The sequence below is a fragment of the Trachemys scripta genome, chromosome 1 (assembly GCF_013100865.1).
Source record: "Trachemys scripta elegans isolate TJP31775 chromosome 1, CAS_Tse_1.0, whole genome shotgun sequence".
Taxonomy (NCBI): domain Eukaryota; kingdom Metazoa; phylum Chordata; order Testudines; family Emydidae; genus Trachemys; species Trachemys scripta.
In genome coordinates, this window is record NC_048298.1 from 308,680,087 (window position 1) to 308,824,265 (window position 144,179).

Consider the following 144,179-nt stretch of genomic DNA (forward strand, 5'->3'; position numbering starts at 1 on the left):
ATAGTAAAGTTGAAGTTCCGCATGGTCTCTTTGGGGGCCATTATCCCTTCCCTCGATCCTGGAGACTGGTTCGCCGCCCTCGACATGAAAGACGCATACTTTCACATCTCAATTTACCCACCTCACAGACGCTTCCTGCGATTCATGGTAAACACGGTGCACTACCAATTTGCAGTCCTTCCCTTCGGCCTATCCTCGGCCCCAAGAGTGTTCACGAAATGTATGGCTGTCGTGGCAGCGTACCTTCGTCGGCAAGGGATACAGGTGTTCCCGTACCTAGACGACTGGCTGGTGCGCGGTCGCACCAAGGAGCAAGTTCAAGCTCACGTCCACAGAATAGTGCACACATTCAACGAGTTGGGCATCCTACTCAACAAGGACAAATCCACTCTAGAACCTACCCAGAGAATAGATTTCATCGGCGCAGTTCTAGATTCCAGACGTGCACAAGCCATCCTGCCAGACAACCGATTTGGCACCATCACGAGCCTCATTCAAGGGCTACAGGCCTTCCCAACCACCACGGTGAGGTCGTGCCTTACCCTGCTGGGTCACATGGCTTCCTGCACGTACGTAACCAGGCATGCCAGACTTCGGCTTCGCCCACTCCAGACCTGGGTGTCATCGATATACCGTCCACATCGGGACAGCCTGAACATGGTGGTCACGGTCCCGAACTCGGTCCTGGCCTCCCTCACCTGGTGGCTAGATCACAGTGTGGTCTGCGAGGGGATGCCATTTCACGCTCCACAACCGTCTCTGCACCTGGTCACAGACGCTTCATCTCTGGGTTGGGGCGCCCATCTCAACGAACACCATACCCAGGGACAGTGGACTGAACCCCAGTTAGCCCTGCATATCAATGTTTGGGAACTGATGGCGGTACGCCTGGCGTGCCAAGCATTCCTCAATCTCCTACGTGGCCGGTGTGTGTTAGTTCTCATCGACAACACCACGGCCATGTTTTACATCAACAAGCAAGGAGGAGCACGTTCGTCAATTCTATGCCAAGAGGCCATTCGCCTGTGGGACTTTTGCATCGCCCACTCAATCCACCTCACGGCATCGTTCCTCCCTGGAGTCCAGAACACTCTAGCGGACCGACTCAGCAGGTCCTTCCAGACGCACGAGTGGTCTATCCGTCCGGATATCATACATTCCATCTTCCGGAGGTGGGGGTTTCCCCAGATAGACCTGTTTGCATCTCGAGACAACAGGAAGTGCCACGTGTTCTGCTCCCTACAAGGTCGAGCTCCGGGCTCCCTCTCGGATGCGTTTCTCCTTCCCTGGAAAGACCACCTGTTTTATGCCTTCCCTCCGGTCCACAAGGTACTGCTCAAATTGCGCAGAGACCAGGCACAGGTAATTCTGATCGCTCCAGCGTGGCCGAGACAACATTGGTACACCACACTGTTGGAACTATCGGTTCAGACATCGATCCCGCTTCCATTATGTCCGGACCTCATTTCTCAGGACCACGGTCGGCTGCGTCACCCCGACCTGCAATCACTCCACCTCACAGCGTGGCTGCTCCATGGTTTACCCAGGCAGAGCGGCAATGCTCGCACTCTGTCCAACAGATTCTGCTGAGCAGTAGAAAACCCTCAACACGGACCACGTACCTGGCCAAGTGGAAACGGTTCTCCTGTTGGTGCGAACAACAAGCCACGTCCCCGTTACAGGTACCTATTCCTCTCATATTGGAATATCTCCTATCCCTAAAACAGCAAGGGTTGGCGATATCTTCAATCAGAGTTCACCTGGCTGCTATATCAGCCTTTCACCCAGGGGAACTCGCGTCCTCGGTATTCTCTAACCCGATGGTCGTTAGATTCCTCAAGGGCTTAGACCGGACGTACCCACAACAACGTCAGCCCGTCCCGACGTGGGACCTCAACCTGGTTCTCTCCAAGCTCACAGGTCCTCCATTCGAGCCACTGGCCACCTGTTCACTTCTGTACCTATCCTGGAAGACAGCCTTCCTCGTAGCCATCACCTCAGCAAGGCGCGTTTCTGAACTCAGGGCGCTTACATCCGAGCCCCCTTATACAGTTTTCCATAAGGATAAAGTGCAGCTTCGTCCACATCCTGCCTTTTTCCCTAAGGTGGTTTCTCCATTTCATATCAACCAGGACATATTTCTCCCGGTCTTTTATCCCAAACCACATGCCACTCGCCAGGATCAACGTTTGCATTCCCTGGACGTACGAAGGGCCCTGGCCTTCTATATTGACCGCACAAAGCACTTTAGAAAGACGACGCAACTCTTCGTTGCAGTGGCCGACCGAATGAAAGGCTCACCGGTCTCCTCACAACGCCTATCCTCCTGGATTACGTCTTGCATACGGACTTGCTATGACCTGGCAGGTGTCTCAGCACCGCACCTCACCGCTCACTCCACGAGGGCCCAAGCCTCCTCGACTGCTTTCCTGGCACATGTTCCGATACAGGACATTTGTAGAGCGGCGGTTTGGTCATCAGTCCACACGTTTACAGCTCACTATGCACTAGTGCAACAGTCCAGGGACGATGCTGCATTCGGGTCAGCGGTTTTGCACACAGCAATGTCTCACTCCGACCCCACCACCTAAGTTGGGCTTGGGAGTCACCTAATGGAATGGATATGAGCAAGCACTCGAAGAAGAAAAGACGGTTACTCACCGTTGTAACTGTTTTTCTTCGAGATGTGTTGCTCATATCCATTCCAAACCCGCCCCCCGTCCCCACTGTCGGAGTAGCCGGCAAGAAGGAACTGAGGGGGCGCCGGGTCGGCTGGGGTATATATTCAGCGCCATGAAGGCGCCACTCTAGGGGGGCTCCACAGCCGACCCGCCGGTGTTGCTAGGGTAGAAAATCTTCCGATGATCGTGCACGCGGCGCGCGCACACCTAATGGAATGGATATGAGCAACACATCTCGAAGAACAACAGTTACAACGGTGAGTAACCGTCTTTTCAGTAGGTCCCAGATGGCAGAGAGATCTGATCCTTCCCAGAATCATTATGAACCTGAACGTAAGGGACAGTGGTTCCAGAAAAGAGACCAACAGCTTCTCAGGCATCGACTTCACAACCCACAATTTCGAAACACCAGATTTGACTGATTAAATCATAAGAACTGCCATACTGAGTCAGACCAATGGTCCATCTAGCCCAGTGTCCTGTCTTCTGACAGTGGCCGATGCCAGGTGCTTCAGAGAGAATGAACAGGGCAGGTAATCATCAAGTTAGGGGAAACCCACGTTAGTGACAAGTGACTTTGCAAGAGCTTCAGGCCGTGGACCAAAAAGGAGCAGGGCATTTGTCTCCAAGTGCTCCTTATGAAGTCAACCCTTGCATTGGCCTCAGAGCTGACTAGATCAGACTCTGCTCCTAGCACTGTGGCCTCGGTGCGCAGCATGCCACTGGCACTGGTCTCAGACCGGCGCCGATACTCATCCTTGGTACTGGCTAAAAGGCAAAGAAAGGCTGGGAGGGGGCATTCTCCTATGTCCCCTAAATGGAAGGAGAGAGCTGGAGGAGACCAAAGACCCACATAGGGCAGCTCTTCCCCTCTGGACAGAGGTCAGGCCCCGACTCCCGCTGAGCAGTTGAGCCCACTTCAAGACCCACCTCGGGAAGCAGCAGAGGCACTTGACACCTGGTGGTACCATCCTTACCTGAGGCCTTTCAGGCCGCTAAGGACATTCTGTCCCTGCCAGGCCAGTGAGGTGCCCCGTTCTAGGGGTAAACCTGCATTGGGACCCTTTCAATGGTCCCCATCAGTGCAGCACTGCTCCACGCCACAGGAGTTGCCCCTTCAGCACACGCCTGAACGTCGCCACCAGCCCCCGGACACGGGTCGGCTTGCCTGCCAGAGTTCCCGGCGTCAGTCCCTGGACTCCAGGCAGGGTTCCTCGGGCTTGAGGCATCGATGGTCAGTGGGCTGGCACAGACCCGCAGAGGCATGGCACCAATCCACAGAGTCCCGGTGCCAGAAATACCTGAGCTGCTCTTCCAACTCACGGCACCACTCCGGAGGGTTGACAGGCCAGTCCCCTTCTCCAGAACGCCAGTATGGTTAATCTATGGTCTCCGACACGTCGGTCTACGCGCTACCAGTCAACGGAGCGGCATCACTCACTACATGTAAGGCATCTATCACCAGGGTACCATCAGTGATCCACCAAATGCTGCCGCCGGTCACAGATCGTGGCACCGAAAGCCATCACCCTCGTACAGATCCCCAATGGAGGTCCAGGGCCAGAGCCGACAGGATCGGGGTAGACAAGTGGCCTCGTCACAGTCCTAGTCCCTTCTCGGGCTCTGACAGCTAGGAAGAGATCCTGCCTGCAGGCCAGGACCATCCATTGGGCACATAGGCATTCCCTGCTGGGTCACCAGTGGCAGCATGGCCCCAGGGCCAGTGGCCTACTCCCTGGCAACTCTGGAACCCCTGGGGATTTCCCCAACTGTCGCAGGGGCATAGGTCGGCCTCACAGGCATCCAACAAACGATCTGTGACAGTCTCCCATCCGCCCCCGACTCAGACGCGGAATCAGAGCGGGCTCCCCAGGGCCAGCCAGCCTCAGCTGAGGCTCCCCTGGCAGAAGTGGTGGAGTTGGCAGACCCACCTGTACCTGCCTCCTTGTCATCTTTGCCTCATGAGGTGATAGTGCGGCCCACTCACCCGGTTCCCCAGGATGATGCCAAGGCTCACCAGGAGCTCTTGAAGAGGGTCGCCTGAAACCTGGGTCTGGAAGCCAAGGAGCTGGCGGAGCCCTCAGATTCTCTGTTTAATGTACTGAGTGCAGGAGTGGCATTGCCAGTGCATGAGGAAGTGGTGAAAAGTACTAAGGCCCTATGGCAGACACCCTCCTCACTGCCCCCCACCTCCAAGCAGGCAGAATGAAAATACTATGTTCCCCACTAAGGGGTATGAGTATCTTTATACCCACCCTGCCCCAAGCTCACTGCTTGTGTCAGCAGCCAATGAGGACGATAGACAAGGCCAACCAGGATCGATGCCTAAGAACAAGGAGGCAAAGAGGCTCGATCTCTTTGGTAGAAAAATGTATTCTACATCCAGCCTCCAGCTGAGGGTAGCCAACCCTCAGGCCTTCCTTGGCTGTTACAATTTTAATATTTGGCAGTCTATGGCCAAGTTCGTGGACTCGCTGCCAGAGGACCCCAGGAAGAAATTCCAGGCTATCCTCGATGAGGGCAGGGCGGTGGCCAGTGCAGCCCTCCAAACAGCCTCAGATGCAGCAGTCTCTGTGGCCTGGACCATGGCCTCGGCCATTTCAGTGAGGCAGGTGTCCTGGGTGCAGTCATCGGGCCTTTCAACGGAGGTTCAACAATCCATCCAGGACCTCCTGTTGGATGGCCTGCCACTGTTTTCCAAACAAACAGACAGTAAATTTCATGGCCTGAAAGACTCAAGGGCTATCTTGCACACCCTGGGCCTGTACACGCTGGGGCTGGCAAGGAAGCGGTTTAAGTTGCAACAGACACAAAGGTTTGGCAGCCAACCTCAGTTGGAGTCCTTCCACAAGAAGGACAAGGGCTATAAGCACGGGCAGGGCCATCAGCCGGCATCCTTTGCTCACTCAAGCTCCACCCATAACCAACTGGGTGGTAAGCAGGCATTTTAAGGGTGTGCTCGAGGGCGACCTTCCAGCCTGTGTCCTGGATCCTGCTCCCCTTTTATTTTCCAACCACCCGCCCCCCTTCCTCCCTACGTGGGCCACTATAACATCAGACGAGTGGGTCCTCAGCACAGTAGCAGGGGGATATGCCCTCCAGTTTATTTCTATCCTCCCTCCCCCCCGTCCTTCTTCAGGGACTCTTCTCATGAGCATCTGCTCACTCAGGAGGTGCAGGGCCTTCTGCGGGTGGGAGCCGTGGAGGAAGTGTCCTGCCGCATTTAAGGGTGGAAGGATTTTACTCCCGCTATTTTTTTAATCCCAAAGGCCAAAGGGGGTCTATGGCCCATCCTCGACCTGTGGAACCTCAACAAGTATCTCAAGAAGTTGAATTTCCCCATGGTCTTCCTGGCCTCCATCATTCCTTCCCTGGACCTTCGAGACTGGTACACTGCGGTCGATTTGAAAGAGACTTAGTTTCACATATCGATATTCCGTGGTCACCGACAGTTCCTAAGTTTCATAGTTGGCACCACCCTCTATCAATTTGCGGTGCTCCCCTTTGGCCTAGCAATAGCACCAAGAGTGTTTATGAAATGCATGTCAGTGGTGGTGGCCTACCTCAGACGTCGGGGTATACAGATTTACCCGTACCTCGACAGCTGGCTCATCAGGAGCCGATCCAGGTCCAACTCAGCATCAAGATGCTGCAAGCCACCTGTCAAGCGCTGGGTCTGCTGATAAACTAAAAAAAATAAACGTTAATCCCAGTCCAACAGATAGACTTTATCGGGGCGGTGCTCAACTCTACCCGAGCCAGAGCATTTCCGTCTGGGACCAAGTTCAGGGCAATGTCAGATCTAATTGCCAGTGTCACTGCACATCTGCTCACCACTGCCCAGGTCTGTCTTGGACTATTGGGTCATATGGCAGCATGCACGTATGTTGTCCGCCATGAAAGACTCAGGCTGCACCCCCTCCAAATGTAGCTGGTGGCACTCTACTTTCTGGCCACACATCACCTGGACAAGGTTTTCATGATCCCACCGAGGGTACTTACCTCTCTGCAGTAGTAGATTGACCTGAGATTGGTGTTGGAGATCATCAAGGAGCTCTTCCAGAAATGGTGACTCCTTAAGTGGACCTGTTCGCCACCAGACAGAACAGAAAGTGTCATCAGTTCTGCTCTCTCCAAGACCTCAGCAGAGGCTCTCTTTCTGATGCTTTTCTCCTGTCATGGTCGGGAGACCTGATGTACTCCTTCCCACCAATTCTGCTTATCAACAAAGTCCTCTCAGAAATCAAGAGGGACAAGCCACGAGTCATATGAGTGGCATGGCCTTGACAGCATTGGTTCGGCAAGCTCATAGAACTGGCCATGGCAGCCCCATGGCCACTGCCCAACTACTCTTGCAGGATTACAGTCAGCTCCTGCACCCAAACCTTGCCTCTCTCCACCTCGCAGCTTGGATGCTGCGTGGCTGAATCCAGAGAAACAGGCCTTTTTTAGTCAGGTACAGTAGGTTCTCTTGGAAAGCAGAAAACCCTCCACCAGAGCAACTTACTTGGCAAAGTGGAAGCATTTCTCCTGCTGGGCATCAGAGCGGAGTATTTCCCCGAGCCAGTCCATCCTGGAGTACCTGCTTCACTTAAAGCACCAGGGCCTCGCCTTCTCTTCGATCAGGATGTACCTGGCAGCCATATCGGCCTTCCATCTTCGCGTCCAGGGTAAATCAGTATTCTCGCATGAGATGTTGATCAGCTTGCTGGAGGGCCTTGAAAGGCTCTTTCCGCTGATCTGGGACCCGGTTCCCCGATGGGACCGCAACCTAGTCCTCTCCAGGCTCATGGGTCCGCCCTTCGAGCCCATGGCTTCTTGTTCCCTTTCCCACCTGTCATAGAAGGTTTCATTCCTGGTAGTGATTACCTCGCCGAGATGAGTCTTCGAGATTAAAGCCCTCACTTTGGAGCCCCCATACATGGTATTCTACAAAGACAAGGTCCAGCTGCCGCCTCACCCGGCTTTCTTGCCTAAGGTGGTGTCGCACTTCCATCTCAACCATGATATCTTCCTCTCGGTGTTTTGTCTAACACCTCACATGACCAATGAGGAGAGGTGGCTGCACACTCCTAGATGTCAGGTGCGCCCTGGTGTTCTACTTGGAGCGCACCAAGCTCTTCGGCAGATCAACCCAGCTCTTTATCACAGTAGCTGACAGGATGAAGGGCCTTCCGGTGACCTCTCAGAGAATTTTGAATTGGATCACCACCTGCATCCGTACTTGTTACAAGTTGGCGCAGACTGTGCCTCCACTGATAGTGAAGGCCCATTTGACAAGGGCACTTCGACTGCCTTCCTGGCACATGTCCCTATCCAGAATATATGCAGGGCTGCGACGTGGTCTTCAGTATACACATTCACGACACATTATGCCATCACTCAGCAGGCCAGAGATGATGATGGCTTCAACAGAGCTGTGTTGCAATAGACATGTCCATGAGCTCCTACCTACCTCCGATGGTACTGCTTGGGAGTCACCTACAATGGAACAGACATCAGCAAGCACTCGAAGAAAAGACAATTACCTTTTCGTAACTGTTCTTCGAGATGTGTTGCTAATGTCCATTCATTGACCCACCCTCCTTCCCCACTCTCAGAGTTTCCAGCAAGAAGGAACTGAGGGTGGGGGGAGCCAGTGGCACCCCTTATACTGGTGCATATGCACACCACTCCAGAGGGTGCCAGAGCCAGTTCCCTACGGATAGCACTCAAGGAAAAACTTCTGCCACTGATGCATGTGGCAAGTACACACACCTACAATGGAATGGACATGAGCAACATGTCTTGAAGAACAACAGTTATGAAAAGGTAACTGTATATTCCCACACAACACAGAAGGATGGGATTTTACTCCAGGTAGTTCCTGGTTCCAAAAAAGAATGGTGGTTGGAGACCTGTTCTAGAGCTAAGATTACTCAACAGATTTGTAAAGATTCAGAGGTTCAAAATGGTAACTCTTGCAGCAATAATTCAATCATTGGACCAAGGGGACTGGTTCTCAGCCCTCAGCCTTCAAGATTTTACTTTCATATAGCAATCCAGCACTCCCACAGAAGGTTACTATGCTTCACTTTGGGTCAAGAGCATTTTCAATAAGTGGTGCTCATGTTTGTTCTCTAGTCTGTGCCTAGAGTGTTCTCAAAAGTTCTTCCTGTGGTAACGGCTCATCTTCACAAACAAGGAACTCTGATTTTCCCATATTTCAGTGATTGCTTGCTCAAAGGGCGGTCCTTCAACGAAGCTTTGATGGCCACTCAGAGGCCTGTAGACCTGTTTCACAGACTGGGACTACAATTAAACATCCAAAAGTTCACCTTAACCCTAGTACAATGACTGGAGTTTGTAGGAGCTTACCTCAATGCAGTAACAGCTAAAGCATTCCTCCCTTCTTACAGGTTCGTAGCCCTAGCCACTTTAGTCACTACAGTTCAAGTCAACCCGCAAACATTGGCCAGAAATTGTCTTCAGGTATTGGGACATATGGCGACTGGCACCTTTGTAATAAATCATGGGACAGTTCACATGTGCTGCATCCAGGGGTAGCTCAGAACTGTTTACTCACCAAGCAAACAGTTTAAACAAACTACTCTCCATGCCTTTGGTAGTCAAAAAACGCCTCAACTGGTGGAAGAACCCTCACAATGTTTTCACAAGGGTCCCCTTTGCTCAGCCGTCTCCAACATCAGTAATAAGAGAGGCATCCTTACTGGGATGGGGAGCTCATCTAGACACTAACACTGTTCAAGGCAGATGGCAGTCTCCCAAGTCCACCCTCCATGTCAACTTGTTGGAATTCAAAGCAGTCAGAAATGTCTGTATCCATTTCCTCCCACAGATTAGGGGCAAATACATAAAGATCCCGATGGAAAACATGTCAATGCATATTTTACATAAACTGCCAAGCGGGAGTGAGATCACCTTCTCTCTGCATCAAAGCAGTGGGACTTTGAAATTGGTGCATACAAAATCAGATCAGCATCTTAGCAGCTTACCTTTTGGGCATACAAAACACCACAGTGGATGACCTCAGCAGACATTTCTCACAAGATCACGAATGGGAGATAGATCCCACTGTACTCCACCACATATTTCAATGTTGTGGCATCCCACAGATAGACCTGTTTGGCAAAAAGTGCTCCCAGTTCTGCTCAAGAAGTGATCCAGGTCACGTCGTTGGAGTCCAGTCATTCTGTATGCATTTCCCCCAGTTCCACTGATATCCAAGGTGCTGTTCAAGATAAAGAGAACCAAGGTTATTCTCATAGTTTCAATGTGGCTGTGACAAACATGGCTTCCTTACTTCACTCAGCTTGCTGTTTCTCAATCGTTTTCCAGACCATCCCCTATCTCCTCTCTCGGATGCTGGTCAAATCCGTCACCCCAACCTCTCCAGCTGAAGGCATGGCTAATGCTTATGCTTATGACACACATACAAAAAAAGTGGATGAGATTCAAACACTGGTGTGACCTAAAACATCTTTCGTCTACATACTCTCCATTATCATTTTAGAGCTAAAAATGACAGGTTTATCTTTAAGCTCTGTAAAAGTGCATTTGGCAGCTGTTACTCCTGAGGACATTCAGTGCCAAAAAATTAAAAATTCTGCACAATATTTTAAAATTCTGCAAGTTTTATTTGTCAATCAATAAATAAATGCAGAGGCTCCAGCATGGCAGTGGGGAGCACAGGCCATTGGCTGCATGAAGGTGGGAGATCACCCTGCAGCCACCTGACTCCCTGGACACGGACTCAGCAGTGAGGCTGCACCCGACCTTGACACAGCACAAAGCCTGGGCCTGCCCCAGAAACACCCTGGGGTCATACCCCTCTGCGCTAGGCGCACCAGGTGTGGGGCAGGCAGGCTCAACCAGGTAGGAGCCAAGTGTGGAGGGGCTCAGTGTGGGGGATCCGGGTGTGGGGTGAGAGGATTCTGTGTGGGACAATCTGGGTTCAGGCAACTCAGTGTGGGGATCTAGGTATGGGGGGATCTGGATGCATAGAGGCTCGTGCGGGGGGCAGTTCCAGGTGCAGGGGCAATGGGATTCTGCAGGGGCTTCCAGGTGAATGTGGTTGGGGCTCAGCAGAGGGGTCTGGGTGTCTTAGTGGGGGGAGGGGGGCGGGGTGGGGGCCTCGATGCAGCTTTTTGGGGGTCAGTGATGTGGGGGTCTGAATGTGGGGGCTCAGGGTGTTGCAGAGAGTGGGGCATCAGGGTGGGGGTTTGAGTGCAAGGAGCTCAGTGGGAGTGCAAGGGTGAGGCTCAGGAAACAGGGGGGCTGGATGCAGGGGGGCTCCAGATGCAAGGTTTGAAGTTCAGTGGGGTGGGGTTGGGGTATGGAGGGTTAGGGGGGTTCTGGATGTACTGGGTGAAGCTTGGCAGGGGTGTCTAGGTATGGGAGGTCCAGATGCATGGGGGTTGAGTGGCTGGGGAGCAGCTCCCTGTACAGTGACCCCTCCCCCACAGCTCAGGAGCGATGAGGGCAGGAAGCAGGGGAGGATGCTGAGCTTCTTGCAGGTGGGGGAGGTTTCTAGGGGTGGGTCTGACACAGTCCCAGCCACTCCTTGCAGGGGAAGAGGAAGTATTGTCCTCTACTGTCTCCAGCCCAGCCAGGACTATCAGCTGGTCCTGGCTCAGGGTAAAAGCCACTGGCTGGGGTGTCCCAGCCCCGCAGTGATTTACCTCTCTGCCAGCTACTCCAGGTGCCTGAAATGATGTACCTGCATTGCTAGGGGAGTAGTGCGTGACTGCTGTTGCAGCTTCCCTTTACTTCCCTGTCAAAATCTTTTTTCCTGCGGGGAAGCAAAGAAATCTGTGGGAGACATGAATTCTGCGCACACACAGTGGTGCCAAATTCCCCAAGCAGGACGCTGTTACAGCCTTCCATCATATGGTAGAGGGTTTTTTTTGTCTTTGCTTGTCCTGTAACAAGAAGTTTCTCAAGGGACTGGACAACCTCTTCTCTCAAATCAGATGCCCTACACTGGCATGGGACCTCAACTTGATACTCAAATGTCTTACAAGGCCTCCCTTTGAACCTATGGCCACCTGCTCCCTTCTACACCTGTCTCTGAAAACTTAATTTCTAGTAGCAATATCTTCTAATCAATTAGTGGGTGAGATAGGGGCTCTGATGCTATGCTCTCCCTTCACAGCCTTCTTTAAAAATAAGGTCATGCTGCGACCTCATCCCAAATTTCTGCCAATGTTATCTTCAGACTTCCATATAAATCAACCCTATCCACCTTCCAGTTTTCTTCTTAAGCCACACCAGGATAAAGAAGATGTGACAGTACATACACTCAATGTCAGGAGGACATTAACCTTTTACTTGGACAGAGCTAAACCTTTAGGAAATCTCCCAGATTATTTCTCTCCATTGCAGACAGAAGTAGGGGATTTCCAAGCAAAGGCTCTCCAGATGGATATCTGGCTGCATTACCTACTGCTATCAGTCTTGTGATTTTCAACCTCCCTCTAAGGCAGTGGTCTCCAAAGTGGGGTGCGCAAGAGGATCTTTGGAAGTGCGCGGCAGGAGGAGTGCTTTTTTTTTTGCTTTGGCAGTTTGGGCGGGAGTCAGAGTGGCTTTATTTATTTATTTATTTATTTATTTATTTATTTGCTTCGGCACGGCAGAGGGTGCGTGCTCAAAAATTTTTTACTGATGGGGTGCGCGATCAAAAAAGTTTGGCGACCACTGCTCTAGTAATTAACTCATTTCACAAGATCCCTCAAGAACATTACCATATGTAGAGCTGCAACATGGATGTTTATTCATACATTTGCTGAACACTATGCAATCACTCATGCCTCAGTTTCTGATGCCATATTTGGCCCTACTGTTCTGTCTTCAATCCTAAACTCCACTGTGAAGCCCCACTCCTTTGTAGAGGGTACTGCTTGATAGTCATCTAGAGTTGAACACCCATGTAGGGACACTACCCAAAGAAGAAGAGAAGCTACTCACCCTATGCTGTAACTGTGGTTCTTCGAGATGTGTCCCCCATGGGTGCTCCATTACCCACCCTCCTCCCATCTGCTTCAGAGTTCTTTTCAGCGAGTTCCGCAGTAGAGAAAGAACTGAGGGTGGTTTGCCTGCACAGCTCTGTATAGCATCAATGCATGGCATGAGGGTGTAGGGCATGAGGCTACGGGGGACACGTGTGGGCCAAACAGACATTGATACCTAAAATCTCTGATTTGAGGTGTATGGGCACAAACACACGTAGGGTGGAGCACCCAGAGGGAGACGCATCTTGAAGAACCACAGTTACTACACTAGCTGAGTAACCTTCTCTTTTCACATGCAAACATTGTCTTCATGGAAAGCTCAATAATTTCTCACAAAGCTATTCCTATTGCTAAATATCTTAGCTCTCTTTTGCTTGATTCTTTAAAACTTGTCTATCTAAGGGCCCTTGATACAATACAAGTTCAACCCAGTTACAACGTGGCTGTTCTCTGACCTTTTAAAAATCACAGTTGTGATTTTCAGCAGAGATAAAACCTTAACTTTGGTCATAACAGCACTAAACCCTTGAATGTAACTTGGTCAAGCCTTGACCCAGGTTCTGGAGCTCTATTGTGTTAAGAGGCTTTCTACATTCCAGATTGCAATAATGTTATAACTGAGTTATTGACACTTATTTGTAGGATAAACTGAATCTGAAACATTTAGTACTAAATTCTGCTCTTGCTTACACATCTTTGTGAACTGAGAATAAGTTCCATGACTTCAATTGAGTTTAACTGGTGTAAATGAAAGAAGAATTGAGCCCTTTTTCACCCATGCACAGCTGTGTAATATATTTCTTTTTTGTTTTTAGAGCACAATTAGAAAATGAGAAGAAAAAAAGGGAAATAGCGGAAAAGGAAAAGGAAAGAATAGAGCGTGAAAAAGAAGAACTAATGGAGCGCTTAAGACAAATTGAAGAACAGACAATGAAGGCCCAAAAAGGTAAACTCTCATTCATTATGTAATCCCTTTTATTTCAATCCTTGCAGAAGTGTTGAATAGTTTAGTTCCACAATTTAGGATTGTTTATAAAAATCACAAAACTTAATGACATTTTTATTAATGGACATTTTTGTATACAATTTTTTTGATTTTAACATTCACTGACATTTGTAGTTCAAACACTGCAGCATTTTTTTAGAAGTTGAATTATATGCTATTTGAATTGTGTACTATTGAATTGTTTAAAACAATGTATAATTTCACTCAAAATGATGTATAATTTTCTGTGTTCTTAGCTGCACATTTGTAGAATCTTTGTGTCATGGGTATATAGGGCAAGCTGCACTTCAGAACCCTTTTAGTTCCTCTCAAGGGCACCCCTTTGGGGATAGGTTTCACTACCTTCACCCCTCTAGGTGCAACCACTCAGTCCTACCACTTTTAGACTGGTTCTCTGGGCTGCAGTCCCCTGTTTACTAACCACTTTAATCTGACAAACCCAATTGTATTTGGCAACTGTAAGCTCTTTTCCTCTGAGAGCCTGTGACAGCAGCTGATTAGTGACTCAAAAACAGCTTAATGAAACAAAGCATTATTTATGCACCCAAAGGTACCTAGCCCACAGAGCAAAGGGATAAAACAAATGTCTGTACACGTTTTCCCCTTACCTGAACACTAACCTTTCATTGAGAACTTTAATAAGCTCTATTCTGCCCAACTATTCCATCTCTAAGCTGGGAGAGACAGCCTGCTTGCTGCAGTTTGCATCTTTAAGGTTTTATCCTGACCTAGACTCAAATCTGGGAAGAATAAGCCCTATCAGCCTGGATGAAGCCTTATCTCACTGAATGAGCCATTTTTTAATATTTTGTTCTCTTCTCATGGATAAGAGTGTGCCCCTTAGCCTTATTTTCTGCACGTGATTCAAACCCTGCTCTGAAGACAAAAATATTAATTTTTTTCATAGGCCTTTCTGTGACGCTTGCCACTATTGTATCTGTATGCTTCACAAACATTAATCTCCACAAGACCTGTTAGGTGGTGGTATTATCTCAGTTTTATAGGTGGGGAACTGAGGCAGAAAGAAAGTTAAGGTCAAATGTACATACTAAATTTCAGTGTCCAATTTCAGATGCCTAGGACCTGATTTTTCAGAGTACTTACCATTACCCTTTATATGCTGAAAGCGCAGCACCTATTGATTTCAGTTGCAGCTGAGAGTACTCAGTATTTTTGCAAATCATAGCCCTAGCATCTCAGTTGGGGCACCCAGAAAATGAGGAACACAATTCACCACCATTTAACTAACTTACAATTTGGGTAATTTATTGACTTCATAGAGAATATAAAATTTGATACATTTATATTTATCAGTACAAAAACCAGCTAACAGTGTCTTTTGTGAACCTTTCTTTGGACAGAGCTGGAAGAACAGACAAGAAAAGCTCTAGAACTGGATCAAGAACGAAAGAGAGCAAAAGAGGAAGCAGAGCGCCTGGAAAAAGACCGTCGAGCTGCAGAAGAGGCTAAAGCTGCTCTAGCCAAACAGGCTGCTGATCAGATGAAGAATCAGGAGCAGCTAGTAAGCAGTTGAAATCAAGCTACAGTTATTTCAACAAGTTGAAAATACAGCCTTTTGGGGTTTGACATTAATTACTTTTTTGTTGAAAGAAACAGATGCTCTTCCTTGATAGAACATAGGTACTTGTAAGTTACCTTGACCATTAGATTCCAGCTTTGATAAGCAGATTGATACCTTTTACATAAGTGGCAATCACAATAGTTCGACCTGTTCATTATTAATAATAAATTTAAAATGCCAATAAAGTACCTAAAATTGATACTGAAATATATTACTCATAACATGTAGTGACATCCTTTGTAGGTTTTCCCATAGTCACCTCCAGGAGCCATTGCAGTCCTTTAGTGTCTGGTAACATGCTGTGCTTGATTGCTCATTATCGGACCATATTACGCTAATATACTTGTATTATTTAAAGAAACTGTACATTAAAATTTCAGGGTGAGGTTTTCAGGAGCATTCAATGTTGCCTAATTCTGCTTCCAGTGAAATCAACGATAAAATTCCTATTGACTTATTTGGGAGCAAAGTTGGCCAGTGCTTTTGAAAATCCCACCCAGAATATAGAAGTATTTTTTCATAATAATTAAAATTACCTGTATAGGTGGCATACATCAGCATACTCTGCTATCATAGAGATCATTGTTGAGAGGTTGACAGAATATGGCTATCTCCCACTGTATTGCTACCCACAGCAGAAAATAAGCTTTGGGGGCGGGGACAAGGAAGCCGTAGTATGCTTCCCTTACTGATGTATCCTGTATAGCCACTCTGAAACAAACCCTCCTCCTAATATTTCAGGTTCATCTGGTTGAGAACCAGAATGGCTTCCCTTAGTTTCTTTCACTGTAAGATGGCCAGTCATTTTCATCCCATTGGGAGGCTGATCTTTCTGTTAAATGGAAAAAAAATTAAGTTTAAGAAAATATTATGTTTGAATTCTCTTGTTTTTAGGCAGCAGAACTTGCTGAATTCACTGCCAAGATTGCACTTCTAGAGGAGGCCAAGAAGAAGAAGGAAGAGGAAGCCTCAGAATGGCAGCACAAAGTAATAAACTCTTATTCTGTATTAACTTGGGATTTTCAAAGCAAGGAGTTAGGTGTAGAATTCCCATTGAAATTTAGTGAGGTTGGGTGCATATCTGCCTTTGGCTCCTTTGAAAAATCCCACCCCAAAAGACCCAGTCCTCCAACTTCTTCAAACCATACAAAATATCTATTTAATTTCAGAATACTGAGTGATAAAGCAATGTGGAGAAAAATACTCTCATCAGAACTCCTTTCTGCTCTGGCTTATATCCTCACAGGTTTCAGTCTATAAATGACTCTGCTAGTGTACAGAAGGAGTGGTTACCATATATGTAGACATTTAAACTATTTTCTTTTTAATTCTTGGATTATTTTTAAATCACTTTGAAGGTGAAACTATATCAATGCTAAGTAGTAGTATTATTATTTAGGCTTTTGCAGCCCAAGAGGATTTGGAAAAGACCAAAGAAGAACTGAAGACTGTAATGTCTGCTCCTCCACCACCACCACCACCTCCTCCTCCTCCACCACCAGTTATTCCTCCAACAGAGAATGAGCATGATGAACATGATGAGAACAATGCTGAAGCTAGTGCAGAACTGTCTTCTGATGGTGTCATGAACCACAGAAGTGAGGAAGAACGGGTAACAGAGACACAGAAAAATGAACGTGTTAAGAAACAGCTCCAGGTAATGAAGGTTTGTGATTGCATTAATGGTATAATTAAGCCTTCAGTTTTTCATTCCTTAATTGCTGAAAATCGTGTGTATTTAAATAGCACATTTAAGTGAAACTCTAATGTGTAGTTTCCTTTGCATATTTTATCACTTACTAGATTTGTAACTAAACTGCACAAAACTGAGTAAATAAGACTTGGAGTAGAATTACATACTCTGTGTGTAGTTTAAAAAATGCACATATAAATGTGATGCTGCACTACCACAAATATTTACAATCAAATATTAAAAATGTAAATTCATCTGTAGTACACTGTAATCCTTAAAACTTAATCCTTTAATTTCTGAACCAAAAATCATTATACCATACTAACTGGTGTTTTGTCCAGTGAGTATTATTTGGGTTTCTCAGCAGCAACTCACAGTATCTATAAATGTAAAAAGCAAAGTAAAAATATAAACCTGTTAGGACATAATTTATCTCCATTCAAACGGTTAGACTCTAGAAGGTAATGTTTCATTTTTTTCAGGTTTTTTTTTTAAAGTGATCTGTCATTGAGCAATTTACTAATACAACATAAGGGGGTACCATTTTTCTATGACAATACTAAAATGAACGTGAGCACCTATTTTTTCTCAGTATACGTATATTACCAACAAACAATATTTTCTGAATTGTGTACATATCCTCCTGCTGTGCTGGTCATGGTACTCAAGCAGAGAAGTAAATAGCTGCAACCTTTCAGTTAAGTAGAAACTAAAGTAAAGTCAAGCCCTAGCTTCTCCTACCAGACTCTGTTCCCTTGCTCTTAGTAGAATTCTCCTCCTGGGATGCTAGAATGTGAAGAACCTTTGCTTCCAGGTTTGTTATCCCCTCAGTCTACATGATGCATCTAACAGCTTCAGTACAGTCAGGTATTTTCACTTCTTTCTTGAGCATAGCAGGAAGCATATGGTTGGCATTTAGCAAATCCCTGTCCAAGACTGTAGATCATATGTTGTCAGAAAATCCTAAGTCTTGGTGCCGAGTAGTGAAAATGCTGAAACTCAAATATTTTATTCCCACAGACACTAAGTTCTGAGTTGGCCCAAGCCAGAGATGAAACCAAGAAAACACAAAATGATGTCCTCCATGCTGAGAATGTTAAAGCAGGTCGTGACAAGTACAAGACTCTTCGACAAATCAGACAAGGCAATACAAAGCAACGTATTGATGAGTTTGAAGCAATGTGAGAGCTGTTACTTTGCATACATGTTCTTCGTAAAGCTGAACCACCAACAGAGAAACAAGCAGGCCTTTGCAGATTTGAAGATTGCACCCCACTTTGCCAAAGCACTTATACCAGTTTGACTATGGTGGTAAAAAGACAAATTTAGGGTGCAACCCATTCAACAATAAGGCAGTCTGTCATCTTTGGCTTTTTGGGGAGGGAGATTGGAATGGGGGCATATGGTTTCCATTGTCTTAGATTTTATTTTTCATTTTCATAGTTTGTGTCGCTTGTTCTCTTGAAGACTGGCGCTTACTATATCATGGCTGTCAAGTATATGTTACCAAAACACTAAGTCAGAAAGGATATTAGATCTGAACCTAAAACTGATGGATACTATTTCAGTGTGATGCAGTTTGAAATTACATTTTCCCATGTTGCCACATTTCCTTAGGAGTTTGATATTGCTGACTTTATCATTTTTTCACCAAGCTGAATTCTTTGGGTGTTTCATGTCCTGTCATCATTGATGGTTTTCTTTGCCTACCTGTTCACAAAGGTCTAGATGGCAGGTAGTAGGTTCCAGCAGAGATTTTAAAATGGAACACTACCTGTGGGCAGCAGTTGTCTGCGATTGGCCTAAATAAGTATTGCTTTTTCACTTTAGATGTGTAGAAAAGTTCTAATAAAGCAAAGAAAAGAAAAACAAAATACAAGAAGCTTGTATCCTGTTTTTTTAATCATTATTTTAATTACAATAAGAAAAACCTGGACCTTTCTGGCAAGGGAGCATATGAAAACATCAGTCCCAGGGAGGGGACAGTATCCTACCTCACTACTGTATACATGATGACAGGTCCTTCAAACACCATGTAAACTTGAGTGTGTAAATTGACTTTCATCTTATGATAATACTATAGAAAGATAGGAATCTTTACTCTTAAGATTTTGTTTTACTTCAAGATGGCTTTATAGTGCTAAATACTGCTTAACTGCCTTTTTGTTGAGTTAAATTATAAAATGATGTACATTAAAACTGTAACCTGTCACTGGTATACTATCTTACAGGAGGGGTGTGGAATGTGTTTGACTTAATGTGTTTATGGGTTTCTCTGTACCAAATGAAAATTCCCATAATTGGAAAAAAAGAGGCTTGTAGCTTCATTTCTCAGTGATGCCAGTGTGTAATTGTTATTGTATCTGATGTCTGATCATTGTCACTCAGTTGTCTCAAACTCTGGAAAAGGAGATTTAAACAAGATTTTTTTTTTAATTTTAGAGGGTTAAATAGTTCATAGAAAGTGAGTCTTTCTTTTAAGAAATTATTTTACAACTAACGTGGACTGCAGTTATTCTTCACTTTATAGTACCCTGGTTAGTGTCTAGTTGGAAAAAGCCCTGCTTTCTCTGAGGATGGTTCAGCAATCTTCCATTTGGTATTATGCACTCATAAATTTACACTTATCTATTAAAATATGCCATTTTATTAAACATTTTTTCAGGCACAATAGGTTCAAGTTATTTATGAACAGTTCAACTGAGCTTTTTTTGATTTTGCTGAGTTAAAGACACTATGTGGAATGATATCATGAAAAAGGTATAAAGTTGATTTAATATATTTTGGGTTGTGGAGCTAAAAATAGCTGGCTAACCTTGAGAAGACTGGTTTGCAAATGTTGTGCACATGCTTCAAAACACAGGTTGGTGGAAGTTTGTTTCTACTTGCAGTGCATTGAAAGAACAGTTTGTGTATCTCAGGCTTCCTGCATTGAAGCATGAGCATTTGAATTTCCAAAGCGTTAGAACCATCTGCCATAGCAGGTGAAATACTGTGCTTTCAATGGGTTTTTATGGTTTTTCCTGAAATGTGTGCACTAACATTACTACATCAGTTTATCAGTGTTGATAAATACCAGTTAAATTTGCTGTTCATAAATCTACGATATATAGATTAGAATTAAAATGGATCTAATCCATTTATAAAGCTGTGTGAATTTTTCTAAATAACCAGGAACAACGATTTGAAATGTGGATTTTCACAATGAACCAGAGTGGTTATTACCAATAGTTGGGAACACTTATTGATGCAGAGATATTATGAATGCATTTAATGAGTACTTGGTGAAGCAAATTTCAACATGCTTTCCCCTTAGCATCATGTTTTGTGTTGTACAATTAAGCTACAATTACATCTAATATTTTGGATAACATTAATTGGTTAACAATAAAGAGATACAGTTAATTTCTTTGAGGTCCACTGTTGTTATTTAATGTATTTTACCCTGGCAAATCTGTTAAACTCATTGCAACAGTTTTTTTCAGAGCAGTGAATTTCTGGATCATCTGTCTTAAAATTTCACATTGTGGTCAAAGTAAAATAAAAATGGTTTTAAATTAAATACCTGAAGAATAGTAGTCTGCTTCAGAAATTACTGCCTACAACTGGGAGGAAAAACTGGTGATTGCTGATTCAAAAGAGGATATGAATCATCAGAGTAAATTGGCTCTTTTGAGACAAGAAGATAATTTGGCCACATAAGAGCTGCATGGGTAATGTAAGAACTTTGTCACTGCCTGCACTGTACTTAGCCTCAATCAAAGTAAAGTTTAGTTTAATTAGTCATTGGCTTGTCTTTAACATTTTGATTATTTTTAATGTTGTTTATTAAAATGCCATATATTATCTGGATAGCTCTTTCAAATACAGAGGTGCCTAAAGATGCTTTTTATTTATAACCAAGCTTGCCTTTTCTACCCATCCTCTTCACTAATGTAGAGCACATGCACTGCTTCTGGCTTCTTCCACAAAAACGGCTAGACAAACTAATCTGCTAAAGAATTTGCACATGAATCGGGCTTCCTCTCAGTTGACATACAGTTCAGTCTCAAATTTCTCTTTGGCTTTGCATGGGCTTAAACACAGAGCCGTCCATTCTGTTAGTTATGGCAGAGTTGTTAAAAATAAATGAAAGGACATATAATACACCATATATGCTTTTGGATTTCTACCATGCATGTAGATTGATTTTTGTCCTTTCCCCTAACTAGAGCCCTTTCTGATGAAATGTTGGATTCCAAAAGCCCCATTTTCAGAGTACTTGTGCATAGATATGCCAACCTCAGAGTATTTTGGTTGAATTGTGAGGTAAATGCTATGAAGGTATTTTTCTTTCATGGGGAGGAGAGAAAAGGAGGCTAGAAACATTCCCATACTCCCTGTGCACTATGCGCACCGACTTTCTAATGTGCCGGAGGGTGCTTCCCTCCAGCTCCCCCCCATTCCCTGCCTCCACTCAACCTCTTCCCCCAAGACCTCACCCCTGCCCTGCCTCTTCTCACCCCTGCTCTGCTCCCTCCTACGAGTGCCCTGCCCTCACTCCTTCCCCTTCCCTGCCCCCAGTGTCTCCTGAACGCTGCTATTCCCTAGTGGGCAGGAAGCACTGTGTGTGGGGGGGGGGGAGGGGGGAGAGGTGCGCTGAGTGCAGTCCCAGGCTGGCAGAAGGCATTGTGGGGGTGCTGATAAGGGGACTGCTGGGGGGTGCCCTGCACCTATCTTTTCCCCCCCCCCCTGTGGGTGCTCCACCCACAGAGTTGGCGCCTATGCTGTGTACCAAGTTAATTTACTTAATAGGGACTTAATAGATTCCGAGTTTGGTGGAGAGGGAAATTCAGCTATTCAGAAGTATTCTCCCCTTCATAGTTATATTTCCAAAACATAAATTTTCTTTTGTTGACAGGTTCTCCAGATTCACATTCATGCATTTTTGTTCATTTTATCCAAAATGGAATTACGGCAGAAATCCAAGACCATATCATTCTATAGCTCATGTCTCTGCATGTTTAGGCCCCAGTTCGGAAAAGCACTTAAGCATTGTGCTGAAGTAAGTTCCCGTTTCAGGAAAATGCTTAAGTGCTTTCCTGAATAGGGATGGTATCCTGAAACAGCAGCTTAAAAGCAGGTTTCTCCTCATTTGCAAAGTATGGTTTCCAGAGCAATTTAAAATAACTTGCTCAAACCCATCCATGAAAGAAAGAAAACTCCTGATTCTTAATGTCTTGTCTCAAAGTAATTGAAAGTTTCTAAGGAGAAACTCCTCTATTTTCCAAAAGTCATATTTAAAGTATTGGACTTAAAATCAACAAAATCATCAGTATAACCTGTTTTCTAAAGGAAAATTACTAGGAAAATTTTTCCACATCTATTCAGATTTGGAGAAGCTAAATACCTGGTCTCTTTTAAGTGTCAAAGAAGTTTTGTTAATATTTCATTTATGGAGGATTTCACCAAAAGACGTAACTGAGCCTTAGCTCCTAAAGTTGTTTCTGGCCTTCATAAAGTAATTTATCCTTGGGACAATATCTCTTTAAAATGTGATAGAAAAATGAAAGCTTCCTTACAAGAAGTATGATCAAAGGCTCATTGAAGTAAATAGGAGTAGCCCAATGCATACAGTTGAATATCTCTACAAAGCGTTATTACTTTTTAAAAACATGGGACTTTTCATGATGAATGAGACCTATAGTCTAAGTGCTTTTGTGGCATCTCTAATCATGGTATCTAAGGTGAGTATCTTATATTCAACAGTAACCAATGACTGATGCCTCAGGGAAGTAAAACCGCCATAATGCACCTAATCTGTAGGGGAGGGGAGAGAAATATTTCTTCCAGACACCAGCTTATAACATGAATCATGATTAATGAGTAATAAAACACTGATTTGCAGTTCATAGTTTAATTTGTTAATTTGACTTTCCAGAGAAACCAACAAAACAATTGGCCCAGTTTTATTTTTCCAATGATCTATTTAGGCAGGACTTCTTTTGTGAGAGGAATTGTGGCTCAGCTGAGTTTGTTTCAGCTGAAGAAATTTGTCAGATAATTGGCGATCTCCTGTTGACTGATTTGCCTCTTGACCTAGCTATGTTTTAAGGAGTACATCATAGGTGGAGTAATTCAAAAGAACTATGTTTTGGACTTCTTTTCAGCTTCTTCACACCCCTTCCTTTTTTAGTATTAAAGCCCAAGCCCAGGTTTATGTAGGTAGTAGTGAAGAAAGAAATGTGTAGTTTATTGGCATTGAGAGTCTGATCCAATAATTAGGCTTATTTGTTTATGTAGCACCTACAATGTGCTAGGCACTTTCCAGACAGGAAGAGAGAGTTTATACTCAAGTTGCTCACATTCTAAGGACAGACAGAAGTTAGGAAAAACTGAAATAGTTAAAAGGGAATTTTATCCACCAATCCAGAGAATCCCTTGTGGAGTTTGTATTAGCTTTATTAAATAACATGTCAGTGAGTGTTTTTGTGCATAGGAGTAGTGTTTAGATACTAAAGAAGAAACAAGTGGAGATGGAAATGTACATCAGAGGAGATCTGGTTAGTGCAAAAGCTCCTAGCACAGATTGGTCATTGTGTGTGAGAGCCAGCAAAGAGTTTGGAACAATCCCTGTGTTCTGAATGGGTGGATCAGACGTGAAGACTTGAAATTTACAGGTAGGATAACCATTCTGCCTTTTCTTTTAAACATGCTTTTCCAGTTATACCTGACCTCTAACTGGGATCTGAGCTTTCAGATGCTAGGCTCTATGAAAGCCTACAGCCCACTTTTCAGCAGATATTAGGATCCTTCTTAATGCATTTTGGATATAATGAACAAATCTATTTTCATTTGTGAAAGATTTATTTCTCTATTGCAAAGGTGAAATAACGGTAAAATTCAACTAACACTTTCCCTCCATACAGTGAATCCAAATACATGGTCCTCTCTTCTGTTATATTGAGCTCCTTCTGATGTGCTGTAGCCTCGGGTGTTTTTCATACCTCTTCAAACTATTCCAGCCTGTTCTATTTCAGATTGTGCTCTGAGCTACCCAGGGTCCTAATCCTTCATGAGCACCTACATGCAGCACCATTGACATAGATGGGACTCGAGCAGGTACAGCAACTCATGCATGCAGCACTCTTTGCAAGATCTGAGACCAAGTCTGCTACCTCCTGTGTTCTTGACTTTGGTTTTCTCCCATTGCTTCATTTCTTCCTTTTATTGTTAAGAACAGAAGAGCTGCCATATTGGGTCAGACCATGGTCCATCTTGCCCATAACAGCCTTCAGGGGCAGTGCAACAGGGCAATTATGGAGTGACCCTGTTTTCCACTCCCAGCTTCTGGTAGTCAGAGGTTTAGAGTTGCCCTGAGAATGGGGTTGTCCCCCTGACTTACTTGAATAATAGCCATTGATGGACCTATCGTCCATGAACTTATGCAGTTCTTTTTTTAACCCAGTTATATTTATGGCCATCACAACATCCCATGGCAATAAGTTCAACAGGTTAGCTGTGCATTGTGTGAAAAAGTACTTTCTCTTGTTTGTATTAAACCTGCTGCCCATTAATTTCATCAGGTGACCCCTGGTTTTTGTATTGTGTGAAAGGGTAAACAACACTTTTCACTTTTTCCACACTATTCATGATTTTACAAAATTCAACATTAATTATGTGCAAAACCTGGAAAAAATGCAATATTCAGTAGCAGAGAGTTCTTTGTGTATGAGGGAGGAAATGCAGATATCCATTTTCTCAAAATAAATCTTTTAGCCACTGAAATAGTTGCTACAATCTATTTCTTAATGTTAACTGGTAATACCAACTAAACCAGCACACTTAAAATACACAGGCTTCAGAAGGAAAGGTATCAACACTTAGTGTTTGAGAGAGCACTGAATAGGGTGTTCCAGAACACCTGGTTGGTTGGTTGGTTTTTTTTGGTTTGGTTTGGGTTTTTTTTGGACAGATAGAGGATGTGTGAAAAGTTGGCATGTGGCTGTTTGCATTTCTGCCATTCACTCTGTCAGTCTACCCTTAAACATTCTGGAATCCAGTAGTACCTTTTTAATATCTTGTTCTGGAAGAATTGCAAGGATAAAGAACTTAAAGTATCTTTCACATTAAGCCAGATATCCTCCCAGGTTTTTGTTGTGATAGTAAGACAAAGTTGTTTGGGCTTTTCCCCCCCTCATTTTTCATTGAGATTGAGAGGATAATGCACAGCATTAAGCCACTTATAAATAATTCTTACAAAGTGCCTTTGTTTCCATATTGAGATGAGGAAGTTGAAACAGACCATTTATCCCCTATCCTTACATGAATCCTTGAGCGTAGCTGCTAAAAGAAAGAAAACTGTGTGAGATAGTGGATATTTGTTACACATGTAATTGAAGGAGGCAGGTTTATCATCTTGTACTATATCTTTAATTTTTGTTAATCCTTTTTCTATCCAAATTATTTTAAGCATGGAGTTGGCCTTGATGGTGACGCACGGGTTATACCATAGTGGCACGGGAAGAGAATGGAAAAGTTCTGATTTGCTAAGTGTGATTATCCTGTTTATATGCATGTATCATCTTTGTATTTGAAGTTATAAATATTGGCTATGCGCTGGCATCCTACACATATGCTGTATTCCTGGGTAACACCCACCAGTTGGTATTTACATTAAAGACAGACAGCTATGCATCGATGGCCAACTGAGGACACTTAGCTCTCACAATGGGCCATAGAAGAAACTCATTCCGCCTAGATAGCTCTTCCTGCAGATGCCTCAGACTCCAACGGGCCAATGGCCACCACCAGTGGTTCAGTAAACTATGTAAGGACATGTGATATGGTCATGTGACCCTGGACTCCATCTTGGGCCAGTAGTTTTCCAGGCACTGGGGCTGTGAGCTTTGTTTGAGACAGTAGAATTCTATGCACATGGAGGAGGATATAAAAAAGCACATGAGACATCTCCATTTTGTCTTCATTTCCTGCTTCATTTCTCTGGACTGGATTTCTAACAAGGAAGCTCTAAACAAGGACTGATGACCCCCACCCTGTTTGGGTAATTCCAGAGAAGCTTTTGCAAGCTAGCAGTTTATTCCATCACTGCTTCAAACATGATATAAGGACTTTGCAATCACTTGTATGTATATGATATATAAACCATTTATAACTCTTTTCCTCTTTTCTTTTCTTATTAAATCTTTAGTTTTTAGTTACTAAAGGATTGGCATCAGCATGATTATTGGGTAAGATGTGAGTTATATACTGACCTGGCTAAGTGGTGGTTCTTCTTCAAATGCTTGCTCGTGTCCATTCCATTGTAGGTGTGTGCAATCGCCACATCCAGCACCAGTGCTGAAAGTTTTTTCCCTCAATGGTATCCATAGGGGACCAGCTTTGGCGCCCTCTGGCGCATGTATGCACTAGTATAAGGAGCGCCGCCAGCTCCTCCCTCAGTTCCTGATTACCGCCAGTGACAGTGCTGGAACGTCTCCTTGCTTCGGCGAGCTTTCCTATCTCAACTGTGCATAGTAACAAATTCATTGTATATAGTTGTTAAAAGTTGTATAGTTAATAGTTCCCTTAGTGTTAAGTTAGAAGTAGTTAGTTAGTCCTGTACAGGACTTAGCCTAGGGGCTTCAAGCCTTGTGACTGCTACAAAAAACCTGTCAGTCAGCGATCCCCATAAAAGCTGCCTGAAGTGTTTAGGGGAAACCCACGTGAGTGACAAGTGTCCCATTTGCAAGAGCTTCAGGCCACGGACCAAAAAGGAGCGTTTGTCTTTGAGCGTTCCTTGTGGAATATGCCCTCGCACCAGCCTTGGAGAAGACAAGATCCGACTCTGTTCCAAGCACCGCAGCCCCCATGTGGAGTGTGCCGCTGGCACCACCCTCCGACTGGCGCCGATCCCCATTCCCGGTACCAGCTAAAAAGCGCAAAAAAAAAAAAAAAAAAACGGTAGAGGGCATCCTCCTACATCCTCTACAGGGGGAGAGAGCGCCTAAGGAGAGCAAACACCTGCGTGGGGCAGTTCTTCCCCTCCAGACGGAGGTCGGGCCCTGACTCCCGCTGCGTGGTCGAGCCCACTCAAGACCCACCCCCCACCCTGGGGAGCAGCAGAGTCACTTGGCACCTGGTGGTGCCATCTATGCCAGAGGTCTTTCAGGCTGCTAAGGACATATTGTCCCTTCCAGTGCTGCCCACGCCGGCCACTGAGGTGCCCCATTTGAGGGGTAAACCTGCCCTGGGACCCTTCCAGCGGTCTCCATCAGTGTGGCATCGCTCCCCGCTGCAGGGGGTGCCCCACCATCACTCGTCTGAACATCGCCACCAGCCCCTAGATGTGGGTCGGCTTACCTGCCAGAGCTCCCGGTGTTTGTCCCAGGACTCTAGGCTATGTTCCTCGGGTCCCAGTGTCAATCGCTGGCGGTCTGGCGCAGATCTGCAGAAGCACGTCACCGGTCCCCAGAGCTCCAGTTCCGAGAGCGTCCGAGTCAGTCTCCTGGCCCTCAGCACTGCTCCGGAGGGTCAAGATGCCAGGCCCCAGAGTCCTGTCACTGGTGTCCAGATCGCCAGTATGGAACACCACGGCACGTCGACAGTCTGAGACATCAATCCTCTCACTCCCACTCCCATTCCCACTCCCGGTCTACGGAGAGACACTGCTCTCAGTGTGTGGCAACGTTGATCACCAGGGTACCATCACTCATCCACAGAACGCTGTCGCTGGTCACCGGAGTCGTTGCACCGAGAGCCATCAGCCCAGTACAGTCCCCAACGGAGATCTAGGGAGACAGCCGACGGGGACAGGAAGCCTCAGTACCATCCTGGTCCCCCGGACAAGTCTCTCCCTCCTCAGGCTTTAACAGCGAGGAGGAAGACCTACCCACAAGCAAAGGCCACCCACTGGGGATATTGGCATTCCCCTCTGGGCCACCATGGCTGCATGGCCACATGGCCAGTGGTCGGCCCCTTGGCAACTATGGAACCCTTGGGGGTTTCCTTACCTGTCGCAGAGACACAGGTCAGTCTCAGGGGCATCTGAAAGTCGGTCAGTGACTGTCTCCCTCCCGCCCTCTGATTCAGACGCGGAGTCGGAGCAAGCTCCCCAGGAACAACCATCCTCAGCCGAAGCTTCCCTGGCAGAAGCGGTGGAGTTGGAAGACCCACCTGTACCTGCCTTCTCCTCATCTTTGCCCAATGAGGTGATAGCGGGGACTTTCTCACATGGTCCCCCAGTACGATGCCAGGGCCCTCAGATTCCCTATTTGATGTATTAAGTGCAGCAGCCTCCTCCAGAGTGGCATTGCCAGTCCATGAGGGAGTGGTGAAACTAATCAAGGCCCTGTGGCAAACGCCCTCCTCCTTGCCCCCCATCTCCAAACGGGAGGAAAGAAAATACTACGTCCCCGCTAAGGAGTTTTAATATCTATATACCTATCCTGCCCCAAGCTCACTGTTGTGTCGGCAGCCAATAAGTGTGGCAGACAGTGTTACCTGCACAAAATTCTCTGTTACTCGCACACTCTAGGGCACCCACCTTTACCCAGTTCCTAGGGCTCAAGGCATAACCCTCTTAATTTAGACACCCACCCTTACCGTGCCATGGGCTCAGGGCGTAACCCTACACTCTGCGGGTTTGTGGGGTCTTTTACCAGTGAAAGAGCCTTACACAGTAATATCCTACTTAACCTCTATTTATTAAGTTACCAAAAAAACCTGCACACGCTAAACGTTCAATGCTCATCACACCCAGTCCCAATAAGGCAGGTGAACTTTCCCTGCTGGCCAGTCAGGATCAGGTCATCTGGGGGACTCCAGCTTCTGCACGGTGTGGTTGGCAGGGTGTTGAGGTCTGACAGCTCTGATCTTGGGGCTGTGTCCTGGAGTTGGTTCCTTGAACTTTCTTTTGGACTCCAGTTTATACAGTAAAACTTGAGTCCTGCTTAGTTATACCTTAACCAATCATTTTACTAAAATTTTGCTAATCAATCCCAACATATTGTGACACAATTCTCTAACCAATCATACCCCACCACCTTAATTAATTTACACCTAGCAAAATGAATTATGTAACACAGGGAAACAATTAAAAAAAACAGACAGATCATATAGACAAATAGAGAAGTAGGGACCATAAAGACAAAACAATAAAGAAATGAGATTTCACAACCACAACTGTTGATAAGTGAATTCTTGCCAGACAGAATGCGATCAAACTAAGTTTTCTTTAACCATCTTAAGATTTGTTTCTTTATCTGGTGATGGTGGGTACCATTAGGACAAGATCTCCTTCTTAACAGCTTGATATTACGTTGTTTTAATGTAATTTAGATGGAATGTGAGGCTGTGACTTCCTGCTTCTTAGTTAATGGCTGCTGCTCTCCTAATATAGACAAAGGCTTTAGGCCTCACAATATGGCTACAGGAAAAGGCCTTATCCTTACAACAGGGCCAACCAGGATAGACGCCTAAGAATAAGGAGGCAAAGAGGCTCGATCTCTTTGGTAGAAAGATTTATTCTATGTCCAGCGTCCAGCTGAGAGTGTCCAACCATCAGGCCTTGTTTGGCCGTAATATTTGGCAGTCTATGGCCAAGTTCATGGACTCGCTGCAGAGGAGCCCAGGAAGGAATTCTTGGCTATTCTCGATGAGGGCAGTGTTGTGGCCAGGGCAGTCCTCCAAGTGGCCTCAGATGTGGCAGATTCTACGGTCTGGACCATGGCTTCAGCCATTTCTATGAGGCGTATATCCTGATTGCAGTCGTCGGGCGTGTCAGTGGAGGATCAGCAATCCATCTAGGACCTCCCATTCAATGGCCTGCCACTGTTCTCGGAACAGACAGACAGTAAATTACACTGCCTAAAAGACTCTAGGGCTATCTTGCGCTCTCTGGGCCTTCCATGCTGGGGCCTGCGAGGAAGCGGTTAAGAGGTTCGGGACCCAACCTCGATCAGAGCCCTTCCGCAACAAGAAGGGCAATAGCTAAAAGCGTCAGCAGGGCCATCAGCTGGCCCCCTCAGCTCACTCAAGCTCTATCCACAACCAACCAGGTAACAAGAAGGCATTTTGAGGGTGCTCTTGAGGGCCACCTTCCAGCCTGTGTCCTGGATACAGCATCCCTGTTATTTTTCCAACCATTTGTCCCCCTTCCTCCCTACCTGGGCCTTCATAACATCGGACCAGTGGGTCCTCAGCACAGTAACAAGTTTATTTCTATACTTCCCTCCCACCCTCCATCCCCATCCCTATGGGACCCTTCTCACAAGCATCTGCTCATTCAGGAGGTGCAAGGCCTCCTGCAGGTGGGAGCTGTGGAGGAAGTCCCTTGGCACCGGAGGGGAAAAGGGTTTTACGCCCGCTATTTTTTGATCCCAGAGGCCAAGGGGGGGCCTACGACCCATCCTCCACCTGCAGAACCTCAACAAATATCTCAAGGAGTTGACGTTCTGCATGGTCGCCCTTGCTCCATCATTCCTTCCCTGGATCCAGGAGACTGGTACTCCACCATTGATTTGAAGGACACTTACTTTCACATATCAATTTCCCTGGACGATATTCCTGGTCAGGATCACGCACTGTCAATTTGCAGTGCTCCCCTTTGGCCTAGCAATGGCACCAAAGGTGTGTACAAAGTGCAGGTCAATAGTGGCAGCCTACTTCACATGTCAGCATATCCAGATCTACCCATACCTTGATGATTGGTTCATAAAGGGCTGCTCCAGAGTACAGGTCCAGCGCAGCGTCGAGACAGTGCAAACTGTCAAGCTCTGGGCCTGTTGATAAACTAACAAAAATTGACATTGGTTCCTGGTCAAAGGATCGAGTTTATCAGGACAGTCCTCGACTCTACCCGAGCCAGAACCTTCCTGCCAGAGGTCAGGTTCAGGGCAATGTCAGATCTGATTGCCAGCGTCACTGCCACCCACTCACCACTGCCCAGATATGCCTCAGACTATTGGAGCAAATGGCTGCAGGCACATATGTTGTTCGGCACGTGAGACTAAAACTACATCCCCTCCAGATGTGGCTGGCATTGGTCTACTCCCCGGCCAGGCATCACCTGGACAAGCGCCTCATGATCCCGCCATGGGTACTTACTTCCCTACAATGGTTGGGTACTTACTTCCCTACAACCCAAGGTTGGTGTTGGAAGGAAGTGCCATTTGTGAGCCTGCGACCCATGATCTCCCTGATATTGGATACGTCCAACCATGAATGGGGAGCACATCTCAGTACACTGCGAACACAGGGGCTATGGTCGAGAGGGAGCTCACACTTCATATAAATGTCAGGGAACTCAGAGCCATCCGTCTAGCTTGCGTGGTGTTCCTTCCCCACCTATCCGGTCGAGAAGTGCAGATATTGACAGACAACACAGCCTCCATATTCTATGTCAACAGGCAAGGGGAGGTTGTTCGTTGGCTCTGTGCCAGGAAGCCCTTCACTTGTGGGACTTCTGCATCTGACATGTGATCCACTTGGAAGCCTCACACCTCCCCGGCATCCGGAACATGCTAGCAGATTGCCTCAGAAGATCCTTATTCTCTCACCACAAGTGGTCCCTCCACTCGGAGGTTGTCAGGATGCTCCTCCAGAAGTGGGGAGCTTCCCAAGTGGACCTGTTCATCACCAGACAGAACAGAGTGTCATCAGTTCTGCTCCCTGCAAGGCTCGACAGAGGTTCATTTTCCGATGCCTTTCTCCTGCCTTGGTCAGGCGACCTGATATCTGCCTTCCCGCTGATTCCATTCATCAGCAAAGTCTTCTTAAAAATCAAGAGGAACAAGGCATGGGTCATTATGATTGCCCCAGCATGGCCTCGCCAGCACTGGTTCGGCAGGCTCGTGGACCTGGCCGTAGCAGACCCATGGGCACTTCCCAGCCTGCTCTTGCAGGATCACGGTTGGCTGCTGCACCGGAACTTGACCTCACTCTACCTCTCAGCTTGGATGCAGAATGGTTGAATCCAGAGGAACAAGCCTGCTGTAGTCAGGTGCAGCAGGTCCTCTTGGAGAGGTGGAAGTGTTTCTCCTGCTGGGCAGTGGAGCGGAGTATCTCCCTGACCCATTCTGGATTACCTGCTTCAGTTAAAGCACCAGGGTCTCGCCTTCTATCAAGATTCACCGGGCGGCTATATCAACCTTCCATCCTCGCATCTGGGGTAGATCAGTATTCTCGCATGACATGACTTTCAAGGCCTTTCAGGAACTTAATCGAGTCTTTTTGCCGGTCCGGGACCCGGTCCCCCAATGGGACCTCAACCTAGTCTTCTCCAGGCTCACAGGTCTGCTTTTTGAGCCTTTGGTTTCTTGTTCCCTTTCCCACCGATCATAGAAGATTAGGGTTGGAAGAGATCTCAGGAGGTCATCTAGTCCAACCCCAACCTGTCGTGGAAGGTTGCGTTCCTTGTAGCTATTACCCGGCGAGATGAGTCTCCAAGATTAGAGCTCTTACTTCAGAGCCCCCGTACACCGTGTTCTATAAGGACAAAGTTCAGCTTCAGCCCCACCTGGCCTTTCTGCCAAAGGTGGTATTGCACTTCCGTGTCAGCCAGGAATTTTTCTTCCAATGTTCTGTCCAAAGTCTCACGCGACGAGCAAGGAGAGGTGTTTGCACACTCTAGATGTCAGACATGCACTGACTTTCTACTTAGAGCACACCAAGCCCTTCCGCAGGTCGACTCAGCTCTTTGTTGCGATAGCCGACAGGAGGAAGGGCCTCCCGGTGTCCTCACAGAGGATTTCAACCTGGATCGCCGCCTGCATCCGTATTTGTTACAAGACTGTGCCTCCTCCGATAGTGAAGGCTCATTTTGACAAGGGCACAGGCATCTTCGGCTGCTTTCCTGGCGCAAGTCCCTATCCAGGACATATGCAGGGCTGCAACATGGTCCTCGGTGCACACATTCACATCTCATTATGCCAGGGGTTCTCAAACTGGGGGTCAGGACCCCTCAGGGGGTCACAACATCATTACAAGGGGGGTCGCGAGCTGTCAACCTCCACCCCAAACCCCGCTTGCCTCGAGCATTTATAATGGTGTGAAATATATTTAAAAGGGTGTTTAATTTATTAGGAGGGTCGCACTCAAAGGCTTGCTATGTGAAAGGAGTCGCTGGTAAAAAAGTTTGAGACACACTGCATTATGCCATCACTCAGCAGGCCTGAGATGGACGCAGGCTTCGGCACAGCTGAATTGCAATCGATACGCATACGTCCATGAACTACCTGCCTCCGGTGGTACCGCTTGGGAGTCACCTACAATGGAATGGACATGAGCAAGCACTCGTAGAAGAAAAGACTGCTACCTTTTCCGTAACTGGTGTTCTTTGAGATGTTGCTTATGTCCATTCCAAGACCTGCCCTCCTTCCCCACTGTCGGAGTTTCCGGAAAGAAGGAACTGATGGAGGGGGGAGCCGGCAGCGCCCCTTATACCAGTGCATGTGTGTGCTACTCTGGAGGGTGCCAGAGCCAGTCCTCTATGGACAGCACTCAGGGAAAATCTTCTGGCACCAGTGCATGTGGTGAGCTCACACGCCTACAATCGAATGGACATGAGCAACACATCTCAAAGAACACCAGTAACGGAAAGTAGCTGTCTTATCCCTTGGGATTGGAAGGACCCTATATTTGATGAAAATTGTTTTTCACTAACCACTCATCATGAAGTCTAGTGTCTACGTGATGAGCCAAGGGCTGGAATGCCTAAAGAGACTGCATTTTTGACTTCTTGTTAACCAGCATGGCATAGTATAATCTTTTGATAGAATAACCACCAGTTTGGGGTGAGTCTGCCCTATTTCTCAGCAGTCTCAGCATATTCAGGATATGGCATCCTCAGCTGTGACCCACCAAGGCACAGTGACAACATGTCAGTAGTATTGACTGTTCCAAGGGACTTATGGATCCATCAGAGGCAAAGCTAGTGAAAAGATTATGTCTAGCAATGCAAGTTGTGATGCTTAGTGCAAAACATCCAGGGGGAAATGATCTGTTTAACCTGCACCCCGGGTGCTAAACTTAATTTTTAAAAAGATGCATTTAAATGACACTTGTAATTATAATAATTGATCTCCAACAATATGATGACAGTGATTCCAGAATAAAGTTTTAGATGAGTCCAGGTTGAAGCTGAAAACTTCCCCCTACTATGTCTACTTCAGTCTGCTACAAAATGACTTTTACTTATTTGGACAAAAAGACTTCCCATTACACTTCATCCTTAATATACAGAGCAGAGCACCGCTGCTGCCATCGGAACTGGTGAATTCTGCCTTTCCTCAGCAGGCAGTAACATCCATTGGTTTGAGCAGATCTTCATATTGGGATTTAGGGGAGGGGATATTGAGCTTGTTTTTAGAAACATTTTATTTTATGTGACCAGGGGTGAGAAATCTTTCATCTCTCAGATAAAAAATCCACCCACTCTACTCTTTGTTTCCTCTTCTTGACAGTCTCTCTTCTTCCACATTATTCACATTGTGACAATCTTGGACCTCTATTAAATTTTCACCTGTGGGTAGTGTTTCAAACACCTTCATCTGGTAGTTGAGATGTTATTTGCTTCTATGCATCTTGGAAAATTATGGTGCTGGGTCTCTCTCTCTCTCCCCCCCCCCCCCCCCCCAGCATCTTTGAGTTCTTGCATTGTTTTGAATGCAGCAGGCTAGCTAATAAAATTTAAAATCAGGGGTTTTAAAATTTCCTTGACATTAATCTTTTGGAACAAAATCTGAATTTAGCTATCACTAAATTTCTCTGATCAGGCAGGGCTGATAGACTGAGTTATGCCAGCAGGCAGGAAGATGGTAGATGTAATGGAGTTAATCATTGCCAAGAGTGTACTGAGCAGCATAAAAACTTAAGAAAGAGTCTCTGTAATAAGGACCTTACAGTATAAATACGATACAGGCCACTACATTTCAACACGGAGGGTTTAATCATGAGCTTGGCTGTATGCCCACACAAGGGAGTAGAGGGGGAATAAGTCCTTTAATTCCGCTGTGCAGGCTACCTGCATCAGCAGACTCTGTGCAAGGCCAGAGCAGCTGCTGGGGGGCTGCTGCTCCCCCACTCATACTGTAGAACATCCGAGTTACAAACACCTCGGGAATGGAACTCTGAAATGGTCGGAACTCTGAACAAAACCTTGTGGTTGTTTCAAAAGTTTACAACTGAACATTGACTTCATACAGCTTTGAATGCATTACTATGCAGAAGAAAAATGCTGCTTTCCCTTTTTTTAGTAGTTTACGTTTAACACAGTACTGTACTGTATTTCCCCCCTTTTTTTTTGGTCTCTGCTGCTGCCTAGTGGCATACTTCCCGTTCCAAATGAGGTGTGTGGTTGGCCGGTCAGTTCGTAACTCTGGTGTTCGTAACTCTGAGGTTCTACTGTACAAGTGAGCAGGCAGGAGTAGCAGTTGGATGGAGCTTTGGCTCTGTCCCTTGCTGCACCATCAGTGCGGTTGAGATGATACGGAGGGCCAAGAAAAGGGCTTGAGTAGCTGACTTTCACCCATGGAGCAAGGGGGGAGCATAGAGAAAACTGTATCTTTTGAGAGTCACAATTCATTCCCTGTCCTGTCCCAGGAGCAGGGCAGGGAAGTGCTGCCCCTCAATTGGGTAGGGCTGTGAAGTGTCAGTACAGACCCAGAGAGAGAAAGGAGGTCTAATCTTGAATCAGTGCAGATAACTTTGAGGGATCATCAAGTAGCCCCTCTATTTTAAAACGTGGTGGCTGGTGTGAGGAAAAGAGTTCTTCTAGCTATCTTATTCTGGTTCATTTTGAAACCTGTACAGTGAACCCACAACTGTGAGGAATCTTCTCTTAACAGCACGCCATGCACTATAGCTGGAAGATTCTGTAGCAGTGTCTGTTGACCTGCATGTGCATTGTGTACGACGCCTTGTGTTCCAGGTGAGGTTATATGAGGCTATGCAGGATGACAGTTCCCTCTTACCGTCACTTGGTGAGTGTCTGAATCCTCGTTCCTCCATGCTTGTAGCTTGGCTGCAAGAGCGTTCTCATCCATTCTACATAGTTCATTGTTCTTGTTTTCTTGTAATTAGTGTAGTTAGTCTCCGCTTACCCCGCTCGGGGCCTGCCCCCTCCAAGTTCTCCAGGGGACTATGCCCTGCATTCTGGGGTTCAAAAATGTTGTGTTGTGCCCTCGCTCATTATCAGTGAGCAACGAGCACCAATGTTCCCTTTACTGCCTCGGGGAAGCATATCTCGCTGTGATATTTGTAGATCCTTCCCACCGCAGGCCCGCGAGGCTTGTCTGCTCCACTTCCGTAAATTCCTCATGGAGTAGGCTTTCTGTCTGCACGTACAGTCTAACCCAGGACCTTCGGATCTGGCGGTGCCCCACTCTTCACTGGCAGTGAGTACCCCACCTTGCACATACCATGCCCCAGATCCAGTGGTACCCCCAGTGCAGGACAAGCCCAAACATGAGAGCCACAAACATTTTCATGAGTATAGCAGCAAGTCCCCATCGTGAACGGCCGCCAAGTGCAGCATTCCATTCCCAAGACATACCAGGTCAGGCGCGATGTCATGTGGGGACCCTGCTGCACTTCTGCCTAAGCTTCCCTATTCTGAGGGTAAACCTAAGGGGAAGAGAGATGTGATGATACCAGCGCCTGACTCACCAGCCTCCCGTTGGGACCGCTCCAGGGTACACACAACCAGTGCAGCCAGCATCTCCACACTCCGCACCACAGACACCACCGTGCTCCTCCGGCTGTCCTAGAGACATCCCCTGAATGTGTTGACCCCTCTTTCCTTCAGCACACCTAGACCTACCCTACCTGCCTTCTCCATGGTTGCATTACCAGAACCCCCCCACTTTAGTGGACACACAGCTTTTCCTGGTGCAGGGGTCCTACCTGGCCCTCAGTCGCAGACCACCCATACCAAAGGCTCCCTTGCTACTGGATCTCAGACTTTGATGCCTTCTCGGAGACGGAATCATCCTTCTCTCACATTTCCAGGCAAATCTTGGGCTCCCCTGCACGGACATTGGACCCATCAGGGAATACCCCTACACCACCACCTTGGTACCGATACCTTTCAGGCCCACCATACCCCCAGGACCCTGACCCCTTGGCTGCATTGGCTGACCAGGTACCCTTACCTCCGGCCATACCTGCCTTCTCAGGCCTTACATCCTTCTGTCCTGGCGCCTGCACCAGAATTGTCGAGCTCCGACCCTGAAGCAGAGCTGGTACTGCCGATTCCACCAGTTCCTATGGCCGCCGCCTCGTCTCCAGATGACATCTGAGTCCCGCCTGCCCTCTTGCCTCCGGATAATCAGAAGCAATACCAGGAGCTGCTGCAGAGGGTTGGTATTGATTTGGGCGTACCCCTAGAGGCAGTACAGAACCAACATCACCAGTTGTTGACTATCCTCTAGCCCCTTGGACCATCTCACATTATGCTACCCATTAACAATGCTATTCTGCAGCCTGCACAAGCAGTCTGCCATATGCTGGCCTCCTGTGCCCCCATGCCCAAAAGGGCAGAATGCCGGTATTGTGTCCCCTCAAAGAGGGTAGACTTTCTCTTCTCCCACCTGCTCCCCCCCACACACACACCTTCTTGGTGGTGTTCCTGGTGACCCAGCGGGCACGACAGCACTTGCAAAGCTTTACCCCTCTGGTTCGGCCGGCCCAACGCCTAGACCTCCTGGGCCATAAGGTCTACTCCTCCACGGTGCTGCAGTTTAAGATTGCCAACTACCAGGCTCTGCTGACAAAGTATGACTTCAACAACTGTGCCAAGCTAGCAAAGTTACTGGGCAACCTGCCTCAGGACAAAGAGCGATGTTTCCAAGCCCTTGTGGAGGAAGGCCACCTGGCAGCCAAGGTGAGCCTCCAAGCTGCTGTTGATGCCGCAAACACGACTTCCTGCTCCCTTGCCACAAGGTGTTGTCATGTGCCAGGTGTTGTGGCTGCAGTCCTTCGGCTTACCGCAGGATGTCCAGACCCTATCAAAGACCCCCCTTCGTCAAGCTCTTCTCAGTGAAGACGGACGAGTCCCCTCCCTGAAGGACTCGAGGGTGATTCTTCAGACTCTCAGGATATACACCCCAGCACCGCATTGGAAACAGCAGCAATCCTTCCATCCCTGGTCATATGCACCGTATCAGGTCACCTATCACCAATACCAGGAACCCCTGCAGAAGCGTCATCAGTTCTAGTGGGTCCCCTTTGGCACCTGCCACAGCCACCTCTTCCTCCTTGGCCTGGCAGTAACCCAAGGCCCAGTTTTGATGTGCAAGTCAAAAGCTGCAAGCCTCCCAACACGTCATCACCCCGGCCACCATGCCACCTTTGAGGACCATCTTGCCCCACTCGCCTACAACTAGGGCAAGATCACTATGGACCGTTGGGTCCTAGAGATCATACAGCATGGTTACTCTATCGATTTCTCACCTTCTCTCCACACTGGGGACCGCCCCCGGATGCCTATTGGGGGTCTCTCCCATCACAACCTCCTACAAGACGAGGTGAATGCCCTTCTTGCGAAGGGCGCAATAGAACCGTTGCTTGACTTCTTAGTCGGCAGGGGACTCTACTCTCCGTACTTTCTCATCTCGAAAAAGGGAAGAAGAGCCCTATACTTGATCTCCATCTCCTCAGTACCTTCATCAGAAAGGCAACATTCCTTATGGTGACACTCGCATCGATAATTCCCTCCCTTTCCCAGGGAGCCTGGTATACAGCTCTCGATATGAAAACTTTCCACCCAGACCACCACAAATTTCTTCACTTTCACATGGGTGACAAGCACTACCAGTTCAGAGTTCTCCCCTTCGGCATCACAACGCCCCCAAGGGTCTTCACAAAAGTATTCATGGTCGAGGCAGCACAGTTGAGGCGTCTGGGGTACTCAGTGTTCCCTTATTTGGATACTGGCTTTTGGTTGTGCCTTCCCATGCCGAGATTACGTCAGTCATTTGTGCACTCCACTCTCTCCTCACTACTCTTGGTTTCTGTATCACTGTGGAGAAATCGGTACTTGTCCCAATGCAGACAATCAACTTCATCAGCGCATGCCTGGATTACATGGTGGCTCATGCCTTTCTCCTGGCAGACCTCTTCGCTGCCCTGACAACTGTGGTGGTGGACTTGCGCTGCAACCCACGCATCATGGCGTGTTGTTGTTTGTGCCTCCTCGGGCACATGGTGACCTTCACCCATGTGATGCCACATGCCTGCTTGCACCTGCATTGCTTCCAGATATGGCTCCTGTTGGTATTCAGACCCCATAATGCTCACCTGGACTCCACATTCGTTGTCCTCCAGTTGGTTCTGGCCTCCCTTGTCTGGTGGATCGACCCTTCCAAGGTGCTGATTGACACGGCCTTCGCCGCTCCTGTCCTGACCACCACTTGACCCATGGACCTCTCCCTTGCCAGTTAGGATGATCACCTGAACGAGCACACCACCTAGGGGGTTAGGACTCAGCTCCAGGCCACATGCACATCAATGTTTTGGAGCTGCAGGCAGTTCGCTTGGCCTGCCCCATGTTCCTGCTGCTCATCCACTCCCGTCATGTTCAGCTCCTCTCCAACTGTACGACAGTGGTGGCCTACATCAACAGGCAGGGGGCACCAAGTCCCTGTCACTCTGTGCACAATCCTATCCGCTTCTGGAACGGGTGTGGGTGTATCCACCACGTCACACTCCACACGGTGTACTTCCCGGGCATGCAAAACTCCCTGGCCAATGTGCTCAGCCGGACCCAGTACCTTAATCACAAATGGAGCGGAGAGTGAGGTTGTGGAGCTCCCATCTGCCATACCTGGGGCACCCGTCACTGGGACCTTTTTGTCACACACAACAACCACAAGTTCCCACTCTCCTGTTCCCGGTAGGCCATGGGGCACGACTTGGCGGGGTGAATTCTGTTACACCTTTTTCCCACCCCCCATTCTCCAGGTCTTCTGGAAGATTTGCTGGGACTGGGCCATGGTCATACTGGTAGCTCTGTTCTGGCCCCATCAGTTTGGGTTGCAGATCTTCTCAGACTCACTGCCCGCTACCCACTCCCCCTCTGAGCAGTCCTGGACCTCCTTGACCAGGACAGAGTCCACCATTCCAATCCTGGACCTCTTTGCCTCACAGCCTGGTTTTTGGACAGGGCTCACGTGTAGACAATGCCTGTTTGACGCCACATCCTTATGCACAGTAGACAAGCCTCCACAAGAACACGCTGAGTGGAGAAATGGAGACATTTCACCTTCTGGGCTCAGCACCATTACCCCCTCCTCGACGTGATCGCCATCCCTGCCATCCAGGACTACTTCCTGGAGTTTAAGACTTCAGGCCTTACTCTCAGCTCTATCTTGGTCCACCTGGCAGTGCTTACTTCCTTCCTCCCCCCTGTTAGATGGGTGCTTGGTATTTACTCACCCCACCACTGCCTACTTCCCGAAGGGGCTGCTGAACAGCTTCCCACCGATGGTCAACCCTCCCGCCCCCCTCGGAACCTCAATCTTGTGCTCTCCACCCTCACCAGACCACCCTTCAAGCCTCGAACCACATGCTTTCTCTCCCACCCCTCCATGAAGGTCATCTTGCTTGTGGCTATCACTTCCGCCCGGCAAGTCAGCGAATTGACAGCCATGATGGCCGACCCCCCGCACCTCCCTATACATGCCTTCATGCCAAATTCCTACTGAAAGTAGTCTGAGTTCTACTTCAACCAGTCAATTTGCCTCCCAGTCTTCCATCCTAAGGTGCACGCCACTCCTGCAGACAGGACCCTGCACTCACTCGACAATCGCCGCACACTTGTGTTTTACCTTGACAGAACCTGTGTCTTTCATGCCTCTCCATGCCTATTCATGTCCATTGCAGACGGATCCTGAGGTCAGGCCCTCTCCCATTGTATCTCGAAGTGGGTCTCTGCCTGCATCTGTGCATGCTACCAGTTGTCCACCACCACGTCACCTGGCCGGATTACAGTGCACTCAATGCAGGCGCAGTCAGCCACCTCTGCCTCCCTGGTGGTTGTATCCTGGCACAACATCTGCTTGGTGGCGACATGGCATTCCATGCATACCTTTGGGACCCATTATGCCATCGCCCAGGGGGCGGCACAAGAACGGTCCTGCAGATTGTGATACTTCTTGCATCCATGCACCCCTCTCTGTGTTGATCACTGCTTGCTACTTACTCACGTTTGGATACATCTAGGGACCAGCACTTGAAGGAGAACAGGAGGTTACTTACCTGTAAATGGCGGTTCTTTCAGATGTGTGGTCCCTATTTGTATTCCAATACCTGTCCTCTGTCCCCTCTGCTGCAGACTGCACTGCTCAGCAGTAAGAGGGTGTCTGAGGGGGTGTCGTCCCTCAAAGTCTCATATAACCTCACCTGGAACACGAGGCTATGTGGGTCAATGGACACTGCTAGAGAAATTTTCCAGCCCTGGCGCATGGTGCGCATGCACCCCTGCATTTGGAATACAAACAGGGACCCCACATCTCAAAGAACCTCCAGTTACAGGTGCGTAACCTTGTCTTTTATAGACTTAATAAATGTAGAAGCCTTTTCGCACTTGTTTATCCCAATCTCTAACGAGGTCCCCATTCCTCAGCCAGATGCCACTGTCTGTCTGAGGTGTTTTTGCCAGTTACGTCATTTAATTTCTAACAGCTGAAGTACAGACTTAAATTCAGATCATCACTAGCTCTAATCCTTTTAAACAATCTATATTTCAGAGATCTTCCTGAGTAGGGCAACCTACTGCTAGAAAATGGGCGATGATGGCCCAGCGATCTGCAATCCCTGATCCTCAATCGATCCCGTGATCGGTACTGGGCCCTTGGAGATGGTCAGGGCTGGTCCTGGAGTTCTTGCCAGGAGGTGCATGCCTCAGAGGGTCTGCGCCAATCTACCGGCGAGGTACGCCTTGAATCATTCCATCAGTGCCCCTGGTATGGAGACCAAAGAGGGCTCTGCTGAGCCTGCCTCTCCAGTCCCTGAGGTGTGACGGCTCCGGGCAGGTGCGCAATAGTGGGAGGTCCCTCTCGATGGGGAATGGTGCCGCTGAGACGGGGACACACACTTAGATCCCAATCTGGGTTTTCCCAGAGATCGGGGTACCGCTGGAGCTGGTGTGGGCAGCACTGATAGTGTCAGGATCTCCTGAGCTGCTTGAAGGGCTTCCGCCATCAACGGCACCTGAAGCTGGCTGGGGCCTGCACCGCTATCCAGAGTCACAGGCGAAGTATGGGATGGGCTGCAAAACTCAACTTGAGCTGGGGCCGGACTTCCCGAGGGGGATGTCAAGCTCTCTGACATGGGTTGTGGCTTGTTCCCTGTCCTCTCCTTTCCTGTACAGGAGGTAGGAGATATATGCATCCGAAGAAGTGGGCTGTAGTCCACGAAAGCTTATGCTCTAATAAATTTGTTAGTCTTTAAGGTGCCACAAGTACTCCTGATCTTCCCCTCTCAGTCTTTTTCGGCTTCTTGACCACAGCCAAGGAGGGAGACCAGTGCCAGGTTGTGGACGGCACCGGGGGAACACAGCACACAGAGGCCACAGGGCTCAGTGCTGGAGTGAGTGCCGACTCCATTAGGAGCGCTTTCAGACGGATATCACAGTCCTTCTTCGTCCTAGGTTTAAAGGACTTGCAGATACGGCACTTGTCACTTATGTGCTCTTCACCTAAGCACCTTAGGCAGCTGGTATGTGGATCGCTGACAGGCATAGGCCATTTACAACAGTCGCAGGGCTTAAAGCTTGGGGGCCGGGGCATGCCTGGTCCCCCGGCTGAGTCCTGTTCAGGACTAACGAAGAGTTTGAGAACTATTCCTAAGGGTCACTATACAACTATATTACAGGTTTTCAAAGTTCGTAAGAACAGAGAAGGAATCAATGCTAGCTGAAGCAGCAGACGTTCCAGCACCATCACTGGCGGCAAGAAGGAACTAGGGGTGGGAGGAGCCCTTATACTGCGCCATGCAGGCGCCACTCCAGAGGGCGCCAGAGCCAGTACCCTATGGATACTGCTGAGGGAAATACTTCCAGCACCGATGCATGTGGGAGCACACATGCCTAATATAGAATGGACATGAGCAAGCACTCAAAGAACCACAGCTTTTTCTGTCTATAGCACTTAAATATGCTAGCCTAAAAAGAAACAACATTTACAATCTGAAAGAGCACTTTGAATGTTCTGCAGAACCCTTCTTCACTCAATGTGTGTCAGCTCTGGTTATTATGGATGGTCCAGCCCACACTGCACTTTCAACTAACTTTGAAAAAAGAATGTTAACAGTCTTTCCCACACTAATCTCAAGCATCATTTGCCTGGCCTGTATTAAGAGATCACAGCATTTTACAACAAGCCCGCAGCTTGATTTTTAAATCACTATTTTACAACACTTTAGTCTGTGCTGGCCAGCTAACCCTCAAAAAACATATTACCTGCAATAGAGCAGGACTAGGCCCCAGGTTTAGAACTGCTTTTTAAATGGAGCTAAATTTAATTTTCAAACAGAATTCAAAACTCAGCGTAGAGACAGCCTGAATGTTGTTAAGAATTTTTGTTCCAAGGATCACTAATTTCATAAATCACTCTCTTCTGCTGTTGCCCCATTCGCCTTACATTTTAAGAATGGAGTTCAACCAGAAATAATTCAGGAAGGTGTTATTACTTTAAATATCTAATGGGTATGACGTATAGACCTTTTACAAATATGGCTCTGCCATACAGCTATAATGATCATGCTTGTAGCTTAGTGTGTTTCTGTGCTAATTTTATTATTGTTAAATCTGCTTTGTTTTTCTGTGTCTTTTTGTGGAGGTTACAAAAATATGATCTCTTGCAGCCCTTAGGATAGGAATATATTAAGGACCAGCAGAAGACCCTGGGGTCTCCTAAGGTCTGCCTTTGTGCTTCTGTAATTCTGGACAATTTACAGTACTTTAAATTAGGTGCTAACTGGTCCAGTAAGACCTTTCTGGAAGGACCCAGTTGCTGTTAGAACAATTCTTAACATTGATGGTTGGGTTCTCTGACATGGTTTTTTTTTTAGTTTTCCTTCGTTGTCTTTTGCCAGGAGAGAATTAGCCTTTAGATATACTTGACGTGCTGTTCTCCCTAAGGCACAGGAATCAAAACTATTTCAACTGGTATGTGAAATGGAGCATTGCACAATAGGCAAGGGAATTGTCCAACGACAATTCATGGGACTCTCCGATTCTGACCACATCGTTTTTGCATGAAGCCCAGCACTACATCCAGCTAGGGTAAGATAAAATAATTGTGCATGCCTTTAAAGGTGTATTAATTTTCTACAGTTTTTAATAAGCCTTGATGATATAAATGGCACCCTATCAATTGATAATTTTATGTATAAAGATTAATATGTCTATTTCCAGTGTTAGGAATTATTGCTACATCCCTTTTTTCTATGGCATTAAAATGGGCATACTGTGTATAAATACCACAGTAAAAAGTGGGCTGTGCACAAGTGTCTGAATAAATATGTTCTAACATTAATAATAATCCCTTTACTGTTGCTCTTTTTTACATATAAATGTACCAATTCATATGAGAATTTTAATTCACACTAATGAATAATAATGTAGGATACCAAGCCAGAATGGGGGTTGCCTAATGCATGCCTTCTGCTGTGATCTCAGTTATGTAGGGCTGGGACTGGTCAAACATGTAGGCTATAAAGAAAACACAGAAGCTGGTGATTGAATGGATGGATTCCTTCTGAGTCAGCACTGAACTAATACTCCATATGATGTCAGACCCAGAGCCTGCAAACATACGTGTTAGGCATACTGAACTCAGTGAGAATACTCACATGCTCAAAGTTAAGCATGTGCACAGGGATTTGCAGAATTGTGACGTTAGTCACAATAATTGGGGTGGGAGACAGAATGGGGGAAAAGATTATTTCACTTAACCATGGAACTAGTGTTACAGGAGTGCTCTGTAGCTGTATATATGTAAACCGTTCCTAGATAAGGTGCCAGTAGATGACGCTCAGAAATATGTAGCATAATTCCTGGCTTTTGTAGAATCAATAAAACTTCTTGTTGTGCATTGCACATGGCTGCCTCTTTGCAGCTATTTATATAATTTCTGCACAGTTAGCGAAATTGTTTTACTTGCAAAGCACTGCAAAAAAGTTTTCAATAGCAAAGAATCCAAGTTTTGTGTGGGATGGAAGTAAGTTTGGGTTTGAAATGGGGAACAACTGAGACCTAAAAGAGCAAGTTGCCTTTTAATTCTTGTGGAAACCTTAATCAAAAGTGATGAGTAGAAGATTCACATTCAAATCTCTTCCTAATAATTAATGTCTTCAGCCCTTAGCTCTTCATTTCTAGTATGCCACATTACTTCCAACTTCCCTGTGTTCTTAAGTCATGGGACTTGATATTGGTAATCAGCTATAACTGCAGGGTTCTTCTAGACTGAAGAGTATCAGGTATCATATTATTTAGAAGTTGGTATGATCAAGGGCTTGTCTACACAGGAACATCCAGAAAAACTAATCCAAATTAACTAAAGGTGTGAATTTGAAGTGGATTAGTTAAACTGCATTAAATCCCTGAGTAGATGCTGCTGTTCAAAATTAAAGTGGCCTTAATTAGGTTTAGCTTAATTTACTTTTACTTTCCTGCCTGGGGGCACTGGAAGTGTGTGTTTGCATGCATGTACTTTCCTGCGTGGGGGCAAGAGGATAATGCACAAATATCTATCTAGGAATGATAGATGGTAATATCAACCTGTCTTGAAAGATATGAAATCCTATCAAGCCTATGCTTTCTGCAGCCCAGCAACTCTCACAATTCTGCTAGGTATGAGCTATGGGCTATCCCTAGGCATATGCGGGTGCATAGGGCACTGGAAAACTTGGGGTACCATTCCCCTCACTGACCGTGGCTGGAATCCTCTCTTCTCCAGCCCCTCCCCTGTGCTGGACTGGCTTCTCCCTACCCCTGCCCCCTCAGTCCTTACTCAGCTGGCCCGCTGAGGGCTCCAGCTCTGCTGCCACAGCCACAGAAGCCCAGAGTGGCACGGTGGCCCAGCCCATCGCCATGCGGAGTCCCTCCCTGGACCCTGCCTGCCTGCGCCGCTCGGTCTCCAGTGGGGGCCAGGACAGGAGGAGCAAAACTTCCATGTGAGTTGGGGGGGACGGGACGGGACTTAAAATGACAGTGCGTTCACTGTCTCTCATGCTTCCCTAACACACACACACACAGAGACTGGCTCTCACACCCACATACACTCTGCTTCTCATGAGTCACAGTCCCCCACTACAGATTGTTTCACACACTCTGTCACACAGTCCCCCAACATGCAGTCTCTCACGCACTGGCACACTCTCTCTCTCTCTCTCATACACACACTTGTTATTACTGCTTGGTACTTCCTGTCAAAATGCTCGTGGTGAGCCAGGAGTGGCTAGGGGCTGCAGGAGGGCCGTGGGCTCTGACAAGATGCAGCCCCCATGTGATAGCGCAAAGCCTGCCTTGAACCACTGCCGTAGCATCTGCTGTGTACAAAGCACAGTGTGTGTCAGCAATGGGGGCGTTCTGGGAGTCCGCAGGTGGGTGTGGTGGCTGTGCCACCTTGACACACTGGGGTCAGCGGTGCTGGCTGGGGACTGCCTTCAGTGGAGCATAGGGGCACCAGTTTAATAACAGTGTGTAGGGCCCCATAAATCCTAAGGATGGCTCTGTATGGGCTATTCCCCTCCTATCTGCAGTTTCCTAAGGCAGTTCAAAGCTTTAGTACAGCCTATGCTAGCCACGCCCCCTTCTCCCAGGCCTGCTGTCTGATCTTCTGCCTCTGCCGCAACAGTCAGTGGTGCTCCATTTGTGAGGCAGTGTTAACAGGCTCTACAGAGGACAAACTATGCCCTGCCTGTTCTCAGTCAGCTGACCCTCTCACTGCTAGGGCACGGAGCTTTGACTCAGACAAACGTGTGGGGACCTCCAGCCCCCCAAGAAGCCATGACTCCACCATAGAAAAATTCAACCAGGAGACAGAGAGGCTACATGGACGAGGAGGACTTCATTCAGCCAGCCCGGGGCAATTTAGGACCCCAAGGATAAGGCCCTGGTCCCACCCCAAGTCCTGAAAGGGGTCCTAAGTGCCCAGGGGAGAGAAGCAGGGTCCCATTCAGTCCCCCTTCCTCCAAGGTTGAGCCAGGAAATTCTGGCGGAGTCCCTCTCCCCCAAGTTGGGGGGAGAGTGGGAGCCTATAGGAGAGGACTCAGAGGGAGACATTTCTAGAAGGCTCAAGGTCCTATGAAAAACAAGCTGCAAAAGACCCTTGTCAGAGCATAGCTGGGCAATTGTTTCTTCAAAGTGTGGTGCAAAAAAATATATATATATATATAAAATAAAATAAAAATCCCCATCTCCCCCCCCCCATCAAAAAGGGGAAAAAAACAAAATTACAAAAAGCTCAACATGCATTTGTCCTCCGACTCAGACACCTCCTCCTCCTATCACAGAAGGAGAGAAATCGGTCTCAGATTCTGGACAGGACACAGACAAAATGCAACACAGGCATTTCCCCCTGAGACCTTTTGAAGCCATGTGTAAAAGGATTGTATCCCGATCCAGATCGAGTGGGTCCTCTATGGACAAAGCTCAGTGCCAATACCTCCCTTACAAATCCTGTCCCAAGGCCGTGATTCTCCTGCGCCCAGCCTTTGAGGAGATAATCAGGGATGAGTGGCAATATCCTGAAAAGGGTAAATACATTAACAGGAATGTTCTCAGATTCTACATTCAGTAAGAGCTAAAGAATGCCTCACAGATGGGCCGAAGGTCAATGCTGCTGTAGCATCTGTAGCAAAGGATACGGTTATTCCTTCTTCCCCAAGGATCCAACAGATACGAAGGTGGAACCCACCCTTAGAAGGGACTTCAGTGCTTCCTCAGATACCTTGGTAGCCACTTGCTATGCTCAAACCACACTGTCATGTCTGGATGATTTTAAAGTCCTTAAGGGCAGAGTCCAACCTGACTGTCGATACTTAAGAAAATCTCCCTAGCATCAGCATTTGTGGCAGATGCTTCAAGGGATGCTGTGAGTTTTTCTGCCAGGGCTGTGGCGTCCAGCTCAGCAGCCAGGAGACACACATGGCAGCATCCCTGGAATGTAGATAATTAGATCCTCAACAACAAAAGAACTAGATAAATTCATGGAGGATAGGTCCATCAATGGCTATTAGCCAGGATGGGCAGGGATGGTTTCCCTAGCCTCTGTTTGCCAGAAGCTGGGAATGGGCGACAGGGGATAGATCACTTGATGATTACCTGTTCCAGTCAGGCAACATGACAACAGTTGCATACGTAAACAACAAAGTGTAGCTCTGCATGCAGAAACAATGGTGATAATGGAGTGGGCAGAAAAGACTCTCCCTTTCCTAAAGGCAATCCAAAAGGCAGACTGGCTGAGCCATCAACAACTCAGAACGGCACTTAAACCAGAAAGTCTTCAAGCTGATCGCATGGACATTTGGTCTTCCTTCACTTGACCCGTTGGTCAGTCATAAGAATTCAAAGCACCAGGGAAGCAGACCCCAACTCTCTGGGCACAGATGCACTGTTGCACAGATGGTCTCAGGGCCTGCTATATGTGTTCCTGCCCTTCCCTTTCATAATGAAAGTGACTCAAAAGATAGGGTGAGAAGCAAGGGTGATAGTACCAACTCCACACTGTGGTTCTCTGACCTGCTAGAATTAAAGCTCAAACCACCATTGCAGCAACCGGCAAGGCCAGATGTCCTTTAGCAAGGACCATGCCTCCTTCCAGAATCAAACTGTCTTCATCTGACAGCCTGGCTGTTGAAAGGGAAGCACCAGTTTCACCTGGCTCATCTTCCAAAATGATGGGAGCTCTGTCCTCTTGTAGGAGAGCTTCCACTCTAAAAGCCTTTTCCTCCACCCAGACCAAATTCAGTGTTTGGTGTCAGGAGCTCAGAGTAAATTCAAGAGACCCTAGGATTCCAGTTATTCTGGACTTCCTTCAAGTAGAAGTGGATAAGGGACTGCAGCCAAACACCATAGCATGCCAGGTGTCAGCGATCAGTAGTGTAACATTTGCAGGATCCTTGGGCGGCTTCGCCAAGAACCCTCAGATGTGTAGGTTCCACAGTGCAGTTCCCCAGGCTCCAAGCCATGCTCGTCATGCCGCAGGACGATGCCTGTTAGTGACCCCCACAACAGCAGTTTGAAGTGCTTGGGGGAGTCCCATAGAAAGGACAAGTGCAGGATCTTCAAAATAGTTTGTCCTAGAACCCAGAAGGAGCGGGATATCCACTTGAGGCCCTTCTCATGGAGGCTGCGCTTCATCCTGCATCTGAGCCCTCCTGATTGGACTCCACGCCTAGCACGTCAGCATCAGTGCAGAGCGCATGCCACCAGCACCGGGCCCCTCCCAGCACCATTCCCCCTCACTGGTGCCTAAGAAGAGGCAAAGGAAGAAGGGCTCCCTGGCACCAGAGGGGAAGGGGACTTTGCCCAAAGGACCTATGTCAGGCCACATGACCACCGCGGAGCTTCAAGGGGGTACAGCCAGGAATCTGCCTCCGACTCCCAGGAGTGGCAGGGACCCCAGCATCTCCTCGAGATGGTGAGCTTTGTAGTTGCAAAGAGTTCCTTTAGAATTCAGTTGACAGGTTATAGTCCAATGTCCAAATCTCATATTCTGGGCATACCAGCATAACTGGGACCTCAGTCTTGTGACTCAAACTTCCCATGATGAAGCTTAAGCAGATCTGAGATGACAGAATCAGGACCCAAGGATCTTTTATACAATTTAATGTCCTCTTTGACAAATTGGGAGTTCCTCTGGGAACAAAAGGTAATTAGGATGACTTTGAAGGAGATCCAGTGCCAGTACTTAGCTATAGAACTAACATAAGGCAATTTGCTTGTTCCTCCACCATTCACAGTACATTTCAAAGAGAGATGTTTACAATTTATTTAACTGCTAGGATGTTCTTTTGATCTCTGAACTCTAAACAGCATAGACAGTGACTGTTGATTACATTGTTGACCCTACTCATATATATGTAAATACACAAACACTATCCCGCCACATCTCTTTTGAGGGTTATTTATTTTGCAGGATGTTTAACCCTTACTGGCCATGCATCAAAACCTCCCATTTGAGGGAGCAGGGCTCTTCTCTGAGCTCTCTGATGCAAGGCTCCATGGCCTTAAAGACTCCCATACCACTCTCCACTCCTTGAGCCTTCATGGTCCTCAGCAGGTTGGAAGTCATTTTGTCCTCCGCCTCCCCAGTCTAGGTCCTGGGGGACACCCTGACCAAGCATCTACAGGAAAAAGGATAGAGACAAGGGGTTTAAGTGGTAACACCCTTCGTCTTCCCATTCATCGGCCCAGCCTGGCCCTTCCAGAAGCAGGCATTTTGAGGGTGTGTCTGAGGACAGTACCTCAGTCACTTCCCAGGATCCACCTTCCTGCTCTTCCCAACTGCCTGCACCCCTTCCCATTGACCTGGTTGCGGAGGACCTCGGACTATTGGGTGCTCAACATGCCATCTTTGGGCTACACCCTGCAGTTCTTCCTGGATCACTGCCTGCATTTGCTGCTGATACAATTGGGCAAAGGTGACCCTTCTGGCGATCATGACTAGGTCATGTTTAGGTATTTTTAGTAAAAGTCATGGACAGGTCACGGGGAGTAAACAAAAATTCATGGCCCATGACCTGTCCATGATTTGTACCTTATACCCCTGACTAAAACTTGGGCAGGGGGCCGCGGGTGCTGGGGGAGGTGGCCTGGGACTGCGCCGGTGCCGGGGGAGCAGAGTGGGCCATGCCCTGGGACCTCCACTGGTGCAGCGGGGGGGGGGGGTTGGTTGGCAGGGGCTCCCTACCTGGCTCTGCGTGTCCTTGCAGCTCCTAGGTGGCAATGGGGCCAGGAGCTCCACACGCAGCTTCCGCCACACGCACCGGCTGCGCACCTACCATTGGCCGGGAACTGCTGCCAATGGGATCTGCTGGGGTGGGGCCTGTGGACGCGAGCAGCATGCAGAGCCCCGTGACCCCTCCGCCTAGGAGCTGCAGGGACCTGCCAGTGGGAGCTGGGGAACCCCCCCACCCCGAGGTAAATGCCCCCTACCCCTAACCGAGCCCCTTCCCACACAACCAAACTGCTATTGCTGGCCACAGCAGAAGTCACAGAAAGACTTGCAGCCTTAATCATGACCGCCCGTTTGACAAGGCACAAGTCTCTTCGGCAGCTTTGCTAGGCCAAGTGCCTATCCAGGGCAGCTGGAGGGCTACTATCTGGTAGTCTGTCCATATGTTCATGTCCCATTATGTGCTTACCCAGCAGGCCCAAGACAATGCTGGCAGCGGTAGAGCAGCGCTGCAAGCTGAGACCATAAACTCCGAGCCCACCTCCATGGATACTGCTCATGAGTCTAGGGCCGGCGCTTCCACGAGGTGACTCTAGGCGGTCGCCTAGGGTGGCAGGATTTGGGGGGCAGCATTTTGCCGCCCTCTGCAGAAATTTGGCAGCGGGGGGTCCTTCCGCTCCAGGTCTTCGGTGGCGGGTCCTTCACTCGCTCCGGGACCTGCCGCCAAAGTGCTCCGAAGACGCGGAGCAGAAGGACCCCCGCCACCGAATGCTCAGAGGAGGAGTGCTGCCGCTTAGGGTGGCAAAAACCCTGGCACTGCTCCTGCATGAGGCACCCAGAAAGGAATTGACATGAGCAAGCACTTGAAGAAAAAACGGTTACCTACCTTTCATAACTCTTGTTCTGTGAGATGTTTGCTTATGTCCATTCCATTCCCGCCCTCCTGCCCCTCTGTCAGAGTTGCTGGCAAGAAGGAACTGAAAAGGTGTAGGGCGGTGGTGCCTAATGTGCCAGCACATGGGTGTGGCACTTCAGAGGGCACCATATTCGACCCTATGGATACTAAGGCAGAAATTTCTGACTGTGCACGTGGGCGTGGGCACACCCAGAATGGAATGGACATGAGCAACACAACTCATAGAACAACAGGCAGGTGGGGCTGGCTTTAAGCTGATTCGGCCGATTCCCCGGAATAGGGCCCCACACTTAAGAGGGCCCCGCAACATCTGGGGCTGCCGGCGGAGTGGGGAAAAAAAAAAAAAAAAAAAAAAGCTGCGTCCTGCTTCTCCCCCCTCCCTCCAGCACTTGCGCCACCATATAGCTGATCAGCGCACGCCTGGGAGGGAGGGGTAAGGAGGAGGAATGCGATGTGCTTGGGGAAGAGGTGGGAATTTGGGGAGGGATCCAATGGGGCAGTGAGGGGGCAGGGCTGAGGGTGGGCGCAGGGCAGGGATTTGGGGAGGGATCCAATGGGGCAGTGAGGGGGCGCAGCCAGGGATTTGGGGAGGGATCCAATGGGGCAGGGAGGGGGCGGAGTCGGGGCACGAGACAATTCGCATCCCGGCGTGGGGCCCCGCACCTGCTAAAGCTGGCCCTGAAGGCAGGTAACCGTTTTTTTCTTCTTTCCATGCCTCACAGGAGATGGTCAGTCCTCTCTTCAGTCTGTCCAGAGAAGTTTTCCATTCTGCTCTGTATCCATTTTACTTCTGCCCAAATGCCAGACTTTGATCGAAGTGCTTGTGTACTAGAGGCACAGATGGAAGCCGTCATTCCCAACAAGCTGTTTACTGTTTGAAAAAAAATACTGAGAGTAAAAAACAAAAGACCAGCAACAATGGTAATAGAAAGCTTTTATGCAAATAGGGTTTGCTGAGTACAACGGCAAAGTGCAGTTAAATGTATTATCTGCTGTTAGGCTGTTTTAGCCGAAGTATGCTGTCTGTCATCAGTATTTATTAACTCCTCTGTTTGGCTGCAAGGAAGATACAGTCTAATACATTCCAATAGCTCGACTTATAAAAGAGTCCTCAGCTATTGATTTGAAAGTAATAATAAACAACTAAGACTTTGTGCCCTTTTGTTACTGCTGAAGTATAAGATGGCAGCTTTGGCTTCCAATAATTCAGTTTTAACTTCAGTAACACAGGGATTGCCAGACTCATCTAGTCCAGTATCCTGTTACTGACAGCAGCGTAGTACCAGATGCTCCAGAAGGTGTGGGAAACCTTGCAGGGGTGATGGAATAACCTGCTCTCAGGCACTTTCTTCCTAACCTTCAAGAGTTAGAGTTTGCCTTAAGCCCTGAAGCACAAGTATTTTAGATCCCTTCCAGGATGTGGTGGGTGAAATCCTGATCCCATTGGAATCAATAGGAGTTTTGCTATTGACAGGATTTCACCCTTGGATTTTTTTTTTAAACTATGCACTATTATAGCAAATTAGTAATTAAATACATTGGAAGGATCTGTTCAAACCTCACTGTAAGGTAATTTTATAGTGCAAGAAGATGGGGAAATGCTCTACCACAATGAAGCAGAGCCCACAGGGAGCTCAAGCATAAGTCTGCCAACTCCTAAATCAGCAAGGTTTGGTCTTTAAGGTACAAAGCCACTACCTTTGTATAGAGTGTTCATCGAGTCCAGGGGTCGGCAACGTTCAGCATGCGGCTCGCCAGGGTAAGCACCCTGGCGGGCTGGGCCAGTTTTATTTACCTGCTGACGCAGCAGGTTTGGCCGATCGCGGCCCCCCACTCACCGCGGTTCGCCGTCCCGGGCCAATGGGGGCGGCGAGAAGCGGCGCGGGCAAGCGATGTGCTGGTCGCGGCTTCTTACCCTGGCGAGCCACGTGCCGAACGTTGCCAACCACTGATTCTAGTCACTTTCACCCTATCAGTATTGACCTTCCATTGTCTTCCCTTTAACTGGGTTCTAAAAGTGACAGTCCCATCTAAGGTCAACTGAAGTTAATGGGAGTCTTCCCTGACTTCAATAGATGCTGGATCAGGCCCCCTGTCCCACACCATAGATATCCCTGTGACCACAGTCAGAATCATGGGTGCCAACTCCCTGGAGCTCTGGACCTCAAGCACCCACCAGCCAGTTTGGCCACCGATGAGCTATTTGGCAGGGCCCCGGGGCTGGCAGGAGGCACTCAGGGAACGGGGAGCAGAGAAGAGCTAGCGGCAGGAGGACAGGTGGGGGTGGAGGAGGAGTGAGCTGCAGAGCAAGTGTGAAACACCCCCCAGGAAAAAGGAAAGTCAGTGCCTTTGCTCAGAATCATCACACTCTAATCTGGATTCAAACAATGGCAATTTGGGGCTAGCCAAGGCTCTATCGCCACACAGCGACACAGGTAGTAATAGAAAATGCTAGTGCGGAGGCAGCCAAGCAGCTTTCATTTGGCTAGTTCAATAATTTCAGAGCTCAGCCAAACGCGTACATTCCCTCTAAATGTGAGAGATAATAGCATAAACCTACACATTTTTCAATTTCTCTGATTAAGTGACTGAAGTACTGTCACTGTCTTGTACTGCTTCATTCCACAATTTATGAGTGCTGGTAAATTGCTCAAAGAAAGCCTCCCAGTGTTCCAGCCCTCTCCTCGGATTGCTAAGAAAACACATGTGAGCTGTTAGCAGGGTGGCGTTATTCAAGTAAATTTGTTTTTAAATGTCAAAAGAGTAAGGGGAGAGAGAATGAGTCAGATTTGATTAAAAGCCTGTTACAGGTTGAGAACACGGTACGAAGCCAATTTCCTTGTACCATACGACACACTAACGGGTTTCTGTCTCTCTCTCTCTTTATTTTTTTAATACTGACTTTTTTTTGTTTAATGCAAAATCTAAAAATACAACCAATGTAAATCAGTAGCAGCTTTGATCTGTACTGTGTATGTATCTTAACAACTGAGAGTTAATTAAATCATAGTATTAAATGCAGCAGCTCACAGAACCATTTTCCTCTGTAAAGGGCCTCTGTGTTAGCTGGGCAGCTTTTCAGTTACAGGATGGTAACCGTACAATATAAAGCAGCACTTACTGTGACCACAGCTACTGGTTCATCAAACAGTTGCTGCAGAAAAGGATCCTCACTCACCTTGCAAACGGATAGAGCTGCTGGCTGCAGATGCTCTGCTCAAGGGGCTGGCAGAATTTTTGCCACCTCTTCTGGTTATTTTCCCTTCCCCCCACCGTCACTTCAGTCTGGTTAAAACTCACTCGGACACCTAGTCAGGGAGGGACTTGGGCCCCAAGTCTATTGTAGTGACATGCTCTAGGTTTTATCCTTAACGCCACCTGGGATCCACAGGTAGATTTGATATTGACAAATAGGGAGGAAATAGTTGAGATTTTGAAAGTGGAAGACAGCATGTGTGAACGTGATAATGAAATAGTGTTCATGATTCTAAGGAATGGCAGGAGGGAAAACTGCACAATAAAGATAAAGAAGGCAGACTTTAGCAAACCCAGGGAGTGGGTAGGTAAGATCTCCAGGGAAACAAGTCTCAGGGGAAAAACAGTGCAAGAGAGTTGGCAGTTTTTTAGAGAGACATTATTAAATGTCCAAGAGCAAACTATTCCACTGCACAGGAAAGCTAGGAAGTATGGCAAGAGACCAGCCTGGCTTCACCTGGAGAGCTTCAATGATCTGAACCTCAAAAACGAGTCATCCAATAAGTGGAAACTAGGTCAAATTACAAAGGATAGGTATAAACAAAAGACTCATATTGTCCGATGATGCTGTTTCCTTACTGAGGGTCAAGAAAGTAAAAACAAGTGCACGTAGGTTGGGGATGAAGAATGAAGAACACCTCACCAGGGGCCATGCTGGCATTTCAAGTGACCTACTGCCACAGAGGGGGAACAGCAAGACCCCTGTATTTGAGGACCAAGTGGCTCAGGCAATTGAACATGGGATACGGAGCCATTCAAATCCAGCCCTGATTGACAGTGCCTGAAGGTTGTCATCAGCAGCTTGATCAAAAATGAGGTGATGGTGTCAGTCCAGTTCCTAGTGGGAAGATGGCCACATCCCAATTGGCAGCATGAACAGAAAGGCCATGAGCAGAGACTGAATTACCTTGTCATCCAGAAGAGGCTGGCCCCTGCAGCTAAGAGGCAGGAATGCTGGCAGGAGAGCACGAGGGAAAGCTGCATGACTATTCCCTTGTTGATGATTGCAAGGGCTGTGGAGCTGGTGTCTTTCATGAATCCACAGGAGGCAATAGGGTCAGTCTAGTTGTAACCACCACCCCTGTTCCCCATCCCGAGATGAGGCTGTTCACGGGAGGGTAAGTCTGCCTTGTGGCTTTTACGCAACTTTGGGGAACTGGGCCTGAGGTTCCTCAATGTGCTCTGCATGGTGTGCCAGTGAGTGTTCACCTCAGACTAGACCCACTCAGACAAACCACCAGGAATGTTTTATTCTGTAAGGAAACACAGAACAGGATTACAGGCCAGCAGCCTCCCCTCTGCTTGTCTCATGCTGGAAGGGCGGAGGGTACTTCCCAACAGGAACCCAAGTTCTCCCAGCATGCAGCAGATTGTAGTACACATTAGTTTGTTGCAACACTTGGATAAGTTAAAACTAGGTATTTTGTTGGTTTCATTTTTTATAAGTATCATCCACTGTATTAACAATACTGAACATTTTAATTTGTATTCTGCCATCTTCAAAAGTGGTTTGGATTTCTTTCGCAGAGACTCTGCAACTTTCCCCTTACCACTACCCCCCACTTCCATCAGCACATGTAGCAAATCTCTTAAAATATAAAGATGCTTTTCCCCCCGTGAACACTATGATTCAGCCACTTAGCTGGTGTTCTTTCCCCTCATTTCAAGAACTCTTGCTGCTCTAGCAGCTTGACAATTACTTTGCAATGAGCCTTCCTAAAGTTGCGTTCCCATACCAACATGCTCGATCTTTAAATAGGCTCTCTTTTGAAATCTGAAAAGGCTCAGATGGTTGTGCACAGCAAATTGAGAATGATCGTATTAACTAGAAGGGCCCCGTTACTTTCATAATCAAAATGCAATGAACCAAGACTACTTTACAGTGGTTAACAGCCCCTTCAGCTATGATAAATCAAAGCAGTTGGACACTCTGCAGGTACTTAAAATCATAAATGTCAGCTTGTGTCTCAGTGTTTTACTACCCAGGTACCTCCAAACTGTTACTCTTGAGCTGATTATAGTAGCTCAGGTTTCTTGTTGTCTTAGCAGTTTGTCATAATGACTAAGAAAGTGATCGCGATGTGGTAAAGGGTTCATTTTGCCTTCGGCACTGCTGGCAGTGTTGCCTAGTGGATAGAGCACAGACATGGGCCAGGAGACCTGGCTCTGCCACGAGCCTGCTGGTGGGATCTTTGAAAAATCCTTTCACCACTCTGTGCCTCAGTTTCTCCATCTGTGAAACAGGGATAATGATACTGACCTTTTTTTCAAACAAAACCAAATGCAGGGGGCCAATTTAAGGGAGAACAACAAATGTCTGACCACCAGATGTAGCTCTAAAATCACTTATGGGGAGGGAGTAACTGATTGGCACTCCAGCTGTTCCACTTTCGTTAGTCAACCAAGATGGACAGTTCAGAGCCATACATGGGGGACTTCAAAGAGCCTAGAAGATTACAGACAGTCCTTAGAGGCCAAATCATATTCAACTAATGTATGAAGTGGTAGCTCAGACAGGAATCAAAAAAGTGAGACACCAGCCTGGAGCCAATCTAATATGCAACGACATCTCAGATGTATTAAACTTACCAGTTGGGGTGGGGGTGGGGGGGAAGGAAAACCGCTTTATTCTATGGTTTAAGTTAAGCAACATTCCTTGGCCTTATTTGTAGTGTTTCTGAAATGGTCCAATGTAACAGACCTGTCCCCTTTGAGGTCAGCAAATAAATGCTGCTTTGTTCTAGTTGCTGACAGATTGCCTGCACGAAACAGCTACAAATGGGTTTACGAAATGTTACAAGTGACTAGCTGATGTTTGGGATGTGTTAGATACAGGGCATCTGCAGGGATTTGTTCAACATTTTTGAAATATATAGAGATATACCTATCTCCTAGAACAGGAAGGGACTGTGAAAGGTCATTGAGGCCAGTTCCCTGCCTTCACTAGCAGGACCAAGTACTGATTTTGCCCCAGATCCCTAAATGGCCCCTCAAGGATTGAACTCCCAACCTGGATTGAGCAGGCCAATGCTCAAACCACTGAGCTATCCCTCCCCATAGATATGTATCTGTGCTAGTAAAAGTGCCATAATAGACTGATATGCTAGGCTATAAAGATCTATAGAATGTGCTTAAGTACAAATTTATGTCATAGCTACAGGAACTTACTGTTGTTTATTTCAGTCTTAAGTACTAACTTCAAGTATTGCCTAATTACTGATGGGCTGGAATGCCCTAAATCCCAACTTTAATAGCACAACTACAGAGTGAAATTAATTATAGTCCAATTCATAGAGCATTCAAGGATTGGTTAAGGGTATCCTAAGCCACAGGGACATCAGTCCAGGTATTAATCAGCAGAATATGGATCACATGCAGTCCTGGGTAGAGTGGAAGAGGTGAGGGTAAGGTAGCATGTGGGAAAATGGAGAGATCTGGTGCACAGGAGATAGATCCATAAAAGGTGAGGGGTAGTTCAGCAGGAAGGAAAATGCACAGACTGCTCTGGAAAGTCAGTTCTGCCACAGCCAGGATTACCAGATGACGGGATCTGTATTTAGGAAACTTTTCAGTGTGCTGGTTAAAGGGTTCCAGCAGTAAAGGAGAGAACTTTATCTGTTAATGGGATCTTGGCCTGTGGGCTCAACCCAAGTATACGTGAATAACGTAGCTAACGTGCTTAGATCTACTTACCGTAGATCTAAGTATGTAGATCTTCACTACGGTAAGTCGAGGGCTGACTCACTCCTGTTGACTCCGCCTGCGCCTCTTGCCCTGGCAGAGTACCGGAGTCAATGGGAGAGCACTCAGCGGTCAATTTATCACGTCTAGACTAGACACGATACATCGACCCCCACTGCATCAATTGCTGCCCATCCAGTGGGTAATGTAGACAAGGCCTTAGTTTAATATCTATATGTGCAAATGAGTGGATAAATTTAGCTCTTGACCACATCAGTACAACTTACAGCTTGCAGTAGGCTTGCATCCACATAATTAAGAGGAAATTATGGCTCTATGTCCTCCACTTGAACAGACCTAAAGTACTTTCTACCTATATATTATGATATACATTTTTGCATCAGGGCTGCATTTTTCTCTCCTCTGTTTGAGCAAAACTTAGTGAAAGGTCCTTCAACCCGTAGAACTTAAACTCATCTCTGTATGGCTAAATACAGTAGATGCTATAAAAATTTAGTTATTTTTAAATAATTTTTCTCAGTGTTGTAGTTATATGATGGTAGTAATTCATACATTAAATGTAACATACTTGCTCTTTTAATTGCATATGTAAAAGACTATCATTTCTTCCCTTTGAAAGTACTATCCAAAAATAATGTGTTAGTTATCCAGTGACTGGAAAATGGAAAACGTAGTGCCCATTTAAATTAAGAATAGGTGAAAGAATCAGGAGGGTACTAGTTATTCCAGGAACTAGACAACGTTGCAGTAATTTAATGATGCTTTTGATACAATCATACATGACAATCTCATAAGCAAACTAGGGAAATGTGGTCTACATGAAGTTATTATAAGGTGCATGCAAAACTGGTTGAAAAAACATTCTCAAAGAGCAGTTACCAATGTTTCACTGTCAAACCAGGAGTATGTATCTAGTGGGGGCTCTGCCTGTCTGTCCTGGGTCTGGTACTATTCAGTATTAATGACTTGAATAATGGAGTAGAGATAATACCAAGCCAGGTCTAGGAGGACAGGATTAGAATTCAATAAGTCCTTGACAAATTGGAGACTGGGTTGAAGCCAAGATGAAGAGAAAATTCGATAAAAACAAGTGTAAAGCATTACACTTACGAAGGAAAAATGAAATGCACAAATACAAAATGAGGGAATAACTGGCTAGGCAGTAATACACTGCAGAGGAAGGCCTGGGGGTGATAACAGATCATACAGCAACAAAAACTGATAAAAGGTTTAGAAAACTGCAGAGAGAATTGGCTCTCAGTAGGCGGTACCTGTCAATGTTCTAAGGAAAGATGATTTTGATTTGGCAGTTGTGGAGTGGGATTTCCCAAAACACTTTAGCAACATGCAAGACAAGCAAACTTGGAGTCTGCCCTACACCTCAGGATATTGTGGCTGCCTTGCTTACAGTGTGACTATGGAAACACCTGAGGAGTACTGATGTGTGAACACAGAGCATCTTAAGGAAAAAATTCAGTCAACACAGTTAAATCTCTCATGAAGACAAATGTTACATGTCTGGGACCACACCTTTCAATGAAAGTCAGGGGGACTAGTGCTCCTAAGTCATTTAAATGCTCTTGGAAACTGCACTTTGTGTATCTGCAGAAAGGGCCAAATCCTGCTCCCACTGAAGCTGATGGGACTTTACCACACTTTTTACAATCCTGGAAGGCCCTTTTCTCATTCATTGACTTTTTAATATATATATAAAAATGACTTATTGATTGTGGAATACAGAGTTATACACAGTACTGCATTTATATTACACATGTATCTGTAGCCACAAAAAACATTTACAGATGATCATGTAAAAGACTATCATAGTGCAGTTGGATAACAGGCAAAGTTAAGGTCTGACATTTCTTTAAATTTGCAACTTTTTCTTTTAGGCCAGTTCTGAGGATGTAATATTTACTAGCCCTGCTCCATAGCATGGGCCTGGCCCAAACAGAACTGGTTACCACAGTACTGATAAAAGAAACACACAAAAATGATAGGAGGACTGGAGGCTAGTACATGCGATGAGAGGTAGGTAGTCTAGAAAAAATGCAAGGAGTCATAATTATACATGATGACACTATAATGAAAGTCAGTCAGTCAGTGTCAGCAGATGGCAAGTTAAGTAGCAATGGGTTGAAGCAAAGAAGAGCTTAGAGAGAAAAATTATTCTGGAGCAACTGGGCAGTGAAACAGCCTATCAGAAAAAGATAATGAAAGCAGATTATTTTATAGTACTGCACCAAAAGCACCACATTCAAGCATGAGTTTGGTAAGTGCTTTCTGCTTAACAGTTAGTAGCATTTTATGGAAGCAAGTTTCATACCAATCGCTCTTCCCCTACTACGAAAGGGATAGACATTGGACAAAGCATATGAGAAATGAGTTTTATGAGCAGCACTCTCAGAGATGCATTGCTGTAGTCTTGTCAGACCTCCTTGTTAGCAGGAAACTTGTCTTTTCAATCCACTGTCTCTATTTTAGAAGCCCTGTGATGATGCAATGTCACTGAACAGCCAATGAAATGACAAGGATGTATGTAACATCACAGCAAGAGCTCACACCTGTGCAAAACTTTGCTCTTAGGCCTGTAATTTATCAGCACTCAAAACGCACTGGTAGCAGTATGGGATTGTTTCCGCAGTGGAGTGCTATTTACATTGTCATTCTTAACACTCACCCTTGTCTGTTCACCCACATAAATCGTCAGTGGCCATTGAAGCAGAGATCCAGGTTTTTGAGAGCTCTTTCCAAAGGCTGGTAGTTTGTACTGTCCTTGACTTAGAGTTATTTGTTACCACACAATCCTTTTCAGTACAAACTACCAGGATTATGCAATTAAAAAACAGATTGATGGCAGTATTTGAAAGAAGTCAAGGTCTGTTCATACACAGAGCCTCTAATACAAATTCTGCTGCTAAATTACTGACAATCCTATTTAACTGCCTGTATTTTCTGTATTAGAGAAATTAAAAATATATGCCATGGGGACAAGAGTTAAATCAATGAAACACAAATTACTTCTAAGAATGAACTGACAGTCCATGAACCTATTATGCATTTAAAATGCTTTCTTTAGCTATACTGAATTATATTAGCTGTACCAAGTTCAAGCAAAAAGTTTTTATTGTGTAGTTATGAATGACACTTATAATTTCATTGCTAGAGTTTGTGTTGCTCTAGCAAGGTTGTCTTATATGAAACAAAAACAATCCAATCGTGAGAAAAGGTATCTTTATTTTTTCTCTAATAGAAGAATTCCATGTACATGTTTTGCAATGGTTTTTCTTAAGCTCGAAAATACTGCTAACAGATGTGAACAGTCACATCACAGAAATAGTACACAACAGCCAGCGAAGGCAGAGAATAAGTTTAAGTTTATCAGGTGGTCCAAACTGTTCTCTGACAAGCTTTTTCTGCCAGAGGGGACGTCAGGACAAACACTAAAATCCCACCTAATCAATACAAGTTACGGTGTGCGTGTGTGTATGTGTGAGAGAGAGACAACAAAACAAAACAGACCATGACTCGTGCCACTAGGTCTGCATTTTAGTATTTTGTTGGTGAAATTTTTTTTTTTTAAATGTCAGTCTCATTAAGAATTCCACTCAATTTTTTTCAAATGCTAAATTATACTTCACCTGAGAAAAAAGTTGCCTTACAAAAGGAAAAATAGATTATGTGGGGTGAATCAGAATCTGGACAAATTGTTAGATGGAAATATCTGTCTGCATTTTAATCACTAGAACATGTGCAGTGCTGGCCAAATTCTCTGCTGGTGTTAGTGCCATTTCACCCATTTATAAAAGCAGAGAATTTGATCCTACACATTAAAATGTTCACCAGGTTCCAGTCTAAAATATACCCAAACTCAGGCCCCAATCTTGCAAACACTTATGCCCATGCCTAGCTGTAAACCTGGGAGTAGTCCCATTGAAGTTAATGAGACTACTCATGTGTTTAAGGTTAGACATATGAATACATTTTTGCAGGATTGGGGTCTCAAATTATTACAAAGACTAAATAAGGAATGAAAAAAATCTCTTGAGAACAAAGGCCAAACTTTTCACATTTGAAAGAGGGCATAACAATTTTAACTTAGATCATTAACACATAGATATAGTAGAATACAATTAAAAAAACTGAACTGAATTTCGGAGCCAGCAAAACTATGTATAGCATTCTACAGTTACTAACTGAATTCACTATAATTTGGTAGAAACCTTTATATGCTGCTACTGTGTATTTTATATACAAAAATAAAGGTTTGTAATGCACTGCAAAAAAGTACATACAGGAGTAAGTTTCACATGTGCACAGACTGCCCAGTGATATACACGATTAGATCATCAGAACACCAGTTGCTGATTAAGTCTTAGGATGAGCATAAGTGAAACTTTTCCCACAGATGTGAATGTAATGTCTAGATACAAGTGTAGTTGTCTAGAAAAGTTTTAGTTAGAACAGTTATTTAAGATGGATTACTACAAAATTATTTACATATCCAAGCTAAACAACGACTACATGTATTTTATATAATTCAAATAAAATTCTTAAACTATACTATGGCTTCCATTTTTTTCTAATTTACAAAATACATAAAATGTGAGATCAGACATTTAAAAAACCCTAACTTTTTAAAACAAAACATGGCCATTAAGGAGATCTTTGCTTTAATCAATAATTTGCTTTGTTTTGATATTTTTCTTCTATAGTAATTAAAAGTTAGATTTAAAGATATTCCACCTCATCTTTATAATGCAAGTAATAAATTAACAAGAATAACTTACATTGTAAATCAAAAATAACTTCTAAACAATGTTTTATTTTTAAAAATGGTCTCTTAATTGCACAGTATTATACCTGTCCAATAACAATATTAAGTCAATTGGATATTTTTTAAACATTCTATTATGATAGCCGTGTGTCAGTATTTCAGTCCTAACATACCAAAATCCTCTTGCTCAAATCTTCACCTGACAAATGTTTTGGTAATTGCTTACTGTGGCGATAGTGGTGCCTAGACTTGAAAACCTTCACATCCACCATCCCAGCCAAGAATGTTTCTTCATAAGTCTGTCACTTTCCTAAGGTAAAGGCTGCAGAGTTTTAGGTTTGACTAAATAAGATACTCTGGTTTTCATCCACATCTTTATTTTTAGATGATATTCTTCTCCTACCCCTAAGGCCAAACTCTCCTCTTCTCTTTGTATATTCACGTACACCTTCCAAGAAGGGCCAAAAACACAGCAACAGTTCACTTCCTGACCTTCAAATGTGAATGCCACCTGTAGTCACCCTAAGCCTGAACAATATTTTATTAGGCTGAATGTGAAACTTTCAGCTCTGCCATCCCAATTGCTAGGGTTTAGTTTGGTTTGATTTTTTAATTTAGACATACTGGACAAAAGAGATTACCTGCAAAGACAGTATCTTACCTCAGAAGAATAGTAGTTGGTGGTAACTGAGATTTAAAGATAAAAGGAAGAATTCTTTAAAAATCCTACACAGTGGGAACAGTCGTTAAGACTGGCTTTGATATAAAATATGGGCCAAACTCAGTCTTGGTGTTATTTCACTGAAGTTAAAAAACTAGCAGGAAAAGAATTGCCCATGCACATTTAACTAATTAAAAAAGGTATCTTTGAGATGTGTTTAAAAAGCTAATATTGACAATCTAGCTAGAAAAATAAAAGTTGTGAGTGGATGTATTATGGAAATATGTGTACCATATAAAATATTGTACATCTATAAAAGCAGAGTGTTTTATTTTTATAATACATAATTTATGGTAAATGTATCAAAATAATTCTCCTAAAAATACTGCAGACAAAGTAAAATGTTCCCCTCTCTTCAATGATGGCGTAAGGCTTCGCTCTGAATACTTTATCCACACATGAAAGCCATATTATTCAAACAGCGTAAAGGCAAGCAGTCAATATCCCAGTTTGACTTCTTAAATATATATAAATCACACCTTATTTTACAGTTATATTATTTGCATCAATGCATTTAACATAAATCAAATGTAAAGTTTCACCAGTATTATCACTGTCCTATACATACTGGTGTGTCATTTCTCTAAGCTATTAAATATCTAGAGTGAACTCTTCCAGGATGACGAGCTCATGGAAGGTATTGCTCATTTGCTTTTATTAATCACAAAGAGAGAAATACCAACGGGGAATATTTTGTCAGCAGTAAATTTCCTTTGCACGATATAACAAAGCTGGACTTGAACTAGCATATCATTGCACAATATTAAAAGCTGCCAAATAACTCCTGTTCTTACATTTTGTAAAGCAATTTTAGTGCTTTAGGACAAAGCACAATTTGACATGGTATAAGAATGCTTCTAGCAATCAACTTGCTTTAAATGATTCAATACTGTATTACATATACAAGAAAGCATCCAATGCGGATAGCTCTTATCTGTGCACTGCAGCATACAGTGCCCTGTTACTCCTCTCACCATTTTAATAATGTAGACAAGACTAATGATTTAATATTATATATCAAACTGCTACATTATTAGGAGACATTCTGACTGAAAAAAAAAATGAAATGCATCTATTACATACACATCTCTTCAGATGTTTAAAGGAATTCAGCTTTTGGTAGAAGTTAATTCATACATACAAATATAAATGTAGAAATGCATTAGAGACAAAACACTAATAGAATTATTAAAACAGATGCACCTACACTATGGTGTACTACTTAAAAGTGTAATTTGATTAAAAAAATCTTAGTGTACAACTAAGACAAGACTCACTTACTGTTTATAACCTCAGAGTCACATTTTACTAGCTTCTACATTAAAACATGTTCTACAGATAGTGACCAACAAAATCAAGGGAAAAAATATTGTCACAGATGAACAGGTTCTCCCCCTAAACAACTCAGGATAGCTTATGTACAGCACCACCTGTATTGTGTTACAAGGGACAGATGAATGCAGATCCCACCTCAAAAAATCAACTGTAAAAGCTGTAGAGAAGAACACTTCCTGAATTAAGTTTGCTGAACATGGTTCAGATTATTGAATACGTCTATAAGCTCAATGCTTTTTAGAAGCATTTACTGTATACCCTAATCCTACTTCTTGCAACACACAGTGTCACACAAGTAGTGAAAATGTTTTCCTATTCAAAAGGTGCTTGGACATTATTTTCAGGCAGCATTTTACCTTTATTTTAGTAAGTTCATACTAGGTATGTTTTAGAAGGAAGAAAATGCCAATAGCTTTTTTAAAAACAAAATTATAAAAATATAAAATTGAGACAGACACTTATCTAAATAAATTACTGTATTTTTATTTGTCTAACTCTATTCTAGATTGAAATCTATTATTTTAAATAAGGGATAAAATGTTGCCCAAAATTCTAATTATAGTTACACATTTGTGTTTTAACTAGATCTACAAATCAAAATAGTTCTCAGTTAAAAAGATACAATTTGTATCAACAGTATAGGTACTTTCTGGTTCTTCAGGGCCTTACTTTAAATTGCAGCAAGTATATCAAAATTATCATCAATTACATTGTAAACCAGTGAATTTACAACACTGAACAATGTTACTTTATATGGAATCCTAAAACTATAGGCAACTGACTACATCATGTAAATACAACCCTCTGCCAATGATTGCAAACCCTGTATAAAAAAAAAAGTTTGAAGCAATAGTAAAACCCATGACTTAAAACCAGAAATATCCCTTACTAATACTAGAACAGACTATTTTAATCTGTTTCTACAGCTATACTATTTGTGGCAAGAATTAGGCCTACATAATACAACAGGCCAAAAAACTAACTTCTGGAACATATACAGTATCTTACAAAAAGGTTTAAGTTATCATTTTCAGCTACAATACTATTACCATAGTGCAGTTAATAAATGTTGCATATCCTCAACACACAAAACCGTCTCAGGCCAGCCTTAATAAATAGCAAGAAAATTGAACAGTATCTTAAATACAAAACTTGCATTGAGAATACTTAGATTCATTTAAAAACAGGTAAATATTTTATGAAAAAGCATATTTTATCCAGTACACCTGTGCACAAATACAAATTAAAAAAAAAAAAGATGAATATAAAACAATTTAATGGAATCCTAAACTTTCAGTTCCATTTCTACTGACCAGAAGCACAGAAGAGCTGGACAACAATGTATCTGAACTGAAACATTCATGGCCTGATTTTAGGCAGTTCTGAGCAGCTGCAGCTTTTACTGGATTCAAAGGGAGTTGCATATGCTCAGAATCTTTGCAAATCAGACCACCAGGCTTTGCCTTATCCAAAAAGTAACGGAAATGAGTTCGTTTATTTTTGATTGCATCTGCTCTTACTAAATCAACCGAATCAAATCATTAAAAACTATTCTTAAAAGAGCAATGAAAAGTGCCATACTGTAAATTACTAATATATCGTTACCCATTTCAACTTTAACTGGTAACTTAATATTTTATTTAAAAAATAAAGTCAGTGCCATAGTAAATCTTTGTTTTCTATAAATAAATGATTATAGCACAAAGAAGCCCACAAAATAAATAAATAATAATAAATTAATTGCTGTTAAAAGTTCAAATTAAGCTTGGCTTGAAAATTGTTTGCCAGGTCTATTAAAATTCTTTCAACTTTCTGTAGATTCTTTTAATGCCTTGCAGCTGAAGGACAAACATCCAGTAAGTTAATAAAACATAACAAAAAGATAGAAAGTGCTGCATATAAACCCCTGATGCACCAAAGATTATTACCGGAGACCACAGATAACACACACACATATATTAAACTTAGACTGGAAAGATTTCAGTCATGAACATAACTTAAAACCATTTAAAAATTTCAAGTTAGAATGTAAAACAAACCTGTTACTTCCAATGCATGGGGCTATACATACAGATTCCATGATACTGTATTTTCACATAAATGGATTACTATATAACCTCCTTGCTGAGAAGGAGATCACATATGCTATTGTAGCAAACCTCCCTCAGCATTAGAGCTGAACTGAAAACTACTAGACACCACAAAGATGCATCATCTTTCAATAACCTAGCTGGGATTTTTCCACTAAAATGGCTGCAGCAAGTTGCTGAGCATCTGTCATGTGAGGATTCCTTTTCATAACAATTCTCACAAGATCGGGAGGGAAGATGTTGCATAAGTTTATATAAACCTTCTCCCGTGTGTCTTGATACCTTGGAGGATCTTGAGGAATTCCACAGTAAGGTATGCACCAAGTCTGGTCTTGCTGCTCAGGTAAACTTTGGAAGGCGAACTGCTCGTAACATGGCTGAGTGGGGTTACTAGGCAAGGAGTAAGTCTGACGATAGCCGTACGCATCAATCCCATAACTCTGCCTATCCCAACTTCCAAGCCCATCTTGGCTGGAATAAGGCTTTCTTTGTCTTAATGGAGAATTATCATATAAACGTGAGTCTGAAATGCTATCTATTCTTGTGGATACAAGGGCCCTCCCCAGATGCATGGTCTTTGAATGTTGCAAACTTTGAAGAGCAGAGTAGTCATTAGGGCAACTAGAACGAGCACCAACTGTAGGATGCTGTAGATGTACAGACATGTATGGAGTAGGAGGTTTGCGATGATGCTTTGGTTCTTCATGACTGTAACTTTGCACTCTTGTTAAAGGATCATGGTAACTCTGCAGGAAGGGCTGTGAATTAAGGCGGCTATGTGGATGCACATGTTGGCATTTTAAGTTCTCTTCTAATTGCGGGTCAGGTGAACTCATGTAAGACCGATCATTGTAACCCACATAGGAATCGTTACTACCACAGCTCATACTACCTTCACTGCTACAATCAGAAGCTACAGAGCTAATCCTATAATCGGTGTCTAAGGAGAAACGCCTTTCAGGACTGCGTGGACCAGAAATACTTAGATTCGAATAAGCATTCAGCATAGAGTAGTAGCCTACGTCCACAGGAGACTCACATTTTGGGTACTGCTCATAAGGCATTGGCGTTCCATGATTTTTGGTTGCCATCATCATTGGAGGATATTGTCCCTGTGGTCTTTGATCCTGAGGTGGGAAATGAACCCCGGATGGAAGGCCATTGCTTAAAGGTGCAGTACTTTGGGGTTTTACAACTGAAGAATTCGGTATACTAACTAAAGAAGGAACAGACCTGGTTTCCAATTTGTTTTTGGTGGGAAGCTTTTCCTCCAAGTCTTGGTAGACTTGAGTCCTTATACTAGGATCTGATTGCCTCTTTGGAGCAGCACGTTTGAGATCAGAAGTGCCATCAATCTTAGTGCTACAAGGAACACTGTTGCTTTTTACCAGTCCTCCTTCACTTGCAGCTTTGGCAGCTGTGCTTCTAGACAGGGCTCGAAGTTCATCAGCAACAGACCGCTGAGGCTGATTTCCTCTTTCTGGGTGGTAGTATTTGCATTTGTGTCCATAGGTACATTTCTTTCCTATTAAAAGTCATACAATTTGAGGTAAAAAAGAAAAGAAAAAGTTATTTAGGCATTTGAATTGGAAGCTCTTAATTTTTTAAAATTTGTGAGTGAATTGAAAAGATTTTTGAACTGTGTGTCACCGAAGTGAGGCCTTGAAACCTACTTTCTTGCTCTATGGAAAAGATTGTGGTAATGTTCAAGAAGGTAAAGGACCTATATAGCACTAGCTTGAGACAGTGCAAGCAGGAAATATTCACTAGACTGCCAATGTATCTCAATTCTGTCCTGAAACATCCTTCCCATGCTTCCACTGCTCTCCTAAACTGAGCATCATGTGGAGTCGAATCTTGCTTTCATTTGAGATCTATGGTTTTGAACTCCACCCTTCCTACCCCTCCAAAATGTAATTTTCTGCCTACTTTTAAGTAATATCCACAACCTTTACATATTTTATTCATTTAATTTAAAAGGAAAAAAAAGTCTTCCTTGAAGTAAAGCCAGTGAGATGAACTAAATATTATGCATGTGTAATAATCAGTTTTCATGCATATAGACCTCATGGTTGTCAGTGTGATCAAACCAGTAACCCCTGGCACCAGAAGCATAAGCTACTAACATTTGAGCTGAAGCAGTAATTTTTTATCATGTAGGAGGCTGTTCTTGGAGTGGGAATTTTTTGTAATTCCTCATCCCCATGTGTGCCTCAGTTTCCCCTATAAGTTGCATAGCTACCCAGTGGGTGGGCGGGTGGGTGGCAAATGGGGGATGACACACACGACAACACTAAGTTTACTCTCAAGGAAGGCTAAGAGACATTGGTGTCTCTTATGTGTCACCTCCCTGTCTGGGTGGAATGAAGAGAGTCATTAAAGAACTTGCTGAAACCAACCTAGATTAACAAGGGGTCTAGAGAGACAATGTAACATTCTCAGCAGCAAAGGTGAGTAGAGACCCCAGCTCAAGAACAAAGGACAGGAAGATGTGAGGTGGAAGATAAGCATGAGCTCTGAAAGAAGTTTGGGAGTTCTCACTTGGGAACTAACTGAGGAGGTTGGACAGACAAACAGAGCCTGAAAATGGAGTTCACTACAGCTTGGCTGACCTAAGGATTTTCTGTGCTGTGTTCCAGTTGACTAGTAAATCTTACTGTTTTGAAAACGCTGCTTGAGTGTCCCTGTAAAGGCTTGGTGAGGTGCTTTAATCCCAAGAACAGCATACAAGTTTCTGACAGCAGTCTGTCTCAGTTGAACACACTGAACAAAGCACATGGTGTGAAGGAGGAGTGCTGAAGCCCAGAGTTTCAGCCTAAGGAGGTGGTGAGGCTGTATCGCCTACCTTGAAAGAAGAATGAGACCCCTGGGGAGTCTGGCCCATCAAAGGGGTTCCTCCAAAAGACCGTTCTATAGTTGTGGGCATAGCTCCGATCCTGTGGATCCGCAACAGTGGGGTCATGATCACAGCCAAAAAGCTAATGTATTATATACTTCCACATTCGACTAGCTTGTCCTGAGTGTCTGAAGGCCAAAGGAGTTCAAGTTCCATCTGGGGTATCACTTTATAATGCACTGTGGCCACACACATTAGACATGATGGTACCCCAAATCAGACTAAAATCTCTTCTGCACCTTAGATGACCAAGTCTAGCTTGCCTTGCAGGAGGAGCATGTAATATACTGGCTTAGTCAATGTGAACAAAGCTCTTTGTAGTGGTGGGCCCCAGTAACTAACCTCCTGGTACTTACTGATGGCTAATGAAGTTATTTCTTTAGTTTAAGTGGTAGATACAAATACTAACACATTCTTTTCCAACTGATAAATGAATAAGATGTGTCAGCAGAAATCTTGGCTCCACTGAAATCCATGAGAAAACTCCCATGGACTTCAACAGAGTCAGGATTTCAGTCCTTATCAATATAAGATAGCTCTGTAAAAATGTCTTACTTTTATTGGCACAGCTATAAAAAAAGGAAGCAGTTTGGCCTTTATCCCTAACCATACAATAAATTCTGCATTTAAATCAAGTTACCATATGGACATGGTTGCTTCTTATGTTCCGGTACAATAGGTTTCTTCCTTAGAAAATTGTCAAGGCTTGGGCCATGACGGCCAAGAGGATCATCAGGAGGCATGAACCTATAACATACAACAAACGCATAAAAGAACTGACCACCACATTTCATTTTCATGTTCCTGTTGCAACCAATTATAGCTATGGACTACCCGTTACAATTTATCTATCATACGTTAGGTCAGCTTTATTCTGAAGTAGTAAACATTTTCCAGGAAAAGGTTTAACAAAGAAAACCCACATTTTGCAACTAAGAGGAAGTTGTCAAATCAGGACTATTCGTCAAATGATTTAGCTCCAAAGTGTAGTTTTGAAAGACTGCTTCTGCACTCCAGCATCTGCTTGCCAGAAAAAAAAAAAATCCCAAAATATACTCCCTGGCTGTCCTGCAAGCTGTTTTACAATCTCCAGGATTATGCAACATATTACAGCACTGCCCTATAGCCAGAAGTACAGGCCACAATTTTAAAAACCGAGTGCCTACATCAATATTTACACATGTAACAGAAGTGGCCTGATTGTTCGAGGTGCTGAGCAACCCCTACACTTCCACTGGGGTCAACAGGAGCTGTAGGTGATAAGCATATTTTAAGTTTATGCCACTTCTATTTAGGTGGCTAAGGGGAGTTATTCCAGAAGTCATAGTCCTGATTAACTCAAAGTGGCACCTTTATTCTGGAAAAAGAGAGTCTCCACTCATGGAGTTAATCAGAAACAGTTAACCTATTTTAAATTCACACCCTACCTTGTTCAAGATTAACCTTCATGTGTTGAAATGCCCTAATTTAAAAATTAAAGGGTTAAAATTTTTGTCTTAAACATAAGAAAGGCTATACTGGGTCATACCAAAGGTTCATCTAGTCCAGTAGCCTGTCTTCCGACAGTGGCCAATGCCAGGTGCCCCAGAGGGAATGAACAGAACAGGTAATCATCAAGTGATACATCCCCCATTGCCCATTCCCAGCTTCTGGCAAACAGAGGCTAGGGACACCATCCCTGCCCATCCTAGCTAATAGCAATTGATGGATCTTCTGCCATGAACTTATCTAGGTCTTTTTTGAACCCTAAGACATTTTATATAATCTGCAAAATTTTGTCACCTCACTGTTTACCCTTTTTTCCAGATCATTTATGAATATGTTGAATAGGACTGGTCCCAGTATAGACCCCTGGGGGACACCACTGTTTACCCCTCTCCATTCTGAAACCTGACCATTTATTTCTACCCTTTGTTTCCTATCTTTTAACCAGTTACCTGTCCTTGAGAGGATCTTCCCTCTTATCCCATGACAGCTTACTTTGCTCAAGAGCCTTTGGTGAGGGACCTTGTCAAAGGCTTTCTGAAAATCTAAGTACACTATAGTCACATGCTTATTGACCCCCTGAAAGAATTCTAGTAGATTGGGGAGGCATGATTTCCCTTTACAGAAACCATGTTGACTCTTTCCCAACAAATTATATTCATCTATGTGTCCAACAATTCTGTTCTTAACTATGGTTTCAACTAGTTTGCCCCGGTACTGAAGTCAGGCTTGCCGGTCTTAGAAATGACTGAAGATTCTTTGTTGTTCACAGAACAGCCAAAGCAAAACTATCACCTAGGTATTTCATACTATGGAATACACTCAATATACAAAGTATCTGAGCATCATGGGAATTACAGGGGCCCAGTAAGTAGTCTAATCCCTTTCAATCTTTGGGTTCTTTCCAGGACAGGTGGGAAAGGTAAATAATACATTTTGATAGTGGTTATTACCATTATGGAGAACACTGGCAAAAAGCAGAGTTTGAAGGTTAGAAGATTAGGAGCAGAGCCTGGAACTACAACATCCTTTTATTTTCTCATGTGTAGCTAATAATTTTGATGGAATCCAGCATGTTAATGGAAGCCCTCAAAATGCCATTTTTCCATTAGTTTTCTAACAAGCGGTACAAAATCAAGATTACTTACTTGTCATTGACAAATGAATACATCAACAATCGCTCATCTATGAACTTTTTCCATTCTGGCTTTTCATTAGCTAGATCCCTGTAGTTATCATTAGACACAATGATACCATCTGACTCAAAGGCCAGCTTCACTATGAATCTGTCATCATAGCATACCACCCTTCTCCCCTGCACACGACGGGATGGTGTAAACACCAGAATTTTCTCTTTTTCTAACTTGCGCAGGATTTCTTGATCTAGAAGTATTAAGAAATAGTCAAAGATTTAATGTCTGAAGTGAAATCAGGAATTCGTTCATCTTTACAGATCTTAAGGTTGAGGCAGAAGGTCAAAGTTTTTAGTGCCAAAATATGCCTCACCTTAAAATAGTTATAATTCAGTAGAAAGCATCTGATGTATATTATTTTAAATTTACATTCAGCAATCAACCAATACGTTTAAAAAAACAAATTCATTCTATACCATTTTTATCAGATCAACAGAGAAGACTGCGTTTTGCGCTCTCTTTGCTAGCTCTGAAGCGGTTAACAGATACACTATTTCCCAAGTTTGGTTGTTAGAAGAGTAAAAATCCCAAACTGCTCTGATGGCAGGAGGAGAGCTCACACGAGGCATAGGAGCTCCCCACTCCGCCCGGTACTGCGTGGCCATGTCCTATTGTATCCTGACTGTAATCAAGGCTGTCCAATGACCGCATTCTTAAGTAAAGATAGATCTCTTCATCCTCACTTGGTACTCACTGAGGTTAAGCTTCTGAAATTGTCTCAGTAGTCCATATTAATGGGGCCTCCTCTCTCCACAAGAGAAAAAAAAAAATCAGCAGAAAGATGACTCTCCCCCACAAGGAGGCACTGGTACTACTGCACACAGGAACCCATTTTCCAGCCAGTTGCGAAGTCTGGTATTGTGGACATTACATTGCCTCCATTTCTCACAAACGTGCACACTCTAAACTACCTTCTGACAGGGCACACAAAAAAGCTGGCTTCACAGCTGCGTCACTAAGTTTCAGAACAAATTCAAGTTTCCATCCGTATTGTCAGACAAATGAATAATGATATAGAATTTGTTTCCCTTCTCTAAAGGTCAAATGTCTCATTTCCTTTCAACCCACAAAAACAGGCCAAATCAAAACCACAGAAGCTCCTTGATCCTGTTAAACAAGGGTATTTAACACCTTGGAGAAATGCCATTTCATGTGTCCCGTTGGATCACAAAGGCATTTTCTCTCTGTTCCCTGTGTTGACGTGCTCGATAGGCTTACAAGCAATTTTTGACCTCAGATAGCTAAACTGCTTTTTGGAGTACAAAAAACTCATGACAGAATCTCTTCTGCCTGGAACAAAAATGTCATAGGAAGAAATGTTAGCATTAACAGATCTGTAAGATTTGTATTTGGTGTATCAATTGTTCTACTCATTAGAAATACGTAAGATTCAAAGACCAGTGTTTTCAGTACCCAGTCCTTCCTTTCAATCTTCCTATTGCCCAATGACTTATTAAAATTTTGAATGGAAGAGTAGCTGTTCTTCATTATGACAGGATTCAAGTTCTGTCATATTTAGATGACCACTGATAAAGCAAAAAGGCTGTGCTTCAAAGATTATGTCCTGTTCTTCAATCACCACCATTTTTACACCTATTCCATCTAACACCTCTTCAAAACTCAGGAACGCCACATGTTTCAGTTGAGTCTAAATACACAAATTATTTCACCAGATTTTTCAGGATGCAGATCTCAAAATGTAATTGTCAAAGAGAAACTGTGATTAAGTGGTTTTGTTTCCAGTGGGGATCAGTTCTTGGCCCCATGCTATTTAACATTTTTATCAATGACCTGAAAGAAAACAAAATCATCACTGCTAAAGTTTGCAGATGACACAAAAATTGGGGAGTGGTAAATAATGAAGAGGACAGGTCAGTGATACAGAGTGATCTGGATTGCTAGATAAACTGTGCATAAGCGAAAAACACAGGTTTTAATATGGCTAAACCGTAAATGTATACATCTAGGAACAAAGAATGTAGGTTACACTTACTTAATGGGACACTATCATAAGAAGCAGTGGCCCTGAAAAAGGCTTGAGTGTTCCAGGTGAACATGAGCTTCCAATGTGATGCTGTGGCCAAAAGAGCTAATGTGATCCTGAGATGCATAAACAGGAATCTTGAGTAGGAGTAGAGAGGTTATTTTACCTCTATATTTGGCACTGGTGCCACAGCTGCTAGAATACTGTGTCCAGTTCTGATGCCCACAATTCAAGAAAGATGTTGATAAATTGGAGAGGGTTCAGAGAAGAGCCACAAAAATGATTCAAGGAATAGAAAACATGGCTTATAGCAGGGGTGGGCAAACTCTTTGGCCCAAGGGCCACATCTGGGTATGGAAATTGTATGGTGGGCCATGAATGCTCACAAAATTGGGAGTTGAGGTGCAGGAGGGGGTGACGGCTCTGGGGTGGGGATGATGGGCTTGGGGTGCAGGAGGGTGCTCCGGACTGGGACTGAGGGGTTCGGAGGGCAGGGGGAGGGAGATCAGGGCTGGGGCAGGGGCACAGAAGGAGGTCAAGGGAGCAAGCTCTGGGCAGCATTTACCTCAAGCAGCTCCCAGAAGCAGCGGCATGTCCCCCCTCCAGCTCCGAAGCAGAGGTGTGTACAGGCAGCTCTGCGCGCTGCCCCATCCGCAGGCACCACCCCCCACAGCTTGTGGAAGCAGCAGCATTTCCCCCCTCCGGCTCCTACATGGAGCTGGCCCGGCAGCTGTGTGTGCTGCCCCAGCTGCAGGCACCACCCTTGCAGTTCCCATTGGCCATGGTTCCAGGCCAATGGGAGCTGCAGGGACAGCACTTAGGGCAGGGACAGCATGCGAAGCCCCCTGGCTGCCCCCATGCATAGAAGCTGGAGGGGGGACATGCCCCAGAGCCCGCTTCCCAGTGGGAGTTCGAGGGCCAGATTAAAACGTCTGACAGGTCAGACATGGCCCATGGGCTGTAGTTTGCCCACCCCTGGCTTATAGTGATAAACTAAATATAATGAGCTCTTTGAATCTAACAAAGAGTAGGTGGTTAAGGGGTGACTTGATTACAGTCTACAAGTACCTACATGACAAACAAATATTTAGTAATGGGTTCTTCAATCTAGCAGAGTAAGGTATAACATGATCCACTGGATGGAAGTTGAAGCTAGACAAATTCAGACTGGAAATAAGGTGTACATTTTTAATGGCTAAAATAATTAACCATTAGAAAAATTTACAAAGGATAGTAGTGGATTTTCTATCACTGACAATTTTTCAATCAAGATTAGATGTTTTTCTAAAATATATGCTCTAGGATTTATCTGGGGGAAGTTCTACGGCCTGTGTTATACAAGAGGTCAAGCTAGATGTTCACAATGGTTCTTTCTGCCCTTGGAATCTATGACTCTGAATAAGGGAACTCCCCATAGACTTGTTGCAAAAGATAACTGTGAAGTGCCTCTGTTCTACAGAAGATGCAAGAATATGCTAGCAATAGACTTCCGTGCTTTCTCCACTTCTTACTTTTCTTCTCATTGCCAAGGTGCTGACAGAGAGACAATTGGACAAGGTAAAATGGATTCTTATAGCTCCAGAAAAACCTACTGACTCTAGGCTTGGCCTCATCTTCAAAACCCTCTGTGGCAGGGCCCACTCCACCATCATCATCTACAGCCATTGCTTGGGATGAATTAAGTCTGAAGGTCAAAAGCTGTCTGACTGATGTCCTTCCCAAATCTCCAACACAAGTAACTACTGACCAGCACAACTGAGCCTGCCCTTTATGACATGCTTATAGGAATATTTCCTCTGAGTTACAAATATCTTATTTTCTTATCTTCAATGCAGCCTATCATAAAATCAGTCTCTTAGTACTTCAGAGAGACAGATCCTCCATTTAATGCTATGGTGGGATGTAACAAATGTTTCCAGGTGGTAGCTCGTCCTTAATAAGGCATGTTCTAAAAGTAATTGAGCAAATAAAAAAACTCTAATTCTGCAAAGATCACTCCATTTTGGTAGTGAAGTCTGGTGCTCAAAATACTCTGCTACTTTTCTTTAGAAACTACGGTGACTATTCATTTGAACTTTCTTTCATTTTAGGTGGCATTTTTAGGAGCCATTTCTTCAACCAGAAGGCAAGGACAAATTGCAGCTTTTATTGCAGAGTTTGTTTCATTATCTTTTGCCTTGAACGAGTGGTCTTGAGAACTCTATTCAGCTTAACTTGAAAGAAAAATTCTAGCTTTCACATTGAATCAAGAAATTTCCCTCCCTCTCTTCTACCATAATCCAAAATGTGATAAAGAGAAAGGATCCTGCCCTGGTGCAAGTCCTTCATTTTTACCTGGGAAGAACAAGCACATTCAGATCAAATTGTTTTCTTTTTCTATGTTTTGGAGCACCAAAAAGGCAAAGCATAACACCAGTTTCTCAATGGAGTCATTCAGCTTCCCCTGAATCACACTTCCAAGAGGGGTTCCATTTGTTACCCAAAAGGGACGGGACTTTCTGGCCACAAAAGAAAGTAGCTTCTGTAAGAGCCTCTTATCCCTGTAAACAGATTTCTTCAATTTGAACTCCACTCAAAGCAGTCACCTAGAAGTCCATCTTCTCTAGAAGACATTATTGGGTGGATTTCCGTGCACTGGCTGACTCAAGACTTTTGAGTTTTCACTCAAGACTTTCTAAGACTAAATTTAGTATATAAAAAAAAAAAAAACAGAGCAAGGGGGTACGCCTTTCTCCTCTCAGATGCAGCCCATTGGTACTACTGTTGCCCATCAGTACAGTATGTATTACTGGAACTACCTTACAACAAAAAAAGGCATTCTTCCCGATCATTAAAAGGAATTTGTTTCTGAGCAGCTACAATCATCTACAATTCTTTCAAAAAATTTCATTTTAATGATATACAGCAGATGGATAAAAAAAATCCACAACCTTAGAGATTTAACTAGAAACTTTCAGGGAAAGCTCATCTGGCAAGCACACAAAACAATGGGGTCTTGCTGTGTACTGGCTATACATTCCCTTGCCTTTTTCCTCCCCACCTGGAGTTCACTGAAAAGGTCTTAGACCAAAGATGTCTTACTGTATAAAAAATAATAATTTCAAATGGTTTGTTCAGTTAATGCTCAATTAGTCATTAGGAATCTCTTACTTTATGCAAAACAAAACTTAAGGCAGTGATGTCAGAACAGAGTTTACCTGTGATAAGAGCGTCAGGTCTTGACTGTTCTTTTCTCCATGCTGGCACAAACACTGTAACATCTTTGTGGCGTCTTTCCAAAAACCAGTCTACTGCCAATTTTATTCCTCTACAAGAAAATACTTCTTTGTTCCCATGGCTGAAACAGACATCACAGAAACACTTAATTTCCTGTTTTACAACCATTACTTTCCATGTGATCATGAATCAAGCAGAGCACAGCAAACACAGCTGATTATTCTTAGTAATGTTATTAACTTAATCCAGGATTTCTATTGGCAAATTTGGGGTCAATCTGAATTCCCTCCCCAACAGTGCCTCTTCCCCCTTCAAAGGGGGAAAACAACCAAAAAGAGGAGGTAGAGGAAGATAGAAGTAAAGAGCTGCTGTTAAACCAAATGAGTGTTTGTTATGCAGTATTGTTGATATATGGTATTTATAATGCACACATTTATTTAAAGGGAGAGATAGAGTTATTTCAAATGTATATGAAAAAAGACAGTACACAAAGTTTTAAAAAGATTTTATTTCTGTTTTACACACTTTTTTTCATTTGTCCTGTTTTAAAGTACATTTCCAGCCCCCTAAAATATTGTACTGTTTACCCACACAGAGTCATTTTGGGGAAGTTTAGGAAATAATGCAGGGAGGGAGGTAGTGGCATAACACTGGCAGGAACAAGGGAAAAGGGAGTACAGGTTGAAAAAGTCTGTTTAGAGCGATGATGTGGCTTTTGGTCTCCCTTGTTACACAGGCTCTCCCACTGGTTGTCGTAGAGTGAACTGAGGAGCTAGTGTCTCAAGATTCCCAAGATGAAGTATTGAGCCGCATCAAACCACGTCCCTACATTAGGGTTGCCAACCCTCTAGGATTGCCCTGGAGTCTCCAGGAATTAAAGATTAATCTTTACTTAAAGATTACGTCATGTGATGAAACTGCCAAGAGTACGTCCAACACTTTGGCAACACTAATCTACATATGGGCAAAACAGGGACAGGGTGTAATCCATGCTAGTGTGTGTGGGGTTTCATTGTAAAGAATTATGGCCACAATCAGACAAATACAACTGTTATCAACAGAGACCTGATCTGGGACTTTCAACACCAAAAGAAAAAAAAGCCCCATTTGATTTATTATTGCCAGGGCCAGCCCCTAGAGACAGACAGGATCACACACTAAACCAGTGTATAACAGTCATTTTTGTGTATTTGAGTGTAATAATAATGCTCTTGTTGATTCTCATGTATCCTCATTACAAATTCAGAGGGGCAGATCCTCTAAATACCTCTTCCCTACTTTTAGAGCTTCATTAGTACTCGTCTGGAACTCTGGACTTAAGTCTGATTATGTAACTTGACGTCCCTTATAGCTTTGGGTACTGCAGTCTATGAAACAATGAGCATACTGCCATTGTGACATGCACAATATGCCAGTATAACAGCTTTTTAAATAAGAAATACTGTAGCTTACACTTATTCTTGATTCTAATTGGCCGAAAGAGAATAATGTGGCTTATTAAAGTTCTTTACAACTCCCCAGAAATAGTAAGCAGATTAATATGCATAAAGGTGAAGATACCGTGATTTAAAGAGAAACACAAAGCAAAAAGCCAACAGTATGTCCAGTCATCCCACCTTCCACTAAGATGCGGTCAGATTTCACATGTTCAGGATGGGTGGGCCTAGTCCATACTTGGATGGGAGACAAATGGAGTTTTATGGCCTAGGACACAGAACACTGGACTTGGAGTCAGGACTTCAGGACTCAGGAATAGTACCCAGGTTTGCTGGGTGACTTTAGGCAAGTCACTTCCCCAGTTTCTGTGCCTCAGTTTCCACATCTGTAAAATGGGGATAATGATACTGACATCTTTTGTAAAACATGATATAAAAGCTAGACATCATCATGATGTGTAGTCATTAAAGATCCTATAGCACTTTTCAAAAAGAGTTGTGTGTATGTTCCAGCAACCGGCCCAAATTCCTGGTAATAACCCCAAACTGACCCTTTTTTCCAACTGGATAAAGGTATTTTTCACTTCCTACAGTATACAGTTGTGTAATATTGTCATGCTCTGTTAAAGAGCTTTTATGTTTCACATCAGAAATGGCTTCATTTCTCAGATTCACAGGATGAAATACTGGCCTCACTGAAGGCAATGGGAGTTTTGCTATTGATTTCAATGAGGCCAGGATTTCTCCCATATATTTTAAGGCCAGAAGACCATCCATTAGGACTATCTTTGACTTCCTGAATAACACATGCCATAGAATTTCTGTTGTGGGTCAGAAGAGTTTGATATTATGAATTTATATATAAAGTACAGGTTCTGGAATGGTGGACACAGTACACCAATTTTAGATGCTCTGCTGACTACACAGGAGATCATAACTCACTTGAGGTTTCAGCTTTCATAGCTCTCCCTCAGAAGTTTGGCCAACACTATTATTATATAGGTAATACTTATCCAACAGGAATTCATAAGATGATTGACTACAATATTTGTGAGGAAAATATCAGTGTGACTAAAATGTGTAGTGCTCTTGAATATGTGCAGCTTTGCCTCTGCTTTTGGCTGTGTGCTTCCGTTAGCTGTATTTCATGTAGGTGAGAGGACAGGAGATGGAAAATTTTATTTTTCTGCTGCCTGCTTGTCAATATTTGGAAAGTAAAGTAGTGCTTGTATTTCTGTGTCAGGGAAGATGATTTTTCAAGTCTAGAAATCTATTCAAAGATGAGCAGCAGGCTTTAAAAATGTAAACGAAGGTGCAGACTGGGAGTAGTATTGAAAGACAAAATGTCGGAGCCAGCTGCGGTGTTCTGCTTTGGTGTTGTTTGCTGAACCAACTTGATCTAGTGTACTTAGTGGATTTGAGGAAAAGTGTTTATTTGTCCTTTACGCTGTGGGTATGAATGACTCTCTTATTTATTTATCCCTCCGGTGTCTTTTTACAATTGCATATACTCATTCAAGTGGTAGGTGGTGTTTTAATTTAAAAAAATAGAAAAGCAATAAGATTGATATTTTTCTGAACAAAAACTCTCTGAAGTGTTGCCTATGGACTAGCACAGTTAAAGAGCTTGTGAGAATATGTGATGAGAACATTTTCACATTACTTTCTTAGCCCTCAGGCTAAAATTTAAATAGCGGCTACATATTTTAACTACGACACTAAATCTACAAATTGTCAAAAATACACCTCTACCCCGATATAACGCTGTCCTCGGGAGCCAAAAAATCTTACCGGGTTATAGGTGAAACTGCGTTATATCGAACTTGCTTTGATCCGCCAGAGCACACAGCCCCGCCCACCCCAGAGCGCTGCTTCACTGCGTTATATCCGGGTAGAGGTGTAGTTATGGTATACTTCTAAAAAGATGACCATATACAATGAATGCACAACTTCAATGGTGCCATGCTGCAATATTCAGGTAGCCATGAAGGTCCCATATTTTGGAAGTTATATAATATATACACACACATACATTTTATAATTGCACTGGGCCTTCTAGCTGATGGCCTGCAAACACTTCTATTGTAAAAAGGTTCTTTAGCTAACTGAAATTTGTTGCACACAAACATTTTATTCAGAGATGATTTTTTTTATTTTTTTTTAAATCAAACGACAAACCACAAAATGTAAAGAGAACAAAATACTATCTGGAAACTCTTTCCTTCTCCATATTGACTCACTAATTTTTTTCCTTGTACATTGTGTAAGAAATAGTGTGTGTGTGTGTGTATATATATATATATACACACACACACACACACACACACACACACACCACTACAGAAATTGCTGTGCTAGATAAGACCAGTGCCCTTCTAGTCCAGTACCTCATTTCTAACAGTAGCTACTACCAGCTGAAGCAGGAGGGTTTCTGTCCCTTCAAAAACTTTATTTACTATAACTACTCTGGGTAAACTTGCTTTTCCTGTATCAGATTTTTTTAATCCTGCTAATTTTTTTATCCAGAATGGTAACTTGTGAGAATGAGTTGAACAGTCTAATTGATAAAAGAACATACATTTTTCACACAATGCACAGTTTTGAATTTGCCACATATCCATATATTTTAGTGGAGTTTGCATGGGGGAAGAAACAGTTTCCAGATAATATTTACATAATCATTGTGGAAAAGAACTGCTCTACTATTTTAATATCTTAAATACACACACACAAATCTTACTGTTGTTTGTAAAGCTGAAACCAGTTAGCACACTAGATTGTATGTTTGACATCTGAAAATAGGTATTTCTGTAAGAAAGATATAGTAGCATATAAATAAATGTTTTTGGTAAGTTCACAGGAAGTTTAAATTCAACTGTTTTTCTTTAAATATTTTTTTCCTTCAGGTCACTTGCTGCTACATTTTAATTTTTGATGCACATTTATATTTTTACTAAGTATAAAAATCCATTTTTACTTAAAACAAAGGAGTTTGCTGCGTATGTTCTGGTGCATCAAAAACCTCTCCATAAAAAAAAAAAACCCACAACAAAACAAAAAACACACCCACTCTGGTAGAATACAGTTCTTAAAAACATGGAGGAGGAAAAAACAAAAACAACACAACTTACTAATTCTGCCCTTTTCCCATTTGGCAAAGGAAAAATTTTCCCTATGAACATTCCTGGATTTGGCTCTCCCTTGTTTGCTTCCTTCTGTGTATATAAGCATTTTTCTATATCTCTGGGAACAGCATGTTAGGCTACTGTCCTACAAATACTTACATTAAAAAAAAAAAGTCAATGTATGGTTACATGCTAAATATCGCAAATAGCTAGGGGACCAACAGTAGTACGACACATAAAGGAGGCTTTTAGGGCATTATTCTTTTTAGGACCAGAAAAATTTCAGAGATGTCCTAGAATGTGTTATGCTAGGTGCACCCACATGTCTGTCATAGAGCCTCACTGGAGCATGTGATAACAGGCATATACAATTTTAAAATATATGTCAGTTGGTATTTTATTTTTAAATATCCTTTGGAATCTCTCTTTAAAAAAAAAAAAAAAAAAATCAAACTTCGCAAACTGACATATTTTAAAACACCACTACATAAGCTCACTCTATACTCCAGAGTGGGTTCTGTCACCAGCACAGAGCACACTGGGACATCTCTTGAAGCAAGAACCATCCATCTACAACTTGGAGAGTTCTAAAAGGATTTACATAGAAGTTTCACCCGTAACTTGCTATTAGTGAGATCCTATCCATGTGAACAGTTCTTGCTGGGAAAATAGTACTGCATATTCCTGGAAGTGGACTCAAGATAGTGAAAGACAGCTGGGTACATAGGAATTGCCACATTTGGCCAATGGATAACTGTCATTGAAAGATAAATATCACGACTACCTTAGCACAAACTCAGCAAGCAAGGACAGCCAAGCCACAGAGCTTGAGGAACTTTTTTGACGTTTGATAGAAATACGCACTTGGAAAGTTAGATAGAAATTACATCTAGCTCAAATGAGTGAAGCCAAAATTTTGGTTAACGGCAGGTCACCACAGATATATGGAAGCTTAAATAAAATGTTATGCTGTTATACATTACTTTTTGTTCTGTTCAACCACGGTTACTTGAGAGTCTTGCATCTGTCAAATGTGGTTCTTTTTGTTGCTCTAACTTGTTTTGCTTAAGAAGATAGGAGGAGGTAATGTGATTGAGAATATTTTAAAAAGCCAAAGCTGGGAACTGAAGGAAGAAAATATAGTGTCTAATAGCTCACTGAAGTCCCAGAAGTGATGTTGGTGGCAAATATACCACAGGCTATTTGGTTATTCTGTGTTTGAGTTTGTGTTATTCTCAGAGGAAGATTTCAGTGAAGCGCTGAAGTTATCTTTTTCAGCACAGATGAGCATTTTAAGTGTGGAACTGCTTAACAGAAAAATATCTTTGTAAAATCTGAAACTCTATTAAGAAACAAGCAAAAACATTCACTTAAGCAAATTCAGACTATAAAATGGGACAAAAGTGTAGAACTAGCAACATGTAGATAAATTATCTTATTTTTTAAAAGTAACTACCTGTGGCTAAGTACTTGTCTTGAATTGTGCTGCTTCTTTTGGCTCTGCAGAAGCACTACATGCAGTGTACAGGTCCTATGCAAACAACAACTCTTCATTATTTCTTGGTGATATGCTGCAGAAGACAGGCAGAGCTCTCTCCCCTGCCTCTTTAGGAGTTGAGAGAAGTGTTTGAATGGAGGAAAGGGAAGAGAGCAGAAAAAGCCCAATTTCTGCTCCCACCTCCAACTTCTATGAAAAATGGGCCAGACGTTCTCTCCTCCCCTCTAATCCTGCAACACAGTCCTGTTAAGGTGGAGAAGAGAACCCCCTAAAGCTGCCTCTCCAGGAGGCTTGGGAGGAAAGGACGAAGAATCTCTGGAACAGCAAGACGAGCAAAGATGCACATTGGGCAAGGGGCAGTGTAGCGAGGTGGTGGGATACCCCACAGCCCTGCTGAGGGCCGAACCTCCCCTAATACCAATGTGGGCGGAGCCACCGGGTTCGGCGCCCGCCCCTCAGAGGTCACGGCACCGACCCGGAAGTATAAAAGCCCGCCTGCAGAGCTCAGTGGAGCCCACGCTGGCGGAGAGAGCAGACGTCCTTGGCCGAGCTCCCGCTTGGGAGACAGCCGCAGGCCGCGACCGGCTTGCTGACTTACCAAGCCTACCTCTTGCCCGGTACCCCGAGGAGGACTGGCCAAGCCTGCCCCGTGCCGGCTACCCTGAGGAGCCGATGCTGGTGGAGAGCACCGAGGACAGTAGGACAGCCCGACAGCCCAGGTACCATACGAGGGGGAGTGTGGAAGTAGCCCGGGGGCAGCCGACTCTAGTCTGGCTGCTGCACTGCCAGAGCCTATGTCAGTGTGTTGCGGCCAGGATCCCCACTGACAGCAGCGAGTTTCCGCCGCTACTAGGGCCCCGGGCTGGGACGCAGTGGAGTGGGAGGGCCTGCATCCCCCCTGCCACCCACTCCTTGGGTGGCAGACTCCCCCTTTTCCCCTGGCCTAGAGAGCCTAGGCTGCTATAAACCCTGACCCAGCCCCTGCTTAAGGGCCTGGGTGTCTGACTGACTATTTGATTACTGCCCCACCCTGACCTAGGGCCTGGGCTGCTGTAGACATTGCCTCAGCCTCCGTGTAGCAAGGCGGTGGGATACCCCACAGCCCTATTGAGGGCTGAACCCCGGCCGAGACTACTACAGGCAGATAGGGGGCTGGGAGGTGCCGAATTGTTGTGGAGTTGATGTGGGGCTGAGGGTGCAGAGTTAATGTGTATGCTGAGTCACAAAATTGATAGGGGGTGTCAAACATATTTCTGATTATAAATTGGCAACACTCATTTTCACATGCATATTGGGATTGAGCAGAGAGTTAGAAAATTACCAGAAAATAGAAAAAACATCTCATTGTTCAATTAAAAAATAAAATCTTGTGAGTTGGGGCCAGACTCAATTTTTTAACTTTTGCAGTTGGCAATATTGCAGTAGTATAATTTTTAGAAATAAATATTTAAAATATAAACAACTATCATTAGATTAACACATTTTGTTTTTCAAGGGATAGGTCAAATATTAGCCTCAATTATCTGTCAATGCATTTATTTATTTATAAAAAGGCATTTTAGGATTGTTTTAGACTTTTTGATATTGTGAGAAGTATGGAATACTCGTTTCTTACAGAGATACTCCAATTTGAATTTTGTAAAGGATATAGAACAGGGATTGATTAAAAGATGTAGGCACATTGGGGAGAGTGACAATCAACCAATTTGCAAATCATATTGTAAGAATATTGACACAGGTTTTGGTAGCGCTATTCAGTAATTGAGAAATGTTTGTTTTATTTTGTGGGCAAAGTGTACGGATGTGTGTAATACAAAATAGTAATATAATCGTAAATAACACCTCACAGTATGCAATATCAGTTTTATATAGCACTTTGAAAGGACCATGTGTATCATTGCTTAGATACAGCAGGATTGAACCACAAGTGCCATAGAAGCCTTTTATTTACTATAATATCTTTTGCCATTTGAGGATTTTGGCACTTACAGTTAGTTTGTATAGATGTACAGCAGACAGAGAGGGCAGCAACAATCTCAAAGGAATTTAAAATATCCATTCTTGGTAGCTGCCGGACTTGCTTTTTACAAGTTTTACAATTTAAACAAAGAAAAATCGAACCTGTAAGAACATTCCAATGACAGTTTCCCACGTTAGGTGTAACTGCTTATGGTCAACTTCTCTCTTACACCAAGTAACTAAAATCAATGGCAATATGAAAGCTAAGAGAATTAAAAAAAAAAAAAAAAAAAAAACCTGAGGAGGCCCAGTAAATGTTCTATGAGCATTCATTAGGTAGTGCTAAACTACAAACCACCAACTCACCAGGCAGCAGCCTCTCTGCCAGGTACCAAAGAAAAGTTTTAACAAACCAATTCACTACTTCAGCCAATATCTGAAGATAATACAAGAGGACCAACTCATCTGCTGTCTTCAGGACAAACTTTAGAGGACAAACTACCGGAGAAGCCATGTCAAAATATCAGTTAGATGGATTGAAGGCATCAACATTATTTAAACCATCAAGGTCTCTCCATGTCTCTAGTGATTTGTTAGTCTAGAACCTATCCACAGTGTATTTTCCCTAATACACCTATTAGATCTCTCAGATAAATTAGTATCAGAGGGGTAGCCGTGTTAGTCTGAATCTGTAAAAAGCAACAGAGGGTCCTGTGGCACCTTTAAGACTAACAGAAGTATTGGGAGCATAAGCTTTCGTGGGTAAGAACCTCACTTCTTCAGGTGCAAGTAACGGAAGTATTGGGAGCATAAGCTTTCGTGGGTAAGAACCTCACTTCTTCAGGTGCAAGTAACGGAAATCTCCGTTACTTGCACCTGAAGAAGTGAGGTTCTTACCCACGAAAGCTTATGCTCCCAATACTTCTGTTAGTCTTAAAGGTGCCACAGGACCCTCTGTTGCTTTTTACAGATAAATTAGCACTTTCTATTTAGGTTTATTCTGTTCCACCATTATAGTAGCTAAATGCTATCATATCGAGTGACTATCTCTTCTTGCCTGTGGACACAAGAGTACAGAAACAAAACCAGACCATTCCTGGAGAAGCGTGTGTGTGTGTGTGGGGGGGAGAGGGGTATGCAAGATGAGAAAGAGGATGCCTCCCCAGATCTTTCATTCCCAGTCAGGAATTATGCACAATATTTTTCAGGAATACAGTCATTGTTTCCTGCTAGCTATTCAAAAATAGGCAAGAAGTATCATGGCTCCTTAACATCAATCAACTAGGTGTAATGAGGAGTGGGGAAAGCATGCACTGCAATGATAGTTGAACAGCCAATTAAGCATATGCAGATACTCACCACTCATTCATGCACATCACATCACTGAAACATCTAGATCACCGGTGCTCAAACATCTCCGATAGTGCCCTCCGCTTACCAGGAATGGAATCTGTCCACACCCCCACTCCATTACTGCACAGGTAGCTCAGCAGAGGATCTTGGGCTAAAGGCAAAGCTGGTGGCAGAACTGGGGATGGGGGCAGAGAGGGAATGAGGACAGAGCTGGCCTGGGGTTGGAGCAAGGGCTGGAGCAGAGCTATGGCTGGAGCCAGGGGCTGGGAGAGGGGCCAGGCAGCAGACAGAGTTGGACTGGGTGGCACTCCCTCCCTTGTCCCCCCAAGAGGTGATGCCCCACAGTTTAGGGGCCACTGATCTAGACAGAGGAATTGTGGCAAAGTCATCCAAAATTCTACACTATAAAACAGCCCAGCCTCTCTGCACCTTGTTCAACATACTTCTGGCTGTAAAAACCAGAATCTAGCCCTATAATTATCATGAGTGTCTTTTATATGCTATGAAAACCCACAAAAGATACTGCGAGCTTCTGACTTTTTGGTGCAGCATCTTACTGCAGAAAAATATTTCTTTTAATCAAATTGGGTTCTATGTAGCACAGCACACATTCAATTTTGACTCATTTTACAGAGGTGGTTAAGGCAACAACTGAACATAGGAAAGTCTGCATGTCAGACTTTATATAGAGTTGAGTGTCTATTAAAAATGGATAGCCACGTTCTCAGTTGCTTCCAAGGGGTGTCTGGTGTAACATGTAGGGAAGTGAGGCTTATAAAAAGTGTGCCAGTATTGCTCCCCTCAAACAGCTTTAGTGCTGGGTCAGTAATCAGGTCCAGATTAGAGATGCTTATCCTGGCACCTAGGGGTCATTTGGGTTCCAGAAATTGCTGCTAGGGAAACCCAGGGCACTGGGATCCCTTAACCAATGCCCCCTTTTCCCCCCCCAGTCAAGCCCCATCTAAGAATTCCTGTACACAGAGGTAATCCTTAACATTGGTTCAACCATTTTTATGGCATCTTTGCATCAACAGATTAGCACAAAGCTGTCACAGAGCAGTGGAGGATTTGGCTTTAACAGTTAAAGAACTAAGAAGGAATAAACCAACAATGAGCAAAACTATAATGGCAGTCTTCCAAACCTGTATCTCTGTTTTTGCTAAAAAGAACACCTCTAAACATTTTATAAAAACAGTTCTGTAACCACATAAAATTAAGTTTTACAAAATGTGGATGTATTTCAGAAGTCTCTGGATCACTTTTAGTTAGAATATTAGGATACTGTCTACTTGTTATGTTAACTTGAACATATTCAGTATTTACAATCAGGCTCTTTTATAGTAAGAGACAGCTAAAAAACAAGACACAGCATATCACATGGAAAGAATTAGGAGAAAACTAAACAGATGTGCAACTTGGCCGAAGAAATTAAAAGGTGAGTGGATAGGAAATACTAGCATTCAGAGTTTGGAAAGAAGGTAGCAACCTGCATTTAAGGGTTAATTGCTTTTACTTAAATCTACTGAAATTATCCAGTTGCTAGAGTTATCTATACTTAAATTACATTTGACAATACTCTGTTTACCATGTAATTACGATCATGAACTAAATAAACTCAGATGCCCCAAGCCCTGAAGTTTCTTATATAAAGTTTTACTACTAAGATAACAAGAAGTATCCACAAATTATTACTATGCTAAAATGGCTTTTCCTTCTAAATACTATGGTAGGATTTGCTAGTATAAATCCCTGTGCTCCAATTAGCTACCAAACAATTTCCTATCCATACGCCCACATAAAGTATGGTCACCTTGATTTCCGATGTTGCTCATCCCAGTATCTTCAATACTTCCCTCCTCCACCTTTCCTTGACCTAAGGAAGGCCAGCTCCTTCCTACACACAACTAAGGCCTGGCCTACACTGGGGGAGGGGGTGGGGGGAGGAGAAAATCGATTTAAGTCACGCAACTTCAGCTACGTGAATAATGTAGCTGAAGTTGACGTACTTCGATCTACTTACTGTGGTGTCTTCACTACAATAAGTCGACTGCTGACATTCTCCCGTCGACTCCTCCTGTGCCTCTTGCCCTGGTGGAGTGCCGGAGTCAATGGGAGAGCGCTTGGCGGTTGATTTATCGCATCTAGACTAGACGCGATAAATCGACCGCCGCTGGATCAATCGCTGACCATCAATCCAGCGGGTAATATAGACAAGCCCCAGGAGTATTTCCTTATCTACAGTTACAGGTGAAGATGGGTGTGTGAGGTGTGCAGATATGTTCTTCTGTGGGCATGTCATTGAACTTCTGAAGACTGCAGTCTCAGGAATTGCTGTAACATCTAGTCGAGTATCCTATCTCTGACAGTGGCCAGTACCAGCTATTTCAGAGGAAAGATGCCTCATTGTGGAATAAACCTACCCAATAGGATAATTTTTTTACTAAGCCAATCCATTAGAGTTTGATTTATGACTTGAAGCATGAGGGGTTATACCCCAGCTATTTTACCTTATCATAGGTAACTTTGGATGGTGCAACTATTCATAGAAATGGTGCCTGCTAAACAGTTGGCTTCAGTGATACCTAGTGGCATTGAGTAAAGAAAGAATTTTCTTTGATCAGGTTTGAATTTACGGTCTTTCACTGGATGTTTCCTTGTTCTTGTATTATGGTGTTGCCCATAAACCTAGTTTTGTTAGGTCCCTCTTAAGTTCCTCACAGGTTTCTCTGATTTCAAGAGATGATAGTAATTTCATGTCATTTATCAAACGTGCCCCCTCATTGTTCACTTTTCCAGATCTATAATTAATATTGATCAAAGTGGAGAGAATTTAATAATAGCCAAAGTAGAGAGATCTGCATAATTAATGTATAGTTGCAATTACTGATAATGCACTCTGACTGGCTAATGGCCCTTTGAATACAGGGGTTTGCATATTGCATTGATGAAAAATAAGCATACTGTGATTATGCAAATGAGAACCAATGTACTGTTATAGATGTGTAATCATACAGCACATCAGTGCTCTAACTGCGCAAGATAATGCAATTTCCATATAATAGGTAACGTAATGTATCAGTAAATCAATGCCTCGTTGCCACATACCTCATTGCCACATTGCTGCCATCAATAACTATTGGCCTCAGGTTATCTCCATCTTCAGTCACATCCTCCTGAAATGGAGACTCAGACCTCTGAGACTCTATGGAAGATGCTTCACGCATTATGTTAGTGTTAACATTATTTACAGGCTGGTCAGTCTCAGTTTTATTTCCAAGTTTGACAAGTTCTCCCAAAATATCATTGATTAAAGCATCAGTGCCAAGCTTATTTAGCACAAGTTGAACCTGTTCTTCAGAGTAACCTAACTTAAGTGCAAACTCCAGTTTGGTTTGATATTCCTTCACCACATCAAGGGGCTTCTTTACTTCCTTAGATACTATCTGGGCCTCCTCTATCTTAAGGTCTTGTAAGATTTTGTTACGTTTTCGTACATGAGGCTGTAAGCAGGGAGACCTGCACAGTTGTCGGTGAGTCTTAGGTAGCAGATGTGATTCTGCTGTAATGTTATTCAGTCTCTCTGACTCGTTATCAGAATTTGTGCTCTCTTCTGAATCACAACTGGAGCTTCCAGTCTCCTCAGATGCCTCCTTATCTGCATCTTCCTTCCTAGAGTTAACTTTATCCATTGTTGGTTTCTCCACCATTGACCAAGATCCAACTGCATTTATTTGTGTGTCAGTGCGCTCCACATAAAGATGGCCTAGGTCATGCCCCAGATGATCCTTCAAGCCCATGAAGCTGCTGCATGTACTCGATTCCACTTTGCTGTTTTTCCTGTATTCCTGAATATAAAGTGTCCCGTATTCCTACAGAAGAAATAAAAGTGTTGTAACTAGTTAGCTCTTATTTTGTTTTGGGTTTTCTTGTTGTTTCCTTTGGGACTCTGCTTCTTTGCCAACTTAAAAATACCTTCACATTCGAGGAAATTCCCTCTTCACTTAAAGTTGGTTGCATTTGTAAACAAACTAGTGTTTACGTGCAGCAAGTTTCATACACTTCTTCAAACAGAGAACTTTCCAATAAAATCAATCCTGTTTGATTGATGAACAGAGTATTATTAAACAGTTTTCAAAAAGTATTTACATCTAAACTGATGAATACATTCAAAAATTAGTTTTTATATAAACTGGTTTTCCTTAAAAGTTGTTTGAAAATAAAGTAGTGTGTGGACAGGAGTCTTTTGTTCAGAGTTAAAGTAACTGATATTCTGTCACTGGGTATACCTACACTGCAAAAGAAACCAATCAACCAACCAACCCACCCCAAAACGTGGCTGTAAGTCTCTGACCCTTGGTCAGCTGACTTACACTGGCCCTATGGGACTAAATATAGCACTGTAAATATTTCTGCTCAGGCAAGGAGGATGGGTCTCAGAGCCCAGGATCCAGCCTACGCAGGAATATCTACACTGCTATTTTTAGGCTCTTATTGTGAGCTGGAGGCAGTTGACCTTGCTCTGAGACTTGCTGCTGTGGGTTTTTTATTTTCCAGTGTGGATGTAGTCTCAAAGATAATATTACTAAACAGTGTAATAAATAAGAAGTGCAGCTATAAAACATATGAGTACTGCTATGGAAAAGTTTTTATACTAAGTGGCTTAGACCTTCCATTTAATACAAGGGAACTAGCATATTACTATATTATCACAGAATCATATAAAGGTAGGGTCAGAAGGGACCTCAGGAGGTCATCTAGTCTAGCTTCCTTCACCAAGGCAGGACCAAGTACATCTACACTGTCCTGGACAGGTGTTTGTCTAACCCGTTCTTAAAAACCTCCAATGACAGCGATTCCACCATATCCCTTGGAAGCCTAGTCTAGAATTTAACTTCCCTTATAGTTAGAAAGGTTTCCTTAATATCAAACAAATCTCCTTTGTTGAAGCCCGTTCCTACTTGTCCTATCTTCAGTGGACATGGGGAACAACCCCACCTCCTCTTTATAACACCCCTTAACATCTTTGATGACTTATCAGGTCCTTTCTCAGTCTTCTTTTCTCAAGACTAAACACACCCAGTTTTTTTAACCTCTCCTCATATGTTGTTTTTTAAGCCTTTTATAATTTTTGTTGCTCTCCTCTGGACTCACTGCAATGTAGCCACATCTTTCTTCAATTGTGGTGCCCAGAACTGGACACAGAACTCCAGCTCACCATGCCGAGTAGAGGGGGATAATACCACTGGTGTCTTATGTTCAGCACTCCTGTTAATACACACCAGAATGACATTTCCCTTTTTTGTAACTGCTTCACATTGTTGGCTCATATTCAATTTGTGATCCACTATAACCCCCAGATCCTCTTCTGAAGTATTACAATATTGAGTTGTACCCCATTTTATAGTTCTGCATTTGATTTTTCCTTCCTAAGTGTAGTACTTCACATGTGTCTTTACTGAATTTCAACATGCTGATTTCAGACAAATTCTCCAATTTGTCAAGGTCATTTTGAATTCTAACCCTGTCCTCCAACATGCTAGCAACAGCTCCCATCTTGGTGTTATCTGCAAATTTTATAATTATACTCTCCACTCCACCATCAAGTCATTAATGAAAATATTGAATTGTATCAGACCCAGGATAGACCTCTGTGGAATCCCACTAGATATATTCCTCCCCCTCTGCCTCTGCCTCTGCCCCTGCCCCGGTTTGACAGCAAACAATTGATAATTACTCTTTAAATACAGTCTAACAACCAGTATTGTATACACCCTATCATAATTTCATCTAGACCACTTTCCTTAGTTTGCTTATAAGACTGTCATGTGGAACTGTGTTAAAAGGCTTACTAAAAATAAAGATATATGTTGTTTACAGATTGCTTTCTATGCACTTGGCTAGTAACCCTGTCAAACAAGGAAATTAGGTTGGTTTGGCATGATTTGTTCTTGACAAATCCATATTGGCTATTACTTATAAACTTAATATCCTTTAGGTGCTTATAAATTTATTGTTTAATAATTTGTAACTTTACAGATATCAAAATTAGGCTGACTGGTCTATAGTTCCTTGGGTCCCCTTTGTTCCCCTTTATATTTCACTAATTAGGGAAATGGGTTAATGATAGAATAAACATAGTCCAATGAATCCTGAAACAGAGTATTAATTCAGTCAGGTAAACATCACTACACATTCCTAAATTCCTTTATAAAGTCCAGGCAAATCAAGAAACACTTTGAATATTCTCAAAGTAGCACTTCTGACTAAAACAAAGCAAGACTTGGAACTATGGGCTGATTCAAAGTCTACTGAAGTAAATGAGAGCAATCCAGCAAAGCACTTAAATATTAATTTCAATAATGTGGCTAGTTACATGCTTAAGCTTAGGCATGTGCATAAGTACTTTTCTGGATCAGGGCCTAAATGCAGAGATGGAAAGTATATAGGAGATATAGAATAAAGCAGATTGTGGTTTTCTGTGCCTCATAAAAGCCCCACCCACCCAAGTTTACTGGAGGAGTTCACATTATTGTAGATTAACAATTTTTCATATATCTATTTCCTCATAAAAGTTATCTCCATAATCTGTTTAAAAGGAACTTATTACTTCCTTTACTTTTTGTTCTCTTGAAAGAGAATTCTGGCATAAAGCAGAACTGTTTCCGTTATGAAAAAGTAAAATATCTACTTCTCTCTCATTGTTAAAAATGGGCTAAATTGCTCATGTTGCAGGACTAACATTAAAACAATAACATGAATTAGATAAGGATGAAACAGAAAAACAAACAACAGCTCTTCTAGTTCATGCAGGACAAAAATTAAGCAAGATACATACACAGGAGGCAGTGCTTGAATGTCATATATAGTGTGGCCACAAACCAGATTGAAATCACACTGAGAAAAATCATTGTATTAAACACAACTCCATTGTCTCCATTCCATTAACAATTATCCATAGTTTAAATTTACCCAAGATACAAAATTTCTTTCGTTTGAATAAATAATCTCCCGACCTGATAAATAAATAGTATATATTTAAGAGTACTGAGTCATTTGCGGAGTTTTAGTTCATTTGCTGGAAAAAAAAAATAAAGTATGCAGAATACATATGACAACTCATGAAGACTTCTCTTGAGACAAATGTGAGAAGTGAAAATGCCAACCATGATTTAATTAAAAAAAAAAAGTTTTTAAATGCATTGTTAGGACATCTCCACAGCAGTACAGTTTTTCAGTAAATAGCTGTATTAACTAAATTGTCCTACTTGATAACTTACCATTTTTAATTTGAAAACAAAGAGCATATTTTTCCAGCAGTTTAATCTAGTTTAGACTGATAGAAGTTAAAAGTAGAATATATTTTTCTGTATAGATCTGATTTAGTTAAAAGGCAGAGTGATTGTGATGCTGTCTCTTGCACTATATCAGTCAATGTTCATTTTCTTTACAGGGATCTTTATGAGTTCAAGCAATACTGCAGATTAAATACAAAGGGAATTTAGGAAGTGTACCTTTATACTTGGTGATTTATTAACTACTGTAATACACTGGATAGCCTAGTGCCAGTAACAAATCACAACAGTATCTCAATAAAAGGATACAGTTAAAAACCCACACTGTGGCCTCCATAGAACTGCCACCAAAAAGTATCTTAAACAAGAAAAACCTATTGGAAGCTAGGCTGCCTAGCAACCAGCCTTTAGTTGCTAGGATGCACTCCTTTAACATGCCATCATGAATGCTAGCACAGTGAAAGAATAATTTGCTATGAACAAAAGCCTATGAAAAAGACGGGGACTTAAGTGCGTCTGGTTTACCCTCTGAGAACAATGCAGCTGCCAAACCAATCTGGACGCTCCGACATCATTGTTCCATAAACCCCACAATCTGCTCTGACTGGATGAAGTATATTTAATGGGCAACATTTTTAAGCTGGACTGAAAAGTTGGGTCAGCTCATGTATTGCCCTAATAGAATACACCAAGATAATGGGTCACTGCCCAAATCCATGTACTGTGAAATGCCATTTTAGCACTGAACTAAATGTAGTACTTTTCTTTTGGACACTATCAGAACAGGAGAAACCTATCTTGACATACATTTAAATTAGTTAAGATTAATGTATTGTTATTTCCTGATGTCATATTCTAATTGTTTCTCATTAAAGTTTTATCGTAACTATAAACATAATATTCTTTCAAAATGACACATATCTCAAGGAACCTCAGTTACTGCACTGGGTGAGTAACCTTCTCTTCTGCAAAGAGATACTACAGCAGTTGCAGCTTTCAAAGCCCACACAAACAGTATCTAATTGAATTAAGCATACTATTGTTATTTTAACTAGTGTTTTAATACAAAAATCCACTACAACCACAAAGCATAAAGATTCTGAAATATTACCTTTAAGTTTTGCATAAGCAGCATACTATTCCTGCTGTCAGACCTGCATGTAAGTGCTATGTATGTTCAGACAAATTCTACATCATCTGTGATAGGCAGCCAATAATCTGCTGCAGCACCTCCTTTTTTTTAGGCTTGGGAGCTCCCAACACAATGTCCTATACAATATTCATTGATTATAACGATGAAAATTAGATATCATAGTTAAATCCTAATAGAGTTTATTAGAGAGTGAAGAGAGAAATGGCAGTCACTCTACCTGAGCAAACTAACCTAAATTATTTTTGCTTCTTTCAGTCAAATGTTAACGCACCTGTTGACAGCATAATGAAGCCCACCAGAAATAAAGAGAATGAATTTATTCAAGGAGTAACATAAAAACGTAAAAGCTCTCTCTGTGTCCTTTATTTTCAATAAAACTCTTTTCTTATCAACCATGTTCTCAGTACAACTTTATAGATACCATGTAATCTAGATGAAAATACTTGCTATAAACTATTTTGATATATGTGTGTGTGTTGATACACTTTTTATTTTATATCTAGATATAAAATAAAAAGTGTATCATCAACACAAATGAGTGGCCAAAGAAATAAACCTAATAACTAAATTATTGTACTTAGTTCTTATGCTTTCAATACAACTACTAAGCAATAGTTTTGAATTTATAAAAATTTTAAATATAAAATATATAATCTTCCATTGGCTATTCTGTGTGATAAAAAACAATCCAATCATTACACAGAAAAGGAAGGGTTCTTAACTTATGAATGCATACGTACTTATATTCTTTACACCAAAAAGCCTGCAAATCATAACCCTCCCCCTTCAAAGCTATACAACCAAATGTGGCTTCATATTTAAACAGGCTCCATTATTATAGGATTACTATACTATCATCATCAAATACTATGTCCATTTATCATCACACACACTTGTTAAGTAAGGGGTTTACATTTAACACTGTGGATGCCATTATGTTACAGAATTGCATCCTTTTTCCATCTACTGTTCTTCAAATTCAGTAGCAAAACTATTTTCCACTAACTACCAGCATTAATTTATTTTGAACTAGACAGTTCTACTTTTCAAGAGGTCAGGTGCAAACTTTTAATATTACGAAAGCTGTCCAGTTACAGCTGAAATTCATAATAGTTTAATGCAAACTTTACATGGTGCAATAAGTGAAACAGCGCGTTATAACAAAATGTTTATAATAGCAATTGCATGTGTCCTTAAAAGAGCTTACATTTTTAAAGACATATCCTACAACAGTGAAAGAGTTTGGTTTTTTACACAAGGATACTTAAATTATTCCTAGATCTTCTAAACAGCAAGCAGTAAATATTTAGACCACAGCTTGTTAAAAAAAACAACTGTTTGTCATATAGAACTTCAGACTACCAATATAGAAACAAATGTCCTAGCTTCCCAAATGGCAAAGATATTGCAACAATGCAAATAAAATAATGAATATGTAATAAATACCTCCTGCAGTAGTTTCTGTATGTTTAATTACCATTGTATTTCAAGGGAGTACTGTTGTCTGCATCACTCTATCTAACAAAGGAAGGATGTCCCATTGAACAGATTGGTTAATGCTCTGGGGCAACAGATGTCTACTGGAACTGCAGGAGACCAGCAACTGGTGGCCTGCCCATCTTCTGAAAACTTTCAATAGACTTATGCATATGTTCACACAATAGGGCATGTGGTAGAAATGCAAACCTCTTTTTAACCCTTTTATGTGCCCTCTTTCCCTCCCAACTGGTATATGAAGGTCTTTGTAGTGTTTTTTCTTTAGAGGATCCTTGGAACACTGGTTCATGGAGTGTACATTGTATGTGTTCTTCAACCTAATATCTGAACCCAAAATATAAAACAAAATAGATTAAAAACTGCACAATAATGTGTTGGCTAATTTTATAAACGTAAGAATGACTTTGAAATCACAGAAGCTTTGACTAGATCATGTTACCACCTGAGAGTAGCCCCAAAGAACTAATGTTATATCCTGCCCTAAATCCATCCCTTTAAGTTCAGACATTGTCCCCAAGTGATGTTCCTCCTAATCTTAGCTAATTTTTTCAAATTTCACCATAATTTAGTAAAATGGGCAAATCTATAAAATATTATAGCATATTTACAAAGGATAAAACATTGAAATTTAAGTTGAAGTCACCCAAAGAGTGCAGAAAATCTAGTTCCCCTGAAGAGTTCTGACTGTCATTTCCACCCCCAGCAATACATTTGCTCCTACAAGTTCCTTACAGAATGTATCAAGTTAAAGATCACCCTTTCATGCAATTATTTTTCAGATGTAAATTTTCTCTTTTTTTTTTTAAAACACCCCCAAAATTTGGAGATTTTGTGATGTGTATGGCTATTTATTTTGTTGAGAACGCGGTAAGATGTACTGAAGTGTTAGAATGGTGAAACTTTTCAATCCCTGCAGAGAGTAGTCCAAATACTTACGTTAGCTGGAAAACACAGAGACATTGGTTTCTTGTAGCAGTTCCAGAAGCAACTCCTTAACACGATTTCAGCTGCAGACTTCCAGGCAAGCAAGCAGAACAATGAATGGTTGAACAGATGGAATGGCAATGTCTTTGCTTAACCTATTACTGAGTGGAACAACAGCCAATCATAGGCCAGAGAATTCACAATTAGTTGGCCAGGCAGATGCAAGGCAACCTCCCCACCCTGTATCAGGTTTGTAGGTTTCTAAGATAAGCAAGTTGATGTCATTCTCAGGGTCTGCCCCAGGCAGCATGTGTATTAACGAGGGGTGTGCAGCAACAATAGGCCATACAAAGGAGACTAGCAGGCAGCTGCTGTATGAGCGCCAGAGTCATTAGGGAGCAGGCTGCCAGCAAGAAACACCTGGCTTGGGCAGACTTCAGCTTTTCCTCATTGTTTCTAATACATGCAACAAAGAAAGGAATTATTTTTAAGTAGTAAAAGTTTCTATAAAAACCAAAACCTAAAGGATATAGCCAAGTCTATTACAAAAACCTTGTAGCTTTTGCTGGCAAATTAAAAATATATAGAAAATATAACAGCAGTGATTGTGTGTATTTTCTTTTTCCTGTTAATAAAATAAATCCTTATCGATGCAGTGCAACAGGAGGTCTGTTAAGAAGCCAATATTATACATAAATACATTCAAAAGCACACTCTGAATTTCCTGAAACTTTACTTTTATTTATGTACCAATAAGCCTGATGAACTTGTACTTATACACAACTAAAACCAAATACAATGTTTAGAGTAAGAATTTCAGTTTCAATAGAAAAAGTTTTGATAAAATTATTAAACTGCAAAAATATCAATTTTAAGCATAAAATATGGGATTTTTCTTACTAATGGCATTAGAACATTAATAAACATATATAAAGGAAAGAGGAACTGTGCTAGCACCATTTCAACAATAAATTTATTTGTTGCAGTCATCAATGTTCATGCGTTTGTAAGAAGAAAAACTTATACTACAGATTTACACTTGAAGCAGAAATCTCCCTGGTTTCCTGCAGTTTATATAGATAATCTAAATACATATTTTGGAAGTTAAGTCACTAGGTAAGCAGGTTTTAAAATTTTTCTTCCTTGTGGAGACAGTATGTCTCTAAGCTAAAAGAAAATGTCCAAAACAAATTTTTTATTAATAAAAGACCTGCAATTTACTACATTTAGCAACATGACAACAGCCATTTGCTACCAGGGAGGCAAAGGGGACATTCACCCTCCCCCCCACACCCGACCTTCAAGGGACCTCAAGTTATTGTCAGAAAGGCCAAAATATGTACAAAGCCATCCAATGTTATGCAATGGAACAGAAGAAGATTGGAAAGTCTTCATCCTTTATATAAATTATAAATCACTGTGAATACTGATACTGCAGCCCAATTATACTTCTTTAAATCTCCTAAAATCCAATATTTTCTCTGGGTTTAACAAGCACCTGGGTCACCTGTTTTTTTTTTTTTTTTTTAAAGCTACATCCAGGGGGCATGGGCCCCAGAATACCCACTTGTCCCCTTCTTCCTTCCCAAATAATTGGATCCTATGAACAGCCCAATGTGTAGTTTTGGTGTTTGGTAAGAAAGCAGACCAAATCTGGGACTTTCAAATCATGGCCTTTGTTTTTAGTAACTTTACACAAGAAAGCTCAATTCAGATGAAACAAGGCTGAGGCACAAGTATATTAAATGACTTTCAGTTCCATTCAATGAACAGATAAGCAATACTGAAAATCAAGCTGAAGCATCTGTTTGTCTATTCTCACAGGCCAAGGAAATCTATTTGAGACCATTTGCTGTGGTTTAGAGGGCTCCCAGAATACAAATAGTTTATTATTAGGATTGTTAATTTCAGGCATTTTCCAATTTGCATTTGAATTTTAAAATGTTTCAGGAAAACAAATGAATCCCTGCATCATCATACTTTAAGACAAAAGTTTATCAGATGTCCAGATTTACCGATATAGAGCAAATATTATCAAGTGCAAAATCCAATGCTGCATGCATTTCTGCACCTAAACCTTCTGGAGATAGCAGCAGATGAATTTAGAAAATTGCAAATCAAAAATCCAACCAAATACAACCTCTTTACACTGTCCATTAAACACTCACAAGAAAGGGTACTATCATTACTATTTTGAAGTTTTTAATTCTGAGGCAGGAGAAGTCTTCTCACTAATTTCTGCCACTGTGAACACAAAGAATGAGAGAAAGCTACCCAAGTGCACAGCAGGAAGCCTGGTCTCCAGCACTGGATTAAGCTTCTTTGCAAACAGCAAATAAAGGCAGTGATCTGAAAAAGCTAATCAGTCCCTGCTGTGGTATTTAGACTACCTCAGTTGCTGGTATTGGATAATGTTAAGCATATTAAAACATCTGTAGGAGAAATAAGGAGCCAGTCTGGTTTACCTAGTGATAGGCACTGACCTTAAACGCAAGCAGCATCACTTTGCTAGCCTTTAGTTCAAGCCCTGTCAGAGTTGAGACAGACGCTTGGTACCTGGTGACAGAAATGCTTATTTTGGCAAAAGGGACATATGATGTAGTCAAAGTACAGGAACGATGAACTGAGGAGAACTTTGGTAGTATAATACAAGTAGTATATTTATTGTTTTATAACACAAATGCACATTAGTGCAGGTGGATGACGTGACTTTAAATGTTATTTTAAATATTAGGTTACCATTTGGTACAAGTCACCCCTTCACTATTTTCTTGTTTAAAAAAGTTTCCAGATCCCATGCCTTTTTGAAACAAAGAAACCTACTTTAAGTTACCTTTGGTTCATCTCCATGCGAGCATTACTGGGAAATGGTGTAGTGCAACTTTGACAAAGACCAATATCAAATTAGGTGTTTAAGATATCAAATAGGTCAGTAGGTTATATTTTAAGTAAGCCAGTGTAAACTACTTTTAAAAAATATAATTACATTAAATTTAAATACAATTTAACATTATGTAAAAACATTAGTCAATTGTTCAAATCAGTCTCAATAGTTTTCTCGCCTGAATAATTTTCTCAGCACTTCCTTAAAATAAATTGGAAATGCTCAAGATTTAAGAGACGTCAGAACCATTTTATCAAATCATGCTCATGGCTGACAGAAGAACATTCATATTAGGGTTTTAACCAGTAACTAGATTTCCTACTGGGAACAATGAGGGCAACAAAGAAACCTTAGCAGGAAACAATGAGGATCTCTGTCACATTTGTGACAGGCTATAATGGCATTACTAGAAAGTACACACAGCAGATGAACAAAGAAAACTCTACTTCTGCAGCTAAAACATTCTGATCCAGCAAACTGACCAGTCTAGCCATTTCCCACTGCTATATTTAAAATACAATACAGAAAATTAAGATTATAGCTGGTCATTGAAATGCAGAATGCATAGTGGGTCCTCCGACTTCTAGCCTCTTACCCATCTGGAGAGGCTAATGATTCTATTTTCTTGCCCTTTAGTGAGACCAGAAATTGCATCAAAGCTCATCATTAAGTTCCTAGCACTATTTTATTAAAACATTAAATAGACTACCACGCAAAGAACATAAGATGGTTACAGACAACTAGCCCTGACTAACTTTGGAGGACATCAGGATGAAAGGACATTTCAGGGTTGCACACAAAAAGACAGGGGGGAGAATACTAGAGTCCTGGAGGAAACACAGCCAGGGGAAGGAGGAGGAACTGCATGGGAAGAGGCAAAAGACCCACAGAGGGAGAGCTGGAGCAGCAGGGAAACTTGAACAGAATGGCCAAATGGAGGTAAGGCAAAGTTATCAGGATATCACTTCTATAGAAAATGTCCAGCACAATCCTCTAGTGCTAGCAAACTCTTGTTATTCCAAAACATGCTGAAAACAAAAGCTTACTTAAAACAAAATTATATTAATTTAAAATGTACAGAAGTTACAGTCCTCCAGTAATTTCAACCTGCTAAAAAGTATTGCTGCAGAAAAATACTAGAAACAATGCGATTTATCCCAACAACTTGTTTCCTTGTTGTACAACCTTGTACGAAGGCCACTATAATCCACAAAAATACAATTTTATTTCTGCAAGAATACATTTTAGAAGACAAATTAAGCACATATCATTATAAACAGAGACAAGTAGAAAGATTTTGATTTTAGCATTCATACTTCAGACAAATCTGACTATTATTGCATTATAAAAATATCCATATATTTAATGTTGCACTTGGCAGCTCCAGAAAAGAACCTTTTATTCCTAAAATTAGGAGTTGGCAATCTTCTCAGTGTTTGTTGATCACTAATCAATATCTTAGCAGGTGCAAAACATTCAAAATACAGCACCTTAAAGCATCACCTTCAAAACTGAGCAAACTTCTGTATAGACTAAATCCAAATGCAGATCTGCACTACAAAATGAATCCTACAACTATGCTGTGGGATGAACTAAATAGCGGAAAGGTCCCTGCCAATCAAGATAACTACACACTTTTATGACAAAGATGAGCAATAGTTTTCCCTAGGCAAGGAGGAAGTGAAATTGTAACTTCCAAGCTATTTTGTAAGAAAGACCAATTCTTATAAGAACTGAAATACCAGAACCACCAGTTCTAATATTCTCAATCTTACAATGGCTAATGCAAAATGCCTCAATAAGGCAGCAAGATTCACAGGCAATGGGAGCACTCAATTTACCCTCTCTTTGCTATTCAGTCTTTCTTTAAAATTTCATCTAAATAGTCTTAGTTGCTTATTTCTAAATTCAGAGCCACTTCTCTTACTTGTGGTAAAAATATTAAAGTCCTTTAAACAATCTAAAATAACTATAGCTTGAATTAAAACCAAGTGGCAAGGAATATTTTGGCTTTGGAGAGGAGACTCATCCATTTCTATACATCCATATAACTTGGTAAGATATGGATATGTATCACTGTAGGCCCTCTGTATAAAAGAGTCCTCAAATATCGAGAGACCATTGGGTTCCAGGAAAAACCTGTTAAAGCACACTAAATATTTGTGATCTATGGGTATATCTGCAATTAAGACACCACTGCTGGCTTGTGCTAGCTGACTCATGCTCATGGGGCCTGGGCTAAGGGGTTATTTAACTGTAACATGGACTGTCGGGCTTGGACTTGAGCTCAGGCTCTAGGACCCAATGAGGTGGGAGGGTCCCAGAGCTCAGGCTGCAGTCCGAGCCTGGAAGTCTACACTACAATTAAGCATACCTATAGCCCGAGCCTCAGGAGTCCGAGTCAGCTAGCATGGGCCAGCCATGGGTTTTTAATTGCAGTGCAGACATAGATTAAGACACCCAAACAGTTGCATTGTTGTTGATGGCATGATATAATATTTGTATTAATGAGGACAGAAAATTAAAAATGTTAACATAATAGCATTTATTCTCACAATGTTTTGTGGGTATAAATATAGCTCTGACCTTTTCTTGGATGTTTGCTGACTAAGGCCCTAACCATGCAAGCTGCTCGTTGTAGGAGCAATGCTATGCCCATGTACGGACCCATCAAAGTAAATGGCCTGTCCACACAGAGCTGCCAGCAGTATCAGGGCCTAAAATACCTGCCTAGTCATCCCTAAGTAAGCACTCTGTGGTAAGAAAATGTTAAGAAAGCATTTGACAGCCTACATCACTCTGGAACATCTTGAAGTTTTGCCAACAAAAATAATTAACATCATCAAGGCTTTATATCAAGGTGCAGCTTGCACAGTTATATAGACTTGCGTGAATCATTTATTAGAGATATTCGTGTCAAACAAGGATGCATTCTCTCACCGCTCCTGTTTGGCAATGTCATTGATTTCACTATGTGAAAAAGTGTAGAACAATACAACACAGACTTCACTTGGTTCCACAATAGAACACTGAAAGATATAGATTTTGCTGCTTTCTAAATGACATCTAAACTAACAAGAAAACAAAGACCAAAAGACAGTCCAGCATTGCAAAAAAGACAGGATTAATAATGAGTTATGAAAAAACAAATCTAATGAGAATCCCAATAGCTCCCAAACTCAAACATTACAAGGAGTGAGTACATTGGCAGTAATGTACAAACCAATGGAGATATCCAGAAAGAAATTATGTCATGAATTGGCAAGGTGGCAGCTGCATTCACCCGTTTAAACAAGATTTGTAAAAAATTTTAAATGACCAATTTGAAGACAAAACTACACATTTTTAATTCGCATTTTATTTCCATCTTAATATATGAATTTGAAAGCTGAAAATCCAAAGATATACTTAAGCATGTATGAATGCCTTCAAAAAGCAAATGCCGCAGGAAAATACTAGGTATTAAATGGAATAGTTTGCAGCAAATGCCAAGAATTGTCAGAGTTCTACAACCCCTTATTTCTAAAGATATCCAGAAAAGAAGACGAAAACATCTGGGACATATATCATAGAATCATAGAATATCAGAGTTGGAAGGGACCTCAAGAGGTCATCTAGTCCAACCCCCTGCTCAAAGCAGGACCAATTCCCAGCTAAATCATATGAAGAATGAAGCCAGCGTTTGCCATGGCAGACATTCTGTTGGGCAGCTGTGATGGCTCTGCGGGTATCCAGGACTGAGTCACCTTGTTATTGCCCTGCCTCCAGTGAGAGGGAGATTTGCCTTTGCTTAACAGGGTGTCAGCTCCTATACCACCAGCCTGTTCGCCAGCCAAGCACTCTCCTCAGGACTGTCAGCTCTTAGGCCTGGTCCACACTAACCTCCCATTTCGAACTAAGGTACACAAATTCAGCTACATTAATAACGTAGCTGAATTCGAAGTACCTTAGTTTGAACTTACCATGGGTCCAGACGCGGCAGGCAGGCTCCCCCGTCGATGCTGCGTACTCCTCTCGCCGAGCTGGAGTACCGGCATCAACGGCGAGCACTTCCGAGATCGATTTATCGCGTCTAGACAAGACACGATAAATCGATCCCAGAAGATCGATTGCTTACCGGCGGACCCGGCGGTAAGTGTAGACCTACCCTCACTTTGCTTTGTAGGTTAACAATAAATGCACCCGTCCCTGAGCCCCTTTGAAGAGTTTCTAGTTTAGTGTCTAGCCCCTTATCCACTGAACATTCACAGAAATGTCAGGTGTGCTGTCCCCAAGGGAACAGTGTACACACCAGCTTGTATGATTCAACTCAGGATCAGCATCTGGCTTAATACCCAGCACCAAGATCTATTTATAGCAGTGATTCTTAACCTGGGGTGCATGCACCCCCTGGGGGTGCGAGATGCCCTTTCTGGGGGTGCAAGACATGCCAAATTAAGCACAGGCACGTAAGTACACCTACTTTGTTTCATCAAACCTATGTATTTATTAACATGATACATTTTTTAATGATTAGTGTAATATACAAACAAAAATATATCTAGGTTTAAAGAACTGACCTACATCAACGATTTTTGATAAAGGGTGTGAGAACATATTTTGAGAACCAAAGGGGTGCAGGCTGCAGTAAAGGTAAATAACCACTGATTTATAGTGAAAACAACAAGGTTATCATCAAAGATTCAAGAGATAGTGGGTGATGATAATGGAAACAAAAAAGTTACATATACAAATATAACACTTTCTAGAGACTAAACTTAAGATGGAGGTTAGCCTGTTAAATTAAGAAATTTATCTCACCCCAAAATGTCCTCTGCAGTGTTTCAACCAAGGCTGTGTGCGATGAATGTAAATGCATTGCCTGCTTACTGGCTAGGTGCAGGATGATGGGATGTCATCTTTGTTCCCCAAACACAGTCCAGCAAACCTTTGAAGTATATCCAAAATAAGGTTCTCCTCCCCTATTGTGTTTCTATCTCTCTTAGTTCCTTTCTGAAATTTTTATAATCCTTCATCTGCACTCATCCTAGATGCTTGTCAACTCTGCCTTGATATAAACTTTCACACACACACACACACACACACACACACACACACACCCCTCCTTACGTAGTATCTGTACATATACTTCACAATGATATTAATGACCATTATGACCCTGGCTTTCATTTAAGACCTCCCATGATATTCACTGTTGAACCACCATGTGTATTCCTGTAATCCCCCTTCCCAGCTGAGTCACAGCAACTAAAGGAATATGCACAAGGATCTGACTGAAAAAAATTCCCCCATCAAACACTATTCACAGAGGGAAAAGTCATGGGACTTAACATAGAGGACATGCAAAGAGTGGCCCAGGATAGGAAGGAACGGCAGAGGCTTGCTCATGCCCTAAGCAATATCTGACGGCATGTAAAAGATTCAGAATAAGAATTAAATGGTGAAATCCAGCTCCACTGAAATCCATGGGTACATCTACACTGCAGCTGGAGATTTAATTTCCAGCTGTGGTAGACAGATACATGCTAGGTCTGATCAAGCTAGCCTGCTAAAAACAGCCGCAGCAGCACAGGCAATTGGACAAGCTAAACATCTAAGTATGTTCCTAGAGTCTCAGATGGGATTGTACTCAGGGCAGCTAGCCTGTCCCACCACTGCTATTTTTAGCAGGACAGCTCAATTAAAGCTATTATATGTGTGTCTACCCAGGCTGGAAATTACACTTTCAGCTCCGGCTCAGACATACCTAATGGCAAAACTCCCAATGACCACAATGGGGCCACAATTTCACCCAAAATGTTGCAATGAAACCACTAAGTAACAGTAGCCATATTGAAGTGAAACGGAACATAACCTCTGAAACAAGGGATTTCATTTCAACTGAACCAAAGTACGTTGTTTTAATCGTTAGAAAAAATAATCCTCCACAACCACTGTATTTATTTAAAGGGACACAGTCAACTTTTAAAAACCGCAGCCTGAAAATTCTTACCTCCTATTTATAGGAATAATGCCTAAAATTACAATAACTGAAAGAGATTAGAGGAAAAAGTTCTCCCTTTTAGTTTACTTTGTACTCTTGGTGTATAGTTGGTTTTACCATTTCCACTGTTTAGTTATTTAGGTCTTGAGCCTGTAATTGAACCTGCACAGGTAGATCCTTGTGCCCACAGAGAGCTCTCTTAACTACAGTAGGGCTTCGTGTGGGCACAAGAGTCCACCTGTGAGTATCCGGGCCTGATCAGGCAGCGTCCCCTGCTTGTATGAGTCTTTCACACAATGGCAAGGGAGAGGTGTTTTTTTGTTTGTTTGTTTGTTTGTTTTTTAAACACAGGCAAATGTTACAGTGAAACTTAAAAGTTGTCAGTGGGACTCAAAGGCAGGTAAAACAACTTTTAACTCATTGTTTTTAATTGATCAAATTTCAAATTAATATGTCCCCTTGAAGGACAAAAATAAACTAAGTGGCACACAACACCTCATTGTTACACTTCATAAAAATAAATATTTATTCAGATTCCCATACTCTAACTGGTTATTTTCCAACACAAAATTTAACAAAACACTAATCCAGATATCTGAGAGAATCGTCACTCAATGGCTAACAGTAGAGCAAACTTCTCTATATATTTGAAGATCATCACATAGAAAGGTGTGTATCAGAGCACTGCCCGAATATATTTGGTTAAAGAAATTGTTTATTGTTTGTTGTTGTGCTGCTTTACAATTGGCCTTACTGGTTAAGAGTTAAGTGTCTTTTTACACTTCAAAACACCACTCGTACTAGAAAATATATTTTCATTGATGAATGTTAGATGCTGATCTTTTCCTTTGTTCAGAATGAATCACATGGACAATCTGTATACTTTCTCCACATGAAGTGTCTGTAATTAACTTTCCTTGTGACAATATTGGGCGACCAGCCAATATCTACAACTGTATAGAGCATAACTGACATGCTTAACAGAATGCTTTTATTCAAACTGTTCTGTCAGAAGAAAAATCAACATGGTTATGTGAGAGAGCATTCTCATTATTTAAACAACAATTTAAAAGAGCTTAAGAACCACTGATGTAGGGTATCCAAGCCAGTCCCCCACTTGTTCAGGGAAAGCCCCTGGCGGGCCGGGCCGGTTTGTTTACCTGCCGTGTCCGCAGGTTTGGCCGATCACGGCTCCCACTGGCCGCAGTTCGCCGCTCCAGGCCAATGGGGGCTGCGGGAAGTGGCGCAGGCTGAGGGATGTGCTGGTTGCCCTTCCCGCAGCCCCCATTGGCCTGGAGAGGCGAACCGCGGCCAGTGGGAGCTGCGATTGGCTGAACCTGCGGACGCGGCAGGTAAACAAACCGACCCGGCCCGCCAGGGGCTTTCCCTGAACAAGTGGGACCGGCTTTGAGAACCATTGCCCTACATAACATCCATTATACTATATTACGGCTACCGGGCTCATCTGTGCTGGAGAACTATCCCTTTAAAAAAAGCCAGAAATGAATGTGACAGAAAATATTAGGGCTTGTCTACACAGCAAGCTACTGTACAACATGCCAGGATGTAACTCTACAGCACACCAGTATGCCATGCAATAACTTCTATGTGGATGCTGCTGCAGCGTGCGGAAAGTTCCAGAGTCTTTTGGTTCTAATGCAGCCACCTGCTTACTAGGTGATGCGTCTTGCCAAAAGTACATGACACCAGTGCTCCAGGGTTTCTGGTTGGAGATTAAAGTATTGGTTTGCCCTTATAATGTCCTAAATGGCTTTGGTCCTGCCTCTTTGAGACACCACCTTTCTGCCCAAGTCATACTGTCACAGTTGTCAGCTTGGGCTGGAGTTTCCTCAGAGACAGCTTCCAGCAATGGATTCTCCATGAGAGGCTTCCAACTTTGAAATTTACTCCCTCCCTTGGAGTGAAATAGCCAGAGCGTGCAGCAAAGTTCATCTTTTTACCCAGACTTTTGGGGAGAGAGAGAAGCCCAATCAAATGGAAATTTGGGGGTGTGGTAAGGTACTGTCAGGATGTCTAATTTTGATTGTTTTCTCTTGTTCGTTATTTTTGGGAAGGTGCTGGGACTTGTTAATGTAACTTTAAAAGTATGGCAGGTACCTAGATCTGGTATTAAGTGGGTTTCTCTTCACCTCCCTCCCTGCTCCCCACCACTTAGTTCTAAATCAAAATAAAGAAATAAGTATACTGAGCCTTTAAAAATACATTTGACAATGTATCTAGCCATCATTTAGCTACAGATTTTGTTTGTATTCTATGGATATAGTAAATCCAAAGAGACCTCCAAGAAGTCCTCAAGGAAAGTAAGTCAGGATCAGACTTGACATTCCTGATATTTCTAAGATAAAGAATTTTATTCTTTTATTTTTGAAAATAATTTAGTACATCATAAGAAACCCTACCACCACCACCTGATTGCTCTATTTTTTTCCAACTTTAAAATTCTCAGATTCTTTTAGGGTTGAATTTTCTTATGATTAGTTAGTTTCAGCCTAATGAGAATTTTTATTTAAAAAAAATGGACAAGCAGATTGAGTTCTAGGGCTGTGAACAGAGTATGTTTCTCCTTAAGAATAATATTTCACACTTTTTTGCTCTAAACTCAAATGTCTTACTTTTAAAAGTTCAAACTTGTCATGCAGTTAAATCTTCTGACAATGACAAATGCACGCGACATGTCTGAATTTGCAGTTCAGAAACTGCAAAGTTATTAACATTCAGATATATTAACGTTCTTAGCAACATAAAATTTTAATATCTATCATTAAATGCAAGATTACTTTCCACATAACTGCTCTCATTTTAGTTGATGTATCAATACTTACTTACAGTGTTCAGTGGAAACTTTTTGGTTTAAAGATCAGAATGAAAATTGTTTTCTTTTACAATCTCGAAGAAATGAAAAACGTTAGCACCTTGCTGAGTTCACCTATCTGCAGGTAAACAATTTAACAGCCTGTGCAAGTGCTAAGTGAACAGGAAGAAGGATAAATAGATGAAGTTAAACTACTTGTAGCACCAGTGGCTTATACAAGGTTTCTTCTTGCTCTACAGACCAGGGAAACACAATATGCCCAATCTGTACCATTTTGGTATCTGGAATTTAATGAGATAGTCCAGCCACTGACAAAGCCTCGCTAAAGCCATTGCCTAGAAGAAGTAAACAGCTTTAAGAAAACTGACCCTAAAAGTCTGTGCAGTCTTGAGGCCTGCAGTCTGGAACTAAGTATTTATTACCTTACAAAAGCAAGGGTGTAACTATTTTTGGATAGGTCTTATAGAAGGGTGGTAGGATTCTCCTACAGTCCCACACTGTAGGCAGGCATTAGAACCCTGCAGGTTAATTCCTTAATTCACTGAGCAGGTGTGGTTTGTCAAATTCCACCCTGAGTAAGAGACATAGGACTTCCCCTTTCAAAAGAAAGCTGGGGTCAGCCATAAGGAAGGAAAGCTACAGCAGCCAAATTTGAGGAGAAGGTTTAGGTTGTTTAATTTGAATTGCTTTTGGTTACAAATCAAAATCCCAGCTAGCAGATAACTCTTGACTTTGTACAAGTTGTGTGCAGCATTTTGTTGGAGCAGGGTAAGGAATCCATCAGCTTACATCTAGTACCAGAAGTTGTGGAATTTTTCACACAACCTCCACAATAAAATGTATAAAGAGGGAAAAAAAAGGATAAGTGGCTGGTGGAACAACAGCTGAAGCAGAAAGCTCAGATTTCAGTCTCTGAGCAACAAGCATAGGCTTTGCCCAGAAGCATTTTCAAGAAGTCCAGACTGCAGTTTACCAGGAACAGCAATGGCAGTCCCAGAAACAGTAAGTCATCCAACTTACAGTTCAGCAACAATGGCAAAAGCCCAGTTGGCAGTTCAACAAGAATGGCAGCAGCAATTCCAGGAGCAGCTGCTATATAGACTTGCAAAACAAGGTGCAGTGCCCTGGGTGTTTGTAAATCTCAACTGTTTCCTAGTCAGAGATGGAACTATTTCCAGAGGCATATTTGGTCATTTACAGAAAGTGGCTATTGCAGGGCAGGAGTCATCATCATCTTAGGTATTCAATCAATTCCTTTTTGAGGGGAGAAGTAGAGATGGCATATCAGGCCCTGGGAGAGGATGCTACCACAACTATGAGGATGATCAGATCTGCCATCCTAGACAAGTTGGGGATCTCTGAGAAAATACTCAAAGTGGTTTTCAGGGATCTCTTTTCCTTGGAGATGCAGCCATGCAACTATGCTTGGCGTTTGACAGGCTGGACAACTTGATGGCTCAAGAGTGATATTTACAGACAGTCAAGGAACTGATAGACCTGCTAGTCCTAGAGCAAGATTAGCTGCCTGGCAGAGTGAAAGAATGGATGTGTTGATACCAGCTGTCTATGCTAGCAGAAGTAGTGCAACAAAAGGCATATGACAACTCCTATGGTAGAAGCTAGCATCTCAACCAAAAATGAATCCAGTTCTTTGCTAGATTTTGTTAGCCTTGAGGTACATGGGTTGAGGTGAAAGGTCAACATTCCTTCTACCTCATCAAGAGGAACTGGCCAGAGAAGACACTATTTTTGTCAGACCCAGACATAGGTTTGCCACTGCAAAGTTCATCAGTTTGGGATTTGGGTAATGCTACCGTAAAATAAAAGTTTTCACCAAATCAAAGTTTCAAAATATTATCTCACGAGCAGTGAGATCGTGTGTGACCTATTGCTGGTGCTTTAACTTCCAACCCTTGCAGCTCATCAATCACAGTTCATATGTGAACTAAAGTGATCTGGGAGGATGGCATAGGAGAACAGATATTTCAGAACCACCATACTGACAACCAATTTTGGCGTCGGCTAACATGTCAAAAAGGCTAATGGAGTTTAGCCAGCCTCTGATCTCTGTCTACCTATGACATCTGTAGAGCTTCCATGTGGAATTCTTTTAACATATTTACAATAACTTATGCCATATTCCTTTGTCAGGCAGCACTATGTCTCCAACTTCACTAACTCCTACAATCCCCAGCACTTATTTGTGACTTTCAATTCCATCCTAAACCCTTCCCTTCAAAGCACAAGACATTGCTGTATATTTCAATAAGGATTGACATATCTCCTTGGGTATGACTTTCTTCTAGCTGATTCCCCTCAAAATACTGTCCACAAAACAAACGAAAACAAAACAAAACAAACCTACCTCTATAATGCCTGCCCCAACTCTATTCGCTTTTGAACTCATCACATTTGCTGTTTACAATTGATTTAATTTCCTCTCTATCCTACCTCAAGAAAAAAATAACAGTTTGGAGAAGGAACATATTCTATTAAGTTTGCAATATCTTCCAGAAGTTGTATCAGGATATGCTGGCCCTTTAAAATGGGTCCAGATCCAAAAGCTGGGAACGGGCAACAGGGGATGGATTGCTTGATGATTATCTCTTCTGTTCATTCCCTCTGAAGCACCTGGCATTGCCCACTGTTGGAAGACAGGATACTGGGCTAGATGCACCTTTGGTATGAACCCAATATGGCCATTCTTATGTTAAAAATTGTCGTCACTATGTCAGCCCAAAACACAGGCATTCTGGGAGCTGTATTTTCTAGGGCATGTGAGCTCTAAGCCTCTACAGCAGGGATCGGCAACCTTTGGCATGTGGACAGTCAGGGAAATCCGCTGGTGGGCCGGGACGGTTTGTTTACCTGCAACGTCCGCGGGGTCGCAGCTCCCACTGGCCGCGGTTCACTGTTCCAGGCCAATGGGGGCTGCAGGAAGCAGTGGCCAGCACATCCCTTGGCCCATGCCACTTCCCGTAGCCCCCATTGGCCTGGAACGGTGAACCACAGCCAGTGGGAGCTGCAATCAGCCAACCCTGCAGACGCTGCAGGTAAACAAACCATCCCGGCCCACCAGAGGATTTCCCTGGTGGGCCATGTGCCAAAGGTTGCCAATCCCTGCTCTACAGCAAAGAATTCCGGGAAGAATGAAGCAGCATATACAAGTAGCTATCATATTTCACAAGGTGGAAGTTGTGGAAAGAGTAGGTATGCTAGGTAAGGACTGTGGAAAAATCAACATAGATACCTGGCCAGAGAAGGGAAAGAGTAGAATCTTATAGTGTTTGTGAGGGGATCTGGAGAGAATGAAGAACCTTGGGATCAAACAGAAGAGGCAGCATCGGCCAAGAAGATATACAGGGTTTGGGAACTGGTACTTATTTGGGGCCCAAGGGTGGCATTTTGGGAGGATGCTTCCCTCCACAACCCAATACTGAGAATTTTAAGTGTTGTTTGTTTGTTTTGGGCACCCTTGTGAAAGAGCCAATGGCCCAGTATGGAATACTATGCAAAGGAAGTGCTTGTTTAAAATGTTTTTTATTTTGCATTTTTGTTACCCTAGAAAGAGTGGACTTCTCTTTAAGAATCAATTATTCTTAGTGAATGAAAGTAATTGAGGATTGGGGCGAGGAGGTCTGAGAGACTGCCTTACTTTTTGCTTGTGTCTCCCACAGTATTCTATTCATATGCTACTTTTAATATGCAACTTATAAACAGAGAAAACAAATACCAGTTCTTTGAAACCATATAACACAGCCAGAATGGCTGGTACAAATCCTGGGTTTCTCGCTCCAGATCTATAGTAAAAGCAATGTATTTATATGAAATACTTAAGATGCTTCCTGTCTACAATCATTCTAAGCATGACTAGTCAATAAAATTTTCAAAGACTAAACATCTTCCATTATTCTTTTACAAATGACACTCAAAACCCTTATTGTACCTAGAACCTTATATATGGGTACAGAACTGAGTGTTTGAATAATTGTCTACTCTCTCCTAATGATGGACAATGGCTAGGCGTCCATATGCTGCTTTTCCTAGCTCTATCAGCAACTTTAGTTCCCAATGACTATAAGTTACTGTTCACTGGCAAGATCTTCAAGTTTCAGTGGGATCCAAGAGGGTAGTGCTGGGCACCTGGTCAGGTAACAAGAAATACCTTTCGACAGTTTGCTTATGTTCTGTCTTGTCTATCTGGACTGTAAACTGTCTGGGATAGGACTATGTTTTATGTGTTTGTATAACGTGTATACAAACCCTGATCCTGACTGGGTCTTTAAGTGCTACCACAATACAAGTATAAAGATATAGCAAGTGAATATTCAACACCGAAGATCAAGTTATCTCAGAGTACGTTCAACACTATCCCATAAAAGAGTATTTAAGATAATCTATGAGGCATTTGCTTTATCTAAGGCCCCAAACCTGCAACTGGCTCTGTGTACATTGACTCCTGTGCCCAAATATCCTAAATTTACTAGCATTTCTCTGAGTAACCATTATCTCTCTCCCGTTCCCACTAGTGCATATCAAAGAATTTTTTAATAGCTAAAATATACTTAAAGAGATATGAATAATAGGAACTCTATAATCTAGAAGACAAAGGCCTAATGAGATCCAAGCATTGGAATAACTATCACTAGAAGTCTTCAAATAAAGATTGGATATGTTTCTAAAAAGGATGAAATTCTAACTCAACAAGAAGTTATTGGCCTGATGGAAGAATTACTGGGTGAAGTTCTATGATCTATGTAATGCAGGAAGTTAAACTAGAACCCAAATCCCTTTTGGCTTAAATCTATGAATTGCTGGGCTGTTTACAGGCAAGCTATGTTGGCTAAAAAAAGATCTTACCCAAACTAAACTTCTTGTCTGATTGTTTTTTTTAATTTTTTTCTTAATTCACTTTCATTGCTTTTGCATTGCTTGTCTTCATTTCATTGTTGGGGATATACCTCTACCCCGATATAACGCGACCCGATATAACACAAATTCGAATATAACGCGGTAAAGCAGTGCTCAGGGGGAGGCGGGGTGGGGCTGCGCACTCAGGTGGATCAAAACAAGTTTGATATAACGCGGTTTCACCTATAATGTGGTAAGATTTTTTGGCTCCCGAGGACAGCATTATATCGGGGTAGAGGTGTATTTTCAACTGGAAGAGGGACTACCAGAAATCTCTCTCAAAAAAAGCTTAGTCTCATGAGATTTACAACTCAAGTTTATGTAACTGAGAGAGTTACATTCTGAATAAACAAAATATGTTGGGTGCGCATCAGAACCAAACTGAACCTCTAACACTTTCAAGGTTAACCAATATCAAAAATCTAGTTCTCCTTGAGCAGCAAAAAGAGACTCTGGACTATCACTGCTTGATATTTTTAAAGCACAGATCCATCCAGTAAAGTTAGTAATTAAATCATTCCAACAGATTAATACTCAGCCCAATATTCTGAGACTCCATCTGTGCATAAACACCAGTCTCCACAAACAGATGAGCAAAGTCCTGGATAATACCTATGCTCAATCAGTTTTTTGAAAATGACATACCTAAAATACCATCTGATTCTCCAACTTTTACACCCTAGGAAAATTCCATCTGAATTTTTTTTTTTTTTTAAATCAAGATGTGTGGTATTTTTCTAAAAACTCACAAGCAATCTGAATACAGGAGACTGATAGCATACTGGGACAATACATGCCAAATTATGAAATTTCCATGTGACTGATGTCCTTTTAGCCTAATTTAAGAAGTGCTTCCACTATCCTACATAACTAAAGCAGCTGTAAAGTTACTGAATGTTGACATAGCAAACTGGTAATAAAATAGCATTGCTTTCAATATACATTCACTACTATCCACTTCAAGGAAGACTTCACCAAGTACATCTAGAGAAATGTGCTCTTGCATTGCAGCTACATATACTAAATACAGTAAGTATTAACTAATGTTCCAGTAAACTGAATGGAACCTGGTTGAGAACCACTGATATAGACAATCCCTGCCAGTAAGTGTTTAACAGATATATTGGAAAGGGAGCAACACATTACTTTGAAAACCCAGAGGTACATGAATGGCTTAGTTTCTTTCTAGATCAGAAGGCAATGTTAAACTTCTAAACACTCATCTTCAGAATATACAGTCAAAGTTGACATTAGTGACCTTAGCTGGTCACTAAATGTGAGGCACTACTCAGAGCTGTGGGTCCCCCCCCCGCTGAAACTAACAATCAGGAGTGATCTTGAACAAAATATTCTTGGATTGTACCAAAATTATTTGTATAGACGTGCTCAAAGGCCCCAAATAGGATTCGGGCTCCACTGTGCTAGGTGCTATACAAACACAGCATAAAACAGGCCCCTATCCCAAAGAGTTCACAATTTAGAACCTAAATCCTACAAACATTGTTGCACATGCATAAAATTTCTCACAGGTGTTTGCAAAATTAAGTCTAAATTTAGACAACAGAAGAGGATGAAAACTTTTTACATTAAAGGTACAAACAATTTTCTAAAAAAAAACCCCACACTTGCTAGTTGAAAATTTTTCAGACCCGTTACAAATAACACCTATGATTGGCCAAAATATATATATATTTGTTTAGTGTACGTAATAGCATTTTTGGTATAGGGAATTTCCTTGTTTTCCCTATTTGTGACATTTTCACCTAGCAATGTGGGAATGAATTATTTTGTCTGTTAAATACTGAGAAGTGTATTCAAAACCATAATAACCAGCAAAGGGGGAACTCTAGGACAAGTTTTGCACATGAAACTATTTTTAAACTCCTCCTTAAATTGGCTATATATTAAGTTAAACATGCCCCTTAATATAACTGTTTCTATGACCTCTGAACACAGAGTTACAAAAACAGTTTTAAAGAATTATCTGAATAGTAAAGATTAATTATTGGCTACACAAAGTCAACTGCTCTTGACTTTAAACAAATATTTCCACCATGGTACATCTAAGAAAGTGAAGCAGTTTAAACCGACTACCTGAAAGGAACTGATCAAACACCATTATGCATGCAAGTGAGTCAAAAGGCTTCTTCCCATGTCACAAGAGGTAGGGTGACCAGATGTCCTGATTTTATAGGGACCGTCCCGATTTTGGGGTCTTTTTCTTATATAGGCTCCTATATACCCCCCACCCCCATCCCGATTTTTCACACTTGCTGTCTAGTCACCCTGCAAGAGGTGTTCGATCACAAGCAAGGAAAAGGAAAATGGACAGGCAAATGGAGGAAGTCTTTCAGAAGTCAACATAACAGGGGAACAGTTGTCTCATCACAGATCTCCTGTTCCCCAAGCCATAGGTCTGTGTCCCTGAAACAGTGGAAGTTTTATGGTATCACAGTCTTTCCAATCCTAAAATACAACCCTTTCCTAAAGAACACAGCACAACTCTCGCCAGCCCTTGGATTACACATGCTATCTTCATAAATATGGACAAGAGTAGAGATAACTAACAAAAGCTAGGATTAGAGCTAAAATATGTTATTTTGGGGGGGGGGGGAGGAAGAGGCTGGATTTGGAATGTCTCTGGAGAAGACTTTGAAGCGGCTTGTTTTTGGAGTGGTGTTGTAGTCCTGTGGGTCCCAGGATCTCAGAGAGACAAGGTAGGTGAGGTAATATATATTTTACTGGACCAGCTTCTGAAGAGGTCTGTGTAACTCGAAAGCGTGTCTCTTTCACCAACAGAAGTTGGTCCAATAAAAGATATTACCTCCCCCACCTTGTCTTTGGAGTGACTGGCTAGACTGAAAGAGGCATTTGGTGGATTGAGGCAAGAGGGTGTGTTGGGGAAAGGGACTAATTGGAGCGGGGTGCTTGCGGGATGTGGCGACAGGGAGAAGGGATAGGAGGCTAGAGGGGCTGCCCGGTGAGATAGGGAGAGGGGATGGAGGAGGGACCGGGCTGTTCGGGGGGGGGCGGCTCGGTGTCAGCGGGGCTCGGCAGGTACCGGGTCTCTTACCTCGCATGAAACCACGGAGCATCCGCCTCGCCTCACAGCGGCAGCCGCCCGGCATTCAACTCGGCCGCTCGGCGCGCCGCTAGCCCGGTGATCTCACCAACGCGACCTCGAGGAGCCACCGGCAGCCAAGGCCTGGAAACAAAGCGGGCAGCAGCCCCGGGGCCACCTTTAGGTCACACGCCGGCCCGGGCCCGCTGCCTCCGTCTCCAGACCCCGCAGCGCGGAGCGGAAACTCTCCGGCCGCCGCCATGGCCACAGGACACGCCGGGGAGGCGCCCACGCCGCGCCACAGTTACCACGGCCCAGCTCCCTGCCCCCGGTCCTGGCTACATCCCCCAGCTGCCGCCGTCCCCTTATTTCCCCCCGAACTCCCTGGCCTAGCTACACCCCACAGCTTCTCCTGCCCCGGCTACCCCCCTCCCCAGCTCTCTGCCCCGGCTACACCCCCAGTTCCTCGTAGCCCGCCTCCCCCCCCCAGCTCCCTGCCCGGCCGGGCTACAACCCCAACTCTTGCTCCCACCCCAGCGCCCTGTCCAGCCCACGCCCCCCAGTTCCTGCTAGCTCCCCCTGCCCTTGCTGTGCCCCAGCTCCCTGCCCTGGCTACAACCCCACCGCCCGCTCCCACCCCAGCGCCCTGCCCCGACTACGCCCCCTAGTGCCTTCCATCTCCCTGCCCCCTCCTCCTTCTTCTTCTGCCCCGGCTACGCCCCCACCCCAGCGCCCTGTCCCGGCTACGTCCCCCTCCCGCCAGCTCCCTGATCCCCCTCGGGTCCCGGGCCGGGCTACACGCTCCCTGCGCCCCCAATTCCTACCCCCGCCAGCTCCACCCCTCCGCGGTCGCAGCCGCCCGCTCCGTTACCCGGGTCTCTGCCCCGGGAGCTAGCTGGATCCCTCCCGCTCCGTCCCACCGCTGCCCAACGGAACGAATCTGTTGCTCCACAACCTGCTCGCAGGCTCCTTGCAGCAGCATGTCCCGAGCCACCGCTTCTGGGCCCCTTGGCTCGGCTCGCTGTGATGCTGGCTGGGGGAGCCGACTTCACGTAACCCTGGGGCGAGACGCCTGCTTCTTCCCTAGCATCGCTGGGGCTGCTGCATTTCACTTCCTCCCCTGTTCATGGCAGGAGCTGCTTGGGAGACAGACGCGCTGAAAGAGGAAGCCTGTGCTTAGTGCTCCTCTCCTCTGGCAGCACCAAGCAAGCCGCCGCCTCCTCCTCCTGCTGGAGGGAGGCTTGGTTGGAAACCAGCACCTGCTGCTGGAGATCACTAAAAATTGAAATTGGAAACCAAGGGGAGACAGGAGGAGCCCTCAGGGATCGTCCTAGGGAGCCGCTGCTCCCCTCCCTTGCCCTGGAACTCTCTCGCCTGATGAGAGAGACCCCGGGTTTTCTGCTGAAATCTTATCTATACAACAAGTTAACTAGTAGCGGTCTACGTTTAAAAAAAAAAAACCTGCTAAAGGAGAGAGGCTGAGCTTGGGATAGGCATGGAGGTGACCACATTTGCCCAATTTAACTCTAGCAGCAAAAAAAAAACAGAACGGCAAACACTTGTTTGGTGCCGAAATAACGATACCGGTGCTGGTGATATGCCAGGGCTGTAGCCCCCGTTGTACAGGAAAGAGCCAGAAAGTTTAGATTGTGAAAAGTTAATGTGTTGATTACAACACAGTACCCAGACACTTCAGGCTTGTAGCACAAACGAAGCAGAACTGTTAAATCAGACTTGTCTATACTGGGACATTTTAACAAAAAAATCCAGCCGCTGCAACCACATGTTCAACTGCCATTTCTGAGCAAATCTAATTAGCACAGTGTTTAAAATAGTTGCCAAAAACAGTGAGAAATCTACTGTAGCGCTCCCAACATTACTAATGTCAGTATAACTGAATTAGTGGTAGCAAAAGTGTGTGTGTGTGTGTGGGGGGGGGGGGGGGTTGAGTTAAATCCCTAGCATACCAAGGCTAAAGAAGAGCATACCACAATTCAGGAATATGGTAAAAATGGTTTGTCAGGATCTATATTGCAAGACTAAACCATTTTTTAACTGTGTGGGGCCTTAACATGTTGACTAGACCAGAAGTTCTCAAACTGTGGCCCGTGGGCCACCAGTGGTCTGTGAGCTCCATTCAGGTGGTCCGCGGATAGTTGCCTCTAAGGTGTGCGCCTGGGTGGCCGCATATGAGAGAATGAAGGGCCACCCACCTAATTAGTGAAGCTGCGCAGGCATGGCTCCACTAATTAGGTGCCTTGACCCTGGAGAAAACGCACATGTAAGGTGAGGTGGTGGCCTTGGGGGGAATAGGGGATAGATGGGAGGGGGCAGTGTAGTAAGAAGAGGGGGTGGGGGGAATTTGGGATGTGCAGGGCTGCAGTGGCCAGAGAAAGAGGTGACTTTCCCCAGCTCCAGGGCTGCGGCTGCCAGGGACAGACAGCCCTCCTTCCCAGCCCCAGCTCGGGGGCTGCCGTGGCTGGGGAGAGAGGGCACATCCATGAGTAAGACTACTCATATTAAAATATGAGTTGTGTGCTTTTATTTGTAGAACAAAAACATGTTAATTATTATTAATTAATTATTATTAAGGTTTTTTTTATATAGCACTTTTATCCAAAGCGCTTTACAATAGATAGCTACCAGTACAAACAACATTTGGAAAGATCATTAAGTGGTCCGCTGAGACCCTCATCAATTTTCAAGTGGTCTGCGGAAAAAAAAAGTTTGAGAACCACTAGACTAGACCTTGCAACAACATAGCTTTTCACCTGATAGATGGAACATAGGATTCACTCTCATTTAGTTTCTTGTTGTTGCCGCTGACTTCCAACACTGAATAACACTCAGGAATATAAACTTTGATCCAGTGTTAGCTCTCAGGTAACAACTAAAGAAATTAAAGAAATTAGATATTTTATCATTGGGATGGATTGATCCACATGCTGATAAGAAGTAGCAACACTCTTCTGGGGGCTCCATTTGTTTTTGATTATGGTGTCATTGCTGCATGTAGATGCACAATATGGTGCATCTGTCCATGTTACTTGGAGCCAACAGATCCAGTATGATATCTGCCTTCTGAGATGACTTTTACCCAGAAATATCAACATAGTTTCATTCAGAAATTTAATGCTGACCAATTGGCTATGGAAAGGAACTAACTCAAGGGACAACAATATCACTAATAATTTCAAAAAATCATATTCTAGAGTGAAAGTGGGGCTAGGTAGCACCAAAGCCATATGAACAGCTGACTTGTAATAAATAAAATGCTAAAATCTTAAACTTCTTAGAAACCTCTCCTGTTGTTGGATGAGGCAATGTGCTGAAAATTTTTGAAAACAAAGTAGAAGTTAATCCCAGTTAATATGTGGTATTCTTAGCTAGTTTGGACTAGATGGTTAGGCGCTTCCACCACAAGTGATTAGATCAGTACTTCGCATCGACTTTGAGCCTACAAAATGAGTTGCCATCAGTAAGTTTCTCCTGGTATTTTCTAGTGTAGAAGTTCTCAACCAGAGGCCCTTGGGAGGTCACAAGCAGGTTTCCAGGGGTCTGCCAAAATAAACCAGAGAGCAGGGCCGCCATTAGACTTGCTGGCAGGGCAGAAAACCAAAGCCCGAGCCCTGCCACCCAGGGCTGAAGCCGAAGCCCTGTGGTGTGGGGCCCCAGGCAATTGCCCTGCCTGCTGCACCCTAACGCCAGCCCTGGCTTGTAAGCTACTGGATATGCAGAAAAACAGTTGTGGCACAGGTGGACCGTGGAATTTTTATAGCATGTTGTTGGGCAGGGGGCTCAGAAAGAAAAAGGTTGATAGCTGCTGCCCTACTGCCTTCCAAATGTTATGACTGGTAATAATATTTTCATTTGAGGATCTCCAGTGTTTGTATGTGTCAATTAAGCCTCACAACACTCCTCGGAGGGAGGTAAGTAGCATTGTGTCTATTTGTATAGATGGGGAATGAAACTCTGAGACCTTAAGCATTTTGCCAAATATCACAAAGTGAGTCTGTGAGAGAGCTGGAAACAGAGCCCAGAAATCCTGACTCCAGTCCCATGCTCTAATTACTAGACAACTATTCCTCCCACCTTCTTTTTGCATTTGTGGCAACAAAATAGTCTGTTCCTTTTCACCATCCTACTGTGTCTGCTCCTGAATGTCGCTAGATGTGGCTTAATGCCAGGAAGGCTGTCAGATTGTATGAATGAATCTTTAATTTTGAGATCACAGCTCACCACTAGACTGAGCATGTGCAAAATATATGGTATAAATTATTGTGACTCATAGCCTTTAACATGTTTATGTGGTTGTCACTGACAAATATTTCAGTATTAAAAACTATGAAGAGATAGTTAGACTTCGAGCAGAGACGAAGCTAACCTTGTAAACTTTGTCCACAATTCAACTTATTCTACCAAATGCCTGTGTAGGAATGTGAATCCTCTATCATCCTGACAAAATGCCCTTATCTTTTTTGTCTGGCCATCAGAGTGTGACAGACTATGTATTATGAAGACTTGAAATGGATCATAATCTATCTCCAGTCAATATCTATGGTAAAATAAATTTTCCCTCTTATGACATGTTCCACAAGTGCTGCAGTCTTCATTATCACAGCCATATACATATGATGAATAACATACTGGGGGAAAAGTGAATTATGATGGAATTTATATTTCAGAGGTTTGCAGTCTGTTGCCCTTGTACCACTGCTGGCCCCTGGAGAGCTGGTGGGTCACAGGATCTTGGGTCTTCTTTTTTCCAGCTGCTTGTGAGCTAATTAATTGTAAATAAGGAATTAGAGGCCTGTAAAAGCAGACGGAATGCAGGAGAACTAGCTTAGCTGTCTCTACTAGGAGCCACTGCTACGTGAAAGAGGGAGAAGAAATGAGAACTTTCCTCAGGGTTTGGAGTCATCAGCAGGAGAAGCCAAATTAAACCCAGTTTGAGATTTTTAAAGGTGCCTAAAGGAGTTAGGTACCCAGATACAATGGGATTTAGAGACCTAACTTTCTTCGGCTCTTCTGAAAATCCTAGCCTTCGTAGAGAAGTCCATATAAATGCTGCAGAACTGGCAGCAGTAGACAGATTGGGCCAATGGTTCTTAAAGGGTTGTAAATACTTTCCGTCCTTGAGTTACTTGCGGCATGATTAATTAAATGAACACATATACAGTCTTATTAGAGCCCTTGTTCTTATTTCCCAGTATGACTTTAATTATTCTTTTGTCCACAGTGAGAAGAACTTGGCTCTTGTTAGGTCCCAGTCCAGCAATGATCTCTGTGCGGATGCAGGGGACTGCCTGCATGAAAATCGCTGCAGTAGCAGAGCCTTAGTGAATGAATACAAAGGAGGACCACTCTGGTAAAAAACAGCATTGTTAGGCCTTACTCTTGAATTGTTGCCAATCCACAAGCAATATTTTTCCATTGAGGTTGGACTTGTATGGGTATTCTATAGGACTTTTCTGTTTTTCCTTTTTTGGTTTTTCCTTTTTCAATATGAGCTTCCTCAGTCAATTTTGTTTCTAAATAGTTTCTCCACTTATGGAAATTGATAGCTATCATATTTTTATTAATCATTTATCTAGAACCATAAAGCGCTACAGAGGAAGTAGTGGCATAGGCAGAGATAATATTACAAACAAGCCAGAATGTACAGAATGGGTTTTGGCCATTAGAGCATGAATACTTAACAGGCGGATTTTGAGTAGTTCTGAAAAAAATATAGCAACTCTGAAGCACAGTTCTGTTATTTCACTGTCTTATATTGCAGTAGTGCCTAGAGGGCCCCAACCAAGATTGAGGCCCCAATGTTTTAGGAATAATATATACACACATTAAGAGACAGTCTCCATCCTGAAGAGCTTACAGTCTAGATAAATAGGACAGACAAAGGGTGGGAGAAAGGAAGTGTTATCATCCTCATTTTATACATGAGGAGCTCAGGAACAGAGAGATTAAGTGATTTACCTAAGATCTCACAGGAAGTCTGTGATAGTCAGGAATTTAACCCTGGTCTCCTGATGCTAGTCTGGTGCCTCTGTGACAGGGTGTACCAATCCCGCACTGTGGGCCCAGGAGGCCACACCCCTTTTCCCCTGCTGTGCATGCTCCAGATGTAAGAGAGAGAGAGAAAAGAAGGCAGCAAGGTCAGTCGGGGCTGCCTGCGGTGGAGGAAGGATGTGTACTGCAGTGTTCTCCAGAGGAGCCAATGATGCTTCATGTGCCAGAGCCCATGGACCCGGACTATGCTATGGACAACTCGCCGACTGCAGAGACTGATGGTGTAACATGGTTTCTAGGTGTTATGTTTGTGTTTGTGTTCAATACACATTAGTGGTTATGTTATAATGTTTAATATTTAGTAATAGAATGCATAAAGCAATGGTCACCGAGAGACTGGTTCAAACCAACTCAGTCTGGAACTTTCGCGCCACGCAGGCTATTTAAGGACAGTGCTCCGTGTCAGCCAGGCTGTCCATTGAAGAGGCAGCCAGATACCTGTCTTGTTTGCGTGGGCTTCGGAGGATTCCTTCTATGGTTCCTGATCCACATTATCGATCTGCAAAGGCATCAAACACCTGAGCCAACCTACCCATTCCCGGTTCTAGCACTGTTGTGTTCCTGGTTCGGCCATAAAAGGTCCTGAGCTCCTTCTATCTCTGGGCACGCCAGTCCGGTGAGAGAGTTGTAGGTCCAGGATCCTACGATTCCTAGCTTCAATGACAGATACTCAACATCAGTTGCTGATTTCCAGACTCCTAGAGACAGTACAGTTACTGGGTTTTTTTCTTTGTTTTACCTTTTAGTTATAGTTAATTGCCAAGGTCGGGGGTGGGGGCGGGAGCTGGGCTTCACACCCATCTCCATCTTTTGGGGCAACCACATTGCTTTTTTCATGGTTTATCGTGTTTTATTCTTTCCCTTTCCCAAACATTGTTAGCTTTCCCTAATAAATTCCCTGTTTGTTTTTGAAGCATACACCTCTCTCTGTCTTTCTTTAAATCTGTTACATACTTGCGGGAAGTGGGTGGATTAATTTACTCCCCAGGTGATAGATACTAGAACGCCAGTCCTAGAATCTGGCCACTGTTACTGAGAACCTGTAACAATGGGGATGCCAAGATGCTGCTAGCCAAAGAGATGCCTGGGATGCAACTTGTGGCAGGAAGTGACCCAGGGGATGTAGCAGAAGCCGATGCCTAAAAACCCTTAGTGGGGAAGTCCCTGGCTACATATGACCCTAGGTTGGAACCCAGCAGAGCAGGAGGGGCTGGGTTTCCCTACCACAGACCACTAGACGTGGCTGCTGTTTGCTCTCGGTCCCAGCCTGAGGGCTCAGGGACCATAAACTGTGTGTTTGTTCTGCCCCAACCAGGGGCTATAGACTGATTGATTGCTGTTCTTCCCTGCTCCAGAGGCTGATTCCCCAATTGCTACTGTCTGCCCCAGCCAGGAGGCTTAGGGGCAATAGACTAATTGTTTGCTCTGCACCACCATGTGGCTATAGACTGATTGCTGTGCCCTCTCACCCAGACAGCCAGAACATGGCGGCATGTGGAGCCCCCATTAGGGGAGGCTAGTTCCTGGCTCTGCCCCTTCCATCCATGCCCCACCCCTGAAGCCAGAGCCCCAAGCATGCCCTCCTCCACCTGGAGGAGTCCCGAGCACCCCCCGCCCCTTGGCTGGAGAAGTCTTGGGCCAGCAGAAGCCCCAAGCCTCCCCCCCCACCTGCTCGGAGGAGCCCCGAGCCAGCCGCGCGATGCCTGCCTGCCCAAGACCCCAAGCCGCTGCAGGGAAAAGCTTCTCACTCTTGTCTGAAGAAGCTTTTCATATGCCCCATACAGGTTCCGGGGTGGCTGAAGAGGCAGTATTTGCTACTCAGCTTCCTGAGTTTATCAGTAATCTCTCTGGAGTCCAGGGAAACTACTGATGAACCCAGGAAGCTGAATAGCACACACCGCTTCCTCAGCTTCCCTGGAACCTGCACGGGGCATAATAAAACAAACTTCCCCCCAAACCCCGTAACCAAGGGCCTATTATACTTGCTGCCCATGGGCCAGAACTGCCTCTCCCAGCCAGGAGGCTTGTGGGGGTCATAGACTATTTGTTTGCCCAGCCCTGCCCCGGGGCTACAGGCTGACAATTGTTCCATCCTACCCAGGGGGACAGAACTTCAACTCTTCTTGTTGGCCCAGCCTGGAGACTCGGGGCTATTGACTGTTTATTTGCTCATCCCCACCAGGGGTCCAGAACCCACCATATTGCAGTTACCTGATCAAACAGGGAATCCTGACAACTGAGTGTTAGGGAGTGTCAATCCCGCACTGGGCCCCCTGTCAGAGCCTCAAACAGAAGACCATCCTTTCTCTCTAGCTTTAGTTTCAGATGTCCATATAACATTATAAGTAGCAAAATGGGGAGTGGTAGCAAGACTATAGAGAGAGGCAAAGGAAGAGGGGTTACTTCGCAAGCCCAGAAACTAGTGTGGGGAGGACCAGTAGGTGGCAATTGTAATACAAGTTCCGGTCTTAGTTTGAGTCTTCACAGTGGTAGTTGTACAGATAAAGGGTCTTCATTAGTGATGTTGAATAGTGATATTCAGTTGCACTGATGACCATATTTTAGTGTACATTTACATTGTACTGTTGATAAGACAAGACATAGTACTGGCTGTGGTGGCAAAATGGAGGTGACAGTAGTATTAGCAGGTGACATAAAAGGGGTGGCAATGCCCGGAGATGGGACACTAGTTTATATGAGGCCTGACAGTACATCCTAATTGTATTTGGGAGAGTTTATTCTCTGCTCACTTCTGTTCTCAAACTACAGAATATTTAAAGGTTCTGCTTATTTTGCTTTTTAAAAATGGCATTAAGAGCTATTATCTGTGCCTGTCATTACTGCTTTCTTCACTTGTCAGACTTGTTGCCAATGATCCACCAGTTGCTCGTTTTTTTAGCGAATTTAGTGGCCGATGGCAGTGTAAACTGGAGACCTGTATTTATCTACAGAGCAAGTCCAGCATATGGTTTGTCACTGCAAGCTTCTCAATACACTTCACCACCAATGTGTATCAGCCCAGGCTTGGAGGGTCCATCTCAAGTTGGAAGAGCGTAGTTTATTCTCCAGCTTATTCATTTGGCCAGCTATATTAGAGGAGACTCAGACTTCTATGATCAAAGACTGCTTGTTTCCTTAGCCTCAGATTGGTGGTGGTGGTGATGTTTTAAAAACGTTGGAAATGGTGTACAAAATCAAATATAAGTATCAGTTTTAAAAAGAGATTCAGTGAAAGGATTTTAAAAAATTAAATATTCTCTGACAATGCATCTTGCTACGATATTGCTTTATTTTGGAAGTCTATTCCAGAGACTGAACAATGGATGAGTCAGTTAAAAGCAACTGCAGTGCTGGAGAAGATGACTGTTAATTTTCAAAACAGGAGAGAACAATAGAATAGAATTAATTTTGAAACTACTTAAAGTATCAAGAGACTTCAGCATGAACTTTTCTGTAGTAAACCTGTTGCCTCAATGGATTTTATCTGTAGTGACTGTTTGACAATGACTTCTTTTTGAAGAGATCCCTACAATAGCCTCTCAAACACTACAAGACCAATGTTTTCCTGGATATTTGACTCAAGTGTGTTGAATTGCTCCATCCTAAGCATTCCATGAAATAGTTTTACAGAAAAAAGGTCATTGCCCTACAGTGTGGAATCTCCAACAATAATAGATAAGAGCAAGGAAGTAAAACTGAGCCGTTTAGTCTCATTTTCCAGACTGACTGTAGCATGGGGTGGAGGGGTAAAGTAGTTGTAAATAATATTTTTAAATTAGTTTTAATAATCTAAGGTCATGCTGTTATTTCTCTATACAGTGAGTAGCACAATGGGGGCCCTGATCCTTGATGCTATTGTAATACAAATAATAAATGATGATGGTTAAAATAAAAATAGCTTATTACAAGCTATGTAATCTGCTATTCTTTGTCTGGTGGAAGAAAGGAACAATACTGAATTCTTGCACACCATTTTGTGAGACTTAATTCACATTTGAACAGTTAGTGAGTTTTCTTCCACCAATACATATAAATAGAATGAACCTGTTGTTTTTTAAAAATAAGCGTAACCCCCCCATTCTGCTCACTATTCCAGTATGAGGTTATTCAAGATAGGGGAAGGCTGCCTTGTGGCTTTTACACAACTTTGGGAAACTAGGACTGAGGGTCATCAATGTTCTCTGCATTGTGTGTCAGTGTGTGTTCACCTCAGACCAGACCCACTCAGACAAACCATCAGGAACTATTACTAGAGAAAATTCTCCAGTCTCTACTTTGTATTTCTGAACTCTGTTCTCAAATAAGTAAAAGTCACTCCATGCTGAGATTGACACCGCGAACCCTGAGCATGCTCAGTAAGAACTTAGGAATTCTTTTTTTTTTAAAGTGTCCTGGCAAAGAGCCAAGTATGTGAGGCGTGGATCAGCAGACTCACAGCTCTGAGGTAAAGGACAAGAGTGAGCATGTGCAAAATTGGTGGCTACTGAGCATGTACAGTAAGGGGTGACAGAGATCAGTTAGCTGGTAAGAACTCACTCAGACCATGTTGATGACGCTCGTTAAAAAAATAATGCATGAATTACATTTGTGGATGAACTCCTTGGGGGAGAATTGTATGTCTCCTCCTTTGTGTTTTACTCACATTCTGCCATATATTTCATGTTATAGCAGTCTTGGATGATGACCCAACATGTTGTTTGTTTTAAGAACACTTTCACTGCAGATTTGACAAAACGCAAAACCCAATGTGAGATTTCTAAAGACCTGTACTCGACCCAAGATCTAAGAATCTGAAGTGCCTTCCAAAATCTGATTGGGACGAGGTGTGGAGCATGCTTGCAGAAGTCTTAAAAGAGCAACACTCCAATGCCGAAACTACAGAACCCGAACCACCAAAAAAGAAAATACAACCTTTGTGACGTTGTGCAGTCTATATGGTTTTATAAAAACATGATAATAAGTGAATATAATGTAACTGGGATAGTTTTATAAAGATTTGATAATAAGTGAATATAATGCAACTGGGATATGCTTCGTACAAAAGGTCTCTTGTAAGGTATCATTGCAAAGCTCATAATCTACTGAGTGTGATCATCCTATTTGTAGAAATGTACTACTCTTGTTTCTAAAACCAGAAATATAAAACATAACTCTGAGGGCCTATTGTAATTATGTAAAGTGTGGGCCATTAATGATGGTTTGGAATCTTGATGACTCCCATTAACAAGGACCATTGTCTGCAGATGGCTGTGTTCACCTGTTAGTCTTCCCGTATATGTGTGTGCTGGCAAGTGGGCAATGAAGTCTTGCAGTGACATGTGATCATGTCACCTGAACTGGAATCCATCTTTAACCCAATGCTTTTCCAGTGACGGGGGGTGGAAACCCAGAGGGACAAAGGGTTCCTGCCTTATGCAAAAGATATATAAAGGGGTGGAACAGAACAAAGGGACACAGGAGCCATCATGAAGAATCCCCTAGCTATTACCTAAGCTGGGACAAGAGCTGTACCAGGGGAAAGAATTGTGCCCAGGCCTGGAAGGTGTCCAGTCTAAGAAAAAACTTACTGAAGCATCTCTGAGGGTGAGATTATCTGTATTCAGTTTGATTAGGCATAGATCTGCGCATTTTATTTTATTTTGCTTGGTGACTTACTTTGTTCTGTCTGTTATTACTTGGAACCTCTTAAATCCTATTTTTTGTATTTAATAAAATCACTTTTTTCCTTATTAATTTACTCAGAGTATGTATTAATATCTGGGGAAGCAAACACTGTGCATATCTCTCTATCAGTGTTATAGAGGGCGAACAATTTATGAGTTTGCCCTGCATAAGCTTTATACAGGGTAAAACGGATTTATCTGGGTTTAGATCCCATTGGGAGTTGGCCATCTGAGTGCTAAAGACAAGGACACTTCTGTGAGCTGTTTTCAGGTAAACTTGCAGCTCTGGGACAAATGATTCAGATCCTGGGTCTGTGTTGGAGCAGATGGGTGTGTCTGGCTCAGCAAGACAGGGTGCTGGAGTCCTGAGCTGGCAGGGAAAACAGAAGCAAGGGTAGTCTTGGTACATTGGGTGGCAGCTCCCAAGCGGGTTTCTGTGATCCGTCACAACCTTCTGCTGGTGGTATTTGACTCAGATGATGAGAATGAACTGCTTTGGATCGTTATTGATCAGAACCCATCATCAGCATGGAAGCATGTCCCCTGGAATGGTGGTTGAAGCATGAAGGGACATATGAATCTTTAGAGCATCTGGCACGTAAATATCTTGCAAACTCGCTACAACAGTGCCATGCAAATGCTTGTTCTCACTTTCAGATGACATTGTAAACAAGAAGCGGGCAGCATTGTCTCCTGCAAATGTAAACAAACCTGTTTGTCTGAGCGATTGGCTGAAGTAGGATTGAGTGGACTTGTGGGCTCTAAAGTTTTACATTGTTTTATTTTTGAATGCAGTTATTTTTTTGTACATAATTCTACTTTTGTAAGTTCAACTTTCATGATAAAGAGATTGCACTACAGTACTTGTATTAAGTGAATTAAAAAAATACTGTTTTATTTTTACAGTGCAAATATGTATTATAAAAATAAATCTAAAGTGAGCACTGTACACTTTGTATTCTGTATTTGTAATTGAAATCAATATATTTGAAAATGTGGAAAACATCCAAAAATATGTATATAAATTGTATTCTATTATTGTTTAACAGTGTGATTAATTGCAATTAATTTTTTAAATTGCTTGACAGCCCTACTTGTAATGTTTCTGAAAGTTTCCTGCTGCACATCATCCTACAGCAGCACTAGCAAAAAAACCCCCGATACAACAAAACCCTGTTTCTGGACCCCTTTCAACAGGCAGCCCCTGTTCTAGATCAAACTGGACAGGTACCTTTCGCGGTCTGGTTGAGTGCCTAGGAACAATCTGCACTGCATCATTTGTCAGGGCAGCTTGGTGCATGCTGGTTATCATTTGGGCTGGCACATCCATTCTATCTTCTATGTTTCTCTCCCAGGCCAGCTGACGCAGTTCTCCTTGCAGCTATCAGAATGTCAGGCTGGGGGGCTGCATAGGTGCCAACCTGTTCCACATTTCTTGCTCCTGGGTGTCATGTGTGAACTGTGGTGTCAATATATAGTCCCAATCAGGGAAAGGAGGCTTTCCCCTGCCCCTCAGCTCAGTAGGGCCCCTAACTCAATGGCATAGGATGAAGCTGTCTCTCTCAGGTATTGGTGTCTTTCATAAAAGTCTGCCCTGGGGACCAGTGACAAATGGCAACCACTGTATTCTGCTCTAAGCTCTTCAACAGTTCAGGCTGGAAATTGCGCCTGAGGCAGCAGGTTAAGGACTAACGTATGGACCCCTCCCACTGAGGTATCTCACCAGTGTGGGGAATTTCAAAGGCTCAGGAATGCCAGTGGCTGATAGCAGATACTCTGTATCTTTTATCCAGGCCTCTGTGTCTATCCTGCAGTCTGCATCACCACTGAACTCAGGGACCCCATGGACCTGGTGCTGTGCAGGGAGGTACAGCATTACTATATTCATCTCTAAGACTTGCTGCCTGACACTTTCACCCTGAGTGGCAGGAATCTCCTGGCTACAACAGCCATTGGACATCTCTACTTTCACTGACTCCAAACTGAGGGCAGGCCAGCCAAACCCAAGGCTCCAAACTGAATCCATGCTGTCTTGGTTCTCTATGTGGCAGCTTCCCTACTGTGTGCAAACAAATTAAACTTCCCCATCTGAGTTATGGCACCAAAGCTAAAAACAATGTACTCCTCCTGCTGTTCAGCAACCCACTATGAGTTTGTCCAAGCTAGGATGAGCCTGACTCATGGCCTTTACACAGCTGTGGGGAGCAGTCCTGAGGCTTCTCTTTGGCCAAATCCTGATGCTGGCTTTCTTGTAAGGATAGAATTCTTAGGAATATTTCATGATTGTGGAAGGGAAACAAAATTCTGAGAGCCAGAACTCAAGAATTCCCTGCTCCCTCATCACAAACTGCTAATATGGCAGTAGGAGCTTTGAGGAGTGGCAGTGTTAGGAAAGGCAATTACCCCCACAATGGTTTAGTGTCTGGTGGCAGGATTCCCTCAGCCTAGTGGCAGCTAGAGCTAATGAAGGTGCCATGTTTCTTAAAGCCTGAAGAGATGGCTGATGGTTCCTAAACAGCTGAAAATCATCCTATTCCCAGGGTGGTGGTGGTGAGGGGAGTGGCACAGTTCCCAGAACTTCTGCAAGCCCACCCATGAGTTTTGTCTCCCTTCCCAGGCCCTCATCTTTCCCACTTGGTTGCTCTTCTGGGTTGAAACCCCAAGGTATCAGTAGCCTCCATGGGAAAGAAAGGGTGGGAAGAGAGTGGACATGCAGAAGTATAGTCTGAGGTCAGAAAGATCATTTGTATGAGCTTCCCACTCCCTTCAGCATCTCTGCACTTCTTTTCTGTGTAACAGTTATGTGGTCACTCATCACCCATTCTCTTGCTGGCCTAACCATTTTCAGAATTGATAAGGATATTATTACTTTGATTTACGGGTGCTCGTGGGCTAACAGAAGGTCAGGAAGCTACTGTAATACTTGCTGTAAATATTTTTGTAAAACTTGATATGATAAAATGGGATTCTAAAACAGAATAGAATTAACTAGATGACTTTTTAATGTCACCCAATGAATGATGACTGACACTTATGTATTTTTAAGTGACGTTTCCTTCTGAAGCACAGCAACTTGGGCATGATGTGGATGCCTCATGAAGACAAATAGTTCTTCAGTCAAATTTCTTGGTAGTAAATGCTCAGGCATGCAATCCTCTTATCCCAGCAAACCAACCAATCCAAACTTCTCAAACAGCAAACCAAAATTTGTGTTTGTCCATTTCCCTCACGCACTTTCTTCCAGGTCATCCCTTATGCCCAGCACATCCTTCTCAAACCAATTAACAATTAACAAAGTAACCACCATATCCTCCTTCATATCCCTTCTCCAAGTCCACTTCTATCATAATGGCCATAGTAAATTGCAGCTGTAAATTAGTGAATCTTTCATTGTTAAGATTTTCTGTTTGCTTATAGTTATAAAAACCCAAACACCCCTCATATTCTGCACTTGGTTTGCTATGTAACTGTTTTCCTATTACTGTTACATTTGTTTTCCATCCTCCATCCTGGTTTGCTAGTGTTTGCTACACCTACGTATTTGCATCATGGCTTCACTTAAATTGAAAACTCTTCAGGGCAGAGATTCTCACTATAGGACAAATTCTCCATTGTGGCCAAGATCTATTGGTACAGCAGAGTTGGGAGCCACTAGAAAGCCAGTTATAACAACCTGTTCTCTGCTCAGTTTGGCCCCAGCACAAATTAGAGCAGCCTGGGGGCTGTTCTAACCTATATCATCTGGCAGTGGTCTAAATGGACTGTGTATTAACTGAGAATAGCTGGAGGTCAGCACTGCTCCAGCAACATACTCTATGCTGGGGCCTGGAGGCAGGGGTAATGTAGGAGCTGGCTATACTGGCTTTATGCCAACCGAGAGCTTGCCCCCATTAGGGGAATTCTCATCTGGTCTCATTTGTCTCCTTTGCATTGCTGGAATGAAATAGAAACCCTGTTCATCTAGTGCTTAGCTTACTGGAGCCCCAAGCCTAATGGATACCTCTGGATAGTACTTGAATTCTTCTAATGAAAAATGAACAATAAAAAAATTGAAATTTAGTAACTTTTTAAAAATAAATTGATTTTAAAGGAGCTCTTTTGAAAGACACATTAATTTGACTATTGGTACATTTGACAGCTGCCAACAATTGGCACAGCACTACAGTGCTTTCCTGATCTTCTACGGTCAATATGGTTTCCCTAATTCCTGTTCTAGGCTTTTTTTCTGGCTATACTTTCTTTTATAACTTTTGGAGCAAAATTGTCTCTTGGTCTCAAATAATTTGTGTTTTTGTAAGGTGAAAGTGTCATATTTTTTTGCATCAGAGGGGTAGCCGTGTTAGTCTGGATCTGTAAAAAGCAACAAAGAGTCCTGTGGCACCTTATAGACGAACAGACATATTGGAGCATAAGCTTTCATGGGTGAATACCCACTTCATCAGGTACGTAAGGTGCATCTGACGAAGTGGGTATTCACCCACGAAAGCTTATGCTCCAATATGTCTCTTAGTCTATAAGGTGCCACAGGACTCTTTGTTATATTTTTTTGCTTCATTCATTTCTGTACAGCATGACCTGGTGCAGCAAAACTATTCATTTTGAGCTTGTTTCCAGGGAGGTTTCTCTTTTACATAATTCTACTCCATGATGTCTCTCTGGTGAATACAATAGAACAGTTACTGCAACCCTCAAATAAGCAAAATGTCTATTGACTTCAATGGGAATTCTGTTTGGTCTAGGACTACACAATTTGGCTCAAAGCTACTAACGTCAAGACTCTATCATTTACTTTATTGGCTCTGACTGTGATTAATGTGACAGCAGTATTGTCAACTGTCACAATATTTGGTGTTTTTGCTTAAAACTCCAGGTCTTGGAGTCAGGTGATTATGATAGACGGTCAGCTTTGTCATTTTTCTAGCATTAACGGTTGTGAGAAAAGTTTGAAAGACTTAAATGTCTGAAGGCAAATAAACACTATTTTTTAAAAATATAATGCTTGGACTAACAATACTGTGATAGCTGTGACCGAGCTTCCAAGTCCTCTGTAGTGCCGCACACCCTGAATTTATTTCCTTTCCTTTCTAATATATTGATCCAATAAAACAGATGATGGAGTCTGAGTCTTAGCTGTACATGGGTCAATAGGCAAAGGTGGCTTTAAGCAGCCACCTTTCTGTCTCATCCAATCCGTGGGCCTCTCTGATGCTGCTCATTCTGCTAGTCAGGAACAGCCCCTTCATGCTCCCACCCTCTCCTTAGCCTGCCCTGGCATGTCTCCTGTCTGTGTGTGTAGGGGCGGTGGGAGTGGAGGGAGGGGAGAGGAAGAGTGGATGGCATAAAATCTACCAAAAGAGCATCCCAACCTGTCCTTTTAGGGCCCTGGAAAAGGGAAGGGACTTAACCAAGGGTGAGCACCTACCCCACTGTTTCATCACTTAAAAGGGAAGTATACAGGCCGCTGTGTCAGATTAATAGCCTCACTCAATGCATATTGGAACATTTAAACTTTTTAAGTTGGACATTAAAGAACCAGTGTCAATGGTAGGAATGTATCAAAATTTGCAAGAAGCAACTCAACAAAGGCACTCCTTTTTGTGCAAACCAATGTGGCTACAATGCTTGAAACATACACAGAAAAATAAGGTGCCAAAAAGTGTTCCCAAGAGTTTTATTATCTTAATTACTGGTTTAGGAAGGTATTGCCTGTATTCTTGGTGTTTTGGAGTAAATTTTCAAGATGCTGTGTGGGAGGTAATCCTGGAAATGAATAAGACTTTTGCATATAATTATCATGCAAGATGTTCTAAAAATATGCTTCATTGCGGTTCACTGTTCAGAAATATTACTCTTTTCAGGTCTATTTTTATGAACAATTTAAATGATTTATAATGGTTTCTTTAAAAAAAACCCTATTTTCTATTACTATCATACATCTTGTGGTGGAGGATAATTTATCTGAAACTTCCAATTAATTATTTTAATGTGTCAGTCTATAGAAAACTCAGAACAACTTTGTATAAATAACAGAGGAAGGCTTAAAATAGTGTCAAATAGGATCAGTGCATTAATCCCTTCACACGCTGATGAAGAGAGCATGATGTGCTAGGGTGTCTTTGTCCCTCCTGGTGACATAGCCAAAGAACATAGCCAAAGAACATAGCCAAAGAACATGCAATGCTGCTTTTGAATGTAGTGAGCAATTGGAAAAAGACCAGATCTTTGCAAGATTGTGACATTTTGCACAAAGTCAAACCACTTTATGCTCAGGATTTGGCGCTGACAGTGCATATGAAATTTCCTCTAGCTGCTCCAAGTCTGCCTGAAAGAGGCCCCAGGTTTCTGACCTGTATAGCAATACAGGCAGCACACAGTTTGATAGATCCCAGACTTTGTCTCAGAACAGAGACATTTTTATATCCATAGGTGAGACATAGACTTCATGCAGGAGGTGGTGAGACCTATTCATTGGAGGATATCTCGTTTGCTGTGACAGTTTGAACTCTTCTTGCAGCCTAGGTAGATGAAGGCTTCAGCGCTCTTCATGATGTTCAACCCAACCTGTACCAGAGGTTCTGGTGGCCCAGCTCCAAGGTTCTGGATCTTGGTCTTCTGCCATGTTCAATTCTATGGTGTGGATGTTCTCTTGGAAACCTTGAGGGGCAGGGCAGAAATTCTCTAGTTTCTCCAAAAGCAAAGCAGCATCATTGGTATAGTCTTGGTCAGTGAACAGTTCTTGACCAACCTTGATTCTGATGTCTGGCATGGTAAGTCCTAATATCCAGTTAATAGCCCCTCAGAATAGTGCCAAGGCGAGAATATATTCCTGTTGCACATCTGAGTTTGTGTAGAAATGTGGCAAAAGCCATGAACCAATATGCACTCTCACAACAGTACCAGTGTGAAGATGGCACGCCAGATTTAGCAGAACATCTGGAATGACAACTCTTTTCATTGCAAACCAAAGTGCTGACCTGTCAACGGATTCCAAAGCCGCTTTGATGTTGATATATGCCCCATGAAGCAGGCAGTTAAATTCTCAGGGCAGCTCAGCCACAAGCCAGAGGCTGAGCCTGGTGTCTGTTGTTGACCGCCAGGTAGTGAAACCTGATTGCTGTGAATGATGATGTCTGTTAAGGCGAAATTGCATCCTATCAAACTAAATATGAGCAAAGACCTTTCCAGGGACTGATAGCAATGAGATCAGTCTATAGCTGTGACACTTTGTGTGAGATCCTTTACCCTTGTACAGGGATGCTATGATGCCATCTTTCCATTCTGCTGGTACCCTGCCTGATACCCACACTTTTAAAAACAATCCATGCAGGCCAGTGCTCACTGGTTTCAAGGCACCTTTCAATAGCTCAGCTGAAATTCCATCAGGTCCAGCAACAAGTCCATTCTGTAACTTTTGGATGGCTTTTCATACTTCCTTGAGTGATGGAATATCAATGTGTCTCCCTGGGTCTGTGGCTGTACAGTTTGTCAGGTCATATAGCTCTGGACAGTCATCTGCATGCTTTCATAATGTATTTTCCATCTGTCCAGGACCACGTCTATTGATGAGCAAGGAGAGCCATCTGGTTTCATGATGGGAATGCTATTAGGCTGTTTATGGCTGCCCGCCAGGTCTGTGAGAGCAGGATTCAGATCGTTGTGCTTTAAGCTGTCCTCTGCTTCATCAACCAGGGAGTTGATGTACAACTCAGAGTCAAGTTTTGCCATGATCTGGAAAATACCTTTCAACCATTTACATTCTTGGACATCTCCCTGCTTGTGTGCTTCTGCCATTATTGCTATAAAGTCCTCAGAAAGCCAAGGTTTCTTGCATGACGGGTTTGAAGCCAATTGTTTCAGTGGTAGCCTTTAGTTTTGTCCTTGTTTTTTTTTTTTTTTTGGTCTCTTGGATTGTCACAACTGTTTGCCCATCTAGAAGTGTCGTGTTCAGATTCTGCCCTGTTGCAGCTGTGGGCCCATCCCCCAGCAAACATCTGATGATGTAGCCAGGGCCAGCGCAACCCATTAGGCGACCTAGGTGGTCGCCTACGGCGCTAACATTTGGGGGGCGGTGCCCGCAGCGGCCAGATCTTCGTCCGCCCCAGTTGTCGTCAGTATTTTGGGGGCGGGACCTTCCGCCGCCTCTGTCGGGGGCGGTATTTCGGGGGTGGGATCTTCCGCCGCCTAGGGTGGCAAAAAAGCTGGCAGCGCTCCTGGATGTAGCTTTTCACCTTCCTGCTAGCTTTGCTCCTAGTAGAGATGAGACTGAATCAGAGCCTCAAATGTGAGCCCTTCCCCCCTACAAGCCTCAGGGGGCAGTGCAGATTGGAGTCATGGATCTAACCATGTCCCTACTTTCATGGATCTAACCATGTCCCTACTTTCATTAGATCTGACCCAGATCCCAAGTGGATTTGACACAAGATGTGCACTGGAGCCTTTAAGGTTAGCCTCTTACGGTAATGATTGATGTTGCAAGATGCCTGTTGTGATAGGGTGTTCACCCCACACTTGCCCTAAAAGGGTTAATGAAGGCAAAGAAAGAGGCTAGTTAACCCAGTGGGTCACAGCTGAGGGGAATCAGATGGCCAAGTATGAATGAGTAAGGGAGTCCAGCTGTGGAGGAATGAGCTGGGCTGGACTTATAAAGGCAGGAAATTGAAAGCAATATGGGCTTCTGGGAAAGGGCAGACACTCCCTAGAAGGGGGAGGAGTGTTTGGAGACTGCAGAGTGTGTGGGATGCAGTCACTCCCTGGGAAGAGGGAGAAGGATCTGAGCAGCTTCTCAGTGTCAGGAGTAACAGGGCACTCTGGAAGCTCAGGCAAGTCCTCAGGGCAGCAGCTGTCCTTCTCAGCGTCCCGCTCCAGCAGTGGGAGAGAAGCATCTGCCTCCCTCAGGAGCCCCCAGCCCGACTGAGCTGCAGGGCCCACCCTTTATACTTCTGCTTCCTGTCTTGCCCCTCAGCTTCTGGAGAGGCGAGGGGCAGGCGGGACTTTCCTGGCTCTAAAACCCAAGGGGTTGGTTGTGATTCCTCCTGGTCTATCTCTGAGGGAGGCCAAGCCTCCTCACTACAAATGTGCTCACACTATCATTTATTTACAAATCTTTTATATAGTAATCTACAAATATTAGATTACTGCTACTTAATATGGCCTTAATGTAAAAGTGATTGGAAAATATGTAGGGTGATCATAATATACGAGGAGCATGTGTGTCTCTGGGTGATATTTCAGGTGCTGGTTTTGAAATAAAGCCCTAATTGGCTTGGCATTTGCCATACTACTGCCACAGCTGTAGTCAGAGGTGCACAAACTGGACAACCATTGATTTTAAGACAGACAGAGCTGGCAGTGTCATGTTCTCAATGTCCCTTGACTATGAAACGAACTTTTGCCTTTGGTCCAAAATAGTCAATGATCATTGATCTTCAGGACATGCTGCAAGGACTGTCCTTTTGCTTATGTGGCTAATGGGATGGAAGTTGGTGAGGAAAGTACTGCCTATTGGGTTGTGTTGGGGATAGCGTTGTTGGAGTTTATCCTGGGGTCTTGCTGCTGGTTCTCTTTTTGTTGTATTGTTTCTTTAGATAATGTCCAAGAGGCCCAGAGTAGCAGAGTGGTGCCTTTTAATGTGTTTATAAATGGTTGTGGTTTGCTCTTTAAAGAGCAAAACAATATGAGAAAACTACAGGGATGCAGTTGGGTCCCAGATAACTATGGTTACTAAACAACTGAAAATACTCAAACTTGCAAGGCCTAATAACTTATATACTTCTGTTCTGAATGGTTTCTAGCATCTTCTAAAACATAGAACACAGTGAGATCTAATAGGGGGCTCACATACTATTTAAAAGGATACTACCCTATTCTTATACATTACATAAATCACAACTAATAATAATACCAAGTACTTTTCAAAGGAGGTAAATATCTTTATAATGCACTGACGACACTACCAGGCCCATAGCCTGAGCATCATCTGTGATGCCTCCCTCTCTAGCTCCACCATCTAGGACTTTTCCAAGACCCTACCACTTTTTCCACTAGAGCATTTCCAAGATCTGACCTTTTTCTCAGTTCATATGTATTGGACAAATGTTTTTTATACAGAAACAACTTCACTCTAATCAAAACAACTGTTCTCTTTAAGGCAATATTGTGCCTATAGGACTAAATAACGAGATGCTGAGTGTTCCTCATCAATGGGAGTTAAAGGCACGCAGTATATCACAGGACTACTCCGCAGCTTGCGAGATCCAGGCATCTAGTAGAGTACCAGCCTATGTGACTGGACCTGTGGGAAGCATTTCATTCATGGAGCTCAAGTGGAGCACGCTGTAGTCTAGGGCCTATTCCTGCTGCTAGTTCCAGCCTCAGTGTTTGCGCTCCAGGAAATGCAAGGACCAGTGGGGGGAGAAGAGGTCTTCACATAGATGTTTTCATTTTTCTCTTGAGGAAGGCCAGATAATTTTTTGGAAAATCCTATTGCTTGCATTTAATTTATGCTAGGCCATTTCATTTTCATCTACGCTAGGTGATTAACACTTTTGTATATAAGAGGCATAATGATTTCTGACTTGAGTTGTGAATAAATCATTGCAGGAGTGAATGCATTGCTGCACAACTACAGCACCAGCTAAGAAAGGACAACAACCTGGGCAGAGGTGAGCCATATGACTGTCTGAATATGCTTGACTCAGGTACTTGCTTATACAGTACTAAGTGTCCCCTCCACTCCCCTCCCCCTGCCAAAAAAAGAGTGTGGGACTAATTAGTTAAAGAAAGAACAGGAGTACTTGTGGCACCTTAGAGATTAACAAATGTATTTGAGCATAAATTTGTTAGTCTCTAAGGTGTCACAAGTACTCCTGTTCTTTTTGCGGATACAGACTAACACGGCTGCTACTCTGAAACCTGTAATTATTTAAAGAGACTGGAAGTCAGCAGAGTTTCCCTGTACTTAACTTTAAATTTGCTGTATATACAGTAAAAATAATTGAAATAAATGGCAATTGCTACATCTGTGCAAATAAAACCAATATAAAATGATTTATAAAAATCCTGTGAGCGCAATGCATTTTTGGAAACATCTGTAAAGCACAAGAGGAAGAGCTCCCTTTCTGTGGATTTTAAATTAACAAAGGCTTTGGGCGTGGTTTCAGTTTTCACAGATGAAAGGCAGTAGTCATTTACATTTATACATAAACATTCACACTGTGGGGGAAGCCTGTTCAACTGTTCCAATTAAAATAAACTCTTGTTAACAGTTCTATCCTGGGGTGCTGAGTCCTCCACTGCCACTACACTGAAGGCCCTAAGAGCAACACACCTTAGATGCGCTCTAAAACGCTGTCTAACTAGCAAGCATATCCACTACTTCAAAGGACTATGTAGCTCAATGAGTTGCTCACTGATCATCCATGAAATAAATCTACAGGTCGTAAAGTGTAGGTACTACTGGCTACCATCCGCAACCCCCACTACATTCCAGAAAAGGAAGTAAATTATTAATGACACTTTATTCTTAGTAATGCCCTGGGGGTAGAGGGGAAGACAAATTTTTAGCAGCATGCCTTACTAAGCAACCTTATTGTTGTAACCCTTGTCTCTTCCACCCTGACCCCCAACCCCCAGTTTTTGTTTGTTTACAACCTTCCTGTCTGTATCTAGATTTTAAGCTCTCTGAGGTAGGGACCATGTCTTATCATCTTTCTGTGATGTGCCAAATGAATTCTGGGGTAATGAGAAATAACAACAACACAGGGCTGGACTGTCCCCTTTATATAATGGAACTCACGGGAAGGTTAGTAAATGATATAAAGTTCTGCTTGTGGAGTTTCTTCCATATTGTTCTTTTGGGTCAGGGGGAAGAGTTTCCCCCCTGCCTCTTCTCTTCCCGCCCAGTGGAATGAGCTGTGGATCTGCCCTCAATCCCCACAAACCCCTGGGATCCTCAGGAGGCCCTGTGTCTCTGTACCAGCTCAGGAGCTCTGCTCTTTCTCCTCCCTCCCAGTAGCACTGCTCCAATGGTTATGACTGCCCTTGGGGGATCCCTTGAAAGAGGATTCCATATTCTAGTCTATAGAAGTTCTTGTCCTGTGCTCACCGCTGTAGTATGTGAGTGCCTTCCAGTTATGTATTCAGCAACATGACTAACATCTCTCACAGATGTTTGTTCTCTCATCCTTTCCCTAGGGGTGAAGTGCATGCAGTGGAGTGTTTTTTGTTTTGGCATTTTGAAAATAATAAACCCACGTTCCCATATGGTTGTTAGAGAAGGCTTGCACTTAGAATGGCAGGTCGTGAGTACTTTGCTCCTATACGAGTTCATTCCACAATCTTGGGCTGGCCCCCAAGAAAGCTGTCTTCTGCACAGATAAGCGTTATTGTTATTTGTTTGTATTACAATAGTGTGTAGGAGCCTCAGTCATGGACCAAGACTCCATTGTGCTTGTGCTAGCTGTTGTACAAACACAACAAAAAGGCAGTCCCTGCCCCAAAGAGCTTTCAGTCTAAGAATAAGACAAGCAACAACAGATGGATAAAAACAGACCGTGGAGTACAAGGAAACAATGAGACAATATTGCACAGGGTAGTGGAAGAGCTATAACACAAAAGCAAAGTGAACAATGTGATGGTGGCAAACATCATGTTCCTTTTTTTAGTGAAGTGGGTTTACTTAGGAGGGAATTAGCTCAATGGAAGGGAAAGGGGATGAGGAGGATAGGTCGGGGAGGAAGGATAGCTATGGAGTGAAGCTCAGATGAAGAGACAGTGAGGGAGGGGGAATTCCATTGTGCCAGAAGTGAAATTCATAGATTCCAAGCCCAGCAAGGACCATTGGGATTATCTAGTCCAGGGGTTCTCAAACTTCATTGCACCACGATCCCCCCTTCTGACAATAAAGTTACTACATGACCCCAGGGGCGGCGGGGCGGGGGCGGCGGAGCCCAAGTCCTGCTGCTTTGGATGTGGGGGAAAGGGAGCCGCAGGCCAAGCTCCATTGCCCCAGGTGGGTGTGGAGCTCAGACTTCATGTTCAGCCCTGGGTCCCAGCAAGTCTCATGCTGGCCCTGACGACCCCATTAAAATGGGGTTGTGACCTACTTTGGGGTCCCGACCTACAGTTTGAGAATCGCTGATCTAGTCTGACTGCTTATGTAACAGTGCTCATAGGATTCTCCCCCCCAAAAAAAGTGTGAACAATGAGCCTGCATGGTGAAAAATTCTTTTCATTTAAATAAGGCACTGAAATTGTTGACCATGGTCTTTATCCCAGAACTTTAGTCAGTATTGACTCAATATTCTATGGGAAACCACTGTAGGGAGTGGAGGTCAGGTCTGATGATTTCATGGTAGCCTGTGTTGCTGAGAAGATACATGGCAGCTTTCTGTACCAGCTGACATTTCCCAGGTGCTAAAGACTTCACGCCCAGGTATATTGCATTGCTTTAGTCCAAATGAGAGGTGACAAAGGCATGAATAATAGAGGCAGGTTATCATCTTCCATGATAGGATGGAGTCTCCTAGCATACCAGAGATGGTAGAAAGCATTATTCACGGATGCTACTATGTGAGAGCTTAGCATCAGTGAGGAATGCAGGAGAACTCGTAAGCTACAGACAGAATTGACCAATTGTGGGTGTGAATGTGCAACCAGCAGAGATTGCACTCTGGTTGCAAACTCTTCAAAGGGCTTTCCTCTGCCCAGTGTCATCACCTCTTTTGCTTGGGTTCAGTTTCAGTCAGCTGTTCTTCATCCATGAGCTGACTCTCTCCAAGCACTGGTCCATCTTGGTAGTGGTGTGATCATGTGTGGTGAAGGATAAGTTGAGCTGTGTCCTCTGTATATTGCCTACACTTGAGTCCCTGTCATCTCACCAGTTTACCTAGCAGTTGCAAGTAGATTTTGAAAAGGTCCAGAAGAGAGAAATTATCCTTGTTGGACTCCCTCAAGTGAAGGTCTAGGGGCAAAGGTGCAATTTCCCATCATTACTGATTTGCTGCATCTCTCCAGGAAGGACTCGGACCATTTTAGTGCATTACCCTGGACCCCTGCACTCTCTCTCAGGCAAGACAGATGTACCTTATAGTCAACAGTGTTGAATGCTGAATACAA

At 43.4% G+C, this 144,179-nt stretch overlaps 2 protein-coding genes across 6 annotated transcripts in view; one reads left to right on the forward strand and one right to left on the reverse strand.

The window, feature by feature from the left end:
* RDX (radixin) overlaps positions 1-20,381 on the forward strand; it is a 131,804-nt gene extending 111,423 nt beyond the window's left edge. For 2 of the 3 annotated variants that reach the window (XM_034758821.1, XM_034758820.1), the window contains 5 exons: positions 13,507-13,637; positions 15,059-15,219; positions 16,174-16,266; positions 16,679-16,936; positions 17,993-20,381. In XM_034758821.1, coding sequence (XP_034614712.1) covers positions 13,507-13,637; positions 15,059-15,219; positions 16,174-16,266; positions 16,679-16,936; positions 17,993-18,157 — 808 coding nt within the window. In that variant the 3' untranslated portion in view covers positions 18,158-20,381. The remainder of the gene's footprint in view (positions 1-13,506; positions 13,638-15,058; positions 15,220-16,173; positions 16,267-16,678; positions 16,937-17,992) is intronic. The other variant, XM_034758819.1, reaches the window with a different exon arrangement.
* Positions 20,382-62,870: 42,489 nt separating this feature from the next.
* On the reverse strand, positions 62,871-119,719 carry ZC3H12C (zinc finger CCCH-type containing 12C). 3 transcript variants are annotated; one of them, XM_034758824.1, is made up of 7 exons: positions 119,288-119,719; positions 118,345-118,476; positions 90,900-91,663; positions 78,405-78,544; positions 73,179-73,413; positions 71,186-71,292; positions 62,871-69,174 (listed from the first exon to the last, which is right to left on the reverse strand). In XM_034758824.1, the coding sequence occupies exons 3-7, from the start codon at positions 91,589-91,591 to the stop codon at positions 67,778-67,780; spliced, it is 2,571 nt and encodes an 856-aa protein (XP_034614715.1). In that variant the 5' UTR covers positions 91,592-91,663; positions 118,345-118,476; positions 119,288-119,719; the 3' UTR covers positions 62,871-67,777. The 3 variants fall into 3 exon arrangements, with proteins under 3 accessions (XP_034614715.1, XP_034614716.1, XP_034614714.1); XM_034758825.1 differs by lacking the exon at positions 119,288-119,719 and having other exon boundaries at positions 118,345-118,685; XM_034758823.1 differs by lacking the exons at positions 118,345-118,476; positions 119,288-119,719 and adding an exon at positions 95,072-96,293.
* Between the last annotated feature and the right edge of the window lie 24,460 nt (positions 119,720-144,179).

Bases quoted from the DNA above. Each gene is read 5' to 3' on its own strand.
- ZC3H12C (XM_034758823.1), bottom strand. From the start codon at position 95,098: ATGCTCTTTGTTTTCAAATTAAAAATG. The intron at 71,293-73,178 runs GTAAGTAATCTT...TGTATGTTATAG, and splicing joins TATTCATTTGTCAATGACAA to GTTCATGCCTCCTGATGATC. The intron at 69,175-71,185 runs GTAACTTGATTT...GACTTTTAATAG, and splicing joins GAAGCAACCATGTCCATATG to GAAAGAAATGTACCTATGGA.